Here is a 144,179-nt window from a genome sequence, read left to right on the forward strand (position 1 = left end):
GTTGGTCTCCACATAGGCCTCACCCTGGATGGACTCCAGGATGGCTTGTTCCTCCGCCATCTCGTCGGACTGGGCGACAACGAACTCCGACTCCGCCTGCTCCATGTTGAAGCCCAACATCTACTGCTCCGGCTGCTCCGCCTCCTCCACCTCCATGGGAGCCAGCTCCTCCTCCTCCTCTTCCCCCGGCGGCTCCTCCTCCGGCTCCGGCGAGTCCAGAGGCAGCTCGACGGCGATGCGGGTTGCACCGTGGATTGTCTCACCCGGATCTCCTGCTGGATCTCGACGCGGCGCTCCGGTGTGAGCATTACCTAGTAGGTTATCTTACTCTGGACCATGGTGGACCACCGAAGCATGGGCAGAGTGCCTAAGTGGGAGAGAGAGGAGGTGGATGGGCTCGGACTGGTGGCGTGAAGAGGAGGCGGTGGATGGACTAGGGTTGCGGGATTCCGGCCGGGTTAAATAGGCGGATTTGCTCTTAGGCGGCGAGCCGGAGCAGCGCCACGCGGTGTTCACACTGCAACAACAGAGGACGCGTCCGTCGGACCGCCGGGTTTCCGGGCGAGTCTGCATGGGACCCCTTCATCAGTCCCACGTGGCCGGTGCCCGGGCGCCCCCATATCCGCCCCATTTTTGGGCTGGATATGAGGGGTGCTGGTCAGCCCCGGTGTTTGAGGCCCGTTTGAGGGGGTCGTCTGGGTCAGAAAAACATGATCGGGCAGTGACCGAGCGGCACGCCCGGCGTATGAGGCGGGTGATCTCTACTACGCAACTTTATTTTTGTAGACTCGTGTTGGGCCTCCAAGCGCAGAGTTTTGTAGGATAATAGCAATTTTACCTCAAGTGGATGACCTAAGATTTATCAATCTGTGGGAGGCGTAGGATGAAGATGGTCTCTCTCAAGCAACCCAACAATCAAATACAAGAAATCTCTTGTGTCCCCAACACACCCAATACAATGGCAAATTGTATATGTGCACTAGTTCGGCGAAGAGATGGTGATAAAAGTGTAGTATGGATAGTAGATATGAGTTTTTGTAGTGCGAACAATAAAAAAAGCAAGGTAGTAAATAGTAAACGGAGCACAAACGGTATTGCAATGATGGAAAATGAGATATAGGGTGCATACTTTCACTAGTGCAATCTCTCAACAATGCTAACATAGTTGGATCATATGATTATCCCCCAAAGTGCAATAAAGAATCACTCCCGAGTTCCTATTAGCAGAGAACAAAAGATAGAAATTGTTTGTAGGGTACGAAACCACCTCAAAGCTATTCTTTTCGATCAATCTATCCTAGAGTTCGTACTAAAATAACACAAAGCTACTCTTTTCGATCAATCTAACCAAGAGTTCATACTAAAATAACACTACATAACACACATAAACCAACTCTAATGTCACCTAGATACTCCAATGTCACCACAAGTATCCGCGAGTTAATTATATGATATGCATCAAACAACTTCATGATGATAATATTCAATCCACACAAAGAACTACAAGGAGACCCCAAAGTTTCTAGCGGTGAAAAGATAATAACAATGTGCATCAACCCCTATGCATAGATTACCCCAATGTCACCTCGGGAATCCGCAAGTTGAGTGCCATAACACACATCAAGTGAATCAATATGATACCCCATTGTCACCTCAAGTATTCATACCGCAAGACATACATCATGTGTTCTCAGATCTGAACATTCAATTCGACAAGACAAAACTTCAAGGGGTAAAGACTCAATTCATCACAACAAGAGTAGAGAGGGGAGAAACATCATATGATCCATCTATGTTAACAAAGCCCATGATACATCAAGATCACGAGAGAGAGAGATTAAGCACATAGCTACTAGTACAAACCCTTAGCCCCGAGGATGGACTACTCCCTCCTCATCGTGGTGGCCGTTGGGATGATGAATATGGCCACCGGTGATGATCTCCCCCTCTGGTAGGGTGCCGGAACAGGCACCCGATTGGTTTTTGGTGGCTACAAAGGCTTGTGGCGGCGTAACTTCCGATCTAGGTTCTCCGCGAGGGTTTTTTGAATATTTGAGAATTTATAGGGCAAAGAGGGGTGCAGGAGGCACCGAGGTGGGCATAACCCACCGGGGAGCGCCTGGGGGCCCAGGCGCACCCTGGTGGGTTGTGCCCCCTCGGGGCACCCCCGAGGTGCTGTTCTGGCCCATTGGATGTCTTCTAGTCCATAAAAAATTCACAAAAAGTTTCGCGGTGTTTGGACTCTGTTTGATATTGTTTTCCTACATGTAAAAAACAAGCAAAAAACAGCAACTGGCATTGGGCACTGGGTCAATAGGTTAGTCCCAAAAAATGATATAAAGTTGCTATAAAATGATTGTAAAACATCCAAGAATGATCATATAACAACATGAATACTTCATAAATTATAGATACATTGAGATGTATCAACGGGTTTGAGGCGCCTGGATGTAGATGCTCTAAGTAATATGGCATCTTCAACTATGCAAAAGTATTGTTGGTGTAGCTAAGAGAAAATAAAACAAACTCCTGGTTAAAAATAATCATACACTTTAATGTCCGGCGAACTAGAATCATGAAGAAATGGGATTGCCCCGTGTTGCTCGAGGGTGACTCGGGTGGTGCCTCTAAGCCACCGATGCTAGCGCCCCATCTTTTCTGTCTCCTCCCCTTGCTGCCACATGGGCTTGCCTCCAATGAGGAGGCAATGTGGTGGCGCAGAAGACCTTGGTGAGTTGGTGGCACTGGCATGTGTTCTCGACGGGGTGTGAAGGTGAAGCGAGCCATGGCCCTTAGTGGGGTTTCCGACGGTGGCTCCTCCTCCACCACCACCTTCCTTTTTCTGTATATCCACCAAGGATTTGCAACGGTGGTGGGTGATACGTCTCCAACGTATCTATAATTTTTTATTGTTCCATGCTATTATATTACCTATTTTAGATGTTTATGGGCTTTACTTTACACTTTTATATCATTTTTGGGACTAACCTACTAACCGGAGGCCCAACCCGAGTTTTTTTTGCCTATTTCAGTGTTTTGAAGAAAAGGAATATCAAACGGAGTCCAAACGGGATGAAACCTTCAGGAGCGATCTTTTTGGAACAAATGCAAACCAGGAGACTTGGAGTGGACATCAAGCAACGAGCGAGGCAGTCACGAGGGTGGCCGACGCGCCCTGTAAGGGTGGGCGTGCCCCCACCCTCGTGGGCCCCACGAGTGTCCACCGACCTACTTCTTCCTCCTATATATATCTACGTACGTCGAAACCATCCAGGAGCACCACGAAAACCTAATTCCACCGCCGCAACCTTCTGTATCCGCGAGATCCCATCTTGGAGCCTTCGCCGGCGCTTCGCCGGAGCGGGAATCGACCATGGAGGGCCTCTACATCATCTCCAAGGCCTCTCCGATGAGTTGTGAGTAGTTTACCATAGACCTTTGGGTCCATAGTTATTAGCTAGATGGCTTCTTCTCTCTCTTTGATTCTCAATACAAAGTTCTCCTTCCTCTTCTTGGAGATCTATTCGATGTAACTCTTTTTGCGGTGTGTTTGTCGACATCCAATGAATTGTGGGTTTATGATCAAGTTTATCTATGAGAAATATTTGAATCTCCTCTGAATTCTTTTATGTATGATTGGTTATCTTTGCAAGTCTCTTCGAATTATCAACTTGGTTTGGCCTATTAGATTGATCTTTCTTGCAATGGGAGAAGTTCTTAGCTTTGGGTTCAATCTTGCGGTATCCTTTCCCGGTGACAGTAGGGGCAGCAAGGCATGTATTGTATTGTTGCCATCGAGGATAAAAAGACGAGGTTTATATCATATTCCTTGAGTTTATCCCTCTACATCATGTCATCTTGCTTAATGCATTACTCTGTTCTTATGAACTTAATACTCTAGTTGCAGGCAGGAGTCGGTCGATGTGTGGAGTAATAGTAGTAGATGCAGAATCGTTCTGATCTACTTGTTGCGGACGTGATGCCTATATACATGATCATGCCTAGATATTCTCATAACTATGCACTTTTCTATCAATTGCTCGACAGTAATTTGTTCACCCACCGTAATAATTATGCTATCTTGAGAGAATCCACTAGTGAAACCTATGGCCCCCGGGTCTATCTTTTATCATATAAGTTTTACATCTACTTTTATTTGCATTTATTTTCCAATCTATATCATAAAAATACCAAAAATATTTATCTTATCATATTATCTCTATTAGATCTCACTTTTGCAAGTTACTGTGAGGGATTGACAACCCCTTTATCGCGTTGGTTGCGAGGTTCTTGTTTGTTTGTGTAGGTGCGTGGGACTTTTGAGGAGCCTCCTACTGGATTGATACCTTGGTTCTCAAAACTGAGGGAAATACTTACGCTACTTTGCTGCATCACCCTTTCCTCTTCAAGGGAAAAACGAACGCATGCTCAAGAGGTAGCAATGGGCTTATTTGCTGTCATTTCTAGTGACGATGCAAGAAATTAATGGCAACGTGGAACCAACTTTTATGATCGGCATCTGACTCGGCTTGGGTGCTCATCAACATAGCTTTGTGGTGTTGTCAGTAGAGCTGCGCAGGTCAATGATCTCGTGTTGATTTGGCAAGTGGAGTTCACATGGGTTCGATGAGGCTTCATGGATACAAGCGTTGAGGTCATACAACTATGAGGTTTCAAACTTCCTATCTCTCAAACTCGGTGGCAGGGTTGGGGCTTTTCAGCTTCGAGAGCCTTCTAGAAGTTACTCCATGTGTGTGGGCTTGTAGAGAGGGTGGTTGTCAACATTAGCGCATTTGATATCGATTATGTATCTCCTTCAGGCGAGAACCCATTATCTAGCCTTCTCGCTACATCAGGAAACATCACCAACTGCACAATGTTTCCTTGTTTAAGGTGTTGGGTGCTTGGGGGTCATAGTCCCATGTTCAACCTTTGGGTTGGACCCGACGACGATTGCGTTTGTGTGACTCCTACTTGAAGACGTTGTCTTGGCATTCTTTGCACTTTGTTAGGTCACATGTAGTTCGACATATGTATTATGATTCACTGTCATAGTGTTTGGGGTAGGTTGTGGAGACGGTGGGTGAGACAAATCCAATGTAGATGGCGTCGATGCTTCTTTCTTTTTAAGCTTTATGCTAGGTTTCAATGTTTGGCGTTATTTAGTAACAAATCATATTAAAAGAGTTATACCGTAGGAGAAAAAGAGCGACATCAATGTCTTTATATATGTTAACTAATTTTATTTTTAAGTCGATGTGTTGGGTTTCAATGTTTAGCATTGTTTAGTAAAAACACATATTAAAAAAGACTCATACCAAAGAAGAAAAGAGTGAATATCAATGTCATTACGTATGTCAACTCTTTAGAGTTGGTCTAATGTGCATCTTACTGTATGAGTTATCTTTTTGAAACATCATGGCGGTACAAAGAACATCATAAGTAACAGATATTACATCCATGTTCGTAGACCACCTATCGACGACTACAAGCACATGAACGAGTTGAAGACACGTCGTCGTCGCCCTTCCTCGCCAGAACTGGGTCAACCTTGTTGTAGTAGATAGTTGGGAAATCGTCTTGTGATGACCCACAAGTGTAGGGGATCTATCATAGTCCTTTAAAAAGTAAGAGTGTCAAACCCAACAAGGAGCAGAAGGAAATGATAAGCGGTTTTCAGTAAGGTTTCCTGCAAGCACTGAAATTGTAGGTGATAGATAGTTTTGTGATAAGATAAATAGTAATGAGTAAGAAGTAAACAAAGTAAATAAAGTGCAGCATGGTGGCCCAATCCTTTATGTAGCAAAGGATAAGCCTGGACAATTTCTAATAATGATAAAGGAGCTCCCGAGGACACATGGGAATTATCGTCAAGCTAGTTTTCATCACGCTCATACGATTCGCGTTCGGTACTTTGATAATTTAATATGTGGGTGGACCGGTGCTTGTGTACTGCCCTTACTTGGACAAGCATCCCACTTATGCTTAACCCCTATTGCAAGCATCCACAACTACAACAAAAGTATTAAGGTAAACGTAACCATAGCATGAAATATATGGATCCAAATCAGCCCCTAACGAAGCAACACATAAACTAGGGTTTAAAGGTATTTGGAAGCACAAGTAGTATCTCTACTTGGTGCTGGGAATTTGGCTAGCATGAGGGGGAAATGCAAGCTCAACATGTTCGGAAGGTCAATGACAACATACTTTAACTGAGATGTGAGAAAACATAAACCATTATGTTGTCTTCCTTGTCCATCGTCAACTCTTTTAGCATGTCATACTTAATGAGTGCTCACAATCATAAAAGATGTCAAAGATAGTGTATTTATATGTGAACCTCTCTTCCCTTATTACTTCCTATTAATTGCAACGATGACCAAAACTATGTTTATCAACTCTCAACGACCTTTATGCCTCATACTTTCTGTATGTGAAGTTATTACTATCCATAAGATCAGTATGAACTCTTTTATTCTTTTTATTCTTTCTATTTTTCTCAAAATCATGGCAACAAAGCAAAGCCCTTGACTCAACACTAATCTTTATTATAGATAGCTCACAGACTCGATTACAAAAAGAGAGCACTAAGCAAAATTCGAACTACTTGATATCAAAACTTCAATCTACTAGATCAAGATACTACTAAAAGGATCGAACTAAATAAAGCGGTAAAGATAGGAGTGTGATGGTGATACGATATCGGGGCACCTCCCCCAAGCTTGGCAATTGCCAAGGGGGGGTGCCCATACCCATGTGATTATGTCCTTGGAGAAGGTGAAGTATGAGTTTTTTATGATGTAGGCTTGTCGTCCATCTTCCAAGGCATAGGCTCACCATCGTAGAAGGATGATCAAGTCTCCGGGATCCTTAAATCTGCAGCCAAACTCATCCTTTTGAATCTATATTCATACTCACAGTTCTGGTTTTGCAGGTCATAGATCTGGGCTTGGAGGTGCTCGATTTTTTCTTAAAGCTTGAAGATGGTTTCCCCAATGACTTTGGCATCTAGCTTGTAATTGTTGGTGAACTCTGTGATCATCATCTGGTTAGCGTTGAGTCCACGCTCCACCATCCCTTGGCACTTGAAAACTTGCTGCTCCACAGCTTCGCGCTTCGTCTCCATGCTTCCGGTACGCCTGGGTCCCTCCACATCATGTATGTGCAGCACCCCTCACGCATCTCAATGGTTTGAGAGTGTTGCAGCACCTCCGCAAGATAGGGGTTGATAACCCTCTCGAAAAACTTGTCCTTGGGAGCGCTTGGAGATGCCATAATGCTCTAGATCTGCAATTGAAAACAGCTCGAAATGAAAACAGAGGATATTTGCGTGATACGGTGGTCAAAACCTTTGGGAGTATATATAATAAATTTTTACCGACCAAAATACGTAACGTGCAAGAAAACGGAGTCCGGGAGGCACACGAGGTGCCCACGAGACAGGGGGCGCGCCCAGTAGGGGGGGCGCCCTCCACTCTCGTGGGGGCCTCGTGTCCCTTTCGGACTACTTCTTTCTTCCTAAAATTCTTAAATAATCCAAAACTGATTAAAATTGCCATTGAAGTTGTTTTGGAGTCGGTTTACTTACCGTACCACATACCTATACCTTTTTGGAGTCTAAAACGTTCTGGAAAGTGTCCCTTATGTACTCCTCAGGGGTTACGGTTTCAATAATATTAGTTTCAATATTGATAGGATTACCTGAAATATAATGTTTAATTCTTTGACCATTTACCACCCTTGGACTCGTGCCTTCGAAGTTGTTGATCTTTATGGCACCAAAACGATAGACCTCCTCGGTAACATAAGGACCTTCCCGTTTTGAGAGAAGTTTTCCTGCAAAAAATCTTAAGCGAGAGTTGAATAGTAATACATAGTATCCTACGTTAAACTCACGCTTTCGTATCCTTTTATCATGCCAGCGCTTGACTTTTTCTTTGAATAGCTTGGCATTCTCATAAGCTTGGATTGTCCATTCATCAAGTGAGCTAATATCAAACAACCTCTTCTCACCGGCAAGTTTGAAGTCATAATTGAGCTCTTTAATATCCCAATATGCTTTATGTTCAAGTTCAAGAGGCAAATGACATGCTTTTCCATAAACCATCTTATACGGAGATATACCCATAGGATTTTTGTATGCAGTTCTATAGGCCCATAATGCATCATCAAGTTTTTTGGACCAATTCTTTCTAGATCTATTAACAGTCTTTTGAAAAATTAATTTGAGCTCTCTATTGCTCAACTCTACTTGACCACTAGACTGCGGATGATAAGGAGATGCAATTCTATGATTGACATCATACTTAGCAAGCATCTTACGGAAAGCACCATGAATAAAATGTGAACCACCATCAGTCATAAGATATCTAGGGACTCCAAACCTCGAAAAAATAACTTCTTTAAGCATTTTAATAGAAGTGTTATGATCAGCACTACTAGTTGGAATAGCTTCTACCCACTTAGTAACGTAATCAACAACAACTAAAATATGTGTATAACCATTAGAGGCAGGAAAAGGTCCCATATAATCAAAGCCCCAAACATCAAACGGTTCAATAACAAGAGAGTAATTCACAGGCATTTCTTGACGTCTACTAATATTACCAATTATTTGACATTCATCACAAGATAAGACAAACTTACGAGCATCTTTGAAGAGAGTAGGCCAATAAAAACCAGATTGCAGTACCTTGTGTGCAGTTCTATCTCCAGCGTGGTGTCCTCCATAGGATTCAGAGTGAAACTTATGTAGGATCTGTTCCTGTTCATGCTCAGGCACACAACGTCTAATAACACCATCTACTCCCTCTTTATAAAGGTGTGGGTCATCCCAGAAGTAATGTCTTAAATCATAAAAGAACTTTTTCTTTTGCTGGTATGTGAAACTAGGCGGTATAAATTTAGCAACAATGTAATTAGCATAATCAGCATACCAAGGAGCAGTACGAGAAGCATTAACGACCGCTAATTGTTCATTAGGAAAGCTATCATTAATAGGCAGTGGGTCATCAAGAACATTCTCTAACCTAGACAAGTTATCTGCAACGGGGTTCTCAGCTCCCTTTCTATCAATAATGTGCAAATCAAATTCTTGGAGCACGAGAACCCATCTAATGAGTCTAGGCTTAGCTGTTGGGGAACGTAGCATAAATTCAAAATTTTCCTACGAGTCACAAAGATCTATCTATGGAGAGACTAGCAACGAGAGAGAGGAGTGCATCTACATACCCTTGTAGATCGCTAAGCGGAAGCGTTCAAGAGAACGGGGATGAGGGAGTCGTACTCGTCGTGATCCAAATCATCGAAGATCCTAGTGCCGCAGGGACGGCACCTCCACGTTCAACACACGTGCAGCCCGGTGACGTCTCCCGTGCCTTGATCCAGCAAGGAGAGACGGAGAGGTTGGGGAATACTCCATCTAGCAGCAGCACAACGGCGTGGTGGTGATGGAGGAGCGTGGCACTCCAGCAGGGCTTCGCCAAGCACTGCGAGAGACGAGGAGGGAGAGGGGTAGGGCTGCGCCAGGAGAGGTGAAAACTCTTGTACTTGGCAGCCCCAAAGACCCCACTATTTATAGGGGAAGGGGAGAGGGGGCCGGCCCCCTCCAGATCCCATCTAGAGGGGAGGGGCGGCGGCCAGGAGGGGTGCCTTGCCCCCCAAGCAAGGTGGAGGCACCCCCTCCCCCTAGGGTTTTCAACCCTAGGCGCCTTGGGCCCTGGTGGGGGGGCACACCAGCCCACCCGGGGCTGGTCCCCTCCCACACTTGGCCCACGCAGCCCTCTGGGGCCGGTGGCCCCACCTGGTGGACCCCCGGGACCCTCCCGGTGGTCCCGGTACATTACCGATAGCACCCGAAACTTTTCCGGTGACCAAAAAAGGACTTCCCATATATAAATCTTTACCTCCGGACCATTCCGGAACTCGTCGTGACGTCCGGGATCTCATACGGAACTCCGAACAACATTCGGTAACCACATATATCTATTCCCTATAACCTTAGCGTCATCGAACCTTAAGTGTAGACCCTACGGGTTCGGGAACCATGCAGACATGACCGAGACAACTCTCCAGCCAATAACCAACAGCGGGATCTGGATACCCATGTTGGCTCCCACATGTTCCGCGATGATCTCATCGGATGAACCACGATGTCAAGGATTCAATCAATCCCGTATACAATTCCCTTTGTCTACTGGTATAGTACTTGCCCGAGATTCGATCGTCGGTATACCAATACCTTGTTCAATCTCGTTACCGGCAAGTCTCTTTACTCGTTCCGTAACACATCATACCGTGATCAACTCCTTGATCACATTGTGCACATTATGATGATGTCCTACCGAGTGGGCCCAGAGATACCTCTCCGTCACACGGAGTGAAAAATCCCAGTCTCGATTCGTGCCAACCCAACAGACACTTTCGGAGATACCCATAGTGCACCTTTATATCCACCCAGTTACGTTGTGACGTTTGGCACACCCAAAGCATTCCTACGGTGTCCGGGAGTTGCACAATCTCATGGTCCAAGGAAAAGATACTTGACATTTAGAAAAGCTTTAGCATACGAACTACACAATCTTGTGCTAGGCTTAGGATTGGGTCTTGTCCATCACATCATTCTCCTAATGATGTGATCCCGTTATCAATGACATCCAATATCCATGGTCAGGAAACCATGACCATCTGTTGATCAACGAGCTAGTTAACTAGAGGCTCACTAGGGACATGTTGTGGTCTATGTATTCACACATGTATTACGGTTTCCGATCAATACAATTATAGCATGAATAATAGACAATTATCATGAACAAGGAAATACAATAATAACCATTTTATTATTGCCTCTAAGGCATATTTCCAACTATCTCCCACTTGCACTAGAGTCAATAATCTAGTTCACATCACTATGTGATTGTAATGAATCGACACCCATGGGGTTTGATCATATCTCGCTTGTGAGAGAGGTTATTAGTCAACGGAACTGAACCTTTCGGATCCGTGTGTGTTTTGCAAATCTCTATGTCATCTCCTAGATGCAGCTACCACGCTCTATTTGGAACTATTCCAAATAACTGTTCTACTATACGATTCCAGTTTACTACTCAGAATAATCCAGATTAGTGTCAAAGTTTGCATCGGCGTAACCCTTTACGACGAACTCTTTTACCACCTCCATAATCGAAAAAATTCCTTAGTCCACTAGTTACTAAGGATAAGTTTGACCGCTGTCCTATGATCCATTCCTGGATCACTCTTGTACCCCTTGACGGACTCATGGCAAGGCACACTTCCGGTGTGGTACACAGCATAGCATACTATAGAGCCTACGTCTGAAGCATAGGGGACGACCTTCGTCCTTTCTCTTTCTTCTGTCGTGGTCATGTCTTGAGTCTTACTCAATACTCACACCATATAACACAGCCAAGAACTCCTTCTTTCCCGATCTATTTTGAACTCCTTCAAAATCTTGTCACGGTATGTATTCATTTGAAAGTACTATTAAGCGTTTTGATCTATCCTTATAGATCTTGATGCTCAATGTTCAAGTAGCTTAATCCAGGTTTTCCATTGAAAACCACTTTTCAAATAACCCTATATGCTTTCCAGAAATTCTACATCATTTCCGATCAACAATATGTCAACAACATATACTCATCAGAAATGCTATAGTGCTCCCACTCACTTCTTTGGAAATACAAGTTTCTCATAAACTTTGTATAAACCCAAAATCTTTGATCATCTCATCAAAGCGTATATTCCAACTCCGAGATGCTTACTCCAGTCCTTAGAAGGATTGCTGAAGCTTTGCACACTTGTTAGCATCTTTCAGGATTGACAAAACCTTCTGGTTGTATCACATACAACCTTTCCTCAAGAATATCGTCGAGGAAACAATGTTTCGACATCCTATCTGCAAGATTTCATAAATCACGCAGTAATTGCCAATATAATTCCAACAGACTCTTAGCATCGCTATGAGTGAGAAAGTCTCATCGTAGTCAACTCCTTGAACTTGTCGGAAAACTTCTTAGCGACAAGTCGAGCTTTCTTAATGGTGACACTTACCATCATTGTTCGTCTTCCTTTTAAAATCCATATGTACCCAACAACCTTACGACCATCAAGTAGTTCTTCCAAAGTCTATACTTTGTTTTCATACATGGATCCTCTCTCGGATTTTATGGCCTCGAGCCATTCGTCGGAATCCGGGCCCACCATCACTTCTCCATAGCTCGTAGGTTCATTATTGTCTAGCAACATGACCTCCAAGACAGGATTACCGTACCACTCCGAAACAGTACGCGTCCTTGTCGACCTACGAGGTTCGGTAGTGACTTGATTCGAAGTTTCATGATCACTATCATCAGCTTCCACTTCAATTGGTGTAGGTGCCACAGGAACAACTTCATGTGCCCTGCTACACACTAGTTGAAGTGATGGTTCAACAACCTCATCAAGTCTCCACCATCCTCCCACCCAATTCTTCTGAGAGAAACTTTTCCTCGAGAAAGGACCCGATTCTAGAAACAATCCCTTTTGCTTCCGGATCTGAGACAGGAAGTACACCCAACTATTTTTGGGTGTCCTATGAAGATGTATTCATCCGCTTTGGGTTCGAGCTTATCAGGATGAAACTTTTTCACATAAGCGTCGCACCCCAAACTTTCAAGAAATGACATCTTAGGTTTCTCTAAACCATAGTTCATATGGTGTCATCTCAACGGAATTATGTGGTGCCCTATTTAAAGTGAATGCGGTTGTCTATAATGCCTAACCCATGAACGATAGTGGTAATTCAATAAGAGACATCATGGTATGCACCATATCCAATAGGGTGCAGCTATGATGTTCGGACACACCATCACACTATGGTGTTCCAGGCGGTGTTAGTTGTGAAACAATTTCCACAATGTCTCAATTGTGTACCAAACTCGCAACTCAGATATTCATCTCTATGATCATATCATAGACATTTTATCCTCTTGTCACGAACATCTTCAACTTCACTCTGAAATTACTTGAACCTTTCAATAATTCAGACTTGTGTTTCATCAAGTAAATATACTTAGCATCTACTCAAATCATCTGTGAAGTAAGAACATAACGACATCCACTGCGTGCCTCAACACTCATTGGACTGCACACATCAAAATGTATTACTTCCAACAAGTTGCTTTCTTGTTCCATTTCACTGAAAACGAGGCTTTTTAGTCATCTTGCCCATGTGGTATGATCTGCATGTCTCAAGTGATTTAGAATCAAGTGAGTCCAAACAATCCATCTGCATGGAGTTTCTTCATGCGCACATACCAATAGACATGGTTCGCATGTCTCAAACTTTTCAAAAATGAGTGAGTCCAAAGATCCATAAACATGGAGCTTCTTCATGCGTTTTATACCAATATGACTCAAATGGCAGTGCCACAAGTATGTGGTACTATCATCACTATCTTATATCTTTTGGCATGAACATGTGTATCACTATGATCGAGATTCAATAAACCATTCATTTTAGGTGTAAGACCATTGAAGGTATTATTCAAATAAACAGAGTAACTATTATTCTCCTTAAATGAATGACCGTATTGTGATAGACATAATCCAATTATGTCTATGCTCAATGCAAACACCAAATAACAATTATTTAGGTTTATCACCAATCTCGATGGTAGAGGGAGTATGCGATGCTTGATCTCATCAAGCTTGGAAACACTTCCAACACATATCGTCATCTCACCTTTAGCTAGTCTCCGTTTATTCCGCAACTTTTATTTCGAGTTACCAACGCTTAGCAACCAAACCGGTATCTAATACCCTGGTGCTACTAGGAGTACAAGTAAAGTACACATTTAATATAATGTATATCCAATATACTTCTGTCAACCCTGCCAGCCTTCTCATCTACCAAGTATCTAGGGTAGTTATGCTTCAGTGGACATTCCCTCATTACAGAAGCACTTAGTCTCGGGTTTGGGTTCAACCCTGGGTTTCTTCACTGGAGCAGCAACTAATTTGCCGTTTCATGAAGTATCCCTTCTTGCCCTTGCCCTTCTTGAAACTAGTGGTTTTACTAACCATCAACAATTGATGCTCCTACTTGATTTCTACTTTCGCGGTGTCTAACATCGCGAATAGCTCAAGGATCATCATATCTATCCTTGTTATGTTATAGTTCATCACGAAGGTCTAGTATCTTGGTGGCAATGTCTTTGGAGAAACATCACTATCTCATCTGGAAGATTAACTCCCACTCGATTCAAGTGATTGTTGTACCTAGACAATCTGAGTACAAGCTCAACGGTTGAGCTTTTCTCCCTCAGTTTGCAGGTTAAGAAACTTGTCGGAGGTCTCATACCTCTTGACATGGGCACGAGCCTGAAATCCCAATTTCAGCTCTTGGAACATCTCATATGTTCTACGACATTTCAAAAATGTCTTTGGTGCCTCAATTCTAAACCATTTAACATTACCCACTGAACTATCACGTAGTCATCAAAACGTGTATGTCAGATGTTCGCAACATCCACAAACGACGCTCGAGGTTCAGCACACCGAGCGGTGCATTAAGGACATAAGCCATCTACGCAGTAATGAGGAGAATCCTCAGTTTACGGACCCAATCCACATAATTGCTACTATCAACTTTCAACTAAATTTTCTCCACGAACATATCTAAAATAGTAGAACTAAAGCGCGAGCTACGACATAATTTGCAAAAACCTTTTGACTATGTTCAGGATAATTAAGTTCATCTTATGAACTCCCACTTAGATAGACATCCCTCTAGTCATCTAAGTGATACATGATCCGAGTCAACTAGGCCGTGTCCGATCATCACGTGAGACGGACTAGTCATCATCGGTGAACATCTTCATGTTGATCGTATCTACCATACGACTCATGCTCGACCTTTCGGTCTCTTGTGTTCCGAGGCCATGTCTGTACATGCTAGGCTCGTCAAGTCAACCTAAGTGTTTCGCGTGTGTAAATCTGGCTTACACCCGTTGTATGTGAACGTTAGAATCTATCACACCCGATCATCACGTGGTGCTTCGGAACAACGAACTTTCGCAACGGTGCACAGTTAGGGGGAACACTTTCTTGAAATTTTAATGAGGGATCATCTTATTTACTACCATCGTTCTAAGCAAATAAGATGCATAAACATGATAAACATCACATGCAATCAAAAAGTGACATGATATGGCCAATATCATTTTGCTCCTTTTGATCTCCATCTTCGGGGCTCCATGATCATCATCATCACCGGCATGACACCATGATCCCCATCATCATGATCTCCATCATCGTGTCTCCATGAAGTTGTCTCGCCAACTATTACTTCTACTACTATGGCTAACGGTTTAGCAATAAAGTAAAGTAATTACATGGTGTTGTTCAATGACACGCAGGTCATACAATAAATTAAGACAACTCCTATGGCTCCTGCCGGTTGTCATACTCATCGACATGCAAGTCGTGATTCCTATTACAAGAACATGATCAATCTCATACATCACATATCATTCATCACATTCTTTTTGGCCATATCACATCACATAGCATACCCTGCAAAAACAAGTTAGACGTCCTCTAATTGTTGTTTGCATGTTTTACGTGGCTGCTATGGGTTTCTAGCAAGAACGTTTCTTACCTACGCAAAAGCCACAACGTGATATGCCAATTGCTATTTACACTTCATAAGGACCCTTTTCATCGAATCCGATCCGACTAAAGTGGGAGAGACTGGCACCCGCTAGCCACCTTATGCAACAAGTGCATGTTAGTCGGTGGAACCTGTCTCACGTAAGAGTATGTGTAAGGTCGGTCCGGGCCGCTTCATCCCACAATGCCGCTGAATCAAGATAAGACTAGTAACGGTAAGCAAATTGAACAAATCATCACCCACAACTACTTTGTGTTCTACTCGTGCATAGAATCTACGCATAGACCTAGCTCATGATGCCACTGTTGGGGAACGTAGCATAAATTCAAAATTTTCTTATGAGTCACCAAGATATATCTATGGAGAGACTAGCAACGAGAGAGAGGAGTGCAACTACATACCCTTGTAGATCGCTAAGCGGAAGCGTTCAAGAGAACGGGGTTGAGGGAGTCGTACTTGTCGTGATCCAAATCACCGAAGATCCTAGTGCCGAAGGGACGGCACCTCCGCGTTCAACACACGTGCAGCCCGGTGACGTCTCCCGTGCCTTGATCCAGCAAGGAGAGAGGGAGAGGTTGGGGAAGACTCCGTCCAGCAGCAACACAACGGCGTGGTGGTGATGGAGGAGCGTGGCACTCCAGCAGGGCTTCGCCAAGCACTGCGAGAGACGAGGAGGGAGAGGGGTAGGGCTGCGCCAGGAGAGGTGAAAACTCTTGTACTTGGCAGCCCCAAAGCCCCCACTATTTATAGGGGAAGGGGAGAGGGGGCCGGCCCCCTCCAGATCCCATCTAGAGGGGAGGGGCGGCGGCCAGGAGGGGTGCCTTGCCCCCCAAGCAAGGTGGAGGCGCCCCCTCCCCCTAGGGTTTTCAACCCTAGGCGCCTTGGGCCCTGGTGGGGGAGGGGGCGCACCAGCCCACCTGGGGCTGGTCCCCTCCCACACTTGGCCCACGTAGCCCTCTGGGGCCGGTGGCCCCACCTGGTGGACCCCCGGGACCCTCCCGGTGGTCCCGGTACATTACCGATAGCACCCAAACTTTCCCGGTGACCAAAAAAGGACTTCCCATATATAAATCTTTACCTCTGGACCATTCCGGAACTCCTCGTGACGTCCGGGATCTCATCCGGGACTCCGAACAACATTCGGTAACCATGTATATCTATTCCCTATAACCCTAGCGTCATTGAACTTTAAGTGCGTAGACCCTACGGGTTCGGGAACCATGCAGACATGACCGAGACAACTCTCCGGCCAATAACCAACAGTGGGACGAAACTCCTCGTGACGTCCAGGATCTCATCCGGGACTCCGAACAACATTCGGTAACCACGTATATCTATTCCCTATAACCCTAGCGTCATCGAACCTTAAATGTGTAGACCCTACGGGTTCGGGAACCATGCAGACATGACCGAGACAACTCTCCGGCCAATAACAAACAGTGGGATCTAGATAACCATGTTGGATCCCACATGTTCCACGATGATCTCATCAGATGAACCACGATGTCAAGGATTCAATCAATCCCGTATACAATTCCCTTTGTCTACCGGTATAGTACTTGCCCGAGATTCGATCGTCGGTATACCAATACCTTGTTCAATCTCGTCACCGGCAAGTCTCTTTACTCGTTCCGTAACACATCATCCCGTGATCAACTCCTTGATCACATTGTGCACATTATGATGATGTCCTACCGAGTGGGCCCAGAGATACCTCTCCGTCACATGGAGTGAAAAATCCCAGTCTCAATTCGTGCCAACCCAACAGACACTTTCGGAGATACCCGTAGTGCACCTTTATATCCACCCAGTTACGTTGTGACGTTTGGCACACCCAAAGCATTCCTACGGTGTCCGGGAGTTGCACAATCTCATGGTCTAATGAAAAGATACTTGACCTTTAGAAAAGCTTTAGCATACGAACTATACGATCTTGTGCTAGGCTTAGGATTGGGTCTTGCCCATCACATCATTCTCCTAATGATCTGATCCCATTATCAATGACATCCAATATCCATGGTCAGGAAACCATGAACATCTGTTGACCAACGAGCTAGTCAACTAGAGGCTCACTAGGGACATGTTGTGGTCTATGTATTCACACATGTATTACGGTTTCCGGTCAATACAATTATAGCATGAATAATAGAAAATTATCATGAACAAGGAAATACAATAATAACCATTTTACTATTGCCTCTAGGGCATATTTCCAACATTAGCATCTTTCTTTTCCATAAGATATTTAATAGCAGCATGATCACTGTGAATAGTAACTTTGGAATCAACAATATAAGGTCTAAACTTATCACATGCAAACACAACTGCTAAGAATTCTTTTTCAGTGGTAGCATAATTTCTTTGGGCTGTATCAAGAGTCTTACTAGCATACTGGATGACATTCAATTTCTTATCGACTCTTTGCCCTAGAACAGCCCCTACAGCATAATCACTAGCGTCACACATAATTTCAAAAGGTAGATTCCAATTAGGTGGCTGGATAATAGGTGCAGTGATCAAAGCTTTCTTAAGTATTTCAAATACTTCTACACAATCATCATCAAAGACAAAAGGAATATCTTTTTGCAATAAATTAGTCAGAGGCCTAGAGATCTTAGAAAAGTCCTTAATGAACCTCCTATAAAACCGGCATGACCAAGGAAACTTCTTATACCTTTTATGTCCTTGGGACATGGCATCTTTTCAATAGCATCAACTTTAGCTTTATCAACTTCAATACCTCTCTCGGAAATCTTATGCCCCAAGACAATGCCTTCATTAACCATAAAGTGACACTTTTCCCAATTCAGGACAAGACTAGTGTCTTCGCATCTCTGCAAAACTCGATCAAAGTTGCTCAAACAATCATCAAAAGAGGATCCATAGACGGAGAAGTCATCCATGAATACCTCACAAATCTTTTCACAAAAATCAGAGAATATAGCCATCATACATCTTTGAAAGGTACCAGGTGCATTACATAAACCAAAAGGCATATGTCTATAAGCAAAAGTACCAAAAGGGCAAGTAAAAGTAGTTTTAGATTGATCCTTCGCTGACACAGGTATCTGAGAGAAACCAGAATAACAATCTAGAAAGCGGAAATATGTGTGTTTGGATAGTCTTTCTAGCATTTGATCAATAAAAGGTAAAGGGTAATGATCTTTCTTAGTAGCTTTATTTGACTTACGGAAATCAATTACCACCCTATAACCTGTAATAATTCTTTGTGGGGTCAATTCATCTTTATCATTAGGAACAATGATAATACCTCCCTTTTTAGGAACGCAATGGACAGGGCTTACCCATTCACTATCAGCAACGGGATAGGTAATACCTGCCTCAAGGAGCTTTAGTATCTCCTTTCTTACCACTTCTTTCATCTTGGGATTTAGCCGTCTTTGAGGATCTCTAACTGGTTTGGCATCGTCCTCCAATGTAATTTTGTGTTGACATAGCGTGGGACTAACGCCCTTAAGATCATCCAGAGTATATCCAATAGCTGCTCGGTGCTTATTCAGAGTTTTCAATAATCTTTCTTCTTCTTTCTCTGAAAGGTTAGCACTAATAATAACAGGATATATTTCTTTTTCATCAAGATAAGCATACTTAAGATTGTCAGGTAAAGGTTTGAGTTCAAACACGGGATCACCCTTGGGTGGAGGGGGATCCCCAAGAATTTCAACGGGAAGGTTATGTTTCAGCATAGGTTCCTGTTTAAGGAACACTTCATCTATTTCCTCTCTTTCCTTCATAAACATATTATTTTCATGGTCTAGTAAGTATTGTTCTAACGGATCAGTTGGAGGAACAGCAATGGAAGCAAGACCAATAATTTCATCCTTACTAGGTGGTTCCCTCTCATGAGGTTGTCTACTAAACTTAGCGAAATTAAACTCATGAGACAGACCATCTATGCCAACAGTGACAATATTCTTTTCACGATTAATCTTAGCACTAGCTGTATTCAAGAAGGGTCTACCAAAAATAATGGGACAAAAATCATCTTGTGGGGAACCAAGAACAAGGAAATCAGAAGGGTATTTAACCTTCCCACACAAAACTTTAACATCTCTAACAATCCCAACAGGTTTAATGGTATCCCTATTAGCAAGCTTAATAGTAACATCAATGTCTTCTAATTCAACGGGTGCAATGTCGTGCATAATTTCTTTATATAAATCATAAGGTATAGCGCTAGCACTAGCACCCATATCACATAAGCCATGATAACAATGTTCTCCTTTTTTAACAGAAATAACAGGCATGCCTACGGCAAGTCTACGTGTCTTAGTATCTGGCCTAGCAATATTAGCGGTCTCACCACAGAAATAAATAAGAGCCCATCTAAATCATCATCCAAGAGATCTTTAACCATAGCTATACTAGGTTCAACATTAATTTGCTCAGGAGGTGTATAAGTCCTAGTATTACTCTTACGAACAACAGTTAAAGCTTTAGCATGATCCTTTATCCTAACAGGAAAAGGAGGTTTTTCAACATAAGCAGTAGGAACAATAGGATCACTATAGGTAATAGTCTTTTCTTCGACTGTAATAGGTGCAACTACTTTCACTTCAATAGGAGGATTATATTTAAACCACTTCTCTTTAGGGAGATCAACGTGAGTAGCAAAAGATTCACAGAAAGAAGCTACTATCTCAGAGTCAAGTCCATACTTAGCGCTAAATCCACGAAAAACATTGGTACCCATAAAAGATTTAACACAATCGAACTTAGGTGTCATACCTGACTCCTTACCATCGTCGGAACCCCAATCTTCAGAGTTGCATTTAATTCTTTCCAATAAGTCCCATTTGAAATCAATAGTCTTCAGCATATAAGAACCAACACAGGAAGTATCGAGCAGATTGCGATTATCAAGAGAAAGCCGAGCATAATTTTTTTCAATAATCATTTCCCGAGAGAGCTCATGATTGGGGCATGAATATAACATTGACTTAAGCCTCCCCCAAGCTTGAGCGATGCTTTCTCCTTCGCGAGGCCAGAAATTATATATGTAATTACGATCACGATGAACAAGATGCATAGAATAGAACTTCTGGTGAAATTCCAACTTCAATCGCTTATAATTCCAAGATCTCATATCATCACATAGCCTATACCATGTCAATGCATCTCCCTTCAAAGATAAAGGGAAGACCTTCCTTTTGACAACATCATCGGGAATACCTGCAAGTTTAAATAATCCACAAACTTCATCCACAAAAATAAGGTGTAAATCGGGATGCAATATTCCATCTCCTGCAAATGGATTAGCTAGCAGTTTCTCTATCATACCCGAAGGAATCTCAAAATAAATATTTTCATAAAGTTCAGTAGGTTGAGGAACAACTCTTTGCTCTTCTGGTTGGGGCGAAGATGCCCCAAACAAGCCCCTCAAAGGATTAGTTTACATAGTGACAAGTAACAGAAAATTTCAGCAACACTATATAAATGTTTCCTTACCAAGTTCCACTCACCAAAAACGCTACACACCCCGGCAACGGCGCCAGAAAAGAGTCTTGATGGCTCACAAGTGTAGGGGATCTATCGTAGTCCTTTCGATAAGTAAGAGTGTCGAACCCAACAAGGAGTAGAAGGAAATGATAAGTGGTTTTCAGTAAGGTTTTCTGCAAGCACTGAAATTGTAGGTGATAGTTAGTTTTGTGATAAGATAAATAGTAACGAGTAACAAGTAAACAAAGTAAATAAAGTGCAGCAAGGTGGCTCAATCCTTTATGTAGCAAAGGATAAGCCTGGACAATTTCTAATAATGATAAAGGAGCTCCCGAGGACACATGGGAATTATCGTCAAGCTAGTTTTCATCACGCTCATACGATTCACGTTCGGTACTTTGATAATTTGATATGTGGGTGGACCGGTGCTTGGGTACTACCCTTACTTGGACAAGCATCCCACTTATGATTAACCCCTATTGCAAGCATCCGCAACTACAACAAAATTATTAAGGTAAACCTTACCATAGCATGAAACATATGGATCCAAAACAGCCCCTAACGAAGCAACGCATAAACTAGGGTTTAAGCTTCTGTCACTCTAGCAACCCATCATCTACTTATTACTTCCCTATGCCCTCCTCTAGGCCCAATAATGGTGAAGTGTCATGTAGTCAACGTTCACATGACACCACTAGAGGAGAAGACAACATACATCTCATCAAAATATCGAACGAATACCAAATTCACATGACTACTAATAGCAAGACTTCACCCATGTCCTCAGGAACAAACGTAACTACTCACAAAGCATATTCATGTTCATAATCAGAGGTGTAATAATATGCATTAAGGATCTGAACATATGATCTTCCACCAAGCAAACCAATAAGTATCAACTACAAGGAGTAGTCAACACTACTAGCAACCCACAGGTACCAATTTGTGGTTTTGGATACAAGATTGGATACAAGAGATGAACTAGGGTTTGAGAGGAGATGGTGCTGGTGAAGATGTTGATGGAGATTGACCCCCTCCCGATGAGAGGATCGTTGGTGATGACGTTGGTGATGATTTCCCCCTCCCGGAAGGAAGTGTCCCCGGCAGAACAGCTCTGCCAGAGCCCTAAATTGGTTCCGCCTCGTGGCGGCGGAGTTTCGTCCCGTAAGCTTGCCCATGATTTTTTCCAGGGTAAAAGCGATGATATAGCAGAAGATGGACACCGGAGGCCCACCAGGGGGCCCATGAGTAGGGGGCGTGCCCTATAGGGGGGGGGGCGCCCCCTGTCTCCTGGACAGGGTGTGGGCTCCCTGGTGTATTTATTTCGCTCAGAAATTCTTATTAATTCCAAAAGGTTGTTTCGTGGAGTTTCAGGACTTTTGGAGCTGTGGAGAATAGGTTTCCAACGTTTGCTCCTTTTCCAGCCAGAATTCCAGCTGCCGGCATTCCCCCTCTTCATGGTAAACCTTGTAAAATAAGAGAGAATAGCCATAAGTATTGAGATAAAATGTGTAAAAACAGCCCATAATGCAATAAACATTGATATAAAAGCATGATGCAAACTGGACGTGTTTGTCGAGATCCGATGAATTGTGAGTTTATGATCAAGTTTATCTATGAGAAATTTTTGAATCTCCTCTGAATTCTTTTATGTATGATTGGTTATCTTTGCAAGTCTCTTCGAATTATCAGTTTGGTTTGGCCTATTAGATTGATCTTTCCTGCAATGGGAGAAGTTCTTAGCTTTGGGTTCAATCTTGCGGTGTCCTTTCCTAGTGACAGTAGGGGCAGCAAGGCATGTATTGTATTGTTGCCATCGAGGATAAAAAGATGGGGTTTATATCATATTGCTTGAGTTTATCCCTCTACAACATGTCATCTTGCTTAATGCATTACTCTGTTCTTATGAACTTAATATTCTAGATGCAGGCAGGAGTCGGTCTATGTGTGGAGTAATAGTAGTAGATGCAAAATCGTTTCGATCTACTTGTTGCGGACGTGATGCCTATATACAAGATCATGCCTAGATATTCTCATAACTATGCACTTTTCTATCAATTGCTCGACGGTAATTTGTTCACCCACCGTAATAATTATGCTATCTTGAGAGAAGCCACTAGTGAAACCTATGGCCCCCGGGTCTATCTTTTATCATATAAGTTTTACATCTACTTTTATTTGCATCTTTTATTTTCCAATCTATATCATAAAAATACCAAAAATATTTATCTTATCATATTATCTCTATCAGATCTCACTTTTGCAAGTTACCGTGAAGGGATTGACAACCCCTTTATCGCGTTGGTTGCGAGGTTCTTGTTTGTTTGTGTATGTGCGTGGGACTTTTGAGGAGCCTCCTACTGGATTGATACCTTGGTTCTCAAAACTGAGGGAAATACTTACGCTACTTTGCTGCATCACCCTTTCCTCTTCAAGGAAAAAACCAACGCATGCTCAAGAGGTAGCAGTGGGCTTATTTGTTGTCATTTCTAGTGACGATGCAAGAAATTAATGGCAACGTGGAACCAACTTTTATGATCGGCATCTGACTCAGCTTGGGTGCTCATCAACATAGCTTTGTGGTGCTGTCGGTAGAGCTGCGCAGGTCAATGATCTCGTGTTGATTTGGAAAGTGGATCTCACATGGGTTCGACGAGGCTTCATGGATACAAGCGTTGAGGTCATACAACTACGAGGTTTCAAACTTCCTATCTCTTAGACTCGGTGGCAGGGTTGGGGCTTTTCAGCTTCGAGAGCCTTCTAGAAGTTACTCCATGTGTGTGGGCTCGTAGAGAGGGTGGTTGTCAACATTAGCGCATTTGATATCGATTATGTATCTCCTTCAGGCGAGAACCCATTATCTAGCCTTCTCGCTACATCAGGAAACATCACCAACTGCACAATGTTTCCTTGTTTAAGGTGTTGGGTGCTTGGGGGTCATAGTCCCATGTTCAACCTTTGGGTTGGACCCGACGACGATTGCGTTTGAGTGACTCCTACTTGAAGACGTTGTCTTGGCGTTTTTTGCACTTTGTTAGGTCACATGTAGTTCGACATATGTATTATGATTCACTGTCATAGTGTTTGGGGTAGGTTGTGGAGATGGTGGGTGAGACAAATCCAATGTAGATGGCGTCGACGCTTCTTTCTTTTTAAGCTTTATGCTAGGTTTCAATGTTTGGCGTTATTTAGTAACAAATCATATTAAAAGAGTTATACCGTAGGAGAAAAAGAGCGACATCAATGTCTTTATATATGTTAACTAATTTTATTTTTAAGTCGATGTGTTGGGTTTCAATGTTTAGCATTGTTTAGTAAAAGCACATATTAAAAAAGACTCATACCAAAGAAGAAAAGAGTGAATATCAATGTCATTACGTATGTCAACTCTTTAGAGTTGGTCTAATGTGCATCTTACTGTATGAGTTATCTTTTTGAAACATCATGGCGGTACAAAGAACATCATAAGTAACAGATATTACGTCCATGTTCGTAGACCACCTATCGACGACTACAAGCACATGAACGAGTTGAAGACACGTCATCGTCGCCCTTCCTCGCCAGAACTGGGTCAACCTTGTTGTAGTAGATAGTTGGGAAATCGTCTTGTGATGACCCACAAGTGTAGGGGATCTATCGTAGTCCTTTCGATAAGTAAGAGTGTCGAACCCAACGAGGAGCAGAAGGAAATGATAAGCGGTTTTCAGTAAGGTGACTCTCCGGTAGAAACTGTGGGGAACTCTTTGAAGTTCTTTGTGTTGGTTGAATAGATGAACTGAGATTGTGTGATGCATATCGTATAATCATACCCGTAGATGCTTGAGGTGACATTGAAGTATCTAGGTGACATTAGGGTTTTGGTTGATGTGTGTCTTAAGGTGTTATTTTACTACGAACTCTAGGGCTGTTTGTGACACTTATAGGAATAGCCCAATGGATTGATCGGAAAGAATAACTTTGAGGTGATTTCGTACCCTACAATAATCTCTTCGTTTGTTCTCTGCTATTAGTGACTTTGGAGTGACTCTTTGTTGCATGTTGAGGGATAGTTATATGATCCAATTATGTTATTATTGTTGAGAGAACTTGCACCAGTGAAAGTATGAACCCTAGGCCTTGTTTCGAAGCATTGCAATACCGTTTTCACTCACTTTTACCACTTGTTACCTTGCTGTTTTTATAATTTCAGATTACAAAAACCTATATCTACCATCCATATTGCACTTGTATCAGCATCTCTTCGCCGAACTAGTGCACCTATACATTTTACCATTGTATTGGGTGTGTTGGGGACACAAGAGACTCTTTGTTATTTGGTTGCAGTGTTGTTTGAGAGAGACCATCTTCATCCTACGCCTCCCACGGATTGATAAACCATAGGTCATCCACTTGAGGGAAATTTGTTACTGTCCTACAAACCTCTGCACTTGGAGGCCCAACAGCGTCTATAAGAAGAAGGTTGTGTAGTAGACATCATCCTCTATGGCACTAAGGCCACAGAAGACGAGGTAGGTCGATGACGTTACTAGTGGGAGGCAATGAAACTCTAGTCGGCTTGGGCGCGCACGTTTGAGCAATGACTCCTGGTTGGAGACGTTGTCTTGGAGTTTTGCGCACTTTGTTAGGTTACATGTCGTTCGACCGATGTATTATGATCTATAGTCACAATGTTCGCGGTAGGTTGTGGAGACGGTGGGTGAGACATATCCAATGTAGATGGCGCAAATGCTTCTTTTTTTTTCAAGCCGGTGTGTTGGGTTTCAATGTTTGGTATTATTTGGTCACAAATCATGTTTAAAAAGAGTTATACCATAGGAGAAAAAGAGCGAGCATCAATGTCTTTTTATATGTTAACTCCTTTTCTTTTTAAGCCGATGCATGTTAAGTTTCAATATTGGCATTGTTTAGTAACAGAACATGTTAAAAATGATTTATACCGTAGGAGAAAATGAGCGAACATCAATGCCTTTATATATGTTAACTCCTTTTCGTTTTAAGCCGATGTGTTGCGTTTCAATGTTTGGCATTGTTTAGTAATAAATCACATTAAAAAAGAGTAATGCCATAGGTAAAAAAGAGCAAACAACAATGCCTTTATATATGTTAACTCTTCCTATAGAGTTGCTCGAAGGTGCATCTTACTACATGAATTATTATTTTTTCGAAAAAACTTCGAATCTATACATCAAACGTCATGCAATACAAAGAACATAAGAAGTAAACAAAAATCACATTCATATTCTTAAATCACCTAGTGATGACAACAAGTGCATAAACGAGCAGAAGACGCGCCATCGACATCGCCCTTCCCTCATCAAAACTGAGCAAACCTTGTTGTAGTAGACAGTTGGGAAGTCATTGTGTTAAGGTCCCAAAGGAATAATGCACCAGAACAACAACTGTCGCTGATGTAGAGAAGTGTAGATCGGAAGATCCGACCTATAAACACACGTACACAAACGAACAAGGACCGAATCCAAGCAGATTCATCAAAGACAAACACCGATCAAATCTCACGAGATGCACCAAAGACACACCAAGGAGAACCTTATTCCATCTTGAAGGAGTCACCGTCACCTCGTCTTCCTAAGGAAGGCACACACCCTAGGCAAAGGGAAAATACCAGGTGTTCCTGCACCTTAGGTGATACGAGCTTCTGGGCCGTTGGATCTCTGATCCAATGGCATTTGAGCGGTTATTGTACTTGTGCGCAAATCTCATGCTCCTAGAGGGCTTTTTTTGAAAAAGTTTTAGATTCTCTAGGTGCCCTTGGATACAAGATCCAACGACTCCCAGGAGTTTGTGTCACCGTATTACCTTAGGTGCAGGAGCACCTGATATTCTCCCCTAGGCAAATTCGAAAAACATCTAAAAACCAAGCAGGAGCCCCCCGCCGACAAGGGCCGAAATCCATCGTGCCTCCATGGCTCTAAGGCCACTGAAGACAAGGTAGATTGGCGGCAGCGACGACGTGAGGCAAGGAAACCCCTAGTCGGTTTGGATGCGCTGGTGTGAGTATGAGTTTTTCTTTTAATACAATATAGACGCAGAAACTCATGCAAATGCAAACGCTCATCCATGAACGCGCACATGCACAACGTGCACCTCTGAGCACATTCGAGAGACTGACTGACACATCATCTTGAGATTGACGAAGTTTAAAATTTGAACCCTGATGGGCTGGGATGACTATACAAGTTAGTCCGTTGGCTCAAATTATGTAAACTACTTTTTTTTCCGAGGCGAATATGTAAAATGCTCTTAACGGTGATATAGACAGATTACTACTCCATGCCGGTGGATTGATGGGCAGACAAAGCTGCTCTTCGGTGCATACAAAGGGAAGAAAGCAGGAGAAGAAAAGGGTTGAAAAAAGAATAAAAACAAAAGAGAAGCATAAATACATCGCGCCATCCCGGATCTCCCCTTCCTCTACCGGTCTACCCCTACCGCGGTACCGCTCCCCACCCGCCCGCCACCTATTCGGCGTCGCTCCCCAGTGGCTTCCTTCCATGCCACTCCTCGGTGCCGCCTCCTCCTCCTTCTCCCCCTAACCACCTTCGCCCCGCACGCGCCATTAATAAAGCCCCGCGCCACTCCCTTCCCGGCTCCTCGCCGAGCCGCTCCATCGCGCGCCAGCGCCAGCTGCTGTCCATGGGCACCGCCGCGCGCCCGCGCGGCGCCCCCGAGCCGCTGAAGCAGCGCGTCAACCGCTGCCTCCTCCGGCTCTCGGACCGCGACACTGAGGCCATGGCGGCGGCCGAGCTCGACGCCGTCGCGCGCACCCTGGCCGCGGACGAGCTGGCGGCCTTCGTCTCCGCCGTCTCCGATGCGCGCCCCACCGACAAGACCCCGCTCCGGCGCCACTCGCTGCGCCTCCTCGCGCTCGTCGCCGCGTCGCACCCGCGCGACGCCGTCGCGCCGCTGGTCCCGCGCATCCTCGCCGCGGCGCTCCGCCGCGTCCGCGACCAGGACTCGTCCGTGCGCGGCGCGCTCGTCGACGCCGCCCGCGCCGCCGCGGCCGCGTCCGCGTCCGCCGCCGCCGCGCTCGGCCCCCTCGCCGACGCGCTCCTCCACGAGCAGGACCAGTGCGCGCAGCTCGCGGCCGCGCTCGCCACCGTCGCCGCCGTCGAGGCCTCCCCGCTCACCGCCAACCTCGCCTCCTACCTCCACAAGCTCCAGCCCCGCCTCCTCAAGCTCCTCCGCAGCAATGCCTTCAAGGCCAAGCCCGCCCTCATCGCCCTCATCGGCGCCTCCGCGGCCGTGGCCGGCGACGCCGAAGTGACCGCCTCTATCCCGTGCCTCCGCGAGGCAATCGCCAGCGACGACTGGGCGGCGAGGAAGGCCGCGGCCGAGGCGCTAGCCGCATTCGCCCTAGAATACAAGGATCTTCTCATGACCTACAAATCCTCTTGCCTTGCCTATTTCGAGGCCAGGAGGTTCGACAAGGTTGGTCTTGGGTTTGGTTGGATCTGCGTGGTGTGGCGTATTTTTCTGGATCTGTGGTTCGACGCTTAGATTTTCGGTGCCTTTTCGTCAATGTAGGTCAAGATTGTGCGGGACTCGATGAGCAGGATGATCGAGGCATGGAAAGAGATACCAGACATCGAAGAGGAAGAATTATCCTCGTGTACGGCGCCGGCGTCACTTTCACAACGAAGATCTTCTCTCGCAGGTGATGCACATAACGTGGAACATGTCAAGTTTTGGTTGCTACTTGTGCAGATCTGATAAATTTACGGTTGGCTCAAGTAATCGTTTATACTGCTACTAGTAGAAAAGAGCCATATATTTGAGGATTTTTTTTATAAAGAGGAAAATCATGTTGTACTAACTATTTGATTTCCTAGCAAAATTCTGAACTGTTGGGGCTCTGCTGTTTCTTTCTTTCTTGACACATATCATCTTGTGATCAAGCAGGTAGTGTAAGTGATGGGAGATATCCAGCTGCTTCCTTAGGCTCAAACTCGGTTCAGTCGGCGACGAGGAAGAATAGATTACCTACGAGCAGGTCGCCTCCTCCTGATGTGTCACCCGGTGTCACAAGAAAGCACAGCCCCTCATCCATCAGAAACAAGAGGCTGTCACCGCCTTCAAACCGCAAGGTAGGCCAAGCGAAGAACTGCGACCACAAGGTTGACACTGCAATTACACCTGATGCTACCCCGATCAAAGAGGTGACGGAGGAGAAGCTTCTTAAAGGAGGCAATCTGAGATCTAGGCTGGAAACAAGGAGGACGCTTTTCCAGGGCAATGAAGAGAGGGCAACCAAGTTGGCTGGAGCGAAAGCTGGCTCGCGAGTTGTTCCGTATGAATGTGGTAACATGGAAGAGATTTCTGAGGTTGAAGGTGGTTCAGAGAGGGTTCAGTCAGGTCTCAAAGATGAGGGCTTATCAGAGATAAGGTCACAGCTGCTTCAGATTGAAAAACAGCAGACTGGTTTACTTGACCTTCTCCAGGTGATTTTGCTTTTCTATGTTGGACATTATATTTTACAATTCTATTCAACTAGGACCATAAACTTTCATGTTAAGGGCAAGAAAATAGCTAGTGCTAGCTGTTCAAGCAGGTTTAGCATGTTCTTACGGTTTGCTTAGCTCATATTTATTAGCAAGAATGTACAATTGCTATTAAAAAATGGGAGTGGCTTGTCAGGATCTTTGGGCCTTTGAAAACACTGCAGAACTTTACACATGGCAATATGGCATCCCTGCGAGCGCTACAGGTCTTGTAGCCATGAAACTTGTCTGCCAAAATTAATAAGTAAAAAATGCTCATTGCATTGGCTATTTTACAAGTGTCCTGAACTTCAGGCAAGCTAAGGTTTGCCTACAGTGGCCGTAGTCGGATATTCGATCGATATATTTGTGTTGGTGGTGCGAAGAGGGTACATTTATCTTTTATGTCTACGTGACACTAGTCAAATTGTGACATTGACAATTTCATGCTATAAGGGGAACCTGGACAGGAACATGGCTTATGCTATATGACAATGTCTTAATCTGCAATTATCATAATTTCGAATCTGACCTTGCAAAAAGTACGATCTTATTTAGGTATTTTGCTGATTTTACCTGAGTCTGTCATCCATCAGTTGATATTTCTGCGAGCCTTATACTCCTAGTAATTAGTAGCCATGGGCCTTATAAGCAGTAACTCACCTGACATGCTTCTGATATCTTACATGTGTATTGGAAGCTTATCTGACATTGTTGTTCATCTTATTTATCAGAAATTTATGGGGAAATCTGAGAATGGCATGAATTCTTTGGAGACAAGGGTCCATGGCCTAGAGATGGCATTGGATGAGATATCACGTGACTTGGCCGTTTCTTCTGAAAGGATGTCAAGCAGCGAGCCCCGTGTGAACACCTGTTGCATTCTGAGCCCAAAATTCTGGAGAAGGCATGATGGTGGTAGAAACTCTTCCAGATTCTCTGCCTCCAGTGTTCCAAACAGCTCGGAAGGGAGCAGAACTTCTTACAAGTGGGAAAGGCAGAAGTTTGGAGTTCAGGGTGGATTTGTCACCAACCCGTTAGCTGAGCCAAATATTTCTTCTGTTGGGAGAACTGCAGTTACTCAAGAAGGCAGGAGGAAGGATTTGGCTCTACAGAAGTCAAGGTATTTGTTTTCTTGTTCTAATCGTGATTGATAATCCACCTCTCTGCGATTTAGTCAGTGGGATCTGATATGGTGGTTGGGGCAATCAGATTTCCATATATGACAAATTATGAATTGACAATTACACATCAACGTAAAAGTTGTACCCCTCTTACATATAATATAGTACATCGAAATGGTGGTTGGGACAATAAGATTTCCTTGTATGACAAATTACAAACTGACAATTACGCAGCAACGTAAAAGCTGTACCTTTTTATATATAAAAAATTATATGGTACATTGAAATGATTATCAGGTAGTCCAGTTATGGCGCCATCTCTATATTACATGTGCGCAATGCATACTGGTGAAACTTTCCTTTACAAGACTGCTGGGGTTTCCTTATCATTTCCCACCATACCACGCTTAATATATCTCTATATTTGCCTAGCATTATTCCTCTGTGTCCCAACTACTTGACAACTAATTTCTCTATTTGTCCTAATAATTTCAGGGTTGGTTAGGTGAGATGAAGACATTTCGTTTGATGTACGAACCACTCAAGCTAGAGCATATAAGCATCGAGGCAGGTTTTTCTCCTCTGTCGGAGCTCCGAGCATGTGGCGTACATGGATCACGGAGATCCGAGTCGCTGCATTCAATGTCAAAGTCCCTGAGCTGGGTATTAAGTCTGAAGTAGAACTTGGCTTCTTGAGCTGCATCCCCACTTGGGGTTGAAGATACAGTGGCTGAGGCTCCTCTGTTATCCAAAACCTGTCTGAGGCGCTGGGGCATGAGATGAGGGACAGCCCTTGTCTTTTGTTCCTTCTACTCCGGACTACGACTTGCCAGTTGCCACTACTTCAGAATGGCTAATTTCGTGTAAGAATGCAGTCGTGATGTATCACCGTAAGGAACTTATGGATGTATATAGTTTGGATAATAAAACAGCTTGGCTTGGCCGTGATCCACCATTGTTTCAGGTGTGTTTTACAGCTTCATGAGATGGCAGTGTGCCTGGTAATTTTGGTTGTGTTACTTATTGTTATCAATGCTGCTTCACTGCCTCTGTGTACGCTATGAATTCCCTAAGTGTGGCACTCAGTACTCACTGCCTCCAATTAGCATTGTGAGTAGAGTGGAGGAGGTGGAGTTATATGCAAGTGGGAGCCCATTGTTGTAGCCCAAAAACTTTGCCAGAGGACCACCTGGATCGGTCCATGTTGCTGAGATTTATAGGCAAACACAAGTCCACGTTGCTGAGATTTAGAGGCAGGAGGGGCGCTTCTGCAAAAAAGAAAACGAACAAGAACAAGAAGGGCCTGGGAGGCTGCAGAACTGCATTATTATAAACATAACAACTACTCCCTCCATTCCTAAATATAAGTCTTTGTAGAGATTTCACTAAATGGACTATATATAGAGCAAAATAAATGAATCTACACTTAAATTGCATCTATATACATCCGTATGTGGTTTATAGTGAAATCTCTACAAAGACTTATGTTATCGAAAAAGGCTTTCGCCCCGCTTTATATATAAAGCAAAGATCAACAACATCCCAGTACAGACGCACTCCACCCCAACACACACACACACACAAGACGGGATACAAAGGTGTTGAGCGCAGCAACACGACCCCTAGCACTACAAGAGCAACCGGGGGCTCCACGAATGAACATGCCACCACGAAGAGATGAAGCCGCATACGACGAGCCATGGGCTTCAAGACGGTGCCTTCAGGAAGGTTACGACACCGGAGCGGCGCCACCGCCCGATCCAAGGATCAAAGTTTCTCTAGGAGCCACACGAAGACAATGAGAGCCGCGACGACGTCTTCAGGAAGGGAACGAGCTACGCCATCGCCGGTCCGTCCGAAGACAGAGCAGGTTTTCACCCCGGACAATACTCACCGCTAACGAACGCCGCACCCCGACAACTACGCCGCCCACACGACCATGGCCACCGGGCAACACCAAGTGACATGCTCTGCCCAAGAGCACCGCGCAACCACCACCAGGGCCGCCGCCCCGGCATCCGAGACCTAGATACCACCTCACCCGACACCCGCTGCTACCCCAATTGAAGAGACGATCGGAACCAGGGCAAGCCTCCATCGATTCGTCCTGCAACACCGGGCGCGAGATGAGCTAGGTCCTGCTGCCGGGCACGAGACGCGAGACAAGCTCAGTCCTGCTGCCGGGTGCGAGACGAGCTCTGTCCTGCTGCTCGAGCGTGAGACTAGTGATGAGCTGCAGCACGGAGAGGGTCATCCTTCAACGGAAATAGCACCCGGACGACGAGGAGATAGATGAAGGGCCGCCACAAGCCACTTACGGACGAGCCGACGCTGGTATAAGCCAGCCGCCGCCGCAGCCGACTTGCCAAGGCACCATGGAGCCATCCACGGCCAGAGCAGCAGCCGCCCCGGCCACTTCCCAACCCGCGCCGCCCGCGAGCTCCAGGCGTCGGAGCCGCCAGACACGCACCCACGCATCCAGCCGTCCCCAAGCACCCCCCTCGAGTATCACCACAACACCGGAAGGACGGAAAGGCCCCATCTTGAGCAGGAGACCCCCGACCTCCCACAATCCAGCCCGCAATGGGCCCCTGGCAGCACCGCCAATCACCAGGAAAGCTGGATCCGACACCCATCCAGCCAGATCGGAGCGAAAGCTGAGAGGGAGGAGTCAGAGACGGCGGAGAGAGGGAGCCGCCGCCCGCCACCGCCAGCCGCCGCTCGCCACCATGCGCACGCCGTCGCGCCGCCTCGCGCCCCGCCGCCGCACGCCGAAGCCTAGCCGCGCCACCACTCGCCCGACCACGCGCATTCGGGACACCGCCGACCGCCGCCCAGATCCGTCGCCCGCAGACACAGGTGAGCCGCGAGAAGACCTCCCGCCGCCGCCGTCTGCCGCGGGCTTCACCGAGCGGCGTTTTTCGGCGGTGGCGCGAGGAGAGGAAGGAAGAGGGAGGTGGCGGCGCGCTAGGGTTGGGAGCCCCCGAGTCGCCTAGGGCAAACTTATATGATAAGATGAATAAAAGTAGATGGCGCTAGTTACTTTTATTTGTATCTTTTACTTTTCCAGCGACAGACGGCGGTGGCGTGAGGAGAGGAAGGAAGAGGGAGGTGGCGGCGCGCTAGGGTTGAGAGCCCCCGAGTCGCCCAGGGCAAACTTATATGATAAGATGAATAAAAGTAGATGGCGCTAGTTACTTTTATTTGCATCTTTTACTTTTCCAATCTATATCATAAAAATACCAAAAATATTCATCTTATCATATTATCTCTATCAGATCTCACTTTCGTAAGTGACCGTGAAGGGATTTACAACCCCTATATTGCGTTGGTTGCGAGGTTCTTGTTTGTTTGTGTAGGTGCGTGGGACTTTTGAGGAGCCTCCTACTGGATTGATACCTTGGTTCTCAAAAACTGAGGGAAATACTTACGCTACTATTGCTGCAGCACCCTTTCCTCTTCAAGGAAAACCAACGCAAGCTCAAGACGTAGCAAGAAGGATTTCTGGCGCCGTTGCCGGGGAGGTCTTCGCTCAAGTCAAGACATACCAAGTACCCATCACAAACTCATCTCCCTCGCATTACATTATTTGCCATTTGCCTCTCGTTTTACTCTTCCCCACTTCATCCTTGCCGTTTTATTCGCCCACTCTTTTCCAATCTCCTCTCTCTTTCGCTTGCCTTTTTGTTTGCTTGTGTGTTGGATTGCTTGTCACGATGGCGCAAGATAATACCAAATTGTGTGACTTTTCCAATATCAACAATAATGATTTCCTTAGTACTCCGATTGCTCCTCTTAATGATGTTGAGTCTTGTGAAATCAATGCTGCTTTGCTGAATCTTATTATGAAAGATCAATTCTTCGGCCTTCCTAGTGAAGATGCCGCTACCCATCTAAACAACTTTGTTGATTTGTGTGAGATGCAAAAGAAGAAAGATACAGATAATGATATTGTTAAATTGAAGTTATTTCCGTTTTCACTTAGAGATCGTTCTAAGACTTTTGTATTTGCCTAAGAATAGTATTGATTCATGGAACAAGTGCAAAGATGCTTTTATCTCTAAGTGTTTTCCTCCCGCTAAGATCATCTCTCTTAGGAATGATATTATGAACTTTAAACAACTTGATCATGAGATGTTGCCCAATCTTGGGAAAGAATGAAATTAATGATTCACAATTGCCCTACTCATGGTCTGAATTTATGGATGATCATACAAAACTTTTATGCCGGATTTAATTTTGCTTCTAGAAATCTTTTAGATTCGGCTGTGGGAGGCACTTTTATGGAAATAATCTTAGGAGAAGCTACTGAACTCCTTGATAACATTATGGCTAATTATTCTCAATGGCACACCGAAAGATCTACTAGTAAAAAAGTGCATGCTATAGAAGAAAATAATGTTTTGAGTGGAAAGATGGATGAACTTATGAAATTGTTTGCTACTAGGAGTGCTCCTATTGATCCCAATGATATGCCTTTGTCTACTTTGATTGAGAATAATAATGAATCTCTGGATGTGAATTTTGTTGGTAGGAATAATTTTGATAACAATGTTTATAGAGGAAACTTTAATCCTAGACCGTTTCCTAGTAATTTCTCTAATAATTATGGAAATTCCTACAATAATTCTTATGGTAATTTTAATAAGATGCCCTCTGATTTTGAGAATAGTGTTAAAGAATTTATGATCTCTCAAAATAATTTTAACGCTTTGCTTGAAGAAAAATTGCTTAAAGTTGATGATTTGGCTAGGAACGTTGATAGGCTTTCACTTGTTGTTGATTCTTTGAAACTTAGATCTACTCCACCTAAGCATGATATCAATGAGTCTCTCAAAGCTATGATAATTTCCATTGATGAGTGCAAAGAAAGAACCGCTAGGTTGCGTGCTAAGAAAGATTGCTTTGTAAAAGCATGTTCTTCTAGTTTCCATGAAAATAATGATGAAGATCTAAAAGTTATTGATGTATCCCCTATTAAATCCTTGTTTTGCAATATGAATCTTGATAATGATGGGACTGGAGGTGAGTCAACTTTAGTTAAAAGCCGTCCCAATAATTTGGAGTTTTTAGATCTTGATGCTAAATTTGGTAAAAGTGGGATTGGAGAGGTCAAGACTTTAAATAGCATTGAACCCACTATCTTGGATTTCAAGGAATTTAATTATGATAATTGTTCTTTAATAGATTGTATTTCCTTGTTGCAATCCGTGTTGAATTCTCCTCATGCTTATAGTCAAATTAAAGCTTTTACCAAACATATTGTTGATGCCTTGATGCAATCTTATGAGGAAAAACTTAATTTGGAAGTTTCTATACCTAGAAAACTTTATGATGAATGGGAACCTACTGTAAAGATTAAAATTAAAGATCATGAGTGCTATGCTTTGTGTGATTTGGGTGCTAGTGTTCCACGATTCCGAAAACTTTATGTGATGTGCTAGGTTTCCATGATTTTGACGATTGCTCTTTAAACTTGCACCTTGCGGATTCCACCATTAAGAAACCTATGGGAAGGATCAATGATGTTCTTATTGTTTCAAATAGGAATTATGTGCCCGTAGATTTTATTTTTCTTGATATAGATTGCAATCCTTCATGTCCTATTATTCTTGGTAGACCTTTCCTTAGGACGATTGGTGCAATTATTGATATGAAGGAAGGGAATATTACATTCCAATTTCCATTAAGGAAAGACATGGAAGACTTCCCTAGAAAAAAAGTTAAATTACCTTATGAATCTATCATGCGAGCTACTTATGAATTGAATACCAAAGATGGCACTACTTAGATCTATCCTCGCTTTTATGCCTAGCTTGGGGCGTTAAACAACAACGCTTGTTGGGAGGCAACCCAATTTTATTTTTGTTTCTTACTTTTTGCTTATGTTTAGTTATAAATATTTCATATAGATTATGTCTAGATGTATTTTCATGTTTTAATTAGTGTTTGTGCCAAGTAGAACCTATAGGATAACCTACGGTGATAGTTAATTTGATTCTGCTGAAAAACAGAAACTTTGCACGCACGAAAATAATTTTAGTAATTGACAGAAACGTGCTTTTGCGTTGATTCTTTTTGATGTATATCAATAGACAAATTTCCCAGTACTTCCTATTTTTGTAGGATTTATAGAGTTCCATAAGTATTCGAGAGTTACAGATTGCTACAGACTGTTCTGTTTTCGACAGATTCTGTTTTTCGTGTGTTGTTTGCTTATTTTGATGCATCTATGTCTAGTATCAAGTGGTATGAACCATAGAGAAGTTGGAATACAGTAGGTTTAACACCAATATAAATAAAGAATGAGTTCATTATAGTACCTTATGTGGTGGTTTTTCTTTCTTGCACTAACGGAGCTTATGAGATTTCCTGTTGAGTTTTGTGTTGTGAAGTTTTCAAGTTTTGGGTAAAGATTTGATGGACTATGGAATAAGGGGTGGCAATAGACTAAGCTTGGGGATGCCCATGGCACCCCAAGATATTCAAGGATAACCAAAAGCCTAAGCTTGGGGATGCCCCGGAAGGCATCCCCTCTTTCGTCTTCGTCTATCGGTAACTTTACTTGGAGCTATATTTTTATTCGCCACATGATATGTGTTTTGCTTGGAGCGTCTTGTATGATATTAGTATTTGCTTTTTAGTTTACCACAATCATCCTTGATGTACACACCTTTTGGGATAAACCCACTTGATTTGGAATTTATTAGAATACTCTATGTGCTAAACTTATATCTTTTGAGCTAGATAGTTTTGCTCTAGTGCTTCACTTATATCTTTTAGAGCACGACGGTGGCTTAATTTTGAAGAAATTGTTGATCTCTCATGCTTCACTTATATTATTTTGAGAGTCTCTTAGAACAACATGGTATTTGCTATGGTTATAAAATTGGTCCTAGAATGATGGGCATCCAAGTTGGGTATAATAAAAACTATCATAGAAAGTGAATTGGATGCTATGATCAATTTGATACTTGATAATTGTTTTGAGATATAGAAGTGGTGATATTAGAGTCATGCTAGTTGGGTAATTGTGAATTTAAAGAATACTTGTGTTGAAGTTCGTGATTCCCGTAGCATGCACGTATGGTGAACCGCTTTGTGATGAAGTTGGAGCACAATTTTATTTATTGATTGTCTTCCTTATGAGTGGCGGTTGGGGACGAGCGATGGTCTTCTCCTACCAATCTATCCCCCTAGGAGCATGCGCGTAGTACTTTGTTTTCAATGGCTTGTAGATTTTTGCAATAAGTATATGAGTTCTTTATGACTAATGTTGAGTCCATGGATTATACGCACTCTCATCCTTCCACCATTGCCAGCCTCTCTTGTGCCACGCAAATTTCGCCGGTACCATACACCCACAATATACCTTCCTCAAAACAGCCACCATACCTACCTATTATGGCATTGCCATAGCCATTACGAGATATATTGCCATGCAACTTTCCACCGTTCCGTTTATTATGACACGCATCATCATTGTCATATTGCTCTTTGCATGATCATGTAGTTGACATCGTATTTGTGGCAAGGCCACCTTCATAATTTTTCATACATATCACTCTTGATTCATTGCATATCCCGGTACACCGCCGGAGGCATTCATATAGATTCATATTTTGTTCTAAGTATCGAGTTGTAATATTGAGTTGTAAGTAAATAAAAGTGTGATGATCGTCATTATTAGAGCATTGTCCCAAGTGAAGAAAGGATGATGGAGACTATGATTCCCCCACAAGTCGGGATGAGACTTCAGACTTAATAAAAAAAAGAGAAAGGCCAATAAAAAATGAGAGAAAAAGAGAGAAGGGACAATGCTACTATCCTTTTTTACCACACTTGTGCTTCAAAGTAGCACCATGATCTTCATGATAGAGAGTCTCCTATGTTGTCACTTTCATATACTAGCGGGAATTTTTCATTATACAACTTGGCTTGTATATTCCAATGATGGGCTTCCTCAAAATGCCCTAGGTCTTCGTGAGCAAGTGACACGTCTCCAACGTATCTACTTTTCCAAACACTTTTGCCCTTGTTTTGGACTCTAACTTGCATGATTTGAATGAAACTAACCCGGACTGATGCTGATTTCAGCAGAACTGCCATGATGTTGTTTTATGTATAGAAAACAAAAGTTCTCGGAATGTCCTGAAAATCCACGGAGGCATGTTTTGGAAAATATAAAAAATACTGGCGAAAGAATCAAGACCAGGGGGCCCACACCCTGTCCACGAGGGTGGGGGACGCGCCCACCCCCCTGGGCGCGCCCCCTGTCTCGTAGCCCCCCCGAGTCTCCGCCGACCTCAACTCCAACTCCATATATTCCGTTTCGTGGAGAAAAAAACCAGAGAGAAAGTTTCATCGCGTTTTACGATACGGAGCCGTCGCCAAGCCCTAATCTCTCTCGGGAGGGCTGATCTGGAGTCCGTTCACGGCTCTGGAGAGGGGGATTCGTCGCCGTTGTCATCATCAACCATCCTCCATCACCAATTTCATGATGCTCACCGCCGTGCATGAGTAATTCCATCGTAGGCTTGCTGGACGGTGATGGGTTGGATGAGATTTACCATGTAATCAAGTTAGTTTTGTTAGGGTTTGATCCCTAGTATCCACTATGTTCTAAGATTGATGTTGCTATGACTTTGCTATGCTTAATGCTTGTCACTAGGGCCCGAGTGCCATGATTTCAGATCTGAACCTATTATGTTTTCATGAATATATGTGTGTTCTTGATCCTATCTTGCAAGTCTATAGTCACCTATTATGTGTTATGATCCGACAACCCCGAAGTGACAATAATTGGGATACTTCTCGGTGATGACTGTAGTTTGAGGAGTTCATGTATTCACTATGTGTTAATGCTTTGTTACGGTTCTCTATTAAAAGGAGGCCTTAATATCCCTTAGTTTCCACTAGGACCCCGCTGCCACGGGAGGGTAGGACAAAAAATGTCATGCAAGTTCTTTTCCATAAGCACGTATGACTATTTACGGAATACATGCCTACATTACATTGATGAACTAGAGCTAGTTCTGTGTCACCTTATGTTATAGCTATTACATGAGGAATTGCATCCGACATAATTATTCATCACTGATCCATTGCCCACAAGCTTTTCACATCTTGTGTTTCGCTTATTTACTTTTCCGTTGCTATTGTTACAATCATTACAAAACCCAAAAACATTACTTTTGTTATCGTTACCTTTCTTATCATACTACTTTGCTACTAAATACTTTGCTGCAGATACTAAGTTATCCAGGTGTGGTTGAATTGACAACTCAACTGCTAATACGCAAGAATATTCTTTGGCTCCCCTTGTGTCGAATCAATAAATTTGGGTTGAATACTTTACCGTCGAAAGTTGTTGCGATCCCCTACACTTGTGGGTTATCAAGACTAATTTCTGGCACCGTTGCCGGGGAGCATAGCTCTATTCTCTGAGTCACTTGGGATTTATATCTGTTGATCACTATGAGGAACCTGAAAGACGAAAGAACTTAGATTTTCCCCTCAACTACGAGGGGAGGTAAGGAACTGCCATCTAGCTCTGCACTAGATTCTCCTTCTGTTTTGAGTAAGCTTGCGACACCTAAACCTGCTACTGCTATGAATTCTGATATGTCGCATGTTATTGATGATGCCACTTCTGCTATGCATGATACTTATGATGAAACTACTTCTGTGCGTGATACTACTTTGCCATTAGGTGAATTTCTTGATGAACAACTTGCTAGGGTTAGAGAGAATGAAATTATTGAAGATGCTATTATTCATGATAGTGATGATGAAAGTTCTCCCAATGATTATGAACCACCTGTTGTTCCTGAGGGTTATGTTATGAATGAAGAAGCTGCTAGAGCTATCTTTGCTTGCAATGATAGATATGATCTTGAAAAGTTATTAGCTAAATGGAAGCAACAGTCTCTCAATGCTAGAATGAAACCTGACCCTGATTTTGCTACTTCACCTATATGTGTTACTGATAAGGGTTATGAATTCTCTATTGATCTTGAGATTATTACTTTAGTTGAATCTGATCCTTTTTATGGCCTTGAATCTGAAACTGTTGTGGCACATCTTACCAAGTTAAATGATATAGCCACCCTGTTTACTAACGATGATAATCTTGCTATTATTATATCCTTAAGATATTTCCGTTCTCATTAAAGGGTGATGCTAAGACTTGGTATAATTCTCTTGCTCCTGGTTGTGTGCATAGTCCCCAGTATATGATTTATTACTTCTCTGCTAAATATTTCCCTGCTCATAAGAAACAAGCTGCCTCACGGGAAATATATAATTTTGTGCAAATCGAAGAAGAGAGTCTCCCACAAGCTTGGGGGAGGCTTATCCGATTACTTAATGCTTTGCCTGATCATCCTCTTAAGAAAAATGAAATACTCGATATTTTTTTATAATGTACTAACTGATGCTTCCAAGGACTACTTGGATAGTTGTGCCGGACTATATGCTTATGCCGGACTGTTGGACTATGAAGATACAAGATTGAAGACTTGATCCCGTGTCCGGGTGGGTCTCTCCTTTGCGTGGAAGGCAAGCTTGGCAATTCGGATATGTAGATTTCCTTCTTTGTAACCGACTCTGTGTAACCCTAGCCCTCTCCGATGTCTATATAAACCGGAGGGTTTAGTCCGTAGGACAAGGACAATTAGAATCATAGGCTAGCTTCTAGGGTTTAGCCTCTATGATCTCGTGGTAGATCAACTCTTGTAATACTCATATCACTAAGATCAATCAAGGAGGAAGTAGGGTATTACCTCAATAGAGAGGGCTCGAACCTGGGTAAACATTGTGTCCCCCGCCTCCTGTTACCATTAGCCTTAGACGCACAGTTCGGGACCCCCTACCCGAGATCCGCCGGTTTTGACAACGACATTGGTGCTTTCATTGAGAGTTCCACTGTGTCGTCACCATAAGGCTTGATGGCTCCTTCAATCATCTACAACTATGCGGTCCAGGGTGAGGTTTTCCTCCCTGGACAGATCTTTGTATTCGGTAGCTTCGCACTGCGGGCCAACTCGCTTGGCCATCTGGAGCAGATCGATAGCTACGCCGCTGGCCATCAGGTCAGGTTTGGAAGCTTGACTTACACCGCCGACATCCGCGGAGACTTGATCTTCGACGGATTCAAGCCCATGACAGGTGTACCCTATAGTTGCGATGAGCATGACCTAGATCCGCCATCGGACATTGCTCAGGAGATCACACCTGCAGCTGCCCTGGCTTTAAATCCAGTGCAGATCGTGCCATCCAAGGAAGGGAGGATGGACCCCACCATGGAGGCCGCACACTCAGCAGCGATATAACCGAACACATATTTCACTCTTAAGGAGGTCTGTGTCATCGGACCCTCGGACTCGTGTCCGGCCATGGGCTCCGACCCGCGTGCATCCGTGCCCATCGGATCTAACTGGGCACCGATCATGGAGTTTAGCTCCGCGGATATCTTTCAGCACTCGCCCTTGGGCGACGTGCTAAACTCATTAAAATCTCTCTCCCTGTCAGGAGACTCTTCGCCGAACTATGTCCGGCTCGAGTGGGAAGCGGGCAACGAAGGAATTTGTTACCCACCCACCACCCACTTAATAGCCACTGTCGATGACTTAACCGACATGCTTGATTTCGACTCCGAAGACATCGACGGTATAGACGATGATGCCGGAGAAGAACATGAACCACCGCCCATAGGGCGCTGGACAGCCACCTCGTCATACGACATATATATGGTGGACACACCCAAAGAAAACAATGGCGAGGATCAAATGGACGCAACGGAGGATGATCCTCTTGAGAAGCAACCCAAGCGCCGACGTCAGCGGCGCCGCTCTAAATCCCGCCATAGCAAAAACAGCAATACCGACACAAGAGACAATAGCACTCCGGATTATGCCGAAGACGAAAACAATCCCAACCAGCCAAGCCGGACGGGAGGACGGGCAAGCTAGCCCTGATGAACAGGCAATGGATGAAGACTCGGAGGATGACAATTACATGCCCCTCTCCGATGACGAGGTGAGCCTCGGCGACGAAGAATTTATCGTGCCTGAGGATCCTGTCGAGCAGGAGCACTTCAAGTGCCGGCTTATAGCCACTGCAAACAGCCTAAGGAAAAAACAGCAGCTGCTTCAAGCTGATCAAGATCTGCTCACTGACAGATGGACCGAAGTCCTGGCGGCCGAGGAATATGGACTCGAGCGCCCAACCAAAAGTTACCCGAGGCGCAGGTTGTTACCTCAATTCGAGGACGAGGCACTAGAGCCTATACTACTAGCGTAGGATGCGGCTGACCGACCACCTCGTGGCCGAGATAAAGCGGTGTATCAACCCGAACACCAGCCCGCACCCCGTCGCCAATCAAACAAAAACACGAAGGCCCGGGGCTACACGCACGACCTGTGAGACAAACTGAAAAACAAAGCAGAACGATCAAGATCGATCTACGGATCGAGGGGGCGCGCCCCAACGCATGATGATGACCGCCACGCCAGATATACTAAATACAAATATGTCCGAGCCGAACACAGCAAACCAGATTCATCTGAACTGCGTCGCGATGTAGCCCGCCATAGCGGCGCAGCACACCCCCTTGTTGGGGAACGTAGTAATTTCAAAAAAATTCCTACGCACACGCAAGATCATGGTGATGCATAGCAACGAGAGGGGAGAGTGTAGTCCACGTACCCTTGTAGACCGAAAGCTGAAGTGTCAGCACAACGCGGTTGATGTACTCGTACGTCTTCATGATCCGACCGATCAAGTATCGAACGTACGACACCTCCGGGTTCAGCACACGTTCAGCTCAATGATGTCCCACGAACTCCGATCTAGCAGAGCTTTGCGGGAGAGTTTCATCAGCACGACGGCGTGATGACGGTGTTGATGATGCTACCAACGCAGGGCTTCGCCTAAGCACCGCTACGATATTACCGAGGTGGAATATGGTGGAGGGGGGCACCGCACACGGCTAAGAGATCAATGATCAATTGTCTGTCTAGAGGTGCCCTCTACCCCCGTATATAAAGGAGCAAGTGGGGGAGGCGGCCGACCTAGGAGGAGGGCGCGCCAAGGGGGAGTCCTACTCCCACCGGGAGTAGGACTCCTCCTTTCCTTGTAGTAGTAGGAGAAGGGGGAAAGAGAGAGAGAGGAAGGAAAGGGGGGTGTCGCCCCTCCTTGTCCAATTCGGACTGGAGGGGGAGGGGGCGCGCAGCCTGCCCTAGTCGCCCCTCCTCTTCTCCAGTAGGGCCCATGAGGCTCAATAAACTCCCCCGGGGGGTTCCGGTAACCCCTCGGTACTCCGGTAAATGTCTGAAACCTCCCGAAACACTTACGGTGTCCGAACATAGTCATCCAATATATCGATCTTTACGTCTCGACCATTTAGAGACTCCTCGTCATGTTCGTGATCATATTCGGGACTCCAAACTACCTTCGGTACATCAAAACACAAAAACTCATAATACCGATCGTCACCAAACTTTAAGCGTGCGGACCCTACGGGTTCGAGAATTATGTAGACATGACCGAGACTCGTTTCCGGTCAATAACCAATAGCAGAACCTGGATGCTCATATTTGTTCCCACATATTCTAAGAAGATGTTTATCGGTCAAACCGCATAACTACATACATTGTTCCCTTTGTCATTGGTATGTTACTTGCTCGAGATTCGATCGTCGGTATCTCAATACCTAGTTCAATCTCGTTACCGGCAGGTCTCTTTACTCGTTACGTAATGCATCATCCCGCAACTAACTCATTAGCTACATTGCTTGCAACGCTTATAGTGATGTGCATTACCGAGAGGGCCCAGAGATACCTCTCCGACAATCGGAGTGACAAATTCTAATATCGAAATACGCCAACTCAACAAGTACCTTTGGAGACACCTGTAGAGCTCCTTTCTAATCACCCAGTTACCTTGTGACATTTGGTAGCACACAAAGTGTTCCTCCGGTAAATGGGAGTTGCATAATCTCATAGTCATAGGAACATGTATAAGTCATGAAGAAAGCAATAACAACATACTAAACGATCAAGTGCTAAGCTTAATGGAATGGGTCAAGTCAATCACATCATTCTCCTAATGATGTGATCCCGTTAATCAAATGACAACTCATGTCTATGGTAGGAAACTCAACCATCTTTGATCAACGAGCTATCAAGTAGAGGCATACTAGTGACACTATGTTTGTCTATGTATTCACACATGTATTATGTTTCTGGTTAATACAATTCTAGCATGAATAATACACATTTATCATGATATGAGGAAATAATAATAACTTTATTATTGCCTCTATGGCATATTTCCTTCAGTCTCCCACTTGCACTAGTGTCAATAATCTAGAGTACACATTAATGATTCTAACACCCATGGAGTCTTGGTGCTGATCATGTTTTGCTCGTGGACGAGGCTTAGTCAACCGGTCTGCAACATTCAGATCTGTATGTATCTTGCAAATCTCTATGTCTCCCACCTAGACTTGGTCCCAGATGGAATTGAAGCATCTCTTGATGTGCTTGGTTCTCTTGTGAAATCTGGATTCCTTTGCCAAGGCAATTGCACCAGTATTGTCACAAAAGATTTTCATTGGACCCGATGCACTAGGTATGGCACCTAGATCGGATATGAACTCCTTCATCCAGACTCCTTCATTTCCTGCTTCCGAAGCAGCTATGTACTCTGCTTCACACGTAGATCCCGCCACGATGCTTTGTTTAGAACTACACCAACTGACAGCTCCATCGTTCAATATAAACACGTATCCGGTTTGCGATTTAGAATCGTCCGGATCAGTGTCAAAGCTTGCATCGACGTAACCATTTACGACTAACTCTTTGTCACCTCCATAAACGATAAACATATCCTTAGTCCTTTTCAGGTATTTCAGGATATTCTTGACCGCTGTCCAGTGATCCACTCCTGGATTACTTTGGTACCTCCCTGCTAAGCTAATAGCAAGGCACACATCAGGTCTGGTATACAACATTGCATACATGATAGAGCCTATGGCTGAAGCATAGGGAACATCTTTCATTTTTTTCTCTATCTTCTGCAGTGGTCGGGCATTGAGTCTGACTCAACTTCACACCTTGTAATATAGGCAAGAACCCTTTCTTTGTTTGATCCATTTTGAACTTTTTCAAAACATTATCAAGGTATGTGCTTTGTGAAAGTCCAATTAAGCGTCTTGATCTATCTCTATAGATCTTGATGCCCAATATATAAGTAGCTTCACCGAGGTCTTTCATTGTAAAACTTTTATTCAAGTATCCTTTTTGAAGGAAATATGCCCTAGAGGCAATAATAAAGTTATTATTTATTTCCTTATAATCATGATAAATGTTTATTATTCATGCTAAAATTGTATTTACCGGAAACATAATACATGTGTGAATACATAGACAAACATAGTGTCACTAGTATGCCTCTACTTGACTAGCTCGTTAATCAAAGATGGTTATGTTTCCTAACCATGAACAAAGAGTTGTTATTTGATTAACGAGGTCACATCATTAGTAGAATGATCTGATTGACATGACCCATTCCATTAGCTTAGCACCCGATCGTTTAGTATGTTGCTATTGCTTTCTTCATGACTTATACATGTTCCTATGACTATGAGATTATGCAACTCCCGTTTACCGGAGGAACACTTTGGGTACTACCAAACGTCACAACGTAACTGGGTGATTATAAAGGAGTACTACAGGTGTCTCCAATGGTCGATGTTGGGTTGGCGTATTTCGAGATTAGGATTTGTCACTCCGATTGTCGGAGAGGTATCTCTGGGCCCTCTCGGTAATACACATCACATAAGCCTTGCAAGCATTACAACTAATATGTTAGTTGTGAGATGATGTATTACGGAACGAGTAAAGAGACTTGCCAGTAACGAGATTGAACTAGGTATTGGATACCGACGATCGAATCTCGGGCAAGTAACATACCGATGACAAAGGGAACAACGTATGTTGTTATGCGGTCTGACCGATAAAGATCTTCGTAGAATATGTAGGAGCCAATATGGGCATCCAGGTCCCGCTATTGGTTATTGACCGGAGACGTGTCTCGGTCATGTCTACATTGTTCTCGAACCCGTAGGGTCCGCACGCTTAAGGTTACGATGACAGTTATATTATGAGTTTATGCATTTTGATGTACCGAAGGTTGTTCGGAGTCCCGGATGTGATCACGGACATGACGAGGAGTCTCGAAATGGTCGAGACATAAAGATTGATATATTGGAAGCCTATGTTTGGACATCGGAAGTGTTCCGGGTGAAATCGGGATTTTACCGGGTTACCGAGAGGGTTACCGGAACCCCCCGGGAGCTATTTGGGCCATAGTGGGCCTTAGTGGAAAAGAGAAGGGGCTGCCCTAGATGGGCTGCGCGCCCCCCCTTCCCCTAGTCCTATTAGGACTAGGAGAGGTGGCCGGCCCCCTCCTCCTCTTTTCCCCTCCGAGGAATCCTAGTTGGACTAGGATTGGAGGGGGAATCCTACTCCCAGTGGGAGTAGGACTCTCCTGCTCCTCCCCCCCTTGGCCGGCCAGCCTCCCCTCCTCTCCTCCTTTATATACGGAGGCAGGGGCACCTCTAAACACACAAGTTGACACAAGTTGATCCACGTGATCGATTCCTTAGCCGTGTGCGGTGCCCCCTGCCACCATATTCCTCGATAATACTGTAGCGGAGTTTAGGCGAAGCCCTGCTGCTGTAGTTCATCAAGATCGTCACCACGCCATCGTGCTGACGAAACTCTTCCCCGACACTTTGCTGGATCGGAGTCTGGGGATCGTCATCGAGCTGAACGTGTGCTCGAACTCGGAGGTGCCGTAGTTTCGGTGCTTGATCGGTTGGATCGTGAAGACGTACGACTACTTCCTCTACGTCGTGTCATCGCTTCCGCAGTCGGTCTGCGTTGGGTACGTAGACAACACTCTCCCCTCGTTGCTATGCATCACATGATCTTGTGTGCGCGTAGGAAAATTTTTGAAATTACTACGAAACCCAACAGTGGCATCCGAGCCTAGGTTATTGATGTTGATGTTATATGCACGAGTAGAACACAAGTGAGTTGTGGACGATACAAGTCATACTGCCTACCAGCATGTCATATTTTGGTTCGGCGGTATTGTTGGACGAGACGACCCGGACCAACCTTACGCGTACGCTTACGCGAGACCGGTTCCCTCGACGTGCTTTGCATAGAGATGGCTTGCGGGCGACTGCCTCTCCAACTTTAGTTGAACCAAGTATGGCTACGCCCGGTCCTTGCGAAGGTTAAAACGGAGTCTATTTGACAAACTATCGTTGTGGTTTTGATGCGTAGGTGAGATTGGTTCTTACTTAAGCCCGTAGCAGCCACGTAAAACATGCAACAACAAAGTAGAGGACGTCTAACTTGTTTTTGCAGGGCATGTTGTGATGTGATATGGTCAAGGCATGATGCTGAATTTTATTGTATGAGATGATCATGTTTTGTAACCGAGTTATCGGCAACTGGCTGGAGCCATATGGTTGTCGCTTTATTGTATGCAATGCAATCGCGATGTAATGCTTTACTTTATTACTAAACGGTAGTGATAGTCGTGGAAGCATAAGATTGGCGAGACGACAACGATGCTACGATGGAGATCAAGGTGTCGCGCCGGTGACGATGGTGATCATGACGGTGCTTCGGAGATGGAGATCACAGGCACAAGATGATGATGGCCATATCATATCACTTATATTGATTGCATGTGATGTTTATCTTTTTATGCATCTTATCTTGCTTTGATTGACGGTAGCATTATAAGATGATCTCTCACTAAATTATCAAGAAGTGTTCTCCCTGAGTATGCACCGTTGCCAAAGTTCGTCGTGCCCAGACACCACGTGATGATCGGGTGTGATAAGCTCTACGTCCATCTACAACGGGTGCAAGCCAGTTTTGCACACGCAGAATACTCAGGTTAAACTTGACGAGCCTAGCATATGCAGATATGGCCTCGGAACACGGAGACCGAAAGGTCGAGCGTGAATCATATAGTAGATATGATCAACATAACGATGTTCACCATTGAAAACTACTCCATCTCATGTGATGATCGGTTATGGTTTAGTTGATTTGGATCACGTAATCACTTAGAGGATTAGAGGGATGTCTATCTAAGTGGGAGTTCTTAAGTAATATGATTAATTGAACTTAAATTTATCATGAACTTAGTACCTGATAGTATCTTGCTTGTTTATGTTGATTGTAGATAGATGGCTCGTGCTGTTGTTCCGTTGAATTTTAATGCGTTCCTTGAGAAAGCAAAGTTGAAAGATGATGGTAGCAATTACACGGACTGGGTCCGTAACTTGAGGATTATCCTCATTGCTGCACAGAAGAATTACGTCCTGGAAGCACCGCTGGGTGCCAGGCCTGCTGCTGGAGCAACGCCAGATGTTATGAACGTCTGGCAGAGCAAAGCTGATGACTACTCGATAGTTCAGTGTGCCATGCTTTACGGCTTAGAATCGGGACTTCAACGACGTTTTGAACGTCATGGAGCATATGAGATGTTCCAGGAGTTGAAGTTAATATTTCAAGCAAATGCCCGGATTGAGAGATATGAAGTCTCCAATAAATTCTATAGCTGCAAGATGGAGGAGAACAGTTCTGTCAGTGAGCATATACTCAAAATGTCTGGGTATAATAATCACTTGATTCAATTGGGAGTTAATCTTCCGGATGATTGCGTCATTGACAGAATTCTCCAATCACTGCCACCAAGCTACAAGAGCTTCGTGATGAACTATAATATGCAAGGGATGAACAAGTCTATTCCCGAGCTCTTCGCAATGCTGAAAGCTGTGGAGGTAGAAATCAAGAAGGAGCATCAAGTGTTGATGGTTAACAAGACCACTAGTTTCAAGAAAAAGGGCAAAGGGAAGAAAAAGGGGAACTTCAAAAAGAACGGCAAGCAAGTTGCTGCTCAAGAGAAGAAACCTAAGTCTGGACCTAAGCCTGAAACTGAGTTCTTCTACTGCAAGCAGACTGGTCACTGGAAGCGGAACTGCCCCAAGTATTTGGCGGATAAGAAGGATGGCAAGGTGAACAAAGGTATATGTGATATACATGTTATTGATGTGTACCTTACTAGAGCTCGCAGTAGCACCTGGGTATTTGATACTGGTTCTGTTGCTAATATTTGCAACTCGAAACAGGGACTACAGAATAAGCGGGCACTGGCAAAGGACGAGGTGACGATGCGCGTGGGAAACGGTTCCAAAGTCGATGTGATCGCAGTCGGCACGCTACCTCTACATCTACCTTCGGGATTAATATTAGACCTAAATAATTGTTATTTGGTGCCAGCGTTGAGCATGAACATTATATCTGGATCTTGTTTAATGCGAGACGGTTATTCATTTAAATCAAAGAATAATGGTTGTTCTATTTATATGAGTAATATCTTTTATGGTCATGCACCCTTGAAGAGTGGTCTATTTTTATTGAATCTCGATAGTAGTAATACACATATTCATAATGTTGAAGCCAAAAGATGCAGAGTTGATAATGAAAGTGCAACTTATTTGTGGCACTGTCGTTTAGGTCATATCGGTATAAAGCGCATGAAGAAACTCCATACCGATGGACTTTTGGAACCACTTGATTATGAATCACTTGGTACTTGCGAACCGTGCCTCTTGGGCAAGATGACTAAAACACCGTTCTCCGGTACTATGGAGAGAGCAACAGATTTGTTGGAAATCATACATACCGATGTATGTGGCCCGATGAATATTGAGGCTCGTGGCGGATATCGTTATTTTCTCACCTTCACAGATGATTTAAGCAGATATGGGTATATTTACTTAATGAAACATAAGTCTGAAATATTTGAAAAGTTCAAAGAATTTCAGAGTGAAGTTGAAAATCATCGTAACTAGAAAATAAAGTTTCTACGATCTGATCGTGGAGGAGAATATTTGAGTTACGAGTTTGGCGTACATTTGAAAAACTGTGGAATAGTTTCGCAACTCACGCCACCCGGAACACCACAGCGTAATGGTGTGTCCGAACGTCGTAATCGTACTTTACTAGATATGGTGCGATCTATGATGTCTCTTACAGATTTACCGCTATCATTTTGGGGTTATGCTTTAGAGACGGCCGCATTCACGTTAAATAGGGCACCATCAAAATCCGTTGAGACGACGCCTTATGAACTATGGTTTGGCAAGAAACCAAAGTTGTCGTTTCTTAAAGTTTGGGGCTGCGATGCTTATGTGAAAAAGCTTCAACCTGATAAGCTCGAACCCAAATCGGAGAAATGTGTATTCATAGGATACCCAAAGGAAACTGTTGGGTACACCTTCTATCACAGATCCGAAGGCAAAACATTCGTTGCTAAGAATGGATCATTTCTAGAGAAGGAGTTTCTCTCGAAAGAAGTGAGTGGGAGGAAAGTAGAACTTGATGAGGTAACTGTACCTGCTCCCTTACTGGAAAGTAGTTCATCACAGAAAACTATTTCAGTGACACCTACACCAGTTAGTGAGGAAGCCAATGATAATGATCATGAAACTTCAGATCAAGATACTACTGAACCTCGTAGATCAACCAGAGTAAGATCCGCACCAGAGTGGTACGGTAATCCTGTTCTGGAGGTCATGCTACTAGATCATGATGAACCTACGAACTATGAAGAAGCGATGGTGAGCCCAGATTCCGCAAAGTGGCTAGAAGCCATGAAATCTGAGATGGGATCCATGTATGAGAACAAAGTATGGACTTTGGTTGACTTGCCCGATGATCGGCAAGCGATTGAGAATAAATGGATCTTTAAGAAGAAGACTGACGCTGATGGTAATGTTACTGTCTACAAAGCTCGACTTGTCGCAAAAGGTTTTCGGCAAGTTCAAGGAATTGACTACGATGAGACCTTCTCACCCGTAGCGATGCTTAAGTCCGTCCGAATCATGTTAGCAATTGCCGCATTTTATGATTATGAAATTTGGCAAATGGATGTCAAAACTGCATTCCTGAATGGATTCCTGGAAGAAGAGTTGTATATGATGCAACCAGAAGGTTTTGTCGATCCAAAGGGAGCTAACAAAGTGTGCAAGCTCCAGCGATCCATTTATGGACTGGTGCAAGCCTCTCGGAGTTGGAATAAACGTTTTGATAGTGTGATCAAAGCATTTGGTTTTATACAGACTTTCGGAGAAGCCTGTATTTACAAGAAAGTGAGTGGGAGCTCTGTAGCATTTCTGATATTATATGTGGATGACATATTACTGATTGGAAATGATATAGAATTTCTGGATAGCATAAAGGGATACTTGAATAAAAGTTTTTCAATGAAAGACCTCGGTGAAGCTGCTTACATATTAGGCATTAAGATCTATAGAGATAGATCAAGACGCTTAATTGGACTTTTACAAAGCACATACCTTGACAAAATTTTGAAGAAGTTCAAAATGGATCAAGCAAAGAAAGGGTTCTTGCCTGTGTTACAAGGTGTGAAATTGAGTAAGACTCAATGCCCGACCACTGCAGAAGATAGAGAGAATATGAAAGATGTTCCCTATGCATCAGCCATAGGCTCTATCATGTATGCAATGCTGTGTACCAGACCTGATGTGTGCCTTGCTATAAGTTTAGCAGGGAGGTACCAAAGTAATCCAGGAATGGATCACTGGACAGCGGTCAAGAACATCCTGAAATACCTGAAAAGGACTAAGGATATGTTTCTCGTATATGGAAGTGACAAAGAGCTCATCGTAAAAGGTTACGTTGATGCAAGCTTTGACACTGATCCAGACGATTCTAAATCGCAAACCGGATACGTGTTTTCATTAAACGGTGGAGCTGTCAGTTGGTGCAGTTCTAAACAAAGCGTTGTAGCGGGATCTACATGTGAAGCGGAATATATAGCTGCTTCGGAAGCAGCAAATGAAGGAGTCTGGATGAAGGAGTTCATATCCGATCTAGGTGTCATACCTAGTGCATCGGGTCCAATGAAAATCTTTTGTGACAATACTGGTGCAATTGCCTTAGCAAAGGAATCCAGATTTCACAAAAGGACCAAACACATCAAGAGACGCTTCAACTCCATCCGGGATCTAGTCCAGGTGGGAGACATAGAGATTTGCAAGATACATACGGATCTAAATGTTGCAGACCCGTTGACTAAGCCTCTTCCACGAGCAAAACATGATCAGCACCAAGGCTCCATGGGTGTTAGAATCATTACAGTGTAATCTAGATTATTGACTCTAGTGCAAGTGGGAGACTGAAGGAAATATGCCCTAGAGGCAATAATAAAGTTATTATTTATTTCCTTATAATCATGATAAATGTTTATTATTCATGCTAAAATTGTATTTACCGGAAACATAATACATGTGTGAATACATAGACAAACATAGTGTCACTAGTATGCCTCTACTTGACTAGCTCGTTAATCAAAGATGGTTATGTTTCCTAACCATGAACAAAGAGTTGTTATTTGATTAACGAGGTCACATCATTAGTAGAATGATCTGATTGACATGACCCATTCCATTAGCTTAGCACCCGATCGTTTAGTATGTTGCTATTGCTTTCTTCATGACTTATACATGTTCCTATGACTATGAGATTATGCAACTCCCGTTTACCGGAGGAACACTTTGGGTACTACCAAACGTCACAACGTAACTGGGTGATTATAAAGGAGTACTACAGGTGTCTCCAATGGTCGATGTTGGGTTGGCGTATTTCGAGATTAGGATTTGTCACTCCGATTGTCGGAGAGGTATCTCTGGGCCCTCTCGGTAATACACATCACATGCCTTGCAAGCATTACAACTAATATGTTAGTTGTGAGATGATGTATTACGGAACGAGTAAAGAGACTTGCCAGTAACGAGATTGAACTAGGTATTGGATACCGACGATCGAATCTCGGGCAAGTAACATACCGATGACAAAGGGAACAACGTATGTTGTTATGCGGTCTGACCGATAAAGATCTTCGTAGAATATGTAGGAGCCAATATGGGCATCCAGGTCCCGCTATTGGTTATTGACTGGAGACGTGTCTCGGTCATGTCTACATTGTTCTCGAACCCGTAGGGTCCGCACGCTTAAGGTTACGATGACAGTTATATTATGAGTTTATGCATTTTGATGTACCGAAGGTTGTTCGGAGTCCCGGATGTGATCACGGACATGACGAGGAGTCTCGAAATGGTCGAGACATAAAGATTGATATATTGGAAGCCTATGTTTGGACATCGGAAGTGTTCCGGGTGAAATCGGGATTTTACCGGGTTACCGAGAGGGTTACCGGAACCCCCCGGGAGCTATTTGGGCCATAGTGGGCCTTAGTGGAAAAGATAAGGGGCTGCCCTAGATGGGCTGCGCGCCCCCCCCCTTCCCCTAGTCCTATTAGGACTAGGAGAGGTGGCCGGCCCCCTCCTCCTCTTTTCCCCTCCGAGGAATCCTAGTTGGACTAGGATTGGAGGGGGAATCCTACTCCCAGTGGGAGTAGGACTCTCCTGCGCCTCCCCCCCCTTGGCCGGCCAGCCTCCCCTCCTCTCCTCCTTTATATACGGAGGCAGGGGCACCTCTAAACACACAAGTTGACACAAGTTGATCCACGTGATCGATTCCTTAGCCGTGTGCGGTGCCCCCTGCCACCATATTCCTCGATAATACTGTAGCGGAGTTTAGGCGAAGCCCTGCTGCTGTAGTTCATCAAGATCGTCACCACGCCGTCGTGCTGACGAAACTCTTCCCCGACACTTTGCTGGATCGGAGTCCGGGGATCGTCATCGAGCTGAACGTGTGCTCGAACTCGGAGGTGCCGTAGTTTCGGTGCTTGATCGGTTGGATCGTGAAGACGTACGACTACTTCCTCTACGTCGTGTCATCGCTTCCGCAGTCGGTCTGCGTTGGGTACATAGACAACACTCTCCCCTCGTTGCTATGCATCACATGATCTTGTGTGCGCGTAGGAAATTTTTTGAAATTACTACGAAACCCAACACTTTTATGCTATACAGAAATTCTATATCATTTCCAATCAACAATATGTCGTCTACATATAATATCAGAAATGCTACAAAGCTCCCACTCACTTTCTTGTAAATACAGGCTTCTCCAAAAGTCTGTATAAAACCATATGCTTTGGTCACACTATCAAAACGTTTCTTCCAACTCCGAGAGGCTGATACGTCTCCAATGTATCTATAATTTTTGATTGTTCCATGCTATTATATTACCCCTTTTGGATGTTTATGAGCTTTATTTTACACATTTATATCATTTTTGGGACTAACCTACTAACCGGAGGCCCAGCCCATATTGCTGTTTTTTGCCTATTTCAGTATTTCGAAGAAAAGGAATATCAAACGGAGTCCAAACGGAATGAAACCTTCGGGAGCGTGATTTTTGGAACGAACGTGATCCAAAGGACTTGGAGTGCAAGTCAAGAAGCGGCCGAGGCGGCCACGAGACAGGAGGGCACGCCCACCCCCTTTGGGCGCCCCCTATCTTGTGGGCCCCTTGGGCGGCCACCAACGTACTTCTTCCTCCTATATAAGCCTACGTACCCCGAAAACATCCAGGGAGCCAACGAAACACAATTTCCACCGCCGTAACCTTCTGTATCCGTGAGATCCCATCTTGGAGCCTACGCCGGCGCTCTGCCGGAGGGGGAATTGACCACGAAGGGCTTCTACATCAACACCATAGCCCCTCCAATGAGTTGTGAGTAGTTCACCATAGACCTTCGGGTCCATAGTTATTAGCTAGATGGCTTCTTCTCTCTTTTTGGATCTCAATACAATGTTCTCCCCCTCTCTTGTGGAGATCTATTCGATGTAAACTCTTTTTGCGGTGTGTTTGTTGAGATCCGATGAATTGTGGGTTTATGATCAAGTTTATCTATGAGAAATATTTGAATCTCCTCTGAATTCTTTTATGTATGATTGAGTTATCTTTGCAAGTCTCTTCGAATTATCAGTTTGGTTTGCCTACTAGATTGATCTTTCTTGCGATGGAAGAAGTGCTTAGCTTTGGGTTCAATCTTGTGGTGTCCTTACCCAGTGACAGAAAGGGTTGCAAGGCACGTATTGTATTGTATTGTATTGTTGCCATCGAGGATAAAATGATGGGGTTTATATCATATTGCATGAGTTTATCCCTCTACATCATGTAATCTTGCTTAATGCGTTACTTTGTTCTTTATGAACTTAATACTCTAGATGCAGGCAGGAGTCGGTCGATGTGTGGAGTAATAGTAGTAGATGCAGGCAGGAGTCGGTCTACTTGTTGTGGACGTGATGCCTATATACATGATCATGCCTAGATAATCTCATAATTATTCGCTTTTCTATCAATTTCTCGACAGTAATTTGTTCACCCACCATAATACTTATGCTATCTTGAGAGAAGCCACTAGTGAAACCTATGGCCCCCGGGTCTATCTTTTATCATATAAGCTTTCAATCTACTTTTATTTGCATCTTTAATTTTTGCATCTATATTATAAAATACCAAAAATATATTTATCTTATCATATTATCTCTATCAGATTTCACTTTCGCAAGTGGCCATGAAGGGATTGACAACCCCTTTATTGCGTTGGTTGCGAGTTCTTTGTTTATTTGTGTAGGTGCGTGGGACTTTTGAGGAGCCTCCTACTGGATTGATACCTTGGTTCTCAAAAACTTAGGGAAATACTTACGCTACTATTGCTGCATCACCCTTTCCTCTTCAAGGAAAACCAACTCAAGCTCAAGACGTAGCAAGAAGGATTTCTGGCACCGTTGCCGGGGAGGTCTTCGCTCAAGTCAAGACATACCAAGTACCCATCACAAACTCATCTCCCTCGCATTTACATTATTTGGCATTTGCCTCTCGTTTCCCTCTCCCCCACTTCACCCTTGCCATTTTATTCACCCTCTCTTTCCCAATCTCCCTCTCTCTCTTTTCGCTTGCCTTTTTTCGTTTGCTTGTGTGTTAGATCGTTTACCTTGTCGTTATGGCTAGCTCAGTCTTTATCCCTTCGTCTCCTTACTTTGAAGTTCTCCACTTCAAGCAAAGACAAGGTGCAAATTTAAAAGATGCTTGGTTTAGGATGTTAGAATCTTATCGTAGTTGCGCTTTAGAAGGAGATTTCAAGATTTTAATTTGCAATTTTTACATTGGGTTAACCTTACCCCACAAACAACTCCTTGATTTCGCCGCAAAAGGGAATTTATTGAAATTGATCCTAGTTCCGCTTATGAAATTATAGAGGGGATAGTAGGAGTACTTCCCCGACAAGAAGGATCACCCTTCTCTCTTGAATGAACCCAAATTTTAGAGAAACTACTTGAATTGCAAAAACTTGTTGAACCTTTTAAGAATATTGTTGGGAGTATCAACTGCATGAATAATTTGATCACACTTTACAATAAGCGGTTGGATGCCTTAGATCAATGTATCTCTGAGCATGAAGGGAAACACAAAGAGCCTCCCGGACTTGAGCATAACTCCATTAGAAAGATGAGTGCCAAAGATGGCACTACTTAGACCTATCTTCGCTTTTATGCCTAGCTAGGGGCATCAAACTATTCCGCATTGTTTCAAATGTAGACCAAACTCGTAACTCAAATATTCTCCTCCATGATCAGATCGTAGAAACTTTTTTTTCTTGTTACGATGATTTTCCACTTCACTCTGAAATTCTTTGAACTTTTCAAATGTTTCAGATTTATGTTTCATTAAGTAGATATACCCATATCTGCTCAAATCATCTGTGAAGGTGAGAAAATAACGATACCCGCCGTGAGCCTCAATATTCATCGGACCACATGCATCAGTATGTATGATTTCCAATAAATTTGTTGCTCGCTCCATAGTTCCGGAGAACGGCGTTTTAGTCATCTTGCCCATGAGGCATGGTTCGCAAGTACCAAGTGATTCATAATCAAGTGATCCCAAAAGTCCATCAATATGGAGTTTCTTCATGCACTTTACACCAATATGACCCAAACGATAGTGCCACAAATAAGTTGCACTATCATTATCAACTTTGCATCTTTTGGCTTCAACATTATGAATATGTGTATCACTACTATCGAGATTCAACAAAAATAGACCACTCTTTAAGGGTGCATGACCATAAAAGTGTTGGAAATATGCCCTAGAGGCAATAATAAAAGGATTATTATTATATTTCTTTGTTCATGATAGTTCTCTTTTATTCATGCTATAATTGTATTATCCGGAAATCGTAATACACATGTGAATACTCAGACCACAACATGTCCCTAGTGAGCCTCTAGTTGACTAGCTCGTTGATTAACAGATAGTCATGGTTTCCTGACTATGGACATTGGATGTCGTTGATAACAGGATCACATCATTGGGAGAATGATGTGATGGACAACACCCAATCCTAAGCATAGCACAAGATCGTGTAGTTCGTTTTGCTAGAGCTTTTCCAATGTCAAGTATCTCTTCCTTAGACCACGAGATCGTGTAACTCCTGGATACCGTAGGAGTGCTTTGGGTGTACCAAACGTCACAACGTAACTAGGTGACTATAAAGGTGCACTACAGGTATCTCCGAAAGTGTCTGTTGGGTTGACACGGATCGAGACTGGGATTTGTCACTCCGTATTATGGAGAGGTATCACTGGGCCCACTCGGTAGTGCATCATCATAATGAGCTCAAAGTGGCCAAGTGTCTGGTCACGGGATCATGCATTACGGTACGAGTAAAGTGACTTGCCGGTAACGAGATTGAACGAGGTATTGGGATACCGACGATCGAATCTCAGACAAGTAACATACCTCTGACAAAGGGAATAGTATACGGGGTTGCTTGAATCCTCGACATCGTGGTTCATCCGATGAGATCATCAAGGAGTATGTGGGAGCCAACATGGGTATCCAGATCCTGCTGTTGGTTATTGACCGGAGAGCCGTCTCGGTCATGTCTGCATGTCTCCCGAACCCGTAGGGTCTACACACTTAAGGTTCGGTGACGCTAGGGTTGTATGAATATGAGTATGCAGCAAACCGAATGTTGTTCGGAGTCCCGGATGAGATCCTGGACGTCACGAGGAGTTCCGGAATGGTCTAGAGGTAAAGAATTATATATAGGAAGTGCTGTTTCGACCATCGGGAAAGTTTCGGGGTCACCCGGTATTGTATCGGGACCACCGGAAGGGTCCCGGGGGTCCACCGGGTGGGGCCACCTATCCCGGAGGGCCCCGTGGGCTGAAGTGGGAGGAGAACCAGCCCCTAGTGGGCTGGTGCGCCCCCTGGGCCCCCCTCTGTGCCTAGGGTTGGAAACCATAGGTGGGGGGGGGGGGGGCGCCCCACTTGCCTTGGGGGGCACTCTACCCCCCTGGCCGCCGCCCCCTTGGGAGATTGGATCTCCCAGGGCCGGCGCCCCCCTAGGGGCCTATATAAAGGAGGTCAAGGGGGAGGGCAGCCGCACCCTGTGTCTTGGCGCCTCCCTCCCCTTGCTACACCTCGTCCTCCTCCCGCAGCAGCTTGGCGAAGCCCTGCCGGAGTTCTGCTGCATCCACCACCACGCCGTTGTGCTACTGGATCATCATCAACCTCTCCTTCCCCCTTGCTGGATCAAGAAGGAGGAGACGTCATCCGCTCCGTACGTGTGTTGAACGCGGATGTGCTGTCCGTTCGGCACTTGGTCATCGGTGATTTGAATCACGGCGAGTACGACTCCATCATCACCGTTCTCTTGAACGCTTCCGCACGCGATCTACAAGTGGTATGTAGATGCAATCTCTCTCCCATGACTCATTGCTTAGATGAACTCATAGATGGATCTTGGTGAAACCGTAGGAAAATTTTTAATTTTCTGCAACGTTCCCCAACAAAAAGATATTACTCATATAAATAGAACAAGCATTATTATCTAATTTAAATGAATAACCGTCTCGCATCAAACAAGATCCAGATATAATGTTCATGCTCAACGCTGGCACCAAATAACAATTATTCAGGTCTAAAACTAATGCCGAAGGTAGATGTAGAGGTAGCGTGCCGACTGCGATCACATCGACTTTGGAACCATTTCCCACGCGCATCGTCACCTCATCCTTTGCCAATCTTCGCTTAATCCGTAGTCCCCGTTTCGAGTTGCTAATATTAGCAAAAGAACCAGTATCAAATACCCATGTGCTACTGCGAGCATTAGTAAGGTACACATCAATAACATGTATATCACATATACCTTTGTTCACCTTGCCATCCTTCTTATCCGCCAAATACTTGGGGCAGTTCCGCTTCCAGTGACCAGTCCCTTTGCAGTAAAGCACTCAGTCTCATGCTTAGGTCCAGACTTGGGTTTCTTCTCCTGAGTGGCAACTTGCTTGCTCTTATTGAAGTTCCCCTTCTTCTTTCCTTTACCCTTTTTCTTGAAACTGGTGGTCTTATTGACCATCAATAATTGATGCTCCTTCTTGATTTCTACCTCCGCAACTTTTAGCATTGCGAAGAGCTCGGGAATAGTATTGTTCATCCCTTGCATATTATAGTTCATCACAAAGCTCCTGTAGCTTGGCGGAAGTGATTGAAGAATTCTGTCAATGACACTATCATCAGGAAGATTAACTCCCAGTTGAATCAAGTGATTATTATACCCAGACATTTTGAGTATATGTTCACTGACAGAACTATTCTCCTCCATCTTGCAGCTATAGAACTTATTGGAGACTTCATATCTCTCAATCCGTGCATTTGCTTGAAATATTAACTTCAACTCCTAGAACATCTCATATGCTCCATGACGTTCAAAACATCGTTGAAGTCCCGGTTCTAAGCCGTAAAGCATGGCACACTGAACTATCGAGTAGTCATCAGCTTTGCTCTGCCAGACATTCTTAACGTCGTTAGTTGCATCTGCAGCAGGCCTGGCACCCAGCGGTGCTTCCAGGACGTATTTCTTCTGTGCAGCAATGATGATGATCCTCAAGTTATGAACCCATTCCGTGTAATTGCTACCATCATCTTTCAACTTAGCTTTCTCAAGGAACGCATTAAAATTCAACAGAACAACAACATGGGCCATCTATCTACAATAACATAGACAAGCAAAAATACTATCAGGTACTAAGTTCATGATAAATTAAAGTTCAATTAATCATATTACTTAAGAACTCCCACTTAGATAGACATCCCTCTAATCATCTAAGTGATCATGTGATCTAAATCAACTAAACCATGTCCGATCATCACGTGAGATGGAGTAGTTTTCAATGGTGAACATCACTATGTTGATCATATCTACTATATGATTCACGCTCGACCTTTCGGTCTCAGTGTTCCAAGGCCATATCTGTATATGCTAGGCTTGTCAAGTTTAACCTGAGTATTCTGCGTGTGTAAAATTGTCTTACACGCGTTGTATTTGAACGTAGAGCTTATCACACCCGATCATCACGTGGTGTCTCAGCACGAAGAACTTTCGCAATGGTGCATACTCAGCGAGAACACTTATACCTTGAAATTTAGTGGGAGATCATCTTATAATGCTACCGTCAATCAAAGCAAAATAAGATGCATAAAGGATAAACATCACATGCAATCAATATAAGTGATATGTATGGCCATCATCATCTTGTGCTTGTGATCTCCATCTCCGAAGCACCGTCATGATCACCATCGTCACCGGCGCGAAACCTTGATCTCCATCATAGCATCGTTGTCGTCTCGCCAACTATTGCTTCTATGACTATCGCTACCGCTTAGTGATAAAGTAAAGCAATTACAGGGCGATTGCATTGCATACAATAAAGCGACAACCATATGGCTCCTTCCAGTTGCCGATAACTTTGTTACAAAACATGATCATCTCATACAATAAAATTTAGCATCATGTCTTGACCATCTCACATCACAACATGCCCTACAAAAACAAGTTAGACGTCCTCTACTTTGTTGTTGCAAGTTTTAGGTGGCTGCTATGGGCTTAGCAAGAACCATTCTTACCTACGCATCAAAACCACAACGATATTTCGTCAAGTTAGTGCTATTTTAACCTTCACAAGGACCGGACGTAGCCACACTCGGTTCAACTAAAGTTGGAGAAACAGACACCCGCCCGCCACTTGTGTGCTAAGCACGTCGGTAGAACCAATCTCGCGTAAGCGTACGCATAATGTCGGTCCGGGCCACTTCATCCAACAATACCGCCGAACCAAAGTATGACTTGCTCGTAAGCAGTATGACTTGTATTGCCCACAACTCACTTGTGTTCTACTCGTGCATATAACATCTATGCATAAACCTGGCTCGGATGCCACTGTTGGGGAACGTAGTAATTTCAAAGAAATTCCTACGCACACGCAAGATCATGGTGATGCATAGCAACAAGAGGGAAGAGTGTAGTCCATGTACCCTCGTAGACCGAAAGCGGAAGCGTTAGCACAACGCCGTTGATGTAGTCATACGTCTTCACGATCCGACCGATCAAGTACTGAACGTACATCACCTCCAAGTTCAGCACACGTTCAGCTCGATGACGTTCCACGAACTCCGATCCAGCAGAGCATTGCGGGAGAGTTCCGTCAGCACGACGGCGTGATGACAGTGTTGATGATGCTACTGACGCAGGGCTTCGCCTAAGCACCGCTATGATATTACCGAGGTGGAATATGGTGGAGGGGGGCACCGCACACGGCTCAGAGATCAATGATCAATTGTCTGTCTAGAGGTGCCCCCTGCCCCCGTATATAAAGGAGCAAGGGGGAGGCGGCCGACCTAGGAGGAGGGCGCGCCAAGGGGCGAGTCCTACTCCCACCGGGAGTAGGACTCCTCCTTTCCTTGTACTAGTAGGAGAAGGGGGAAAGAGAGAGAGAGAGAGAAAGAGAGGAAGGAAAGGGGGGCGCCGCCTCCCCTCCTTGTCCAATTCGGACTAGAGGGGGAGGGGCGCACGGCCTGTCGTGGATCTAAATCTGACAGTAGAGTGGGGGGTAGGTATGGAGAGGCAAGGTCCTAGCTTTGGAGAGGTTGTAAACACAAGAGACGTACGAGTTTAGGCCCTTCTCGGAGGAAGTAAAAGCCCTACGTCTCGGAGCCCGGAGGCGGTCGAGTGGATTATGTGTATATGGATTACAGGGTGCCGAACCCCTCTGCCTGTGGAGGGGGGTGGCTTATATAGAGTGCGCCAGGACCCCAGCCAACCCACGTAATGAAGGGTTTAAGGTACATTAAGTCCGGGGCGTTACTGGTAACGCCCCACATAAAGTGTCTTTATTATCATAAAGTCTACTCAATTACAGACCGTTGCAGTGCAGAGTGCCTCTTGACCTTCTGGTGGTCGAGTGAGTCTTCGTGGTCGAGTCCTTCAAGTCAGTCGAGTGAGTCCCTCGTAGGTCGACTGGAAGGTGATCTCTTCTAAGGGTGTCCTTGGGCAGGGTACTTAGATCAGGTCTGTGACCCTACCCTAGGTACATGACTCCATCATTAGCCCCCGAATGGATTGAGGCTTGAGTGATGAAGGAGTTGATGTTGTTTCCGATTAGCCTTCGCATACTGGTCGTGCGTTGTTTTGAACCAAAAAATCTCTTTGTTGATAGTGAGCAACTTTTCTTCAGTCGACTCGATCCATTCTTTTCCTTCGTCGAGTGATCTTTTGGACTTCGCCGATTTCCGAGCGACGGATCGCAGGAAATCCCGCGTCTGGCAGACCGATCTGCCGTTCGCGGATTCCGCGGGATACGAAATTTGGGGAAGCGCGCGAAGCGGGGCGGACCGCGGCGCTCGGATGGGACAGGGCATAGACGCCTCGATCCCCGCGCCGCTTTTTTCGCCACGTATCACGTCCGCGCAACTGTTTCAGGATATGATTAGATCGACCGGGCCCACCTGTCATCCACTCGGAAGGGATCTTATAAACGCGCCCGGCGAGGGTTTTTTGAGCAGTGCCTCAGCATCTCTCTCTGCTCCCTTCGTCTCCGCCCAACGCGCTCGCTCTCGCCTCCGCACAACTTCTCCTCGCGCGTCTCGCCGGCAGCCATGGTCAAGGAGAAGACGGCGGCGCTGGAACGCGCGAAGAAGGCGTCGGCGACGGAGAAGGCGAAGGGGAGATCCACCAGTCGCGGCGGGTCTTCGTCTAGATCTCGCCTGCCGAAAGGCTGGGTCCAGGGAGATTGGATCCAATCGACCATCACGGAGACGGATCTCCTCGACATGGCCAACGAGGGCCTGATCCCTCATGGAGCTGCAAGGCTTCCGGGGAAAGAGTGGCAGCCCCAGCCGGAAGAGGGTGAGTGCGTGCTTCTGGCTACCCATGTCGACCGCGGATTTTCTTTGCCGCCGAGCATTTTCTTCCGTGGTTTCTTGAACTTCTTTGGAGCGCAACTCCACCACTTCACCCCGAATTCTATCGCCTATCTTGCCGCGTTTGTGTCCATGTGTGAGAGTTTTCTGGGTTGTCGACCGCATTGGGGTTTGTTCAAGCACATATTCACGTGTCGCTCTCAGACCGTGAAGAAGGCGAGCCCAGGCGACGAAAAAACCCAAGTTGTCCAAATGTGTGGGGGTCTGGGGATCCAGGTGAGGAACAAGAGCACCTTCCCAGCCATGACATTTCCCGAGTCAGTCAGAGGCTGGCAGTCGACCTGGTTCTACTGCCAGGATCAGCCGACGCCGGGGCAGTCGAGTGGACTCCCTCAGTTCACCATGGGCCGAGTGAACAAGCCCTCCTCTCTGAAGGTGATTCCGGAGGAGAAAGCTGACGTGAAGATGCTGATGGAGCGTGTAGTTCAGTTGGTTCGGGAGGGAGTGACGGGTATGGATCTCCTGGAGGTTTTTCTTAGGCGTCGTATCCAGCCTCTTCAGTTCCGGAGCCATTGCATGTGGTTGTACCGCGGGACTGAGGATGAGACTCGGGTCAATCCAGAAGCAGTCGACGATGCCACTCTGGAAAGGTGGATGGCCGCTGTTACTGGGAACAAGGATAACCCTCGTGGAGCCAGAAGGATTCCTCCACTCGACCACCACAGTGATCCAAACAAGGTATGTCTGCTCCACTTCCCATTGTATTCTTGTCACATTTATTTCTGTTTTCTCTGCCGATCGGTCGACTGATCTTTGTCTTGATCTCTATCAGGTCCTCACTGAGCTGTACTCGATGCCCAATGGAGCACAGGCTCCGACTGAGGAGGGAGAAGCAAGCGGGGGCGAGAGCCAGGAGGAGGAGTGGGACTCGGACGCCGCTGAGGATGATGATGATGACGATGACGATGACGATGATGATGATGATGACGAAGAAGAGGAGGAGGAGGAGGTCGCACCACCGCGCTCGGAAAGGCGGTCGAAGCTTGTCCATGACCCTGCGACTGAACGTGGCAAGGGGGTTGTGACTGTTACACAGTCGACCAAGCGCCCTCGGACCACCTCTCCGGCGCCGACTGAAAAGGCGTCGAAGCAGCCCAGGGCGGCCCCGTCAAAGCCGACCAAGCTCCTGCCGAAGATGAAGGTGTCCATCCCCACCATATCAGGGTAATCATGCTGCTTAAGTCTTCTTGTTTTGTGCGAACTTTATCTCTGGTTGGCGCTGGAGTTAGTCGACTGATTCTTTGGAGTTGCAGTGCTGCTACTTCTGAGACCTCAGCCCGGGCTGACGACCATGAGATGGAGGACGCAGCAACCTCAAAACCTGGTACTATACTCTTAACACCGTTTCTAGTCGACTGACTCATGATCTCTAATTCTGATTCTTTTCTGTAGCTCCATCCAATGTTGTTATCACTCTCCCTGATGATGATGAAGATGAGGAACCGCTGAAGCACAGAAGGAGTAGGAAAGCGTCTGCCGGCAGGGTGCCCCAGGATGTGACGGTGCCTGAGACTCTGGTCGCGGAGGAGGAGAACACCACTCGACACACTGTGTCCTTCGCAGATCCACTGACGAGTGCTCTGCAGCCCTCCCTCTTCACGATGCACCACGTCCCAGAGGACCAAGCTGGCGCCGCGAAGGAGGCGATACGCCAGGCAGGGATCATGATGGAGCAGTTGAAGACCATCCGGGATGCGAGCCAGGCAGCTTACGACGCCAGTTCCGCCCTTCAAAGCAATGTTCAGGTCAGTCGACCACCGCTTGTTCTGTTAGGATATGCTATCAAAAACTTTTCTTTCCAGAATTTATAGTAATCACCCACTGGGTGTGTCGATTTAAACTCCGTGTTAGCGGGGGCACGCTGAGTGCACCCGCTGGGTGTAGTCCCCAAGGCTAAGGTCGACTGCTGGTAGTCGGCCTTAGGCTTTATAAGTTCAGTCTTTCCGTCATTCGACTATGGCGAATGGATTTCGCAAACCGGTGGGGGCACGCTGAGTGCACCCACTGGGTGTAGTCCCCGAGACTGTGGTCGACTGCTTGCAGTCGATTACAGTCTTAAAGAATACATCTTGTTTTTTTTTGAGGTCGACTGGTCGACTCTGTCTTCAATAGGATTAGTGGGGGCACGCTGAGTGCACCCACTGGGTGTAGTCCCCGAGACTACGGTCGAATGCTTGTATTCGGCTGTAGTCTTAGAAACGCATGATTTTTCCTTTTCCACTCGGAAGTGAATTATCTTTGACATTTAGTCGATTGATTCTTCGCAGAGATCCTGTGACCTTGCGGCTCGCTACACTGAGCTGGAAAACAAGCACATTCAGCTCGAGCTGGATTTGAAGCTGGTTCAGGAGAATCTGACGAAGGCAAAGGAGGAGACCAAAGGTATGTTTGGTGAGACCTCGACGACTGCTTTTTCCCTTTATTTGTTTCAAAATCTGATCTTGCTGTAACTTGCAGGTAAGGTGAAGGAGGCCCAACAGAAAAAAGACCTTGAACTAGCTGAGAAGATCAAGCTTGCTGACGAGAAGTTAGCTTCAGTCACCAAGCTTGAACAAGAAAATACCAATCTGAAAGCTGCTCTTGGGAAGAAAAATGATCTGGAGGCCTTCCTGAGTGGTCTTGCCAAGAAGCTGTTCCTTATGCTTGAAGGTAAACCTTTACGCTCAACAATCATTTTCAACTGTGATTTTTCCATTCGACCATTGCCTTGACTCGGTGATCGCCCTTGCAGAATTTTGTCAAGACTTTGAAGAAGAGACTAGCCGGCTGGAACCAAACCTTGACCCCGTCAATTCTCCGGTGAACGACGAAGTTGCCATGAATGTTTTCCGACTGGAGTCCCGTGTTGCAGCTGTCGTGGACTATCTTGCAAGGCTGAAGGTCGCCACATCTCGCATCGACTCAACGCTCTGGCCCAGGGAGACACTCCAGAACGACCTCGAGTCGCTGATGGCTCGCTTGAACACGGTCCCTGGTCGAGTGCAGGAGTGGAAAAAGTCCTCGGCTCGGTGCGGTGCAGATGTTGCTCTGTGTCTGGCCCGAGTCCACTGCAAAGATGCGCGAGAAGACAAGCTGGCGGCCCTCCGGGTGGCCAACACCAAGAAACACGACTTCAGGTCCTTTATGGAAACTTTCATTGCTGCTGCCACTCGGATCGCAGATGGAATTGATCTTGATGAGTTTGTTGCACCTTCCAGCCCTCCACAGGAGGGGTAAAAAACTTCTTTTAAGCTCGACGCTTTAAATTTGCCTCGGTATGCCGAGTGGAGTTGTAACCGATAAACCTTAACAGGCTTAGCGCCTGAGCACTTTCGGTTCCTTTAGGTATCGTTCCGAACTTGAATTTGATGTTTGAATATGATTGCTTTTGGCTTGAAATGTCTTTTGCAGGTTCAAAGCAAGACGCTCACTGCAGTCGACTTATTCCTTAATCCACTTAGGTGAGCGCTGGGCTGCAGCTAAGCCCCCGAGTGAGGGGTTTGCTCTTCACTCGGTAGGATTTTTATATCTTAGGCGAGCACTGGGCTGCAGCTAAGCCCCGAGTGAGAGGTTTGCTCTTCACTCGGTAGGATTTTTATATCTTAGGCGAGCACTGGGCTGCAGCTAAGCCCCCGAGTGAGAGGTTTGCTCTTCACTCGGTAGGATTTTTATATCTTAGGCGAGCACTGGGCTGCAGCTAAGCCCCCGAGTGAGAGGTTTGCTCTTCACTCGGTAGGATTTTTATATCTTAGGCGAGCACTGGGCTGCAGCTAAGCCCCCGAGTGAGAGGTTTGCTCTTCACTCGGTAGGATTTTTATATCTTAGGCGAGCACTGGGCTGCAGCTAAGCCCCCGAGTGAGAGGTTTGCTCTTCACTCGGTAGGATTTTTATATCTTAGGCGAGCACTGGGCTGCAGCTAAGCCCCCGAGTGAGAGGTTTGCTCTTCACTCGGTAGGATTTTTATATCTTAGGCGAGCACTGGGCTGCAGCTAAGCCCCCGAGTGAGAGGTTTGCTCTTCACTCGGTAGGATTTTTATATCTTAGGCGAGCACTTGGGCTGCAGCTAAGCCCCGAGTGGAAGGTCTGGCTTACCACTCGGTAGGATTTTGATAACTTAGGCGAGTACTTGGACTGCAGCTAAGCCTCCGAGTGGAAGTCTGGCTTACCACTCGGTAGGAATTTTATAACTTAGGCGAGTACTTGGACTGCAGCTAAGCCTCCGAGTGGAAGTCTGGCTTACCACTTGGTAGGATTTTGATAACTTAGGCGAGTACTTGGACTGCAGCTAAGCCTCCGAGTGGAAGTTTGGCTTACCACTCGGTAGGATTTTATAACTTAGGCGAGTACTTGGACTGCAGCTAAGCCTCCGAGTGGAAGTCTGGCTTACCACTCGGTAGGATTTTGATAACTTAGGCAAGTACTTGGACTGCAGCTAAGCCTCCGAGTGGAAGTCTGGCTTACCACTCGGTAGGAATTTTATAACTTAGGCGAGTACTTGGACTACAGCTAAGCCTCCGAGTGGAAGTCTGGCTTACCACTCGGTAGGATTTTGATAACTTAGGCGAGTACTTGGACTGCAGCTAAGCCTCCGAGTGGAAGTCTGGCTTACCACTCGGTAGGATTTTATAACTTAGGCGAGTACTTGGACTGCAGCTAAGCCCCCGAGTGGAAGTCTGGCTTACCACTCGGTAGGATTTTATTTAATCTTAGGCGAAACTGATTCGCAGCTAAGCCTCCGAGTGGGGGTCTGGCTCACCACTCGGTAAGGATTTTTACAAACTTAGGCGAAACGGATTCGCGGCTAAGTCACCCACTGAGGGGAAAATTTTATTGGACAAAATAAAAAGTGACAAAAATTATGGAGGAACTATGACACTATTATTTTGAAATCCATGAACTACAGGAGTACTTTATTGCAACTCATCCGAGTGATAAACTTAAGTGTAAAATGGGCGGAGTAGTTCCGCGTTCCAAGCTCGGGGCTCGTCGATATTATGTTCGACGTTGTAAAGACGGTACGCCCCGTTGTGGAGAACTTTGGTGACGATGAAGGGTCCTTCCCAAGAAGGAGCAAGCTTGTGATGTTTCTTCTGATCCACTCGGAGAACTAAATCTCCTTCCTGGAAGGCTCGACCCCTCACATTTCTGGCGTGGAAACGACGCAAATCTTGTTGGTAGATGGTCGATCGGATCAGAGCCATCTCCCTTTCTTCCTCTAAAAGGTCGACTGCGTCCTGCCGCGCTTGTTCAGCTTCTGCTTCGTTGTAGATCTCAACTCGAGGAGCATTGTGGAGAAGATCACTCGGCAAGACTGCTTCAGCTCCGTAGACCAAGAAGAATGGAGTTCTTCCGGTCGATCGATTAGGTGTGGTCCGCAGTCCCCAAAGCACCGAGGGAAGTTCGTCGACCCACGCTCCAGCTGCATGCTTGAGATCACGCATCAGTCGGGGTTTCAATCCCTTGAGAATCAGGCCATTGGCTCGCTCTGCTTGTCCATTCGTCTGCGGATGGGCGACTGAAGCGTAGTCGACTCGTGTGCCTTGAGAGTTGCAGAAATCCCTGAATTCCTCCGAGTCAAAGTTCGACCCATTATCCGTAATGATGCTGTGCGGGACTCCATATCTGAATATCAGTTCCCTGATGAAGCTAACAACAGTACCGGCGTCAAGGTTCTTGATTGGTTTAGCCTCAATCCACTTGGTGAACTTGTCGACTGCCACCAGTACATGCGTGAAGCCACTTCGACCTGTTCTCAAAGGACCGACCATGTCCAACCCCCATACTGCGAAAGGCCAGACGAGTGGAATGGTCTTCAGAGCTGATGCAGGCTTGTGCGACATATTCGAGTAGAACTGACATCCTTCGCACTTATCCACTATTTCCTTTGCCATCTCATTCGCCTTTGGCCAGTAAAATCCGGCTCGGTATGCTTTGGCCACGATGGTCCGAGAGGACGCATGATGACCACAGGTCCCGAGTGGATATCATTAAGGATGATTCGACCTTCTTCTGGTGTTATGCACTTCTGACCAACTCCAGTCGCGCTTTCTCTATATAACTGTCCTTTGATTACGGTAAAGGCTTTAGATCGACGGACGATCTGTCGAGCCTCTTCCTCATCCTCCGGAAGCTCTTTTCTCAGGATATACGCGATATACGGAACTGTCCAGTCGGGAATGACCACCAAGACCTCCATGACCAAGTCGACCACTGCTGGGACTTCAACCTCAGTCGGATCTGTGGCACTCTTGGGCTGTGGAGCTTCTTCGGTGAAAGGATCTTCTTTGACTGACGGAGTGTGTATATGCTCCAAGAACACACCACTCGGAATGGCTCCTCTCTTGGAACCTATCTTTGCTAGATCATCAGCTGCTTGATTTTTCAGTCGGGGTATATGATGGAGCTCCAACCCCTCGAACTTCTTTTCCAGCTTCCTCACTGCACTGCAGTATCCAGTCATGGCTGGGCTTCTCACGTCCCACTCCTTCATCACTTGGTTGACCACTAAATCTGAATCGCCATAGACCATCAGGCGACGGACGCCGAGTGAAATGGCCATGCGCAATCCGTATAAGAGGGCCTCATACTCTGCCTCATTGTTGGAGGAATCAAAGTGAATCTGGAGCACATATCTGAGCTTATCTCCTCTGGGGGAAACCAGGACAACCCCAGCACCGGAACCATTCAACATCTTAGAGCCATCAAAAAACATGGTCCAATGCTCCGAGTGAACTTCAGTCGGCTGCTGCTGTTCAATCCACTCGGCGAGGAAATCTGCTATTGCCTGGGACTTAATGGCTTTCTTTGCCTCAAACTTGATATCAAGGGGAAGAAGTTCAATCGCCCATTTCGCCACTCGACCAGTTGCATCTCTGTTGTGCAAAATCTCTGATAGTGGAGCGTCGCTGACGACTGTGATGGAATGATCAGAGAAATAATGAGCAACCTTCTTTGTGGTCATGTATATTCCATACACAAGCTTCTGATAATGAGGATATCTCTGCTTGGATGGAGTCAAGACTTCAGACAAATAATACACTGGGCGCTGAACTTTGAAAGCTTTTCCTTCTTCTTCCCGCTCGACCGTAAGCACTGTACTGACGACTTGTCCTGTGGCTGCGATATAAAGCAACAGAGGCTCTTTGCTGATTGGAGCAGCAAGCACCGGCTGGGTGGAGAGCAGAGCTTTTAGCTCGGCAAACGCTGCATCAGCTTCTGGAGTCCACTCGAACTTGTCTGCCTTCTTCATTAGTCGGTAAAGAGGCAATGCCTTTTCACCGAGTCGTGAGATGAATCGACTTAATGCGGCCAAGCATCCAGTAAGCTTCTGGACATCGTGCACTCGCACAGGGCGTTTCATTCGGAGAATAGTGCCGATCTTTTCTGGATTAGCGTCGATCCCTCGCTCGGAAACGAGAAAACCGAGTAACTTGCCACCAGGAACTCCGAATGTGCACTTTGATGGATTGAGCTTGATATCATACCTTCTGAGGTTGGCAAATGTTTCGGCGAGGTCAGCGAGCAGGTCGGAACCTTTTCGTGACTTGACGACGATATCATCCATATACGCTTCCACATTCCGACTGATTTGAGTGAGTAGACACTTCTGAATCATTCGCATAAATGTGGCTCCGGCATTCTTGAGGCCGAATGGCATGGTGATATAGCAGAAGCACCCGAATGGAGTGATGAAAGCTGTTTTTACCTCGTCGGGTCCGTACAGACGGATCTGGTGGTACCCGGAGTAGGCGTCTAGAAAAGACAATCTCTCGCATCCCGCGGTCGAGTCAACAATTTGATCTATGCGAGGGAGAGGAAAATGATCTTTCGGGCAGGCCCGGTTGATGTGCTTGAAATCAATGCACATTCGGAGCGATTTGTCCTTCTTAGGAACCATGACGACATTAGCGAGCCATTCGGAGTGGTATATCTCTCGGATAAATCCTGCCGCCAACAGTCGAGCCACTTCCTCACCAATGGCTTTTCTCTTCTGGACGGCGGACCGCCGAAGATGCTCTTTGACTGGTTTTGCTGATGAGTCGACTCTTAGGCGATGCTCAGCCAGTCCCCTGGGAACACCTGGCATGTCAGCGGGCTTCCATGCAAAAATGTCCCAGTTCTCACGGAGGAACTGGATGAGCGCTTCTTCCTATTTCGGGTCGAGTGTTGTGGAGATGTGGGTCGGGGCTGCATCGGGGTCGGTCGGGTGAATGTGAACAGGCTTCGTCTCACCGGACGACTGAAATGCAGATTCTGTGGCGGGTTTCTTGGATCGCAGCAAATCACTCGGATCTGCGTTTTGCTTGTATTCTTCAAACTCGACCGCTGTCACCTGGGAATCAGCAATCTTTGAGCCCTTCTGAAAGCACTCTTCTGCCTTTTTCCGATCACCGGTGACAGTGATCACTCCTTTGGGGCCGGGCATCTTCAATTTGAGGTACACGTAACATGGTCGAGCCATGAACCGTGCATAAGCTGGTCTCCCCAAAATGGCATGATATGCACTCTGAAAATCCACGACCTCAAACGTCAACTTCTCTTTGCGAAAATGTTTCGAATCACCAAACACCACGTCCAGAGCTATTTGGCCGAGTGACTCGGCTTTCTTCCCTGGTATAACTCCATGAAAGCTCATGTTACTGGTGCTCAGTCGGGACATCGGAATGCCCATTCCTTTCAGTGTGTCTGCATACAACAAATTCAGCCCGCTACCACCGTCCATCAGCACTTTTGTCAGTCGAGTGCCTTCGACAACTGGATCGACCACCAAAGCTTGCCTCCCAGGGGTGGCAATATGAGTCGGGTGATCAGATTGGTCGAATGTGATGGGTGTTTGGGACCATCTCAGATAATTTGCTTTTGCTGGGGTAACCATGTTCACCTCGCGGTTAATGACTTTCAATCGACTCTTGCTTTCCACATCTGCAAAGATCATCAGAGTGGAGTTGACATGCGGATATCCTTCCTCACTGTCCTCCTTGTCTTCGGCCTTGTCCGACTCCTTTTCCTTGTCTTTAGACTGTTTTCCTTGAAACTGCTGGATCAGGAGTCGACATTGGCGAGTGGTATGCTTTGGGTAAATGATATTCCCCTCTTCGTCTTTCTTCGTGTGGATGTGACACGGCATATCCATCACGTCGTTCCCTTCTTTATCCTTTACCTTCTTAGGGTTCCAGGATCCTTTTGGTTTCCCTTTAAACTTTCCATGAGTCACGGCCAGAGCCTCTCCAGGAGCTGCCGGTTCAGCCTTCCGCTTCTGTTTCCGACTGGTGTTTCCCTTCTCCGACTGGCTCGGCTTGTGCTTGCCGCTTCGGAGTCGGTCTTCTTCTTCGCCGTTGGCGTACTTGGTAGCAATTTCCATCATCCGACTCAAGGTCATGTCTCCGGTTCGACCAAATTTCAAACTCAATTCTCTGTTCTTGACACCATCCTTGAAGGCGCAGACTGCCTGATGATCAGACACATTCTCCACAGTATGGTGCAAAGTGATCCATCTCTGAATATACTCCCTGAGAGTCTCATTGGTCTTCTGCACGCAGACTTGCAGCTCCGTCAATCCAGCCGGTCGCTTGCAAGTTCCTTCAAACGTTCTGACGAACACTCGGGACAGATCTTCCCAAGTGTAAATGCTGCTAGGAGGTAACTGATTCAACCACGCTCTGGCAGAACCTTCCAACATGAGGGGCAAATGCTTCATGGCCACCTCGTCATTCCCACCACCAATCTGAACCGCCACTCGGTAGTCCTCAAGCCAAGTTTCAGGCTTAGACTCACCGGTGAACTTGCTGACTCCTGTTGCCAACCTGAAATTGGGAGGAATCACTGCGGCTCTGATAGCTCTGCTGAAACATTCCGGACCAGAAACGTGCACTCGACTGCTCGTGGGCGCATCTCTGTCGAGTCCACCTCGATGGGCTCTGTTCCGGTCGACCAAGCCTTGCACGATAATGGATCGCGCGTCGAAGCCTGGTTCTCTGGGGTCGACTGGAACTCTTCGCCCCGCACTGAGCTGACGTCTGTCATCTTGCTGCCGAGGAGCGTAAGACCCACCCCTCGGAGGGGAAGTGGGCACTCGACGCCTATCATCTCGGTCGTGTCGGTCTCCATATTGGTCTCGCCGATTCTCGCGCCCTTCACGCCGCGGAGGCGATCTGGGACTGTGAGCCGACTGAACCGTATTCGCAGCGACGGATCGACTGTGAATTCTGTTGCGCGACTGCGACACGGCTGAATTCTGATCTCCTGCTGCCCGGAGCAGATCCCTGATCTGCATCAAGCCTCTGCCAGCTTCCGACTGAGAGGGCTGGATGGACTCTGCTATACGGGTCGCAGCTGCTAAATTCTGGATTGGGGTTCGATATACCTGAGTCGGCGGGAAGAGTTGACGTCGATTGGCGTCGGGAACTCGTTGCCGCGCGCGCTCGTCGAGTGCTCGCTGAAGATTCTCCAGGCGAGCGCGTTCGGCCAAATTGGCCAAACGTGCCTCCTCCAAGGCGCGAGCCTCGGGGGTTTCTCCTGCGATGGGAGTATGCAGGGCATCCATGTTCCTGCGGCGAAGTTCCTCTCTTTGCAGAGAGTCGAGTGGCTCGGGCTGGTACTCTTCGTGGTCTCGTGCGGGGTCGCCTCCGTCGCCTGCCCCACCATCACGGGCGAAGCCAGGGGGGCTGCGAGGCCCGTCGACCATCAGGATTTCCGCCGCTGGATCACTGCTATCGCATTCGGATGCAGTCTCTACGGAGCCAGTCGACAGATCGAACAGGCCGTAGAGAGATTCGTCGGGCTCGATTGCCGCAACTTGGGTGGTGGCCGTCTGGCGAGCCACCGCGTGTCTCACCCACCGCTGAAGCCTCGACCGACCCGAGCGCTTGCGCTGGCGGGAGACCGGGAGGGTGGTCGATAGGGGAGTCGACCGATATGGGGTCGACGGTTGCCGCAGCAGAACGCCGCGGACACATGCGCGAAAATGCGTCGCACCGCGGACGGGGAGCGCATCGACGTCGAGTGGAGCCTCCTGGAGCCAGGCGGAGTCGTCGGCGACGAAGGTGAGAGCACCGAGACGAATCTCTCGACCCTCGACCAAAACTCCAGCAGCTACCATGATGAAAGTACTCGGAAGAATCGCAACTTCTCCACAAAATCGCTAAAACACCGGCCCCACGGTGGGCGCCAACTGTCGTGGATCTAAATCTGACAGTAGAGTGGGGGGTAGGTATGGAGAGGCAAGGTCCTAGCTATGGAGAGGTTGTAAACACAAGAGATGTACGAGTTCAGGCCCTTCTCGGAGGAAGTAAAAGCCCTACGTCTCGGAGCCCGGAGGCGGTCGAGTGGATTATGTGTATATGGATTACAGGGTGCCGAACCCCTCTGCCTGTGGAGGGGGGTGGCTTATATAGAGTGCGCCAGGACCCCAGCCAACCCACGTAATGAAGGGTTTAAGGTACATTAAGTCCGGGGCGTTACTGGTAACGCCCCACATAAAGTGTCTTTACTATCATAAAGTCTACTCAATTACAGACCGTTGCAGTGCAGAGTGCCTCTTGACCTTCTGGTGGTCGAGTGAGTCTTCATGGTCGAGTCCTTCAAGTCAGTCGAGTGAGTCCCTCGTAGGTCGACTGGAAGGTGATTTCTTCTAAGGGTGTCCTTGGGCAGGGTACTTAGATCAGGTCTGTGACCCTACCCTAGGTACATGACTCCATCACGGCCTGCCCTAGCCGCCCCTCCTCTTCTCCACTAGGGCCCATGAGGCCCAATAACCCCCCCGGGGGGTTCCAGTAACCCCCCCGGTACTCCGGTAAATGTCTGAGACCTCCTGAAACACTTCCGGTGTCTGAACATAGTCATCCAATATATTGATCTTTATGTCTCGACCATTTTGATACTCCTCGTCATGTCCGTGATCATATCCGGGACTCCGAACTACCTTCGGTACATCAAAACACAAAAACTCATAATACCGATCGTCACCAAACTTTAAGCGTACGGACCCTACGGGTTCGAGAACTATATAGACATCACCGAGACTCGTTTCCGGTCAATAACCAATAGCAGAACCTGGATGCTCATATTAGTTCCCACATATTCTACGAAGATCTTTATTGGTTAAACCGCATAACTACACACATTGTTCCCTTTGTCATCGGTATGTTACTTGACCGAAATTCGATTGTCGGTATCTCAATACCTAGTTCAATCTCATTACCAGCAAGTCTCTTTACTCGTTACATAATTCATCATCCCGCAACTAACTCATTAGCTACATTGCTTGCAAGGCTTGTAGTGATGTGCATTACCGAGAGGGCCCAGAGATACCTCTCCGACAATCGGAGTGACAAATCCTAATCTCGAAAGACGCCAACTCAACAAATACCTTTGGAGACACCTGTAGAGCTCCTTTATAATCACCAAATTACGTTGTGACGTTTGGTAGCACACAAAGTGTTCCTCCGGTAAACGGGAGTTGCATAATCTCATAGTCATAGGAACATGTATAAGTCATGGAGAAAGCAATAGCAACATACTAAACGATCAAGTGCTAAGCTTAATGGAATGGGTCAAGTCAATCACATCATTCTCCTAATGATGTGATCCCATTAATCAAATGACAACTCATGTCTATGGTTAGGAAACTCAACCATCTTTGATCAACGAGCTAGTCAAGTAGAGGCATACTAGCGACACTATGTTTGTCTATGTATTCACGCATGTATTATGTTTCCGGTTAATACAATTCTAGCATGAATAATAAACATTTATCATGATACGAGGAAATAAATAATAACTTTATTATTGCCCCTAGGGAATATTTCCTTCACCCCTATGCTTCACTGACAAAGTAATGGAGCATGAATTCCCAGAAGGGTTTAAACCCGTAAACATTGAACCATATGATGGGACAACATACCCCGCGGGATGGATTGAAGATTTCCTTCTCCACTTTCACATGGCCCGCGGCGATGATCTACATGCCATCAAGTACCTCCCACTAAAGCTCAAGGGACCAGCTCGGCATTGGCTGAATAGTCTGCCGGTAAACTCCGTTTGCAGTTGGGAGAACCTGGAAGACGCATTCCTCAACAACTTCCAGGGCACTTATGTGCGACCACCGGACGCTGATGACTTAAGTCACATAACCCAACAGCCCGGAGAGTCAGCCAGGAAATTCTGGACCCGGTTCTTAATTAAAAAGAACCAAATTGTCGACTGTCCGGATGCCGAAGCCCTAGCGGCCTTTAAGCATAACATCCGTGACGAGTGGCTCGCCTGACACCTTGGCCAAGAGAAGTCAAAATCCATGGCAGCCCTTACGACACTCATGAGCCCCTTTTGTGCGGGCGAGGACAACTGGTTGGCTCGTAGCAACATCACCTCAAGCAAACCAAGGACTTCTGAACCAAGAGATAACAACGTCAAGCCCCAACGCATCAAACACAAGCGTCGAAATAATGGCGATAACACCGAAGACACGCCCGTCAATGTTGGATTCGGTGGCTCCAAGTCTGGTCAACGGAAGAAGCCATTTAAAAGAAACAGTCCGGGCACGTCTAGTTTGGACCGTATACTCGACCGTCCATGTCAAATTCATGGCACCCCAGGAACACCAGCCAATCATACCAACAGAGAATCCTGGGTCTTCAAACAAGCCAGCAGGTCAGGTGCCGAAAACAAGGAGAAGGGGTCGCAAAGCGATGATGATGACGAGGAGCCCCGTCCACCAAACACAGGAGGGCAAAAGAAGTTTCCCCCGCAAATTAAAACGGTGAATATGATAAGTGCCACCCATATTTCCAAGCGGGAGCGGAGGCGCACACTTAGGGATGAGGACGCAACGGAGCCAGTCGCCCCAAAATATAACCTATGGTCGTCCGGCCAGATCACCTTTGACAACAAGGATTGTCCGACCAATATCCGTCAGGGTGACTCAGCCGCATTAGTCCTTGACCCAATAATCAACAGATTCCACCTCACATGAGTACTTATGGACGGAGGCAGCAGTCTGAACCTGCTTTATCAGGATATAGTGCGCAAGATGGGTATCGGTCCTTCAAAAATCAAACCCACTAAAACCACCTTTAAAGGTGTGATACCAGGCGTGGAGGCCCGCTGTACAGGCTCCGTCACTCTGGAAGTAGTCTTCGGACCGCCGGATAACTACCATAACAAAGAGTTAATCTTTGATATCGTCCCTTTTCGCAGCAGCTATCAAGCACTACTTGGACGAACCACATTCGCTCAATTCAACGCGGTGCCACATTATGCTTATCTTAAGCTCAAAATGCCTAGTCCATGCGGCGTCATAATAGTTAATGGCAAAGCCAAATGCTCCCCCGCACTAAAGAACACACCGCCGCCTTAACAGTAGAAGTGTAGACTGGCATTTTTCAATCGAACCTTCATTCGATAGCCAGGTTCCCGGACACAGTCAAGAGAGTCCAAACTACTCCGCGGCAGGATAGCCCAGCACGTCAAGAGCTCAATTAATCACTCCGGCGGTAGGAGGAGGCAAAGCCAGGTTAGGCCAGACAATGCGGCTAACCGCTCCGTGGCACACAAACATTTTTTGCACTTTCTTTGCAGGTCCACTTTTGTGTAGGCCATCACTGGCGACATGGCGATCAGACCCATGAGGGGACGAACATACCAATGAGGGAAACAACTCGAACGCGTAAGGGAATCCTTAGATATTCCCCTTGATGACCATCCAATTATTATCCGGATCCGCACACAGGTTCCCTCCCCTTGTCTCAGCAGGTTTTGAAGTCATATTTCTTTTTATCACACTACTTGTACTCATACGCATCGACGTATTATTCAATTACAACATGTGGCTTTATATGACGCTTACTTGTTGTTCTTTCTTATTGATATTCTTTGTCAAATGGCATCCGTAGACTACGATACGCCTTAATATGCCAGGGGCCTCGTTGTGCCCATAATACGACAATAAAGTTCGAATACCTTCACAGTCGTTCGGCCCCGAACTTATAGCATTATATGCATTGGCTCCAAATCATGTCTTGGGTCAATAGTTGGGTTGCCCGGCTCCTGTACTTGCTACCCTACGTTCCTCTATATCGGCTAGGGCAGTAAAGGGAGAACTACTGCGATTGCGTCTCGGTTCTTCCGGACGAGTGCCTCAGTAGAGAAAGCCGAAAACTAACTGTCATGATTCGGCGAGAGCTGGTTAGCTGTTCGAGAGGTTACAAAATCTTTAAGGATTTCTTCCGCATTATGCGATAACTAATGCAGCGTTTGATGGATCAACTTTTTCTACAGATCAGGTGCTTATAGAGCCCCTAGTGCGGTCTTCCGAACACCAGGGGCTGCGCCTACCTTTCTTTTGTCAAACTACTATGGCTAAGTGAGAGTGATAAAGCCTTATAGTCCGATTGCCTGGTCGTTTCGCTGAACACCTCCTTCAAGGACCCAAAACTGGGTTAAAGAGTGCTCAGGTTTATCCTGAACACCCCCGTACTTCCTACGTGGGGGCAGAAGCCGACGACTGGCCAACTCTCAGGTTTAATATATAAAACGGCCGCACAGGAGGTAAAATTCTCAAATAACAGGCATTATACAATTTAAATGACCTTGTTCAACACTACATGGGATAGCATGAATATATTCATGGGAATATAATATCCTTGGCACATTGCTCCGGTACAAGGCAGGACCCTTTCAGGACACTATCATAATATAACTCAGGCTTGCGGTGCTTGTTCCCCGCAGGCGGTCCTTCGGTCATCAGCTTTTCGGCATCCATCTTTGCCCAGTGCACCTTTGCGTAGGCGAAGGCCATTCGCGCACCTTCCATACAGACCGACCGCTTGATGACTTCAAGTCGAGGGCAGGCACTTACAAGCCGCTTCATGAGCCCGAAGTAGCTGCTGGGAATCGCCTCGGCGGGTCATAGCCGGATAATTAAATCCTTCATGGCTAGTTCGACCGCCCTATGAAGTTCAATCAGCTGCTTCAGTTGATCAGCAAAGGGCACTGGATACTCTGGCAACAGATACTGTGACCAGAAGAGCTTCTCCGCAGTGCTCCTTTCTTCGGCTCGGTAGAATTGTGCGGCATCAGATACGCTGCACGGCAGTTCCTCAAACACCCCTGGAGAAATCCGAATTCAAATTAATAACATGATTTTCTCCCTTCAAATATTCGCTTTGCATAGAAAAAGCCTTACCCGCCGCGATCTTCCTAGCCTCCTAGATTTCCTGCAGGGCGCCTTGGGCTTCGCCCGTGGCATCGAGTGCGGCTTGAAGAGCCTTGGTGAGTTCTGATTCTTTCTCCATTAGACTCTGCTGCAAGGTCTCACATTTCTTCACGGCCTCTTGGAGCTTTTGCTCAACTTCAATAACCCTGGCTGAGGGAGTCCTGGATTAGGGGTTATCCAGGCAGCCAGACTATATGCATCGTCCGGACTATTGGAGCGTGAAGATACAAGACTCAGGACTACGACCCGTGTCCAGATGGGACTTTCCTTTGCGTGGAAGACAAGCTGGGCGATCCGGATATTATATTTCCTTCCTTGTAACCGACTCCATGTAAACCCTAGCCCTTTTAGGTGTCTATATAAACCGGAGAGGATGGTCCTTAGAAGGCCGATCACAATTACAATCATACCATCACAGACTAGCTCTTAGGGTTTAGCCTCTATGATCTCGTGGTAAATCTACTCTTGTATTACTCATATCTTCAATATTAATCAAGTAGGAAGTAGGGTTTTACCTCCATCGAGAGGGCCCAAACCTGGGTAAACATTGTGTCCCTTCCTTCCTGTTACCATCATCCTAAGGCGCACAGATCGGGACCCCCTACCCGAGATCCGCCGGTTTTGACACCGACATTGGTGCTTTCATTGAGAGTTCCTCTGTGTCATCGCTTCGAGGCTTGATGGAGCCTTCAATCGTCAACAACACAGTCCAGGGCGAGACTTTTCTCCCCAGACAGATCTTTGTGTTTGGCGGCTTCGCACTGTGGGCCAATTCGCTTGGCCATCTGGAGTAGATCGATAGCTACACCCCCGGCCACCAGGTCAGTTTTGGAAACCTGAACTATTTGGCAGATATCCGCCGAGACGTGATCTTCAATGGAATCTGGCCTGTGCCAGGAGCGCCGGACAGTTGCGACGAGCACGGCCTAGACCTGCTGTCGGACAATGCTCGGGATATTACCCCTGAAGTGGCCCCGGACCTAAATTCGGAGCAGACTGCATGGCCCAAGGATGGGTGGATGGACCCCACTCCGTAGGCCGCCCACTCATCGGCGGTAGAGCCGAACCCAGACCTCACCTCTAGGGACGCGTGTGATTCCGGACCCTCGGACTCGTATCCGGTTGTAGGTTCCAGTCCGCGCGCTCCCAAGCCTGCCGAGCCTGGCTGGGCTCCGGTTATGGAGTTCACCGCTGTGGATATCTTCCAGCACTCGCCCTTTGGCGACATGCTGAACTCATTAAAGTCTCTCTCTTTGTCAGGAGGCTTGCGGCCGAACTATGTCCGGCTCGGGTGGGAAGCTAGGGACGAAGGAATTCGTTGCCCACCCACCACCCACTTCATAGCCATGGTCGATGATTTGACCGACGTGCTTGACTTCGACTCCGAAGACATCGATGGTCTGGACGACGATGTAGGAGAAGAACAGGAACCACCACCCACGGGGCGATGGACAACCACCTCTTCATATGACATATATATGGTGGACACTCCAAAAGAAACCAATGGCGATGAGGCAATGGATTATAACCCCTCCAAGAGGAAAGCAAAGCATGGGCGTCGCCAGCGCCGCTCGAAGCCCCGCCACGGCAATACCGGCACCAGAGACGAAAACAATCCGGACGGTGCCGAAGATGAATATAACCCCGATCAGCCCGCCTTCGAGCAGGCCGAGCAGGAAGATGGGCAGTACAGCCCAGATGAATAGGCGACGAACGGGTATCCGGGGGAGGACAACTATATGCCCCCTTCGAAGACGAGATTAGCCTCAATGACGACGAGTTCGGCGTGCCCGAGGACCCCACGGAGTAGGAGCGCTTCAAGCGCCGGCTTATTGCCACTGCGAGGAGCCCGAAGAAGAAGCAGCAGCAGCTTCAAGCTGACGAAGACCTGCTCACAGACAGATGGACAGAAGTCCTGGCAGCCCAGGAATATGGACTCGAGCGCCACACGGCTGACCGGCCGCCTCGAGGTCAGGATAAAACGACATATCAGCCCGAATACCAGCCCACACCCCCGCGCCTGTTTACTACGACTCGGGGCAATACTCAGGACCTGCGCGACATACAGGAAAACAAAGCAGGACAACCAAGATCGATCTACGGATCACGGGGGTGCACCCCAGCGTGCGGCGATGACCGTCACACCGGACACATTATTAACAAGTACGGCCGGGCCGAATACAACAACCCAGACCAATTCGAACTGCGTAGCCATATAGCCCGGCACAGAGGCGCCGCACACCCCCTCTGCTGCACTGATGAAGTGATGGATCATGAATTCCCAGAAGGGTTCAAACCCGTAAACATCGAATCATATGATGGCACAACAGACCCTGCAGTATGGATCGAAGATTTCCTTCTCCACATTCACATGGCCCGCGGAGACGATCTACATGCCATCAAGTATCTTCGCCTTAAGCTCAAAGGACCCGCCCAACACTGGCTAAACAGCCTGCCCGCGAATTCCATTGGTAGCTGGGAAAACCTGGAAGATGCATTCCTTGACAACTTCCAAGGCACATATGTGCGACCTCCGAACGCCGATGACTTGAGCCACATTACTCAACAGCCCGGAGAATCAACCAGGAAATTCTGGACTCGGTTCCTAACTAAAAAAACCAAATAGTTGACTGTCCGGATGCCGAAGCCCTGGCGGCCTTCAAGCATAATATCCGCGACGAGTGGCTCGCTCGACACCTCGGCCAGGAGAAACCCAAGTCCATGGCAGCTCTCACGACACTAATGACCCGCTTTTGCGCGGGCGAGGATAGATGGTTGGCTGGCAGCAGCACTATGCCACATTCTGGCACTTCAGACGTCCATGACAACAATGGCAAGCTACGATGCAACAGACATAAGCGATGGAACAACGACGACAACACTGAAGAAACGGCAGTAAACGCCAGATTCAGCGGATCCAAGTCCGGTCAGCGGAAGAAGCCGTTCAAAAGAAACAATCAGGGACCGTCCAGTCTGGACTGTATACTGGAGCGCTCGTGCCAAATTCATGGCACCCCGGACAAGCCAGCCAACCACACCAACAGAGACCGATGGGTATTTAAACATGCCGACAAAATAAACACCGAAAATAAGGACAAGGGGCTGCACAACGACGATGACGAGGAGCCCCGGCATTCGAACATGGGGGGACAGAAGAACCCCCCCAGGTGAAAATGGTTAACATGATCTACGCCACTCACATCCCCAAGCGGGAATGGAAGCAAGCACTACGGGACGTCTACGCGATGGAGCCAGTCGTCCCCAAATTCAACCCATGGTCTGCTTGTCCGATCACCTTTGATCGTAGGGATCATCCTACTAGCATCCGTCATGGCAGCTCAGCCGCATTGGTCTTAGACCCAATGATTGACGGATTCCACCTCACGCGAGTCCTTATGGACGGTGGCAACAGCCTGAACCTGCTTTACCAGGACACAGTGCGCAAAATGGGCATCGATCCTTCAAGGATCAAGCCCACCAAAACCACCTTTAAAGGTGTAATTCCTAGAGTAGAGGCCCGTTGTACGGGCTCCATAACATTGGAAGTGGTCTTCGGATCTCTGGACAACTTCCGAAGTGAAGAGTTAATCTTCGATATCGTCCCTTTTCGTAGTGGTTAGCACGCACAGCTCGGACGAACCGCATTCGCTAGACTCAATGCGGTACCACACTATGCATACCCCAAGCTCAAGATGCCAGGCCCGCGCGGGGTCATAACAGTCAACGGAAACATGGACCACTCTCTCCGTACAGAAGAGCATACTGCAGCCCTCGCGGCAGAAGTACAATGCGGCCTCCTCCGGCAAACCACCAATCCGGCGATGACAACCTCAAGCACCGTCAAGCGAGTCCGGAGCACCCCGCAGCAGGATGCCAGGCACACCAGGAGCGCGACTAGGAATCCGGCCTCCGCTCAAATCCCATCAAAGCAGCATTCGTGCCACGCGTACACAATTACGCACTCAAAATACCATGGGCAGAGGCGGAGGCACAGCAGTGACTCAGTCAACAGTGTGGTATCACCGGAACATACCTTCATAACCTTTCCTTTTACCTTAGTGCAGCCTCTTCAGAAGAGCCGGATTGTCGGACTTACATAGGAGAGAAAACCAAGGAGGCAACAGGCTTTGCGGACAGAAGGAAATACCCAGGTGGAATCTATTTACGATCGTTATACCTGTTTTATCTATCTGTACATAGCTTGCCCCTGGATAGGATATGTCAAATAATCCTATTTATCTCTGCTTAATGCATTCATTGTAAACATAGGCTTAAACCTATTATTCATCAATGGGAGATCATATACAGCGTCAACTTATTATTCTTATTTGAGCATTTTTGCTTACAAATGTTTATTTGATATTGCATCCGTACACCTTGGTACGTTCAGTTTGCCAGGGGCTTCTTATGGCGCCCCATAATATGGCAAGACAAGTCTGAACACTTTCAATAGTGCGGCACCCCAAACTTATAGCACTATATGCATCAGCTCCGAATCATGTCTTGGGTCTACAGTTGGGTTAGCCTGGCTCCCTTGTTTTGGTACCTTACGTTCCGTTATATCGGCTAAGGTAGCGCAAGGAGAACTACTGCGATTGTGTCCCGGTTCTTCCAGACGAGCACCTCAGTAGAGAAAGCCGAAAACTGACCGGCATGATGTGGCGAGAGCTGGTCGCTGTTCGAGAGGTCTTAAAATCCTTAAAGATTTTTTTGCTTTAGGCGATAAATCGGCGTCGTCCGATCTAGGAGTATATAGCGCCCCAATTCGGCCTCCCGGATTCTAAGGGCTTCGCTGAAATTTAAAATTGTAGACTTCTATGGTTAAGTGAAAGTTATCAAGCCGCATAGTTCGATTGCCTTGTTCGCTGCGCCGGACACCTCCTTAAGGGACCAAACATTTGGATAAAGGTGTCTAGGTTTTCCACGATGTCACACCCAATATGCGACCCTATCCAAAATGAACTTGAAGGTCCCACCAAGGATATACCCGCATATTGAAACGCTTTTGCAAGGTGGATATCATTACATCAACATTACATAATAGATGGGGATACATACAAGAGGCATACAAGGCCCACACGAATACAACATCATCATACATAAGAGCACCATCCGACTACGGATGAAACACGAACAGAAACTCAAACGACATCCACCCTGCTAGCCCAGGCTGCCGACTTGGAACCTATCCCCTGATCGAAGAAGAAGCAGAAGAAGAACTCAACACAAGCAAGCATCGCTCTCGCGTCATGATCATCGCAAAACCTGTACCTACAACTGTTGTTGTAGTAATCTGTGAGCCACGAGGACTCAGCAATCCCATTACCATGGGTATCAAGACTAGCAAAGCTTAATAGGAAAGGAAGGGGTAAAGTGGTGAGGCTGCATCAGCGACTAAGCATATATGGTGGCTAACATACGCAAATAAGAGCGAGAAGAGAGCAAGCGGAACAGTCATCAACTAGTAATGATCAAGAAGTGATCCTGAACTCCTAATTACGTCAAACATAACACAGAAACCGTGTTCACTTCCCGGACTCCGTCGAGAAGAGACCATCACGGCTACACACGCGGTTGATGCGTTTTAATTCAGATCTGGTGTCAAGTTATCTACAACCGGACATTAACAAATTCCCATCTGCCTATAACCGCAGGCGCGGCTCTCGAAAGATTATACCCGACAGGGGTGTCCCAACTTAGCCCATGACAAGCTCTCGCGATCAACGAAGGAATAAACCTTCTCCCAGGAAGACCCGATCAGACTCGGAATCTCGGTTTACAAGACATTTCGACAATGGTAAAACAAGACCAGCAAAGCCGCCCGATGCACTGACAATCCCGATAGAAGCTGCACATATCTCGTTCTCAGGGCTACACCGGATAAGTCAAGCTACGAGTAAAACCAGCCCTCGAGTTGCCCCGAGGTGGCCCCGCAGGCTGCTCAGTTCGGACCAACACTTAGACAAGCACTGGCCCGGGGGGGCTAAAAAAAGATGACCCTTGGGTTGGCCGACCCAAGGGAAAGGGTAGGTGGTGGTGAGGCAAATGGTAAAACCAAGGTTGGGCCTTGCTAGAGGAGTTTTATTCAAAGCGAATTGTCAAGGGGGTCCCATAAATCACCCGACCGCGTAAGGAACGCAAAATCCGGGAACATAACACCGGTATGATGGAAACTAGGGCGGCAAGAGTGGAACAAAACACCAGGCAAAAGGCCAAGCCTTCCACCCTTTACCAAGTATATAGATGCATTAATAATATAAGAGATATTGTGATATCCCAACCAAAATCCAGTCCACCATGGAGAAATCTTCAACTTCACCTGCAACTAGCAACGCTATAAGAGGGGCTGAGCAAAAGCGGTAACATAGCCAAACAATGGTTTGCATAGGAAAGGTGTCAAAGGTTAGAGGTTCATGGAAAATTGGGATGGCTCGATAAACAGGTAATAGGTAGCGCAGCAAAGCGATAGAACGAAGAAACTAGCATAGCAATGATAGTAGTGATATCCAGGGTAGCGGTCATCTTGCCTGAAATCCCGCAAGGAAGAAGAACGAGTCCATGAAGAAGACGAAAGGATGAAGCCGAACGAAGCATAGACGAACGAATCCTCACGATCGCAACGAAATAGGAACTATCGAAAAGAAGCACACACCAAGGTAAACACACCACACATGAACAAGAAATGATGCACAAACAAGCATGATGCATGACAAAGCTACATGAGGCTACTCATGGCAAGAGATGATGCAAACAAGAACAACACATCAAGGCAGGTTTAAATGAGGCCAGAAACAACATATAACAATTTCGGTAAGTCCTCATATGCATATTTCGAAATTGGTCCAGATCTGAATAAACCTTATGTTAAAATTTTTAAACGACAAGTTAAGATGCCCAAGGATGATCTACACGAGATTCTAGTCAAGTTACACATAAAGTTCATTAGATTTGGAGCTACGGCCTAGAAGATATGAGCAAAACAAGTTAAACATGGCATTGATGCAAAATGCACTCAAACATCAAGCAAACACCTCAAAACAAGGATGCAACATGATAATATGAAACTACATGCAAAATCAAGCAAGTTTCATATAGAGCACACTCAAAACGGAGCAACGGTTCAACACATGCACACTATACAAGTATAAAGGACAAGCTGTCCAAAACAGCAACTAGGCATATTGCAAGCATCAAAACAACATGCTACAGCACCCCAACATAATAACAAAAGGCATGGGCATGAAGTACAGGTAAAGCACAACAAAACATGGACACTGAGCTATCTCCAGAAATCACTAGAACATGCTCAAACACACATGGTAAGATTGCAAGTTATAACAATTCAGACTTTGCAGAAAATAACATCACGATGCAATGTTTAGAGCTATCAAACAACATGTTACAGGATCTTATCATGGCAAACAAAGGCATGGAATGAATCTACTAAATGCATAGATTAAAAGTCCTTTACTGACCATAAGCCAAAAAGGAACAGAAAATATGATGGCACCCACGTAAACATAGCAAGTTATTAAACAGATTCATACATGGCAGGAACAGAATTATGAAGGCATGTAGATGAGCTTGTGCAACTCACTACAGAATAATACATGGCATGGAAAGGCAACCAACAGTAAGAAGACATATTTGTTAAGCTAAGCATGGCAATAGCAAAGTCATAGGCTGCATGGAACACTAGGAAAACACATGGAAACAACTGAACTTAATGTTAACAGGCTGACAGCAACATTATGAAGCAACTTTGGAGCAAGATATGAACAATCTACAGCAAGCTATAAATGCAACCAGGCGCATGTATGGATAGAGCATGATATATAGATCAAAACAAGTTTATAAAATATCTCCAGATTATGCATAGAATGATTAGTAGCAACATGTTTATATAGCATCACGAAATAACAGATTCATCCTAGCAAAATAGCAACATCATGAACCCTACTTAACAAGCTCGATTCACTCACCACAAGTCACTGCATGACAAGATAAGCATAGCATCATCAAGAAGACATGTTTATGTAACCAACCAAGTCAAGAAGAAGTTCATAGCATGCAAGGATCAACTATAGCAAGCTTGGCCAAATTGAATAACATGTAAACAATCTGCCAGGAAACATTTTGAAGCAAAAGTAGAGCACTCAAATGACATGCTAGACTACTCCATAATTGCAACAAAGGGCATGAATGGATAGACAATAACCATATGTTCAAAACACCCTTACTGAAGTATCTCAAAATATGCATGCATCTCTCTGTAGCACCAAGTTTACGTGGCATCAAAATAACAGCAGAACTGGGACTAAAATCAGCAACATCACGATGCCTAGTTTGCATGCTTGTGCTAGTCACCACATTGATCACAAAAATACATGGCATACACCCCTGTAGAGATGGCATGACATAGTTCAAAACACATGAAGACATCAACCTCATAGGATGCACACATCAATCATGGCAAAAATGACAAATGAGTTCGTTCTGTTAACAGACAGCAGAAAACATCACGAAGCACTCTTACAACGATGATTAAGGCATCTAGATGACCTCAAACGAATATGATGCAATGGAATGAAATGATGTACTCGTTGAGACGAACAATTTGACATATTACACGCACGAAATGGAGCTACGTATGCAAAGATACGACATGACGAACATGGCATGAAAATTGCAAAATAACAGGGACTTAGCAGAATTTAACCTCGGGGAAAAAGTCAACCCGGGACGACGCGGTGCGGGACGGAGGGATCCAGGGGGGGTTGGAGGCACGTTTGGTTCGAGGGAGTGGTGGATCTCGTCCACTCCCTCGGATCCGACCGGAGCTCCGGCCGGAGTTCCGGCGAGGTGAACTCCGGCAAGCGGCACGGGGCGCGGAGGAGGCCGGAGGGAGGCGCGGTCGCCGGAGGGAGGCGAGGCAGACGCGGCGGCGCTGGCCAAGGCGGCGCCGGACGGAGGCAGACGCGGCGGGGCGGAGCGGCGCGCTCCGGCGAGGCGCGGCCAGGCGGCGCGGTGCCGGCTCGGGCGCGGGCCAGAGCAGCGGGAGGCGGGCGCCTCGGGGCGCCGGGGCGGAGACCGGGCGCCGGCGGCGGAGACCGGGCGCCGGCGGCGGAGGAGCACGGCGGTGCGGCGCGGCGAGGCCGGCGGCGGAGCGGGCGGCGGGGCGCATGGGCCGGGCGGCGGCGGAGCGGTCCAGGCGGCGGCGGCGCGAGGGCCCATGCGGGCCCCGGGTGGGCTCCGCGGGCCGCGGCGGCGGGGACGGCACGGGCGGACAGGTGGCGAGGTGGGATTGGCTGCGGCGGCGGGGCTGGACGTGTCCGGCCCGGACGGACATGTCCGGCGCGGCGCGGAGGGGAAAATTAGGGTTTGGACCCGAAAATGGAGGGGGAGATGCGTTTTTATAGGTAGAGGGAGCTAGGAGAGTCCAAATGAGGAGCGGTTTTCGCCCACACGATCGTGATTGAACGACCGAGAGCATGGAGGGGAGTTAGATGGGTTTTGGGCCATTTTGGAAGGGGTGTTGGGCTGCAAAGAGAAGGGGCTTTACGGTTACCCGGTTAACCGTTGGAGTACCAAACGAACTCCAAATGGCACGAAACTTGACAGGCGGTCTACTGGTGCTATACCAAGGCCGCTTGGCAAGACTCGGTCCGTTCCGAGAAAGTTTAATACCCGCACACAACGAGAGACAAAAGGGGGACGCCGGAGGACATAGGAGCGCCGGATTGCAAAACGGACAACGGGGAAAATGCTCGGATGCATGATACGAACACGTATGCAAAATGAAATGCACATGATGACATGATAAAATGCAACACACAAGCAAATGACATGGCAACGACGGCGAATAACTGGCGGACACCTGGCGCATCGGACTCGGGGCGTTACAATACTCCTCCACTAACAAGAGATCTCGTCCTGAGATCTTAGGACCGAGATGGAAGGGAAAAAGGGATGAGGTGAAACAAGAACTCAAGAGAAGAAGCAAAGAATCGAGAGCACTCTAGAAGAAGAGAGGAACGACAAGAATGACGGGAATCAAAAGCTCACAGAATCAGATATACTTTGAAACCACTCTAGTTAGAATAAGATAAGAAAACGAATAAGACTGAACGGATTTAGGCAGCACTCCGGTTGAAAATGGAAGGAAAAGAACACGATCTTCACAAGATGGAATGACACTTGATGAAATGAGCAAGGCAAGACCTCCGGAAGAATTGAAAGAATTGAAAAGAACTTAGAAGGAAGGATTGAACGGATTTGAATATCTGAGAAGAATGAAGAAATGCAAAACTCCACTTCAAAAGAAATACGGAGAATTAATTGCACTTCGAGACGCCAGAAGAAAAGATACTTGAACTCCACCAACAAGACTCTTGAAGAATGAATTAAACCATGAAGAACCACCATGAAGAACTCCGGTAACAAAAGGATGATAAGATAGAATAAGGATGGAAAGAATAAGATTAGCCTTGCGATGATTTAGATGGAGGTTCCGACAAAATGGCTGAGGAAAATGAACTCCGGGAAAGAAAAGATGAAAACACTTGGAACTAGAATTTATTCATCAAGAACAAACTCCGAAGGAAGGGATTACTCTCTTGGATGAAATAAGAATAAGATTTATTGTATGCTTATCCTTTATCAAATTAAATTGATGACAAGCAATGGATTTCACATATTACTTATTCTTCTAGAAAAGGATTGAGAAGTGACAAATCGCAAACTTGAGAAGGTCTTCATGAACCACCGGTAGGATTAGAAAGAACGAATGAATTAAAATGATAATCAAAGAAAAAGAATCTTGGACGAACCACCGTAAGAATTCGAAAATGACTGATGAAAGAGAATGAATCACCAGGAAGAATTATAGAAGCACGAAGATACTTGAGGGAATTAAAATGCAAGAGAACAAAGAGATCATGAGTTGATTAAAGAACACTTGAACGAAGCACCGGGATAACTGGATAACGATAGCTGAAATGATGAGGGCGAAGAATTCTTCTGGGACGATGGCCTCCAATGAAAATAAACGGGAAAACAACTTCTGAAATACTCCGGATGGGTAAGAAAAGAATAACTGACAAAAGGAATAATTTGAGAGGATGATATGAAGCTAGAACCACGAATCTTCGGGAGAACGGACATGATTTGGAGGAAAACTCTTCTTCGGTCTCCAAATGACGACGGTAAACACCACCAAAATAACTGAGATACTCCGGGAGGATGAAAAGCGAAGAGGTTGAGCCAACAATGAAAATGATTTGAAATCGATCTCGAAGAAGACATGTGACTGATGGGGTCCATCCTTACGTCACGCTTGAAAAAAATTGAGAATAACTCCGGGGAAATTAGAAGAGTCAGGTAAGATCCTGGGAAAAGACCTGTGGGTTAGGGCCCACTAGAAGAAAACACTGTTGGAAAGGATGTTGAACAAATAGATGAAGCACCGGAACAATTGAAATATTTGAATGAGGTGACAGCCTCGAATTAATTGGAACAGAGACGAATCTCCTGAGATGTCTTGAGCACTCCGGAAGGATAAACTGGCGAGAGGCGAACGAGCAGGGAAAACACTTGAGCTGAGGGAAAGAATATAATCAACCCGAAAAACTTGATTCGAGTCCACCGGAGAAGAAAAAGAGATGAAGAATGTCGACCGAAACAAGAATTCACCCGTTGAAATGATTTACGAAAGACTGAAGAGGTTCCGCACGAATGAGATTGATTGTCGAGAGAGACTCAGACTCCGGGGAGAAAAGGGGTGGGAGGGCAGGAAAACAAAGGCAACTTGGAAGGGGAAACCGATGAATGTCTTGAAGAGAGAACACCGGTTGAAATCATTGGGGAAAGAAGGCAAAGACTTCGCACGAGTAGGATGGATACTTGATTACGGACTCCGGTTCCAAGATGAAAAGGGGTGGGCGGGTGGGAAAGAAAACAACTGAGGATTTAACTCAAAGATGAAGAGGCTCGAGTCGACTTGACGAGAAATGCACCGGATGAAAAGAGGATGGACAACTCACGAAACTAACCGCGTGATCCTAAAGAAAAATTTGAAGGGGAAGAGGAGTAATTCAAAACATCTACGTCAAGATTCCTTACCAGAGCGACGAAGGGGATGAGGAGTAAAAAGAATTCCTACTCTCCGATATAACTAGACTGCAAAACAATTTTTTCTTCTAGACTCAACAACGGCCAAACTACACGATCAATCAAGGGGGCTCCTAGGGTCGAGGCTCTGATACCAACTTGTCACGCCCAATATGCGACCCTATCCAAAAGGAACTCAAAGGTCCCACCAAGGATAGACCCGCATATTGAAACGCTTTTGCAAGGTGGATATCATTACATCAACATTACATAATAGATGGGGATACATACAAAAGGCATACAATGCCTCACGAATACAACATAGCAATACATAAGAGCATCATCCGACTACGGATGAATCACAAACAGAAACTCAAACGACATCCACCCTGCTAGCCCAGGCTGCCGACCTGGAACCTATCCCCTGATCGAAGAAGAAGCAGAAGAAGAACTCAACGCAAGCAAGCATCGCTCTCGCGTCATGATCATCGCAAAACCTGTACCTGCAACTGTTGTTGTAGTAATCTGTGAGCCACGAGGACTCAGCAATCCCATTACCATGGGTATCAAGACTAGCAAAGCTTAATAGGAAAGGAAGGGGTAAAGTGGTGAGGCTGCAGCAGCGACTAAGCATATATGGTGGCTAACATACGCAAATAAGAGCGAGAAGAGAGCAAGCGGAACGGTCGTCAACTAGTAATGATCAAGAAGTGATCCTGAACTCCTAATTACGTCAAACATAACACAGAAACCGTGTTCACTTCCCGGACTCCGCCGAGAAGAGACCATCACGGCTACACACGCGGTTGATGCGTTTTAATTCGGATCTGGTGTCAAGTTATATACAACCGGACATTAACAAATTCCCATCTGCCTATAACCGCAGGCGCGGCTCTCGAAAGATTATACCCGACAGGGGTGTCCCAACTTAGCCCATGACAAGCTCTCGCGATCAACGAAGGAATAGACCTTCTCCCAGGAAGACCCGATCAGACTCGGAATCCCGGTTTACAAGACATTTCGACAATGGTAAAACAAGACCAGCAAAGCCGCCCGATGCGTCGACAATCCCGATAGGAGCTGCACATATCTCGTTCTCAGGGCAACACCGGATAAGTCAAGCTACAAGTAAAACTAGCCGTCGAGTTGCCCCGAGGTGGCCCCACAGGTTGCTCAGTGCGGACCAACACTTAGACAAGCACTGGCCCGGGGGGGGGGGGGGCTAAAATAAAGATGACCCTTGGGTTGGCCGACCCAAGGGAAAGGGTAGGTGGTGGTGAGGCAAATGGTAAAACCAAGGTTGGGCCTTGCTAGAGGAGTTTTATTCAAAGCGAACTGTCAAGGGGGTCCCATAAATCACCCGACCATGTAAGGAACGCAAAATCCGGGAACATAACACCGATATGACGGAAACTAGGGCGGAAAGAGTGGAACAAAACACCAGGCAAAAGGCTAAGCCTTCCACCCTTTACCAAGTACATAGATGCATTAATAATATAAGAGATATTGTGATATCCCAACCAAAATCCTGTCCACCATGGAGAAATCTTCAACTTCACCTGCAACTAGCAACGCTATAAGAGGGGCTGAGCAAAAGCGGTAACATAGCCAAACAACGGTTTGCATAGGAAAGGTGTCAAAGGTTAGAGGTTCATGGCAAATTGGGATGGCTCGATAAACAGGTAATAGGTAGCGCAGCAAAGCGATAGAATGAAGAAACTAGCATAGCAATGATAGTAGTGATATCCAGGGTAGCTGTCATCTTGCCTGAAATCCCGCAAGGAAGAAGAACGAGTCCATGAAGAAGAAGAATGGATGAAGCCGAACCAAGCGTAGACGAACGAATCCTCACGATCGCAACGAAACAGGAACTATCGAAAAGAAGCACACACCAAGGTAAACACACCACACATGAACAAGACATGATGCACAAACAAGCATGATGCATGACAAAGCTACATGAAGCTACTCATGGCAAGAGATGATGCAAACAAGAACAACACATCAAGGCAAGTTTAAATGAGGCCGGAAACAACATATAACAATTCCGGTAAGTCCTCATATGCATATTTCGAAATTGGTCCAGATCTGAATAAACCTTATGTTCAAGTTGTTAAACAGCAAGTTAAGATGCCCAAGGATGATCTACACGAGATTCTAGTCAAGTTACATATAAAGTTCATTAGATTTGGAGCTACGTCCTAGAAGATATGAACAAAACAAGTTAAACATGGCATTGATGCAAAATGCACTCAAACATCAAGCAAACACCTCAAAACAAGGATGCAACATGATAATATGAAACTACATGCAAAATCAAGCAAGTTTCATATAGAGCACACTCAAAACGGAGCAACGGTTCAACACATGCACACTATACAAGTATAAAGGACAAGCTGTCCAAAACAGCAACTAGGCATATTGCAAGCATCAAAACAACATGCTACAGCACCCCAACATAATAACAAAAGGCATGTGCATGAAGTACAGGTAAAGCACAACAAAATATGGACACTGAGCTATCTCCAGAAATCACTAAAACATGCTCAAACACACATGGTAAGATTGCAAGTTATAACAATTCAGACTTTGCAGAAAATAACATCACGATGCAATGTTTAGAGCTATCAAACAACATGTTACAGGAACTTATCATGGAAAAAAAATGCATGGAATGAATCTACTAAATGCATAGATCAAAAGTCCTTTACTGACCATAAGCCAAAAAGGATCAGAAAATATGATGACACCCACGTAAACATAGCAAGTTATTAAACAGATTCATACATGGCAGGAACATAATTATGAAGGCATGTAGATGAGCTTGTGCAACTCACTACAAAGCAATACATGGCATGGAAAGGCAACCAACAGTAAGAAGACATATTTGTTAAGCTAAGCATGGCAATAGTAAAGTCATAGGGTGCATGGAACACTAGGAAAACACATGGAAACAACTGAACTTAATGTTAACAGGCTGACAGCAACATTATGAAGCAACTTTGGAGCAAGATATGAACAATCCACAGCAAGCTATAAATGCAACCAGGGGCATTTATGGATAGAGCATGATATGTAGATCAAAATATGTTTATAGAACATCTCCAGATTATGCATAGAATGATTAGTACCAACATGTTTATATAGCATCACGAAATAACAGATTCAGCCTAGCAAAACAGCAACATCATGAACCCTACTTAACAAGCTCGATTCACTCACCACAAGTCATTGCATGACAAGATAAGCATAGCATCATCAAGAAGACATGTTTATGTAACCAACCAAGTCAAGAAGAAGTCCATAGCATGCAAGGATCAACTATAGCAAGCTTGGCCAAATTGAATAACATGTAAACAATCTGCCAGGAAACATTTTGAAGCAAAAGTAGAGCACTCAAATGACATGCTAGACTACTCCATAATTGCAACAAAGGGCATGAATGGATAGACAATAACCATATGTTCAAAACACCCTTACTGAAGTATCTCAAAATATGCATGGATCTCTCTGTAGCATCAAGTTTACATGGCATCAAAATAACAACAGAACAGGGACTAAAATCAGCAACATCACAAAGCCTAGTTTACATGCTTGTGCTAGTCACCACATTGATCACAAAAATACATGGCAGACACCCCTGTAAAGATGGCATGGCATAGTTCAAAACACATGAAGACATCAACCTCATAGGATGCACACATCAATCATGGCAAAAATGACAAATGAGCTCGTTCTGTTAACAGACAGCAGAAAACATCACGAAGCACTCTTACAATGATGATTCAGGCATCTAGATGACCTCAAATGAATATGATGCAATGGAATGAAATGATGTACTCGTTGAGACGAACAATTTTATATATTACACGCACGAAATGGAGCTACGGATGCAGATATACGACATGACGAACATGGCATGAAAATTGCAAAATAACAGGGACTTAGCAGAATTTAACCTCGGGGAAAAAGTCAACCCGGGACGACGCGGTGCGGGACGGAGGGATCCAGGGGGGGGGGGGTTGGAGGCGCATTTGGTTCGAGGGAGTGGTGGATCTCATCCACTCCCTCGGATCCGGCCAGAGCTCCGGCGAGGTGAACTCCGGCGAGCGGCACGGGGCACGGTGGAGGCCGGAGGGAGGCGCGGTCGCCGGAGGGAGGCGAGGCAGACGTGGCGGTGCTGGCCAAGGCGGCGCCGGACGGAGGCAGACGCGGCGGGGCGGAGCTGCGCGCTCCGGCGAGCACCGGGGCGCGGCCGGGCGGCGCAGTGCCGGCTCGGGAGCGGGCCGGAGCAGCGGGAGGCGGGCGCCTCGGGGCGCCGGGGCGGAGACCGGGCGCCGGCGGCGGAGACCGGGCGCCGGCGGTGGAGGAGCACGGCGGGGCTGCGCGGAGAGGCCGGCGGCGGGGCGCACGGGCCGGGCGGCGGGGCGCACGGGCCAGGCGGCGGCGGCGCGAGGGCCCGCGCGGGCCCTGGATGGGCTCCGCGGGTCGCGGCGGCGGGGACGGCACGGGCGGACATGTGGCGAGGTGGGATTGGCTGCGGCGGCGGGGCTGGACGTGTCCGGCCCGGACGGACATGTTCGGCGCGGCGCGGAGGGGAACATTAGGGTTTGGACCCGAAAGTGGAGGGGGAGATGCGTTTTTATAGGTAGAGGGAGCTAGGAGAGTCCAAATGAGGAGCGGTTTTCGCCCACATGATCGTGATCGAATGTCCAAGAGCATGGAGGGGAGTTAGATGGGTTTTGGGCCACTTTGGAAGGGGTGTTGGGCTGCAAAGAGAAGGGGCTTTACGGTTACCCGGTTAACCGTTGGAGTACCAAACAAACTCCAAATGGCACGAAACTTGACAGGCGGTCTACCGGTGCTATACCAAGGCCGCTTGGCAAGACTCGGTCCATTCCGACAAAGTTTAATACCCGCACACAACGAGAGACAAAAGGGGGACGCCGGAGGACATAGGAGCGCCGGATTGCAAAATGGACAACGGGGAAAATGCTCGGATTCATGATACGAACACGTATGCAAAATGAAATGCACATGATGACATGATAAAATGCAACACGCAAGCAAATGACATGGCAACAACGACGAATAACTGGCGGACACCAGGCGCATCGGACTCGGGGCGTTACACACGAACACCCCAGTACTAGTTGCGTGGGGGTGAAAGCCGACGACTGGCCTACTTTCAGAATTTTATAAACATCCGCACAAAAGGTAATATTTTAAATCAAAAAGCGCTATATAGCACAAGTAACTTCGTCCTTATATTACAAACATGATAGAAGTGAATTCATTCTAAAATTGTGTCCGTGGTACATTCATCGGCCACAAGACGAGCACCCTTCATAACGCCTTCATAATATTTCTCGGGATAGCGATGCGCCTTGCCCTCCGGTGGCCCGTCCTTCACCAGCTTCTCCGCATCCAGCTTGCCCCAATGCACCTTCGCACGGGCAAAGGCCTGGCGGGCACCCTCAATGCAAACGGATCGTTTGATCACTTCAAGCCACGGACTGGCATTCACCATCCGCTTGATCAGGCCGAAGTAACTAGTGGGCAGGGGCTCACCGGGCCACATCCGGACTATGAAATCCTTCGTAGCCACTTCGGCCGCCCTGTGGAGTTCAACCAACTGCTTCAGTTGGTCACTTAGAGGCGTTGGATGTTCGACCCCAGCATACTAGGACCAGAACAGCTTCTCCGTTGAGCTCCCATCTTGGGCACGGTAGAACTCCGCGGCATCTGATACGCTGCGTGGCAGATCTGCGAATGCCCCTGGAGAGCTCCGAACTCGGGTAAGTAAAAGAAACGCCTCCTCCACATGTTTGCTTTGCATAAAGAATTTCTTACCTGCCGCTATCTTTTTGGCCTCCTGGATTTCATGCTGTGCCTTCTCGGCTTCGGCCTTGGCGTCTTTTATACTTGCAAGGGCCTTTGCAAGCTCGGCCTCTTTCGCCTTAAGCTCATGCTCCACGTACTCGAACTTTTTGCCGAGCTCCTGGAGCTCTTGTTGTACCTCGCCAACTCGGGCATCTTGCTTCTCACGCTCTGTGCGTTCCAAAGCCGCCTTGTGTTCAGCCTTGGACAACGCTTTATTCAGAGACGCCACTTCGGTGGTGGCCCCTGTTACAAAATCACGACGTTTCATCGTTAGCATAACTAATTTTATATACCCTTCATTATGTGAGAGCGGGGAACCATTCACTTCTGCTCTCTTTGAGCTACCTCTTAGTGAGGTCGAGCTCTCCCTGTGCTTGATCCAGATCCCGTTTTAGTCCGGCTATCTCGGCTGTGCGGGCAACAACAACAAGTAGCATAGCCTGCTTATTCACATTCACACTTATTATTAGACTCCTGCGGATTATAATTGGCCCTCCGTTTGGTTTTTCCTTCCAAACACCAAACAGAGTATCAGGGGCTACTACCTATCGGGTGGTAATTTCACACATTTTACTTACCTCAAAGCCTCTCAGGAGGCTGGTGCAAGCTTTGGTTAGTCCACTCTTGGCGGATGAAACCTTCTGAATCACCACACTCATAAGAGTACGGTGCTCTTCATTCATGGAAGTGCCACAAAGCGCTTCCAGCAGGAAATCGAATGCCTCGGGCGTAGTGGAAGTCCTCGGCACAGACGGCTCACCCTCCTTAACGAGGGGCTGTCCGCCTGAGTCTGGAACCACGGGAGGTTCCTGAACAGTGTTCGGCTGAGAGTCCGGCTTACTGCGGCTCTCATCAACACGATCCGCGGGGATCTTGAACCCCACATGTCCGATGTCTGGAATGCCACCTTGGAGCGCCTCCAGAGCCACCTCCCCCCGCTCTGGGAGCCTTTGGGACAACACCTCCGTGTCATCTGCAGGCTAAGGAGTAGTGGCCGTCGGGAGCGAATTCATCACCGAATCGCTCAAGGACCCGTCCAAAGGCGACACCTCGGGATGGACCCTGGCCGGACAACATACAAGTTTGGCGTTACAACAAAACTATGAAGCAAAATTACTATAGAGTGCGGATACTTACGATCGCACTAAGGGCTTCTTCCTGGGCAGCCACCCCTCCTTGATATCGGCGGCGGTGGCGGAGTAGTCCGGAAGGGACGCCTTTCCTTTCTTGGACGTCCCAGCCTCCCCCTCTAGGGCGGCCTTTCTCTTTTTCTCCCCCCAGTACTCAGAGGTGGAGTTTCTTCTTGTTTTCCCCCGCCTCCGCGGGAGGAATCTGCCTCGTCATCATTGGATGACGAGGGTATGACGGCCTTGCGTTGGGGGCCTCTCCTGGCCCCCTGGTCCGCCCTCTCAGGCCCCCGTCCTCTCCGGATGGGGCGACCTCCTCTTCTTCTTCTTCTTCCCCTTCGGGGGAGGAGTGTGCCTCGTCATCTTCGAACGAGGCCTCTGGTACAATTTTACGCCGGAGACCCTTCTTGGTCCCCGGGGCCTTCTTCTCGGCCTTTTCTCCGGTGCCTTGGAGGGTGCCGGAACCGGCATCTCCATCAGGAGAGCATTGGCTGGACCTTCGGGTAGTGGAGCCGGTTAGTCGATCCTCTCCGCTGTCTCCACATAATCCTGATCAAATATGCACAATTACTTGAAGACTCCCCCACGAATACATTAGACTGAATCCGGTGTTAGTCAGAAAACTCACTGCACAAGGAAGTCGTGCGGCGTGAAGTCCACGGTCCTCGGATATGGTAGGAGGCACTTCGGAGGACTTGAACAGTGCCTTCCACGTGTCTTCGTGCTTCATGCCATAGAGCTTTTGAAGCGTCTGGTGTTCGGACGGAATGAAATCCCACAGATTAAACATCCACCTTTGGCACGGAAGAATCCGGCGAACGAGCATGACCTGTATCACGTTGACAAGTTTGATGGTCTTGTCCTTCATATTCTTGATACAGTTTTTGAGTCTGGTCAGCTCCGCAGGTTCGCCCCAGGCCAGGCCCTTCTTTTCCCAGGAAGTGAGCCGTGTGGGGGTTCTGGATCGAAATTCAGAGGCCGCCGCCCAGTTGGCGTCACGCGGCTCGGTGATGTAGAACCACCCCGATTGCCACCCTTTTACGGTCTCCGTGAAGGAGCCATCAAGCCAGGTGATGTTAGGCATCTTGCCCACCATGTCCCCTCCGCACTCCGCTTGTTGGCCACTCACGATCTTCGGCTTCATGCAGAAGATTTGCAGCCACAAGCCAAAGTGAGGCTGGATGCGGAGGAAGGCCTCGCATACGAAGATAAACGCCGAGATGTTGAGGATGAAGTTTGGGGCTAGATCATAGAAATCTAACCCGTAGTAGAACATGAGCCCGCGGACGAAGGGATGAAGTGGAAATCCCAGTCCACGGACGAAGTGGGAGAGAAACACGACCCTCTCGTGGGGTCCTAGGTTTGGGACCTTCCCGTCGTCCGGTAGCTGGTGTGCTATGTCTGTGGCCAAGTATCTGGCTTCCCGAAGATTCGCGATATGCTTCCCCTTCACGGTGGAAGCCACCCACTTGCCTCCTGCTCCGGACATGTTTAGCTATGCGGAGAAGACTTGGGCTAGGGCACTGGAGCTCGAGGGGGCAAGAGTGGGCAAAGGAGGAAGGAGGCATGGGTAAAAATGGGGAACTCTTATCCCTTTATAGAGGCGATGAAAGTGGTGCGCCTCCCCACTTGCCCGTTGAGAATCGCTTACTTCCCAAGCGCCACGATTGATGGCATGATGGGATTACCCATACCTGTATTGATGAGAATCCCGTGATAAGGGGACATGATCTCTGCCTTGACAAGATGTGTCAAGGAAACCGCCTCGCAATAGGCGCTGTGCCTGGTTGTGGGAAAACAGTTCGAATAATGACCCGACCGTAATGACATATCACGTCGTCTAAAAAGTTGTCAGCTGAACTATCATTCTCTCTACGGTGGTATGTAAAGATCATTTTTGCAGATCCGGACACGGTCCACGTGTTCGATAATAACTTTGGAGTATTCGGAGAAGGAACCCGCCTTGCAATGACGAAGACAAGACTGCGTGCCGGACTCATCGTCATTGAAGCCTGGTTTAGGGGCTACTGAGGGAGTCCTGGATTAGGGGGTATCCGGACAGCCGGACTATATGCATCATCCGGACTATTAGAGCGTGAAGATACAAGACTCAAGACTACGACCTGTGTCCGGATGGGACTCTCCTTTGCGTGGAAGACAAGCTTGGCGATCCGGATAATATATTTCCTTCCTTGTAACCAACTCCATGTAAACCCTAGCCCTCTTTGGTGTCTATATAAACCGGAGAGGATGGTCCTTAGAAGGCCGATCACAATTACAATCATACCATCATAGGCTAGCTCTTAGGGTTTAGCCTCTACGATCTCGTGGTAGATCTACTCTTGTACTACTCATATCTTCAATATTAATCAAGCAGGAAGTAGGGTTTTACCTCCATCGAGAGGGCCCGAACCTGGGTAAACATTGTGTCCCTTGCTTCCTGTTACCATCAGCCTAAGACGCACAGATCATGACCCCCTACCCGAGATCCGCCGGTTTTGACACCGACACTGGCCTCGTGCTTTTCACGAAGAGCCTGCTCTATGGCTGCATTCTTCTCAGCCTCGGCTACCGCCTTCTTAAGAGCCTCGACTCCGGTTGTCGCCCCTAGAGCACATCATGAAAAAATTTCATCATACTCAATTATTCACTCGCGCTGAATGCGAACAAGGTTTTTGCATACCTTGGTTATCCTTCAACTGCTTTTTCACCTGGCCAAGTTCTTCTTCGTCCCGCTGCAGACTCTGCTTCAGTCCAGAGACTTTCGCAGTATGAGAGGCGACATTCACTACAGACGCCTGCTTACAAAAAGCACAAGAGGGAGAGGTACCACAAGTTAAGTCTCCTGCGAACATATATTTGATCCTCTGTCTGGTTCTTTCTTTCGAACACCAAATGGTGTATCAGGGGCTACTATCTATACTATGACACTCTTTGAAACCTCACAACATACCTCAAAGCCCGTTATAAGGCCGATGCAGGCGTCATTTAGCCCGCTTTCTGCGGACTGAATCTTTTCAATCACCGCACCCATAAGGGCACGGTGTTCTTCAACGATGGAGGCGCTCTTCAGTGCTGCTGATAAGGTATCCGGCACCTCTGGTTGGGCATAGGTTGCCGGTGGAACAGGGCGCACCCCCTCTCGACGAGGGAGGTTGCCTGCCTGATTCCGGGGCCGTGTTGGTCTCCAGAATTGTGTCCGGCTGGGGGCTGAATTCAAGATAGCCCCCGCCGTCGGTGTCCATGGGAGCCTTTTCTCCCGTGTGTCTGGCCGCCGAGGTTTGACCCTATGGCGCCGCCTTGATGGTCTTTCCACCCCCTCCTCGGCCTGGGTCCCTTTGGGACGATGCCTCAGTGTCGTTCACGTGTTTCGGGGAGGGGGCCGTCGGGGGTGTCCCGCTGTCCATAGTATCCGAACCCAGTAAATCCTCCGATGAGGATTGTCCAGTGCGGGACCTGGTCGAACTACAAAAAAAGCGTAACTTGACGCGTTAAAACGCTATATGCTAGTGAGTCTGGATATATAAACGTGTCCGGATTTTATATACTTACGATTTCACCAGGGGCTGGACCCTGGGATCCCACTCCAGGCTGCTGTCAGTGGCGGTGGCGGATTCCTTCGGAAAGGGAGTTTTTCCCTTCTTGGGTGACTCAGCCTCCAATTGTGTGGAGGCCGTCCTTTTATTTCTTCCCCTTGATGGGGGGGATCGGCTTTCCTCCTCTTCCTTGTCCTCTTTGGAGGAAGAGCGGGCCTTGAAGTCTTCAGATACTGTGTCCGAAGTTCCTTGGCAATGACGGCCGCCCCTGGTCTCTTTGACCTCTTTCTCGGTTTTCTTCTTCGGCACCTTGTAAGGCACCGGGACCAGCATCTTCGTCAGAAGTGGGCCGGCTGGTTCTTCTGGTAGCGGGGCCGGGCAGTAGATCCGCCCTGCCTTCTTCGTCCAACCCTAGGAGAGTTGTGGAAAAATACATTGAGCGTTTCCCTTGGATTATACAGATAAAGCATGTGACTTGCCAACATACGGAGACTTACCGAACTCGCGGGTCGGGACAGTTGATACCCACGGTCCTCGACTGAATCTGGCCATGATTTGCCGTACTTAAAGAGCACCTTCCAGATGTCTTCGTGCGATGAGTCGAAGAACCCTAGTAGGGTCTGGTGCTTGGCCGGGTCGAATTCCCATAAATTGCAAGCCCTGTGTTGGCAAGGGAGAATCCAGCGAACTAACATCACCTGGACTATGTTAACAAGTTTGATATTCTTGTCTTCCATACCCTTGACGCACGTCTGGAGCACCGACAACTCATCGGGAGAAGACCAGTTCATGCCCTTCTTGGGCCAGGACGTAAGCCGCAATGGAGCTTCGGAGCGGAATTCTGGAGCTGTGACCCATTTTGTGCCGCGTGGCTCAGTGACATAGAACCATTGTTGTTACCACCCTTTGACGGAATCATTGAAGGTACCTGATGGCCATGTGACATTGGGCATCTTGCTTACCATGGCTCCTCCGCACTCAGCGTGCTCGCCGCTCACCACCTTGGGCTTCACATTGAAAATCTTCAGCCATAAGCCAAAGTGTGGAGAGATGCGGAGAAAGGCCTCGCACACGACGATGAATGTCGAGATGTTGAGGAAGGAATTGGGGGATAGATCATGAAAATCGATCCCATAGTAATACATAATGCCGCGAACGAATGGGTGGAGGGGAAACAATAGCCCGTGGACAAAGTGAGGGAGGAATACAACCCTCTCGTGGGGTTCCACAGTAGGGACGATCTGTCCCGCCGTCGGGAGGCGGTGGTTGATCTTCTTGGCCAGATACCCGGCCTCCCGAAGTTTCTTGATATCCTTCTCCCAGATGGTAGAGGCCATCCACTTGCGTCCTACTCCAGATCCGGACATTTTCGGAGGGCCTTTGTGGGCGGAGAAGGCGAATGCTTGGGCGCTGGAGCTCTCGAGAGAGAATAGGTGGAATAAGAGGAAGGCGTGGGTGAGAAAGGGGAATCCTTGTCTCCTTATAAAGGCCACAGGGGTCGTGCGCCTCCCCACTTGCCCTAGAAACTCGCTTATTCCCCAAGCGCCGTGCTAATGACGCGGTTGGGTTACCCACACCCATATTGATGAGAATCCCGTGATAAGGGGACACGATCTTTGCTTCGACAAGACGTGCCAATAAAACCGCTTCACAAGATGTGCAGTAGCAGGTTGAGGAAAACGGTTCGAATAATGACCGGGCCGCGGCGTGGTGTCACGCTATGAAAAAGTTGTCAGCAGATTGGACTTGTGGAATATTGTGCTCTCTACGGTGGTATGTGGAATTTGTTTTGCAGAGCCAGACACGATTCTTGTGTTCAAGATCTTCTTTGGAGTATTCGGAGAAGGAACCCGCCTTGCAATGTCGAAGACAATCTGCGCGCCGGACTCATCGTCATTGAAGCCTGGTTCAGGGGCTACTGCTTATGTTGGACCGTTGGACTATGAAGATACAAGATTGAAAACTTCGTCCCGTGTCCGGGTGGGACTCTCCTTTGCGTGGAAGGCAAGCTCGGCAATTCGGATATGTAGATTTCCTTCTTTGTAACCAACTCTGTGTAACCCTAGCCCCCTCCAGTGTCTATATAAACTAGAGGGTTTAGTCCGTAGGACAAGGACAATCAGAATCATAGGCTAGCTTTTAGGGTTTAGCATCTAGGATCTTGTGGTAGATCAACTCTTGTAATACTCATATCACCAAGATCAATCAAGCAGGAAGTAGGGTATTACCTCCATAGAGAGGGCCCAAACCTGGGTAAACCTTGTGTCCCCCGCCTCCTGTTACCATTAGCCTTAGACCCACAGTTCGGGACCCCCTACCCGAGATCCGCCAGTTTTTACACGGACAGTGGGTGCGCCCCCCACCCTCGTGGGCCCCTCGAGCATCCACCGACCTACTTCTTCTCCTATATATATCCACGTACCCCGAAAACATCCAGGAGCACCACGAAAACCTAATTCCACCACCACAACCTTTTGTATCCGCGAGATACCATCTTGGAGCCTTCGCCGGTGCTCCACCGGAGGGGGAATCGACCATGGAGGGCCTCTACATCATCTCCAAGGCCTCTCCTATGAGTTGTGAGTAGTTTACCACATACCTTCGGGTCCATAGTTATTAGCTAGATGGCTTCTTCTCTCTCTTTGATTTTTAGTACAAAGTTCTCCTCGATCTTCTTGGAGATCTATTCGTTGTAACTCTTTTTGCGGTGTGTTTGTCGAGATCTGATGAATTGTGGGTTTATGATCAAGTTTATCTATGAGAAATATTTGAATCTCCTCTGAATTATTTTATGTATGATTGGTTATCTTTACAAGTCTCTTAGAATTATTAGTTTGGTTTGGCCTACTAGATTGATCTTTCCTGCAATGGGAGAAATGCTTAGCTTTGGGTTCAATCTTGCGGTGTCCTTTTCCAGTGATAGCAGGGGCAGCAAGGCATGTATTGTATTGTTGCCATCAAGGATAAAAAGATGGGGTTTATATCATATTGCATGAGTTTATCCCTCTACATCATGTCATCTTTCTTAATGCGCTACTCTGTTCTTATGAACTTAATACTATAGATGCAGGCAGGAGTACGTCGATGTGTGGAGTAATAGTAGTAGATGCAGAATCGTTTCGATCTACTTGTCATGGACGTGATGCCTATATACATGATCATGCCTAGATAATCTCATAACTATCTGCTTTTCTATCAATTGCTCGACAGTAATTTGTTCACCCACCGTAATACTTATGCTATCTTGAGAGAAGCCACTAGTGAAACCCTATGGCCCCCGGGTCTATCTTTTATCATATAAGTTTGGCATCTACTTTTATTTGCATCTTTTACTTTTCCAATCTATATCTTAAAAATACCAAAAATATTTATCTTATCATATTATCTCTATCATATCTCACTTTTGCAAGTGGCCGTGAAGGGATTGACAACCCCTTTATTGTGTTGGTTGCGAGGTTCTTGTTTGTTTGTGTAGGTGCGTGGGACTTTTGGGGAGCCTCCTACTGGATTGATACCTTGGTTCTCAAAAACTGAGGGAAATACTTACGCTACTATTGTTGCATCACCCTTTCCTCTTCAAGGAAAACCAACGCAAGCTCAAGACGTAGCAACGACTCCCTGATCCGCATTCTAGTAACGCTTCCGCTTAGCGATCTTCAAAGGTATGAAGATGCCCATCCTCTCTCTCTCTCTCTTGTTGCTAGAATCTCCAAGATGGATCTTGGTGATGCATAGAATTTTTTTGAATTATTGCTACGTTCCCCAATAGTGGCATCATGATCTAGGTCTATGCGTAGATTCTATGCACGAGTTGAACACAAGTAGTTGTGGGCGTTGGTTTGTTCAATATGCTTACCGTTACTAGTCTTATCTTGGTTTGGCGGCATCGTGGGATGAAACGGCCCGGACCGACCTTACACATACGCTTACGTGAGACAGGTTCCACCGACTGACATGCACTTGTTGCATAAGGTGGGTAGCGGGTGCCAGTCTCTCCCACTTTAGTCGGATCGGATTCAATGAAAAGGGTCCATATGAAGGGTAAATAGCAATTGGCATATCACCGTTGTGGCTTTTGCGTAGGTAAGAAACGTTTTTGCTAGAAACCCATAGCAGCCACGTAAAACATGCAACAACAATTAGAGGACGTCTAACTTGTTTTTGCAGGGTATGCTATGTGATGTGATATGGCCAAAAGAATGTGATGTATGATATTGATCGTGTTCTTGTAATAGGAATCACGACTTGCATGTCGATGAGTATGACAACAGGTAGGGGCCATAGGAGTTGTCTTAATTTATTGTATGACCTACTTGTCATTGAAAACACCATGTAATTACTTTACATTATTGCTAACCGTTAGCCATAGTAGTAGAAGTAATAGTTGGCGAGACAACTTCATGAAGACACAATGATGGAGATCATGATGATGGAGATCATGGTGTCATGCCGGTGACGAAGGTGATCATGCCGCGCCTCAAAGATGAAGATCAAAGGCGCAAGATGATATTGGCCATATCATGTCACTTTATGATTTGCACGTGATGTTTGTCATGTTTACATCTTATTTTCTTAGAAAGACGGTAGCAAAAATAAGATGATCCCTCATTAAAAAAATTCAAGAAAGTGTTCCCCCTAACCGTGCACCATTGCGAAACTTCGTTGTTTCGAAGCACCACATGATGATCGGGTGTGATAGATTCTAACGTTCGCATACAACGGGTGTAAGCCAGATTTACACATGCAGAACACTTAGGTTGACTTGATGAGCCTAGGATGTACAGACATGGCCTCGGAACACAAGAGACCGAAAGGTCAAACATGAGTCATATAGTAGATACGATCAACATGAAGATGTTCACTGATGATGACTAGTCCGACTCACGTGACGATCGGACACGGCCTAGTTGACTCGGATCATGTATCACTTAGATGACTAGAAGGATGTCTATCTGAGTGGGAGTTCATTAAATAATTTGATTAGATGAACTTAATTATCATGTACATTGTCTAAAATATCTTTGCAATATGTCTTGTAGATCAAATGGCCCACGCTAATGTTGTCCTCAACTTCAACGCGTTCCTAGAGAAAACCAAGCTGAAAGACGATGGTAACAACTATACATACTGGGTCTGGAACTTGAGGATCATCCTCAAAGCTGCCAAGAAAGCATATGTCCTAGAAGCACCGCTAGGTGAAGCACCCATTTTCCTAGCAACTCAAGACGTTATGAACGCCTGGCAGTCGCGTAGTGATGATTACTCCTTGGTTCAGTGCGACATGCTTTATAGCTTAGAACTAGGGCTCCAAAAATGTTTTGAGCAGCACAGAGCATATGAGATGTTCCAAGACTGAAAATGGTTTTCCAAGCTCATGCTCGGGCTGAGAGATATGAAGTCTCCGACAAGTTCTACAGTTGTAAGATGGAGGAAAACAGTTCTGTTAGTGAGCATATACTCACTATGTTCGGGTTACACAACCGTTTGTCTCAACTGGGAGTTAATCTCCCAGATGACTCGGTCATTGACAGGATCCTCCAGTCGCTCCCACCTAGCTACAAGAGCTTTGTGATGAACTACAATATGCAAGGGATGGAGAAGTCCATTCCTGAGTTATATTCAATGCTGAAATCAGCAGAGTTGGAAATCAAAAAGGAACATCAAGTGTTGATGGTGAATAAGACCACTAGTTTCAAGAAAGGCAAGGGTAAAAAGAACTTCAAGAAGGACAGCAAGGGAGTTGCCGCGCCCGGTAAACCAGTTGCCGGGAAGAAGCCTAACAATGGTCCCAAGCCCGATACTCGGTGCTTTTATTGCAAGGGAAATGACCAATGGAAGCGGAACTGCCCCAAGTACTTAGTGGACAAGAAGGCCGGCAACACCAAAGGTATATGTGATATACATGTTATTGATGTGTACCTTACCAGTACTCGTAGTAGCTCCTGGGTATTTGATACCGGTGCAGTTGCTCATATTTGTAACTCAAAACAGGAGTTGCGGAATAAGCGGAGGCTGGCGAATGACGAGGTGACGATGCGTGTCATGAATGGTTCCAAGGTCGATGTGATCGCCGTCGGCATGCTACCTCTACATTTACCTACGGGATTAGTTTTAAACCTCAATAATTGTTATTTAGTGCCAGCTTTGAGCATGAACATTGTATCTGGATCTCGTTTAATGCGAGATGGCTACTCATTATAATCCGAGAATAATGGTTGTTCTATTTATATGAGAGATATGTTTTATGGTCATGCCCCGCTGGTCAATGATTTATTCTTATTGAATCTTGAACGTGATGCTACACATATTCATAGTGTGAATACCAAAAGAGGTAAAGTTAATAATGATAGTCCCACATACTTCTGGCACTGCCGCCTTGGTCACATTGGTGTCAAATGCATGAAGAGGATCCATGCAGATGGACTTTTGGAGTCTCTTGATTATGAATCATTTGACACGTGCGAACCATGCCTCATGGGCAAGATGACCGAGACTCCGTTCTCCGGAACAATAGAGTGAGCAACCAACTTGTTGGAAATCATACATACTGATGTCTGCGGTCCAATGGGCGTTGAAGCTCGCGGAGGCTATCGTTATGTTCTCACCCTCACTGATGACTTAAGTAGATATGGGTATGTCTACTTAATGAAACACAAGTCTGAGACCTTTGAAAAGTTCAAGGAATTTCAGAGTGAGGTGGAGAATCAACGTGACAGGAAAATAAAGTTCTTATGATCTGATCATGGAGGAGAATATTTAAGTCACGAGTTTGGTACGCACTTAAGGAAATGTGGAATTGTTTCACAACTCACGCCGCCTAGAACACCTCAGCGTAATGGTGTGTCCGAACATCGTAATCGCACTTTATTGGATATGGTGCAGTCTATGATGTCTCTTACAGATTTACTGCTATCATTTTGGGGTTATGCTTGAGAGACATCCACATTCACTTTAAATAGGGCATTGTCTAAATCCGTTGAGGCGACACTGTATGAATTATGGTTTGGGAAGAAACCTAAGCCGTCGTTACTAAAAGTTTGGTGATGCGATGCTTATGTCAAGAAACTTCAACCTGAAAAGCTCGAACCCAAGTCGGAAAAATGCGTCTTCATAGGATACCCTAAGGAAACTATTGGGTATACCTTCTACCTCAGATCCGAAGGCAAGATCTTTGTTGCCAAGAACAGATCCTTTCTAGAGAAAGAGTTTCTCTCAAAAGAAGTAAGTGGGAGGAAAGTAGAACTTAATGAAGTACTGCCTCTTGAACCAGAAAGTAGCGCAGCTCAGGAAAATGTTTCTATGGTGCCTACACTGACTAGAGAGGAAGTTAATGATGATGATCAAGGGACTTCGGATCAAGTAGCTACTGAACTTCGTAGGTCCACAAGGACACGTTCCACACCAGAATGGTATGGCAACCGTGTCCTGGAAATCATGTTCTTAGACAACGGGGAACCTTTGAACTATGAAGAAGTGATGGCGGGCCCAGATTCCAACAAATGGCTTGAAGCCATGAAATCCGAGATAGGATCCATGTATGAAAACAAAGTATGGACTTTGACATACTTGCCTGATGATCGGTGAGCGATAGAAAATAAATGGATCTTTAAGAAGAAGACTGACGCGGATGGTAATGTGACCATCTATAAAGTTCGACTTGTCGCTAAGGGTTATCGACAAGTTCAAGGGGTTGACTACAATGAGACCTTCTCACCCATAGCGAAGCTGAAGTCCATCCGAATCATGTTAGCAATTGCCGCATTCTATGATTATGAAATATGGCTAATGGACGTCAAAACGACATTCCTTAACGGTTTCCTTAAGGAAGAATTGTATATGATGCAGCCGGAAGGTTTTGTCGATCCTAAGAATGCTAACAAGGTGTGCAAGATCCAGCGCTCCATCTATGGGCTGGTGCAAGCATCTCGGAGTTGGAACATTCGCTTTGATGAAATGATCAAAGCGTTTGGGTTTATGTAGACTTATGGAGAAGCCTGCGTTTACAAGAAAGTGAGTGGGAGCTCTGTAGCATTTCTCATGTTATATGTGGATGACATACTATTGATGGGAAATGATATAGAACTTTTGGAAAGCTTAAAGGCCTACTTGAATAAGTGTTTTTCAATGAAGGACCTTGGAGAAGCTGCTTACATATTAGGCATCAAGATCTATAGAGATAGATCGAGACGCCCCATCAGTCTTTCACAATGCACACACCTTGATAAGATATTGAAGAAGTTCAATATGGATCTGTCCAAGAAGGGGTTCTTGCCTGTATTGCAAGGTGTGAGATTGAGCATGGCTCAATGCCCGACCTCGGCAGAAGATAGAGAAAAGATGAGTGTCATCCCCTATGCCTCAGCCATAGGGTCTATTATGTATGCCATGCTATGTACCTGACCTGATGTGAACCTTGCCATAAGTTTGGTAGGGAGGTACCAAAGTAATCCTGACATGGAACACCGGACATCGGTCAAGAATATCCTGAAGTACCTGAAAAGGACTAAGGATATGTTTCTCGTTTATGGAGGTGACGAAGAGCTCGTTGTAAAGGGTTACGTCGATGCTAGCTTCGACACAGATCTGGACGACTCCAAGTCATAAACCGGATACGTGTATATTTTGAATGGTGGGGCAGTCAGCTGGTGCAGTTGCAAGCAAAGCGTCATGGCGGGATCTACATGTGAAGCGGACTACATGGCAGCCTCGGAGGCAACACATGAAGCAATCTGGATGAAGGAGTTCATTATCGACGTAGGAGTTATTCCCAATGCGTCGAGCCCGATGACTCTCTTCTGTGACAACACTGGAGCTATTGCCCTTGCCAAGGAGCCCAGGTTTCACAAGAAGACCAGGCATATGAAGCGTCACTTCAACTCCATTCGTGAAAATGTTCAAGATTGAGACATAGATATTTGTAAAGTGCATATAGATCTGAATGTCGCAGATCCTTTGACTAAACCTCTTCCACGAGCAAAACATGATCAACACCGGAACTCTATGGGTGTTCGATTCATCACAATGTAACTAGACTATTGACTCTAGTGCAAGTGGGAGACTGTTAGAAATATGCCCTAGAGGCAATACTAAAATGGTTATTATTATATTTCCTTGTTCATGATAATTGTCTATTGTTCATGCTATAATGGTATTAACCAGAAACCATAATACATGTGTGAATACATAGACCACAATATGTCCCTAGTGAGCCTCTAGTTGACTAGCTCGTTGATTAATAGATGGTTATGGTTTCCTGACCATGGACATTGGATGTCGTTGAAAACGGGATCACATCATTAGGAGAATGATGTGATGGACAAGACCCAATCCTAAGCATAACACAAGATCGTGTAGTTCGTTTGCTAAAAGCTTTTCTAATGTCAAGTATCATTTCCTTAGACCATGAGATTGTGCAACTCCCGGATACCGTAGGAATGCTTTGGGTGTACCAAACGTCACAACGTAACTGGGTGGCTAGAAATGTACACTATAGGTATCTCCGAAAGTGTCCGTTGGGTTGGCACAAATCGAGAATGGGATTTGTCACTCCGTTTGACAAAGAGGTATCTCTAGGCCCACTCGGTAATGCATCATCATAATGAGCTTAATGTGACTAAGTAGTTAGTCACAGGATCATGCATTATGGAACGAGTAAAGTGACTTGCCGGTAACGAGATTGAATGAGTTATTGGGATATCGACGATCGAATCTCTAGCAAGTAACATACCAATTGACAAAGGGAATTGTATACGGGATTGATTGAATCCCCGACATCGTGGTTCATCTGATGAGACTATTGAATGAAATATGCCCTAGAGGCAATAATAAATTTGTTATTTATATTTCCTTATATCATGATAAATGTTTATTATTCATGCTAGAATTGTATTAACTGGAAACTTAGTACATGTGTGAATACATAGACAAACACAGTGTGACTAGTATGCCTCTACTTGACTAACTCGTTGAATCAAAGATGGTTAAGTTTCCTAGCCATAGACATGAGTTGTCATTTGATTAACGGGATCACATCATTAGAGAATGATGTGATTGACTTGACCCATTCCATTAGCTTAGCACTTGATCATTTAGTATGTTGCTATTGCTTTCTTCATGATTTATACATGTTCCTCAGACTATGAGATTATGCAACTCCCAATTACCGGAGGAACACTTTGTGTGCTACCAAACATCACAACATAACTTGGTGATTATAAAGGTGCTCTACAGGTGTCTCCGATGGTACTTGTTGAGTTGGCATAGATCGGGATTAGGATTTGTCACTTCGATTGTCGGAGAGGTATCCCTGGGACCTCTCGGTAATGCACATCACTATAAGCCTTGCAAGCAATGTGACTAATGAGTTAGTTGCGGGATGATGCATTACGTAACGAGTAAAGAGACTTGCCAGTAATGAGATTGAGCTAGGTATTGAGATACCGACGATCGAATCTCGGGCAAGTAACATACCAATGACAAAAGGAACAACGTATGTTGTTATGCGGTTCGACCGATAATGATCTTCGGAGAATATGTAGGAGCCAATATGGGCATCCCGGTTCCGCTATTGGTTATTAACCAAAGAGGAGTCTCGGTCATGTCTACATAGTTCTCGAACCCATAGGGTCCGCACACTTAACGTTCGTTGACGATATAGTATTATATGAGTTATGTATGTTGGTGACCGAATGTTGTTCGGAGTCCCGGATATGATCACGGACATGACGAGGAACTCCGGAATGGTCCGGATATAAAGATTGATATATGGGATAATAGTGTTTGGTCTCCGGAAGGGTTCCAGAATTCACCGGAAGGGGTTCCGGATGTTTCCCGAAATGTTTGGGTACGAGAACACTTTATTTGGGCCAAAGGGGAAAGCCCACAAGGTTTTTGGAAAGCGCAAAAGGAAGTTTTGTGGAGTCCAGGGGCCAGACGCCAGGGTCCCTGGCGTTTGGGTCCAGACGCCAGGAACCCTGGCGTTTGCCCCTGGAGTCCGAGGACTCTTGCCTCTTGGGTGAAACCGACTTTGTGGAGGCTTTTACTCCAAGTTTTGACCCCAAGGCTCAACATATAAATAGAGGGGCATGGCTAGCACCAAAGACACATCAAGAAACACCAAGCCGTGTGCCGGCAACCCCGTCCCCTCTAGTTTATCCTCCATCATAGTTTCCGTAGTGCTTAGGCGAAGCCCTGCGGAGATTGTTCTTCACCAACACCGTCACCATGCCATCGTGCTGCCGGAACTCATCTACTACTTCGCCCGTCTTGCTGGATCAAGAAGGCGAGGACGACATCGAGCTGAACGTGTGCTGAACGCGGAGGTGCCGTACGTTCGATACTTGATCGAGGCGGATCATGAGGGTGTACGACTACATCAACCGCAATGATAAATGCTTCCGCTTAGCGATCTTAAAGGGTATGAAGATACACTCTCCCTCTTGTTGCTATGCATCACCATGATCTTGCGTGTGCGTATGATTTTTTTTTGAAATTAACACGTTCCCCAATAGTGGCATCCAAGCCAGGTTTATGCATATATGTTATATGGACGAGTAGAACACAAGTGAGTTGTGGGCGATACAAGTCATACTGCTTACCAGCATGTCATACTTTGGTTCGGCGGTATTGTTGGATGAAGCGGCCCAGACCGACATTATGCATACGCTCATGCGAGACTGGTTCTACCGATGTGCTTTGCACACAGGTGGCTGGCAGGTGTTAGTTTCTCCAACTTTAGTTGAATCGAGTGTGGCTACGCCCGATCCTTGTTGAAGGTTAAAACAACACTAACTTGACGAAATATCATTATGGTTTTTGATGCGTAGGTAAGAATGGTTCTTGCTAAGCCCGTAGCAGCCACGTAAAACTTGCAAAAACAAAGTAGAGGATGTCTAACTTGTTTTTGCACGGCATGTAGTGATGTGATATGGTCAAGACATGATGAGATATAAGTTGTTGTATGAGATGATCATGTTTTGTTGAAGTTATCGGCAACTGGCAGAAGCATTATGGTTGTCTCTTTATTGCATAAGATGCAAGCGCCAAACAATTGCTTTACTTTATCGCAATGTGATAGCAATAGTTGCAAGAGCAATAGTTGGCGAGACGACCATGTGACGACACATTGATATAGATCAAGATGATGAAGATCACGGTTTCATGCCGGTGACGATGGAGATCATGACGATGCTTTGGAGATGGAGATCAAAGGCACAAGATGATGATGGCCATATCATGTCACATATTTTGATTGCATGTGATGTTTATCTTTTATACATCTTATTCTGTTTTGATTGACGATAGCATTATAAGATGATCTCTCACTAAATTTCAAGGTATAAGTGTTCTTGCTGAGTATTCACCATTGTGAAAGTTTTCGTGCCGAGACACCACGTGATGATCGGGTGTGATAAGCTCTACATTCAAATACAACGGGTGTAAGACAGTTTTGCACACGCAAAATACTCAGGTTAAACTTGACGAGCCTAGCATATGCAGATATGGCCTTGGAACACTGAGACCGAAAGGTCGAGCATGAATCATATAGTAGATATGATCAATATAGTAATGTTCACCATTGAAAACTATTCCATCTCACGTGATGATCGGACATGGTTTAGTTGATTTGGATCACGTGATCACTTAGATGATTAGAGGGATGTCTATCTAAGTGGGAGTTCTTAAGTAATATGATTAATTGAACTTCAATTTATCATGAACTTAGTCCTGATAGTATTTTGTAAATAATGTTGTAGATCAATAGCTCGCATTGTTGCATCCCTTTATTTTTGATATGTTCCTAGAGAAATATAAGTTGGAAGATGATAGTAGCAATGATGCAGACTTGGTCCGTGATCTGAGATTTTTCCTCATTGATGCATAGAAGAATTTTGTCCTTGATGCACTGCAAGGTGATAGACCTATTGCAGGAGCAGATGCAGACGTTATGAACGTTTGGCTAGCTCAATACGATGACTACTTGATAGTTTAGTGCACCATGCTTACCGGCTTAGAATCGGGACTTCAAAGACGTTTTGAACGTCATGGACCATATGAGATGTTCCAGAAGTTGAACTTAATATTTCAAGAAAATATCCGAGTTGAGAGATATGAAGTCTCCAACAAGTTCTATAGCTAAAAGATGGAGGACAATTGTTCAACTAGTGAGCATGTGCTCCGATTGTCTGGGTACTACAATCGCTTGAATCAAGTGGGAGTTAATCTTCAGATAAGATAGTGATTAACAGAATTCTCTAGTCGACATCACCAAGTTACTAGAACTTCGTGATGAACTAAAATATGCAAGGGATGACGAAAACATTTCCCGAGCTTTTCATGATGTTGAAATCGATGAAGGTAGAAATCAAGAAAGAGCATCAAGTGTTGATGATTAAACATGACCACTAGTTTCAAGAAAAGGGCAAAGGGAAAGAAAGGGAACTTCAAGTAGAATGGTAGGAAAGTTGTCACTCCCGTGAAGAAGCCCAAAGCTAGATCAAAGCCTGAAACTGAGTGCTTCTACTGCAAAGGAAATAGTCACCGGAAGCGGAAATGCCCTGAATATTTGGTGGATAAGAAGGATGGCAAAGTGAACAAGGGTATATTTGATATACATGTTACTGGGTATTTGATACTTGTTCGATTACTAAAAATTAGTAACTCGAAACAGGAGTTATAGAATAAACAGAGACTAGTTAAGGGTGAAGTGACAATATGTGTTGGAAGTGGTTCCAAGATTGATATGATCATCATCGCACACTCCCTATACTTTCAGGATTAGTGTTAAAACTAAATAAATGTTATTTGGCATTTGCATTGAGCATGAATATGATTTGATCATGTTTATTGCAATACGGTTATTCATTTAAAATCAGAGAATAATTGTTGTTCTATTTACATGAATAAAACCTTCGATGGTCATACACCCAATGAAAATAGTTTGTTGGATCTCGATCGTACTGATACACATATCCATAATATTGATGCCAAAAGATGCAAAGTTGATAATGATAGTGCAACTTATTTGTGGCACGCCGTTTGGGTCATATCAGTGTAAAGCGCATGAAGAAACTCCGTAAAGATGGACTTTTGGAATCACTTGGTTATGAATCATTTGATACTTGCGAACCTTGCCTTTTGGGCAAGATGACTAAAACTCCGTTCTCCGGAACAATGGAACGAGCTACTGACTTGTTGGAAATAATACATACCGATGTATGCGATCCAATGAGTGTTGATGCTCGTGGCGGGTATCATCATTTTATGACCTTCACAGATGATTTGAGCAGATATGAGTATATCTACTTAACGAAGCACAAGTATGAAACATTTGAAAAGTTCAAAGAATTTCAGAGTGAAGTGGAGAATCATCGTAACAAGAAAATAAAAATTCTACGATCTGATCATGGAGGAGAATATTTGAGTTACGAGTTTGGCCTTCATGTAAAACAATGTGGAATAGTTTCACAGCTCACGCCACCTGGAACACCACAGCATAATGGTGTGTCCGAACATCGTGACCGCACTTTATTGGATATGGTGCGATCTATGATGTATCTTACCAATTTACCACTATCATTTTGGGGTTATGCATTAGAGAAAGCTGCATTCACTTTAAATAGGGTACCATCAAAATCCGTTGAGATGACGCCTTATGAACTGTGGTTTGGCAAGAAACCAAAGTTGTCGTTTCTTAAAGTTTGGGGCTGCGATGCTTATGTGAAAAGTTTGAACCTGATAAACTCGAACCCAAATCGGAGAAGTGCGTCTTCATAGAATACCCAAAGGAAACTATTGGGTACACCTTCTATCACAGATCCAAAGGCAATATATTCGTTGCTAAGATGTATCCTTTCTAGAGAAGGAGTTTCTCTCGAAAGAAGTGAGTGGGAGGAAAGTATAACTTGATAAGGTAATTGTACCTTCTCCTGAATTGGAAAGTAGTTCATCACAGAAATCAGTTTCAGTGATGCCTACACCAATTAGTGAGGAAGCTAATGATGATGATCATGAAACTTCAGATTAAGTTACTACAGAACCTTGTAGGTCTTCCAAAGTATAGCCTGCACCAGAGTGGTACGGTAATCCTGTTTTGGAAGTCATGTTACTAGACCATGATGAACCTATGAACTATGAGGATGCGATGATGAGCCTAGATTCCGCAAAATGGCTCGAGGCCATGAAATCTGAGATGGGACCCATGTATGAGAACAAAGTGTGGACTTTGGTGGACTTTCTCGATGATCGACAAGCCATAAAAAATAAATGGATCTTCAAGAGGAAGACAGACGCTGATAGTAGTGTTACTATCTACAAAGCTCGACTTCTCGCAAAAAGTTTTTCGACAAGTTCAAGATGTTGAATACGATGAAATTTTCTCACTCGTGTCGATGCTTAAGTCTGTCCGAATCATGTTAGCAATTGCCACACTTTATGAAATCTGGCAAATGGATGTCAAAACTGCACTCCTTACTGAATTTATTAAAGAAGAGTTGTATATGATGTAACTAGAAGGTTTTGTCAATCCTAAAGGTGCTAACAAAGTGTGCAAGCTCCAGTGATCCATCTATGGACTGGTGCAAGCATCTCGGAGTTGGAATATACATTTTGATGAGTTGATCAAAGCATATAGTTTTATACAGACTTGCAGTGAAGCCTGTATTTACAAGAAAGTGAGTGGGAGTACTACAGCGTTTCTGATAAGTATATGTGAATGACATATTGCTGATCAGAAATAATGTAGAATTTTCTGGAAAGCATAAAGGAGTTTTTGAAAGGAGTTTTTCAAAGAAAGACCTTGGTGAAGCTGCTTACACATGGCAGGACCCCGACTCAATGCCACATCGATCTAGCATGTAACACCTCATATCACTTTGCGGCCTCACGCACGGTATTCCCATGGGTGTCGCCTTACCTTAGCCCGGGACCGTTTGCGCCTTTTGGCACACGTATATGACAGTGTCGCTAGCATCCATATGATAAGGAGCCCGGGCTGACATGGCTAGTCATAAACCCAAAGTGGCACAGACTTACAGGGACAGGCATCCATGACCCAGCATCGAACGTGTCGGTCATCAGCGAGTGAAACCAGGCTGTAGCACTAGGCTAGCAGGACTCCGGTGAACCGGGCTGTAGCGGGCTAACAGGACTCCGGTATTCATCGCGTGACATTTCCCCGAAGGGACAGACACAGGAACGAAGAAGGACACATGCCGGCCAGCCTAAGTGTTCCGGAGCAGTAGCAAGCTACCATGGCTCGGTGGAAACACTAGGAGACATTTCCCCGTAAGAGAGGCTACTAAAGATAAACAACTAGATGGTCAGATCCCACACATACCAAGCATTTCAATAACATACACACAATATGCTCGATATGTGCAAATACAACATGGCATCACAACATGACTCTACGACTCAAGTAATTTATTCAATAGGCTCCGAGGAGCGAGATATTACAAACATGGGTCTCAAGACCCAACAATCAGAGCATACAAATCAAAGCACAAGCGGAAGCTATCATGTCTGAGTACAGACATCTATAAATGAAAAAGGCTGAGAAGCCAGACTATCTACCAGATCCTGCCGAGGCACAAGATCGTAGCTGAGGTAACAAGCTAAACGTCGAAGTCCACGCGAAACTACTAGTGAGACCGAAGTCTCTCTGCAAAAACATAAAATAGGCAAACGTGAGTACAAATGTACCCAGCAAGACTTACATCGGAACTAACTACATATGCATCATTATCAATAAAGGGGGTGGTGGAGTTTAACTGCAGCAAGCCAGCTTTGACTCGGTGGCTATCCTGAACTACAACTGCAAGCGACTCTTTGAGGTGGCGCACACGAGTCCACATATTCACCATATCAATACACCACTATGGATCCGCTCCCGTCTCCCTACGAGAACGCCATCCGTAGCACTCACGCTTATCTTGCGTATTTTAAAGTATCCACTTTCACTTGTCTATGAACTGATATAAGCAACCCAGAAGTCCTTTTCCGCGGACACGGCTATTCGAATAGATGATGTTAACCCTGCAGGGGTGTACTTCTTCATACATGTTTCCACCACTTAGCGTCTGCACACGACATGTGCTCGGCAGACTTCAAGCGAAAGCCGACGTGGGTGTAGACCATGACCTACCTAAACACTCAAGTCTCTAGTCCAGGTTTATCGCCTATTCGGGTTCCATCCATGAGGAGACCCGGCCGGAGTTTCGCTCACAGCCCCAAACGATGTGAACAGGGTTCCCGAGATACCAAACGGGCATCCGGTACACCGTGCCACGTACCTACCGTATCACAGCCCACCCCTATGGTCAGCGCTGTCCACGGCCTCCAGTAAGCTACAAACACCAGAAACTACTTGCAACTCCTGGGCAGAGGACTAGGGTGAATAAGAAGTCGAGCGGGGTCATATTTCAGGGCCCAATGCATGGTAGTAGCTGAATCATGGATCACAAACATAGAACTCAGTTCCTAAGGACGGCTTCAATGAGACAACCCACCATGTACTCCTACATGGCCTCTCACCGACACCTTTTACCAATCGTGTTCACACACTTAGCTCACACACAGTAGGACATGTTCACACACCTCTGATTCATCCCCGATGAATCAGACCTGACTCAACTCTAAGCAGTAGCAGGCATGACAAACAAACATGAATGAGTAGGCACAACAGGGCTCAAACAACTCCTACTCATGCTAGTGGGTTTCATCTATTTACTGTGGCAATGACAGGTCATGCAAAGGATAAAGGGGTTCAGCTACCGCAGCAAGTAACAGATGAATCGATGTTGTCCTAATGCAGTAAAAGAGAGCAGGAGCGAGAGAGTGGGATTTTATCGGAATGAACAAGGGGGTTTTGCTTGCCTGGCACTTCTGAAGATAACATTGAGTCTTCATCAGTGTCAACGATCACATCATCGGTATCACGTCTATCGAGAGGGGACAAATACCGGCAACACAGAAGGGAACACAATCAATGCAATGCACAATATGATGCATGATCATGACATGGCAAAATGAATGTGTTTTGGGCTAATGCATCTAGCAACAAGTTAAATGAAGTTGGTTTGAATACAAGATTCAAATTCAAACTCCATATGTGATTATTCAAATGCCATTTAATTGATTTGTGCTAAACAGCGGCACTAATTTGTTCTAACATGCATGAAAATGGTACAGATGGATTCCTTGAATTTTTCTGATAATTTTTCATATATAATTTGTTTAATTTGGAGTTACGGTTGAATTTCTATGATTTATTGAAGTTTTAATCATTTTCTGAAATTTCCTGAATATTTAGAATTAAAATAATTCCAGAAAATGATTTAGCTGCGTCAACCTGACGTCAGCATGACGTCAGCGAGTCAACGGCCAGGTCCAGGTCAAACCTGACGTGCGGGGTCCACACGTCAGTGACACAGGACCTAATCCCGGTCAAACCCAGCGCTGACTGGGGTTTGACCAGGGGTGGGGCCCACAGTCAGTGGCCTAGGGGGTTGGTTAGTGCGTCATTAGTGGCTAATGATAGCGCCATGTCACTGGCCACCGGAGTTCGGCCGGCGGCGACCCGAAACGCGGCGGATGTTCGCCGGGGCTGCGCTATAGACGGCGGCTAGGTAAGAGAAGGGCACAGGGAGGAGGCCCTCACTCGCGCGCATCTAGTGGTGGTGGAGGCCGGGTCTATCGTGGCCGGAGCCAACGACGGCGAGCTCCAAGACGGCGGCCGGAGTTCGGCCATGTGCGGGGTTGGGGCTGCGGCGCGCTAGGGGAGGAGCTGATGGTCCAGATGGCATCCGCGGGCCACCAGAAGCACGCTGGTGCCACGGGTTCGAGCAGAGGGGCTCAGGTCAGTAGAGCTATGTGGCCATGGCGGACGGCGGTGCTCGGGAATGTGGGCGGGGTGCTACGGCACGGGAACGAGCAAAACAAAGGAGGGGAAACAGAGTGGAGCTCACGTGGATCCCGTACAGGTGGACGGTGAGCTCGGGGAAGGCCGAACGGTGACGAATTTGACGACGGTGATCCTCGGCAGCCGGAGATGGGGAAGACGGCATGGGCGGCAATGCAAGGCTCCCGGCGTTGCGTAGCTCCATGGAGAGGTCGGGGGCGTCGAGGCGGAGCCTTTGGTCACTCTGGTGGGATGGAACGACGGTGGTGGCTACGACTGCGACGAGCGGCGGCGACGGCGGTTCTCGGTCGCGTGAGTGAGAGAGCCAGAGAAGGGAGAAGAAGGAACGGGAGAGAGTGAGAGCGGTCCAGGGGGGTGCGTGGCATCCTCAGGGCGACGGGGAGACAGGCTGAGAGGCAGGAGGTGGCCTGGGCGTGTGCCCGCGCGCTCCGGCCACGCGCCTGTGTCCTACTGTCCGAGGAGGAAGACGACAGGGATGGCTGCGGTGGTGGGCTGGGCTGCTACAGTAGAAGGCCAGGTAAGTGGGCTGCCAGGTGAGCGCCAGGTAGTCCTTCTCTCTCTTTCTATTTCTGTTTTTATTTATCTATTTTGTTCTCTGTTGTTTTAGTTTAGTAAAATACTAAACCATTTTATAAAATCCTGAAAATAGTTATGTGGCTAGAGTTAAAATATACCAAACCACATAAAATGTTCCAGTAATTATTGGACATATATTATTTATATATCAAATATATATCCAATGCAAATAGCTATTTATTTAATTCAAAGGCCCAAAATAATTAACTCTGAGATACCAAAAATATTGTTTTGAGTTTTACCTCTTTGCAATATTTTCAGAGACTGAGAGGAACATTTTCTTGGACTTCTTTGAGGAGATTTTAATGTTGATCATTTTTAGAAGGTTTCTGAGGCTTTGAAAATTCCTCAATTCAAATTTCATTTGAATTAAAACATGATGCTCACATGAGGTCTAGCCTAGTGCATAACAGGACCAGGGATGTGACAACTCACCCCCACTAAACAAAAATCTCGTCCCGAGATTCAAGCGTAGGGTAAGGTGAAGGGGGAATGCAACTAGTATAATCTTCACGATCCAGGGTGCACTTCATAAGAGCGTTGATTTGTTCACCATCATTTTCTCGAAGTCTTGCTCTGAGAACTCCAACTAACATGACAACGAGAGGAAAGGAAAGACCCTAAAAGAATCGTTCTTCTCGGAGGTCGAACAACTCAGGAGTAACTCTCGGGATGAGACATAGAACCATCTCTCGGGTTGAGACACGAGATACACATCAAGAGGGGTGGAAAGAAACGGATGATGAAGGTTCACTAGGTAGACAACAATTCCACACCTAAGAAGGTGGTAAACGATTGTCAACGTAGCGAGGAGTTGAGTTTCCATAATACCATAACGATGCACCTTAGGGAAGGTGACTCATAGAAATATCCCCTTAAGTGGCAAAAAGAATTACCTTTGATTCAGAGATCATTGAGACTCTTTAAACCAACCTAAGGCAATTCTCGACCGATCGTTTGGAGGGGGTCAGTAGAATGGCATACTCGGACTTGGATGATGTGGATTACCTTGTTGAAGACAACGCAATGGATGAATTTGCTTATCACCGGAAATGGAAGAGACCCATGGTAGAATGGCACATTGGCGGTGCAAGCTGGGAACAAAATGCAAATGCTGGGAATGATTCTGGTAACTGGGGAGAGGCTCAACAATAGAGAGTTATTCCACTATTGGAATGGTTATAGCATAACCGAGGAAACTGAGAGCACTCCAGTTAGTGTCGATGATAACACCTAGCGCTTGTGCGTGCTCTCAAGAACTTGAGCATTTCCACAATCATCAAGGTTTTACCAATATCCGTGTCAAGGATCCTGGCAACACAACTTGCTACCATGATGGCTAATGATGGATGATGCAGATGCAAAGGAAGATAACACCTTCTCAGATTTCACCTTAGCGAGGCCAAGGAAATAAAAATCTGGATGATTGACCGAGAGACATTTAGCACTCCGCTTCTAATGTTCTCCTTGATGTGCTAGTGTAACCCATTCATAGATATGGTTTGATATCTAGAACATCAAGTAAAAAGGTCGGACTTCGGGAGCACAGGAATCCATAAGGAATAACTACGGAGGTAAATCCTACGAAGTCCTCATGGGGAGGTGGCCAACTTCCTCAATCAAGATATTATAATACAGGTCTTCCGGCGGGGTGTGTTGGCCACGACATCCACTTTACCGGTTATCGCGAGACCAATATTATAGTTCTTGGAAAATGTTTCAACCATCACATCTGCCTGAAATTCAGATCTGGTTGGTGTCAGGATATTCCAGACTCATCAAGTCTAGAAAGAAAAATGAAAGTTTGCAACACAATTCGACGAGATAACGTTGCGAGATTCTCGGGAAATGAACTAAGATAGCAAACTCCAAAACATGAGCTGGTTCTGCTACAAACATGTGAACAGGTTGTCCAAGACAAGCATGACCACAAAGTAGTCTTATAATAAAACACTACCGAGTTCAGGAGGGGGAACCATCAACGAGGGTATCGAAGTCCTTACATAAGTCCGGATTAGCTCTTATGAAGGAACTCCTTCTCCTTGAACAAATCAATCAGTGGCTTGGTGTGCTAGGGGTACATATAGATTGAAGGTTGCAAGTCTTCAAACCACAGAATTCTTCGCACGTGTGCATGACTGATTTGGGATGATTCCCAAGGAAACAACATTGACTTTCTCGAATCCATGGCGGCAACTTGCATCAAATGCACATGAACTGGAGGAAGTCACTTCTTACATCCGAACATATGCTTCATGAGCTAGCATGAACAAATGCTTCAAAAGTTTCCAACACTAACTTATTGTCCAACAAAATCATGGAGGAGATAAGGATGTTGTCAATGGGCTCAACAACTATTCATCTGGGTTTCCTTATCACTGGACTTCCACCATCATGCGAACACGGTGATAGCATTGGTCAGACCCAAAGGATATAATGGTGTATGCTCGAGGGATCAACCACGAGTAAGACAACATTACGAATATCGTTGGTTCTGATTTGATTTGACGATAGCCCATACTCAATCAAGGGTTCAGGTAAGATAATAGATCCAACAATCGATCACAAGGACCAATCGATGAAGATATCACCTTTCTTCAACACACACTACACAAGAATATCCCTTTGGAACAGACTAAGTCAGGCAAGCTTTTATCTTCCAACTCTCCAAGTTGTTGTCTAGCTTAACCAACTAGCTCCGGGATATCCATCACAGATTCTTGGAGAAAGGGTGGTTCACAAGAAACCAACTTGATCACAAGCTCAACATAACAGTCAGGGGACAACCTGGTAATACTTCCGAGAAGATATTCGGAAAATCACAAACCACCGATATGTTACTAAGCTCGAGAACAATCTTGCTTTTTGAGGCAAGACGATATGATCAATAGAGCGAAGATTTGAAATAATCCTAACTCATCGATCGAGGAGTGCACCGAGAACAAGGACTAGGTAGCATGATCAACCTTAGAATGATGATTCAAAACCAACACACTAAGAATGAAATTATTGTCCATTAACTACCAAGCAACAAGGTTGCTAGGAGTATTGAATTCACACATCACGATTCACTTGTCGGCATTCCGGTTGCGACAACACGGAACCGAGGGATGAATAATGATGGCGAGAAATATCACTACATCAAGAATTCACAAGAGCCGGTGCAATCCTCATGAAAATCCTGACATAAGGACGGTAATACTTCAGGGTAGAACAGAATCAAAAGCTAGATTGGCATTTGATCTGCGGAATACAACTACTTTGACCCAATCCTAGATATGGAAGAGGTACTGGAGTTTGTTTCTCCTAGTCATTCCGAACTAGAACGGCTTGACATACCACAAGAATAACGAGCATCGGTGAACACGAATGCACGACATCAACTTGACTATCAACTGCTGGACAAGGGTCAAATGCAACTACAGAGGGACAACTCAAAGGAACATATGACTTTCTGAGTTGTGGATGCATAAATTAGTATGTCGAACCAAGTTCAACATAATTCTTCCGGATAACCCATGTAGAAAGGTTGAGCTGGCAGAGTCACAATATAGCATGGAGAACTCATCGAGAGCGCTCTTGTTGTCATCTTTTGGTTCAGAAGAACTCCTGCCAAGAATGATTCATGGTAATTGGAAGAAGGATGTACCATGAACCTCGAGGACTATCGCAAAGGTTACTATTATCCTGAAGGAACTAGCAAGCACTATCAACATGAAGTAAGTAAAGTGAATCTCGGGTTCAAGAACCCAAGAATAGAATACCTACTAACTAAATGGCATCGCGGGATGCTTTCGATAATGACGGCCAGAATCATCACACTGGGAACACAAAACATGGCTAGACTACTAGATGATCCCCTGAGACACCTAGGGTCATAATAATAACTCCAACATAAAGGTCGAGGCAGTAGAATACCTCAACTCAACAATTAGTGTGATTGAGCTAGCATAAAGGAACATCGAAACCAGAGGGAAAGGATTTGCAAATGCATCAGACTATTTAGAAACCTGGAATGACTCGGACAGCATAACGGCTGTAAATGCTCAGAAAGGATTTGAGACATTCACAAAAATGGTGGCATAACCACTCAGAAGCACAATATCAAGGTTTCGAGATCAACAGTTAACATACAGAGGTAATAGGAACTGAACAAAGGCTTACGTCCAACAATTTATAAGTCTACGGATTAGTAACACGTGATCCTGATAGAAAGAAGAGATAACCTAGTTCTCAATCCCCGTAGAAGGGAAGATGATGACTCAGATCAGAAGGCCATGAGGTACAAGGAGTAAAAGAGCCTTACGTTCCATCCCACAATCAATTCTCTTATATAACTAAGAATTTCTAGACTCAACTTCGACCAGTTTGGCTTGGTAATCCTACAGGCAGTCAAGCTCTGATACCAACGCTGTCAGGACCCCGACTCAATGCCACATCGATCTAGCATGTAACACCTCATATCACTTTGCGGCCTCATGCACGGTATTCCCACGGGTGTCGCCTTACCTTAGCCCGGGACCGTTTGCGCCTTTTGGCACACGTATATGACAGTGTCGCTAGCATCCATATGATAAGGAGCCCGGGCTGACATGGCTAGTCGTAAACCCAAAGTGGCACAGACTTACAGGGACAGGCATCCATGACCCAGCATCGAACGTGTCGGTCATCAGCGAGTGAAACCAGGCTGTAGCACTGGGCTAGCAGGACTCCGGTGAACCGGGCTGTAGCGGGCTAACATGACTCCGGTATTCATCGCGTGACATTTCCCCGAAGGGACAGACACAGGAACGAAGAAGGACACATGTCGGCCAGCCTAAGTGTTCCGGAGCAGTAGCAAGCTACCATGCCTCGGTGGAAACACTAGGAGACATTTCCCCGTAAGAGAGGCTACTAAAGATAAACAACTAGATGGTCAGATCCCACACATACCAAGCATTTCAATAACATACACACAATATGCTCGATATGTGCAAATACAACATGGCATCACAACATGACTCTACGACTCAAGTAATTTATTCAATAGGCTCCGAGGAGCGAGATATTACAAACATGGGTCTCATGACCCAACAATCAGAGCATACAAATCAAAGCACAAGCGGAAGCTATCATGTCTGAGTACATACATCTATAAATGAAAAAGGCTGAGAAGCCTGACTATCTACCAGATCCTGCCGAGGCACAAGATCGTAGCTGAGGTAACAAGCTAAACGTCGAAGTCCACGCGAAACTACTAGTGAGACCGAAGTCTCTCTGCAAAAACATAAAATAGGCAAACGTGAGTACAAATGTACCCAGCAAGACTTACATCAGAACTAACTACATATGCATCATTATCAACAAAGGGGGTGGTGGAGTTTAACTGCAGCAAGCCAGCTTTGACTCGGTGGCTATCCTGAACTACGACTGCAAGCGACTCTTTGAGGTGGCACACACGAGTCCACATATTCACCATATCAATACACCACTATGGATCCGCTCCCGTCTCCCTACGAGAACGCCATCCGTAGCACTCACGCTTATCTTGCGTATTTTAAAGTATCCACTTTCACTTGTCTATGAACTAATATAAGCAACCCAGAAGTCCTTTTCCGCGGACACGGCTATTCGAATAGATGATGTTAACCCTGCAAGGGTGTACTTCTTCATACATGTTTCCACCACTTAGCGTCTGCACACGACATGTGCTCGGCAGACTTCAAGCGAAAGCCGACGTGGGTGTAGACCACGACCTACCTAAACACTCAAGTCTCTAGTCCAGGTTTATCGCCTATTCGGGTTCCATCCATGAGGAGATCCGGCCGGAGGTTCGCTCACAGCCCCAAACGATGTGAACAGGGTTCCCGAGATACCAAACGGGCATCCGGTACACCGTGCCACGTACCTACCGCATCACAGCCCACCCCTATGGTCAGCGCTGTCCACGGCCTCCAGTAAGCTACAAACACCAGAAACTACTTGCAACTCCTGGACAGAGGACTAGGGTGAATAAGAAGTCGAGCGGGGTCATATTTCAGGGCCCAATGCATGGTAGTAGCTGAATCATGGATCACAAACACAGAACTCAGTTCCTAAGGACGGCTTCAATGAGACAACCCACCATGTACTCCTACATGGCCTCTCACCGACACCTTTTACCAATCGTGTTCACACACTTAGCTCACACACAGTAGGACATGTTCACACACCTCCGATTCATCCCCGATGAATCAGACTTGACTCAACTCTAAGCAGTAGCAGGCATGACAAACAAACATGAATGAGTAGGCACAACAGGGCTCAAACAACTCCTACTCATGCTAGTGGGTTTCATCTATTTACTGTGGCAATGATAGGTCATGCAAAGGATAAAGGGGTTCAGCTACTGCAGCAAGTAACAGATGAATCGATGTTGTCCTAATGCAGTAAAAGAGAGCAGGAGTGAGAGAGTGGGATTTTATCGGAATGAACAAGGGGGTTTTGCTTGCCTGGCACTTCTGAAGATAACATTGAGTCTTCATCAGTGTCAACGATCACATCATCGGTATCACGTCTATCGAGAGGGGACAAATACCAGCAACACAGAAGGGAACACAATCAATGCAATGCACAATATGATGCATGATCATGACATGGCAAAATGAATGTGTTTTGGGCTAATGCATCTAGCAACAAGTTAAATGAAGTTGGTTTGAATACAAGATTCAAATTCAAACTCAATATGTGATTATTCAAATGCCATTTAATTGATTTGTGCTAAACAGCGGCTATAAGTTGTTCTAACATGCATGAAAATGGTACAGATGGATTCCTTGAATTTTTCTGATAATTTTTCATATATAATTTGCTTAATTTGGAGTTACGGTTGAATTTCTATGATTTATTGAAGTTTTAATCATTTTCTGAAATTTCCTGAATATTTAGAATTAAAATAATTCCAGAAAATGATTTAGCTGCGTCAGCCTGACGTCAGCATGACGTCAGCGAGTCAACGGCCAGGTCCAGGTCAAACCTGACGTGCGGGGTCCACACGTCAGTGACACATGACCTAATCCCGGTCAAACCCAGCGCTGACTGGGGTTTAACCAGGGGTGGGGCCCACAGTCAGTGGCCTAGGGGGTTGGTTAGTGCGTCATTAGTGGCTAATGATAGCGCCACATCAGTGGCCACCGGAGTTCGGCCGGCGGCGACCCGAAACGCGGCGGATGTTCGCCGGGGCTGCGCTATAGACGGCGGCTGGGTAAGAGAAGGTCACAGGGAGGAGGCCCTCACTCGCGCGCATCTAGTGGTGGTGGAGGCCGGGTCTATCGTGGCCGGAGCCAACGACGGTGAGCTCCAAGACGGCGGCCGGAGTTCGGCCATGTGCAGGGTTGGGGCTGCGGCGCGCTAGGGGAGGAGCTGATGGTCCAGATGGCATCCGCGGGCCACTAGAAGCACGCTGGTGCCACGGGTTCGAGCAGAGGGGCTCAGGTCAGGAGAGCTATGCGGCCATGGCGGACGGCGGTGCTCGGGAATGTGGGTGGGGTGCTACGGCACGGGAACGAGCAAAACAAAGGAGGGGAAACAGAGTGGAGCTCACGTGGATCCCGTACAGGTGGACGGCGAGCTCGGGGAAGGCCGAACGGCGACGAATTTGACGACGGCGATCCTCGGCAGCCGGAGATGGGGAAGACGGCATGGGCGGCGATGCAAGGCTCCCGGCGTTGCGTAGCTCCATGGAGAGGTCGGGGGCGTCGAGGCGGAGCCTTTGGTCACTCTGGTGGGGTGGAACGACGGTGGTGGCTACGACTGCGACGAGCGGCGGCGACGGCGGTTCTCGGTCGCGTGAGTGAGAGAGCCAGAGAAGGGAGAAGAAGGAACGGGAGAGAGTGAGAGCGGTCCAGGGGGGTGCGTGGCATCCTCAGGGCGACGGGGAGACAGGCTGAGAGGCAGGAGGTGGCCTGGGCGTGTGCCCGCGCGCTCCGGCCACGCGCCTGCGTCCTACTGTCCGAGGAGGAAGACGACAGGGATGGCTGCGGTGGTGGGCTGGGCTGCTACAGTAGAAGGCCAGGTAAGTGGGCTGCCAGGTGAGCGCCAGGTAGTCCTTCTCTCTCTTTCTATTTCTGTTTTATTTATCTATTTTGTTCTCTGTTGTTTTAGTTTAGTAAAATACTAAACCATTTTATAAAATCCTGAAAATAGTTATGTGGCTAGAGTTAAAATATACCAAACCACATAAAATGTTCCAGTAATTATTGGACATATATTATTTATATATCAAATATATATCCAATGCAAATAGCTATTTATTTAATTCAAAGGCCCAAAATAATTAACTCTGAGATACGAAAAATATTGTTTTGAGTTTTACCTCTTTGCAATATTTTCAGAGACTGAGAGGAACATTTTCTTGGACTTCTTTGAGGAGATTTTAATGTTGATCATTTTTAGAAGGTTTCTGAGGCTTTGAAAATTCCTCAATTCAAATTTCATTTGAATTAAAACATGATGCTCACATGAGGTCTAGCCTAGTGCATAACAGGACCAGGGATGTGACAACTCACCCCCACTAAACAAAAATCTCGTCCCGAGATTCAAGCGTAGGGTAAGGTGAAGGGGGAACGCAACTAGTATAATCTTCACGATCCAGGGTGCACTTCATAAGAGCGTTGATTTGTTCACCATCATTTTCTCGAAGTCTTGCTCTGAGAACTCCAACTAACATGACAACGAGAGGAAAGGAAAGACCCTAAAAGAATCGTTCTTCTCGGAGGTCGAACAACTCAGGAGTAACTCTCGGGATGAGACATAGAACCATCTCTCGGGTTGAGACACGAGATACACATCAAGAGGGGTGGAAAGAAATGGATGACGAAGGTTCACTAGGTAGACAACAATTCCACACCTAAGAAGGTGGTAAACGATTGTTAACGTAGCGAGGAGTTGAGTTTCCATAATACCATAACGATGCACCTTAGGGAAGGTGACTCATAGAAATATCCCCTTAAGTGGCAAAAAGAATTACCTTTGATTCAGAGATCATTGAGACTCTTTAAACCAACCTAAGGCAATTCTCGACCGATCGTTTGGAGGGGGTCAGTAGAATGGCATACTCGGACTTGGATGATGTGGATTACCTTGTTGAAGACAACGCAATGGATGAATTTGCTTATCACCGGAAATGGAAGAGACCCATGGTAGAATGGCACATTGGCGGTGCAAGCTGGGAACAAAATGCAAATGCTGGGAATGATTCTGGTAACTGGGGAGAGGCTCAACAATAGAGAGTTATTCCACTATTGGAATGGTTATAGCATAACCGAGGAAACTGAGAGCACTCCAGTTAGTGTCAATGATAACACCTAGCGCTTGTGCGTGCTCTCAAGAACTTGAGCATTTCCACAATCATCAAGGTTTTACCAATATCCGTGTCAAGGATCCTGGCAACACAACTTGCTACCATGATGGCTAATGATGGATGATGCAGATGCAAAGGAAGATAACACCTTCTCAGATTTCACCTTAGCGAGGCCAAGGAAATAAAAATTTGGATGATTGACCGAGAGACATTTAGCACTCCGCTTCTAATGTTCTCCTTGATGTGCTAGTGTAACCCATTCATAGATATGGTTTGATATCTAGAACATCAAGTAAAAAGGTCGGACTTCGGGAGCACAGGAATCCATAAGGAATAACTACGGAGGTAAATCCTACGAAGTCCTCATGGGGAGGTGGCCAACTTCCTCAATCAAGATATTATAATACAGGTCTTCCGGCGGGGTGTGTTGGCCACGACATCCACTTTACCGGTTATCGCAAGACCAATATTATAGTTCTTGGAAAATGTTTCAACCATCACATCTGCCTGAAATTCAGATCTGGTTGGTGTCAGGATATTCCAGACTCATTAAGTCTAGAAAGAAAAATGAAAGTTTGCAACACAATTCGACGAGATAACGTTGCGAGATTCTCGGGAAATGAACTAAGATAGCAAACTCCAAAACATGAGCTGGTTCTGCTACAAACATGTGAACAGGTTGTCCAAGACAAGCATGACCACAAAGTAGTCTTATAATAAAACACTACCGAGTTCAGGAGGGGGAACCATCAACGAGGGTATCGAAGTCCTTACATAAGTCCGGATTAGCTCTTATGAAGGAACTCCTTCTCCTTGAACAAATCAATCAGTGGCTTGGTGTGCTAGGGGTACATATAGATTGAAGGTTGCAAGTCTTCAAACCATAGAATTCTTCGCACGTGTGCATGACTGATTTGGGATGATTCCCAAGGAAACAACATTGACTTTCTCGAATCCATGGCGGCAACTTGCATCAAATGCACATGAACTGGAGGAAGTCACTTCTTACATCCGAACATATGCTTCATGAGCTAGCATGAACAAATGCTTCAAAAGTTTCCAACACTAACTTATTGTCCAACAAAATCATGGAGGAGATAAGGATGTTGTCAATGGGCTCAACAACTATTCATCTGGGTTTCCTTATCACTGGACTTCCACCATCATGCGAACACGGTGATAGCATTGGTCAGACCCAAAGGATATAATGGTGTATGCTCGAGGGATCAACCACGAGTAAGACAACATTACGAATATTGTTGGTTCTGATTTGATTTGACGATAGCCCATACTCAATCAAGGGTTCAGGTAAGATAATAGATCCAACAATCGATCACAGGGACCAATATAGTTACAACAGTGAAGCGAGCAAGACACTATTTTGTACTACATGGCAAAACAGGACTAAAAATAATGTTACACGTCACTTTCAAAAAAACATAATGTTACACGTCATGAAGCATAAGCAGGTGATATTTTAAAAATTATAAAAATATAGTCTGTGCAGCCTGCATACAGAAATATGTCTTAGCTCACCAGAGGAGCATGATGTTGGGCCCAATCGAAAACACAGACAAGTTACAAATTTAGACAACACGTTGCATATAAGTAAGCAAGCAGTTGGCCATTCTGTACCTCAATTAAAGTCTTAGGGAGCATAATGAACAGTAGAGGGTTTCATACAAAATACTACATCAGGCAAAACTATGCAATCATTAGCGTAGTATAAACTAGATTGTGAGCCTCATGCAATAATAGTTGGTTAATAGACTTCAAAGCTTCAGGCACACTTCGGTAGGGTAATTAAATGGTAAGGCCTTTAATTGTGTCAACTAATAGTTATACAAGTACCAAACATCAGACATGATTATTTGGGCATCTCATTAACTAAGGAGAAATAAAGCAATTGAAAAGAGCAAATTAGCTATGCCTGAAACAAACAAGGAATTGAACTGTTGAGTTGCATACAGTGACTTACCTTAGCAGGTTGAAGAGGCTCAGCGCAGCTCCTACTTCTCTTGCAAGGCTTCTTCCTAACATCTTGTACTTGGAAATCCTCAATCTTATCTTCCTTGCACCCCCTCTGCAAGGTGACACAAACTAGTTACTCGTCTCCTTGGAAGATAAATATGCACACTTTCTAGTCTGTGAACACAAAAGGATGAGATTATAACAAAACAACACCACATAATGAAACATGCCGCATCTCTTACACTTGCACACAATGAAATGAGCATTTACTATGTCTGCACTATGTAAAAACTAGGCATACCTTCGAACTGGATCTCCAGGTACTCTTGGAGAGCCTACTCTAGTGTACAACCAAACCTTTCTGTCACATATGAGTTAGACAAGGCCCCACTACAGCAGCCCTTAGTGTTTAAATCGTTGACAAGCTCTATTAGAGTGTTAGGTCAAGAACATCAAGTAATCAAAGCAAACAATCCTAGTATGGCTGGCTGATGCAAACAAGCAATTGAACAGATGTGTGAGAAAATCTTACATATCAAGAAAAGAAGCAAAGAAGGAGGCTTAAAGACCATCACTTGACTGACCCGATTTAAGGGGCATTTAAACATCATGTGCAACGTATGAACTAACATAATAATTGCATATTCCATATTCTACAATGGAATGCACATGTATTAGGTTATGCCATGTATGATGATGCCTAAATGTATAGATAGCAGGCAGGAGTGATTCATCATTGCACGCACAATTGAATTGCAGGTTAAGGGCCAGTTTGATTCTGCCTTTTCAGGGCATGTTGTCAAAATAAGCCATAAAAGATGTAAAGAAGTCATTTTTGAGTTATGGGCTTGGGCTTAACTAATTTCGCTTTGGAGGGGGGTGTTTCGGGTAGAACCTCACTAAAAATTGAAGGGAAGGGGAATAGTGAAATGACTCTGTTGTCTGCCTATATTACACTCAAAATGCAACTCTTGACGCCCGTGTCACACCTGACCGTCAAGTAAAAACAAACATGCAAGCGTTCATTGCCCTACCCGCTTGCATCTCCTCTTCCCTTTCCCTCTACCTCGATCCCTTGCCTGCAGCACTAGGGTTCCTCCAGTGAGCCGTCGCCACTGGTCCCATCTGGCCTGGTTATCGACGATGCTATGTCCAGCTAGGCTACATGGCCGGTGGGTAGGGGCAAATCTCCCTGGCTGCTGCTCCCTCTGGCACCGCCCATCATTCTCATGGTCTCCAGCAGCTGCTCCACTGTGGTTCGTGCAACGCACTACTCCGGCGGGCGCTGCACAACTACGACTGATGCCACACTGCGGCAGAAGGCACCTTATTCCCCCTCCCCTCCTCCCAGGCCATGGCCTTCAGGTGCTGTTGAAGGATGAGCTCATCCAACAAGGTGAGGATCTCCTCTGATTTTTTGCCAAATTTCCATTCTGATCCACTATACGATGAATTGCTATGAGCTGCTTCTGCTGGTGCTATATGATGCATTGCTATGAGCTGCTCCTACTGCTACTATATGATGAATTGCTATGAGCTACTGCTGCTATATGATGAATTGCTATGAGCTACTACTGCTGCTATATGATGAATTGCTATGAGCTGCTGCTGTAGCTGCTATATGATGAGTTGCTATAAGCTGCTCCCGCTGCTGCTATATGATGAATTGCTATGAGCTGCTCCTGCTGCTGCTATACGATGAATTGCTATGAGCTGCTCTTGCTGCTGCTATATGATGAATTGCTATGAGCTGCTGCTGGTATATGATGAATTGCAGAATGCTGCTGCTGTATGATGAGTTGCTATGAGCTGCTACTGCTGCTATATGATGCTTTCAGGTGGTGCTGCTATATGATAATATCCAGCCACTTGGACCATCGAATTTCAATAAATAATTATTCTTCATTTAAATTAGGCAATGAGATCTCTATGGAAAACATTGACCAAAGTAGATTGTGCCAAGTAGATGGTATCTTTGTATTTGCATTTTGAGAAAATAGGGATGGTCTGTTTTCCTATCGTATTAATTACTGCACTGGGTTCAATTTGTGATACAAATAACATGTCACGATGATTGCAATGGAGGAGTGACGTACCATATCACGCTGTATAGGCTCACCGCTGCCTCTCCTTTTTTTGTGATGTTCCATGAAATTGCCACATACATCTTGTACTTTTTCATTGTGTAACCCCATCTGCAAGTTGACACGACTAATTTCAGACATCTCTACATGATACTACATTGCATATCCCTTGCGGATATTTAAACCACCAATTAATGATTGTGTGTGTACCATAAACTAGCCATGACTCTGTATGCTGGACTAGCAGGCACTCTAAGGGAGCCTAATGTAGTGCACTGGAATTCCTACATGCCACCTACGATTTTGTGTATTATACTACCCCTGTTCCTAAATATATGTCTTTGTAGAGATTCCAGTATGGACCACATACAGATGTATATAGATGCATTTTCGAGTGTAGATTCACTCATTTTGCTCCTTATGTAGCCTATATTGGAATCTCTAGAAAGACTTATATTTAGGAACGGAGGTATGAGGTAGTATCATTTATGACATGTACATATCAAATTTAGCAACCAGTAGTAGAAATCATTGTCTGCACAAAGGGATTACTGGTCGAAAATCCTAGCAAAGCACGTTGGCAGGCACATAACAATACAAGAGAGAGAGAGACGCGCTTACAAAATCATAGCAATGCCTCAGTCCAGGATCTTGGTTGGCCAAGCTGTTAGATCCAGAAGAAACATCGTCCTTGTAGTTTTTGCCAGCTGCATAACAGGTAACAACGATCGATTAGTATATTTGAAGTACATCGGGCAGGTGATGTTACGGGTTTAAAGGTGACAAGTACCTAGGCCGTGGCGGGTGCTTGGCATCTCTCCAGACGGTGGGAATCAGGTTAGAAACGTCAAGGGTGATGATGATGCACTGCCTGTCGGGGTCCGGTAAGGAGATCTAGAACTGTCGAGTACGGTGTTTGTGGAGCGGCTCCGATAGGGTGGACTACGATGTGGGCAAAGCAGATTTGTGGACGTGGACGAGGGCGTAGGTGAAGCTGCTCCGGTGGTTGGGTTAAGGATGGTGCTGACGATGCGAATCTGCGGCCGTGGATGGGGCGTCAGAAGCTGCTCCGGTGGTTGGGTTAAGGATGGTGTCGACGATGCGGATCTGCGGCCGTGGACGGGGCATCAGAATCTGCTCTGGTGGTTGGGTTAAGGGTGGTGTCAATGATGCGAATCTGTGGCCGTGGACGGGGCGTCAGAAGCTGCTTTGGTAGGTTGGATGAGGGTGCGAGGAAGCGGATCTGAGGCCGTGGACTTGTGAGTTGGCAAAGCGGCCCCGGTAGGGTTGAGAATGGTATAGGCGAAGCTACTCCGGTAGGGTTGACAATGGTGTCGGCGAAGCGGCTTCGGTAGGGTTGAGGAAGGTGTCGGCGAAGCGGCTCTGGTAGGGTTGAGGAAGGTGTCGACGAAGAGGATCAGAGGTCGTCGACGGAGGCGTCAGGTGGGCGGCTCCGGGGGTGTCGACGAAGCGTCTCCGGTGGGGAGTACAAATGAGCCGCTATAGATGCGCGACGGTTGACGAGAGTACCGACGAAGCAGATCCGGCACCGTGGACAAGGACGACACTGAATGGGCGGTGGTACAGTGGTGGATGAGAAGTCTACTTGTTTCTAGGGGAGGTGGGAGGGGTAGATGCGGCCGCAGAAGCAGATCCGGCGAGGTGGACACCGCTGGCAGTGAATGGGCTATGGTACACAGGTGGATGAGCAGTCTAGGGTTTCGAGAGGGGAGGGGAGAAAGGGCGATGAAGTACGGACGACGTGATGTAAGATGCTCTGGTGCTGTGGACTTAGTCGTTTTTGCGGGAGGGGGAGAGGAAATGGGCGTGCCGTGTAGTGGGGGGAACTGGAAGTTACCAAAGGAGCCCTGACCTATCATGTAGATGAGGCCGGTATTGTAACTGTTCGTCTCCGTGCAACAAGGACAAAAGGGGGATTTCGCATGCTAAAGACTAAGGTGGCAGAAATTTTAGAAGGAGGTGGGAGATTTTGCCGCCTGCGGGATTGTTCGTATCCAGTTTCAACTAATTTTGGACCATGCTAGCGGGAAGGTCATGCTAGACTGTGTACACGGGGCACGCGTCAGCAGTTAATAACTGGTGTGAAGTCCACCCCAGAAAAAAAGACAATAACTCGGGATGATGCGCCGATAACTTGGACGTTCACACGGGCGCGGCCAATTGTATGGGTGTAGTGGCGCGTTCACAAAAAAAGGGATCAAACACTCAGCCTATGTATTTCTTGTGTAAATAGATAATTTAGTGCCATTGGTTATTTACTTTAAACATAATGCATTGACGTGTTAGTGTAGAGGCGCACAAAAAGAAATGGATATTGTAGTCAGCTACTTAAAAGTGTTACCTCATATGATTACATAGCCTCCATTTCATAAATTGTGTACCCGTTGAATTCATATATGAATATTACATATATTACTTCAAAATAGAAACTTAAATCATCCAAGACTATTGAATTTGAATGCAAGAGTAACAATGGTGAATGTACATGATAGCTACATTGGTTGTTTGAAGAAACATCACTATAACTTTGGCATGCACAACAAAAAAGGTTTATTTAAATAGAAAAAATGTGATATGTGAGTGTCCAATCTTTATAGCGTTGAATCGATATTGTACCTTTGGCCACGATATGAAGTAGATATTGACTTATGTTCAAGCGATGCATGTCCACGATCACTAGATAGTGATACATGAATGAATTGTGCAATCTCCCTCACACGCATACATATCTCATTTCCCTGTGGGCATCGGAATCAAACATGCGCACTTCGTGTATTTCTGTGGGGACCCCGACTCATAAGTCGAGATCACCGAGTGCACGTGTATAGTGATCCCAGAGTTCAATGCTCACTGAACACACAGAAGCTGAATAACAAGAGTCTTACATCCATACATACCGTCTTAGACAAATTATGACCATTATGGTCAAGTCTTACATAGATAAAGCCACAGGGGCTGAATACCAAATAAACTTAAGCAGTGGAAATCTTCGTCCATAAGTACAACCCATGCCATCTGCCTTAACCCTACAGGCATTCTGACTGGGAAACGTCCTAGTTCGCATGTTCATCTCCAAAGAACTCTTCTTCGAACTCCTGTTCTTCCATGCCTGGCCAATTAAATAACCAGTGGCAAGCCAATGAGTACTTTGAGTGTACTCGCAAGCAACCCATGTTTTGGTCCAAGATGTAATAATACATGATATAGGTAAATTTTTGCAGAAAGCTAGTTTTGAGTGCAATGACATGTTCAACAACTTGTAAGACATGCATCAGGAGAATTCAAGTAACCACGAGGACAGGTTACAGATATCAACATAAATAGAGTGGGCATCAACCCAACTCAATCATGTCAAGTCCCTTGACTTGACCCAAGTAGTTCTCCCCAATTATCCAAACACACACTGGTTTGTGAATATCTGGATGTAGTTTAAGCAGCACCGCCCAACTGTCCTTGTGAATCTCTGGACACGGCTATTAGAATAGTTTTACACTCTGCAGAGGTTGCACACTTTACCCACAAGATCCGGGGAACTTTCATGTCATCCACGACCCGCGATACCTCAAGTACCCGGGGTAAGCACCCGATCACTATCTTGCCCTAGACGACACTAACAAGGAGTCCACTCGTTGTTCCATATCCTCATGATGTACATCATACGATACTCACTCGAGATCCTAACATCCGAGAGGGGACACAACGGTGTATCTGATGCCCTGTGAAAACAGTCATGGCCGCCCTACCTGGCACGACCCCGTCCCGAGAGAGAGCACCAACTCTCCCCCGTCACTAGTAATGCAAGCTCCAAGCTAGTATCGGCCTAGGTAATCAATAATGCCCTTTCCCATACAAGGGTAGAGTGGTTGCGCATGTAAGGTTGGGACAGTCGACAAATCTTAAATCTAATCCGTTTTCGAAAACAACACACACACTTGGCTCAGTACACCACTTCGTCATCAAGTGGTTACCCATCTCATTATCTCCTTCGGGCATAAGTGGCACCCGACGGGTTTTTCGAAAAGTCTTTTGAAAATACTTTGTCTCCTTCACCATGCATATACCCGTCCCTTTTTGCGTAGCATCTACTTTAGCATCCTATCTACTCCCACCAGTATAACCCTCATAAGAAGGTAGGGTCATGCACAATGCAAGTGTCAACGAGGAAGTAACGGTGGAAAACCACCCCATGTGGTCATCACAGTATCATGTCTCCGATGCAAGCAAAAAGTGCTATATGACATGCATAAAAAGGGTTTCATAGACATGGTCAAAGGGCTGCTTGCCTGGCTCAACAAAGTCTTCTGGGTCTTCGAAGTCTTCTGGTCCAACTCCTTCGTCAGCAACAGAATCTATCGTCGCAAAATAAGAATGAGAAAAAATAAGGCAATAATAAAATAGAAAAACCAAAGTGCTCAGAAAAATGTCAACTCATTTTTGTTAAATACTAGGGTGAAAACTAAGAAGGGGAAAATTTCTAGTTTTGGATTTGGAGTAGAAGAATAGGAGAAATGGATTTTCAGAGGGGTTTAAATATATTCAAATTTGAATTTGAATATGAATAGTACATAAAAGTTGGTTGGTCATGATTGAAAGTTATACCATTAATTAGGTGGGATTTTTACAAAAATTTAGGGACTGGAATTATTGCATTTGGATTAATATTTAATCTTGTGGAATTTTTACAAGTGTGACAGAAAAGAAAAAGGGGAAGGGGCACTGTGCCTACTGGGCCAGAACAGCTGCAGGGCAGCGGCCCGGCCAGCGAGGCGGCCCAGCGCGCTGGTGCACGCGCGTGCGCGAGGTTTATTCCTGACGGGTGGGGCCCAGGCATCAGCAAGAGAGAGAGGGGCGATGGAGGGGAGAGGCTGACAGGCGGGGCCCGCCTGTCATCCCTAACCTCGAGTCCAGACGGCTGGCGAGCTCACCGACGACGATGCAGGGCACATCGAGGTCGGGCGAGGGCATGGCTGGGCTCAGAGTCGTGTCGCCGTTCGGGTGGAGGTGGTTGCGGTCGCCGGGGTGGCCTGGTTCGCCGGCGACGAGGAGGCATGGCGGAGGAGCGTCGGGTGGTGGTCGCTCCGGTCGACTCCGGCTGCAAACGAGGCGGGGGAGAGAGGGGAAATGATCAGTGGGAGGAGGCGGTTTCAGATCGGGGCAGAGGAGGAGCGGGTGAGGCCTACACCTCGCGAACTTCGGTGAGCCGAAGCAGCGGAGCTTGAGCTCGGGCGGCTCTGGAGAGGAACTGGGGGTGCAGGGGGGTGACTTGGTGGTGTAGAGAGCGAGTGGTGAAGAGAGGAGAGCTCAGGGAGGCCCTTAAATAGGAGGGCGACGGTCCACCGAGGACCGGTGCATCGGCGAGCTCCTGCTCGTTGCCACAGGGCTCGGGAGGAGCTGGTGCCGTGTCTGGGGTGCTCGTGGGTTTGGTCTAGAGCGAGGGAAAGAAGAGAGAGGAAGCATGAGGGGCCAGAGGCGCCACGCGTGTGAGGCCGCTCATTGGAGCTCTCGGGCGGCCGGCGCGCGTGTGAGCTGGGGCGAGAGGAGGGAGAGGGAGGAGGGGGACCATGCTGTGGCGTGTTGCGGACGTCGAGGAGCATCATCGGGCGCACTGGGGAGGCCCGAGGTGGCCGGAGGCGGTTGGAAGGTTGGCGGCTACAGTGCGGGAGCACACTGTAGCATGCTCCAGAGCACCCAAATGGCCGGCATGACCATTTTCTATGCATGTGGTCACGGCCAAAGGTGTCTGGTAGCTCTAGGGGGGAGTAAAGAAGTAGGAGATGGCCTTGGATGCCCTGGGTGGCCAGTAGGAGAAGAGAGAGGTAGAAGAAGAGGGAGAGAGGGGCTGTCCAGGGAGGTAAATGGGGGTGTTTCACACTTTAATCATTGAGCAATGGCCAGGGGAGAGTTACTGGAGGTAGGAGAGGACCAGGATGAGCTGTGGTAAAAAGTTGAGTTCAAGGAGAATAGTGTTAGTGGTCAAAATGGTGATTTTTGAAAAGTGGCAGAAGGTGTTTGATATGGTTTTGGGGTACTTGCACTAATTTACTTCTTGTGGCACTTGGCAGGGGTGTTTGCCATGACAAAATTACAGGGTAAAAGGAAGATGAGCTCATTTGGAAGAGTTTGCTAATGAAACTTTGGCAAACCCTAGAAATTAGCTGAAATGAACTTGTGTAGATCTAGTTGAGCAAATCACTTCTCCTTGATGCACCACTTGGTGTAGTGGCCTCATTTGTTCATGTGAACATGTTCACAAAATTTGGGGGTCAAGGAGAGAAGGTTGGTAGTACAAAGTTGTTCAAATTTGATTCTGGTCAGAGAGGGTTTTGGGGCATTTTGGTGAACCAAAATAACCTTGATTGACATGAGGCTTTGCAAGGTGATCACAATATGCATTTGTGACTTGCTGGATTTTCCTTGGATTTTTATGAAAATATTCCCTGTAGAAATATTTCAAATCCTTGAAATGGGCAGAAATGGTTTTGGGAGGTTTTGTCCAATATTTTGAACAAGACCATGTGTTGAAACTCTTATATATGGCGAATATATGCCTACTGAGTTTCCCTGATTTTTGTCAAATATTTTTAAAACCATAAAATAATTTTTCCCTATTAAAGACCATTTCTGGCCTTAAGAAAAAGCTTTTAAATAAAATAGGAAAATACGTTTAAAATTATATTTTTGTGGTTTATGGGAGTCCTACATCTAATAGGATTCAAATATACCTTTTGAAAGATTTTTCACACCCCAAATCAAGCACATACAGTGTAATCCTCAATTCAGGGGTTTTTGGAAAACTAATTTTAGAAAATACTTTTTGGCCAAATTATTTTTGTAAGAAAATACTATATTCCTCTATACACATGGCATGATCATTGGGCAGAAGCTTGGGGCAAGGAGATGAAGTATAGAAGGTGAAGTTGTGTTGACTTTAAAGAGCACTAGAAAAATCACAGAGAGAAAACCAACTCCAACATAAAAAGCCAAATAATGCAAAAGTTTTTGTTGGTCCAAATTATTATGCTTTATTAATGCAAATGAAATGTTACAAAATGCAGGGTGTGACAGACCTACCCCCCTTACAAGAATCTCGTCCCCGAGATTCCTAAACTAGGCCTCAAAGAGATACGGAAACTCGGATCTAAGGTAGTCTTCATGTTGCCAAGTTGCTTCTGCTTCAGTGTGGTTGCTCCACTAGACCTTGAAGTACTTGATGGTGCGGCTTCGAGTGTGTCGCTCAGCCTCATCCAAAATGCAGATGGGCCTCTCACGGTAAGTCAAATCAGGCTGAAGGTTAATGGCTTGGTGATCGACATCCTTGTAGAGATCAGGCTTGTCTGGAACTTGGAGGCACTTCCGGAGTTGTGACACGTGGAATACGTTGTGCACATAGGATAGTTCAGGTGGTAGTTCCAACTGGTAAGCCACTTCTCCGCATCGTGCGGTGATCTCGAAGGGGTCGATAAATCTTGGTGCGAGCTTTCCCTTAACGTGGAAACGCGTGGTTCCCTTAAGAGGAGTTACTCGCAGGTATACATGGTCTCCGACTTGGAAGTCTACTTGTCGGCGACGAGTGTCAGCATAGCTATTTTGCCTTGACTTGGTGGTCTTCAAACGCTCTCTGACAAGCTGGACTTGCTCTTCTGCTTCACGGAGGATATCGGGCCCAAAGACCAGTCCTTCTCCGGTCTCTGACCAATTGAGGGGCGTGCGGCATTTCCGTCCGTATAACACCTCAAATGGTGCCATCTGAAGGCTTGACTGATAACTGTTTTTGTAGGAGAACTCGGCAAAAGGGAGGCAATCTTCCCACCTAGCTCCATATGCCAGGACACAGGCTCGGAGCATGTCTTCGAGTATATGATTCACTCGTTCTGTCTGACCTCCGGTCTGTGGGTGGAAAGCAGTGCTGAAGGACAACTTGGTCCCCATGGCCTCTTGGAACTTCTTCCAGAACCTTGAGGTAAACTGGGTTCCTCGATCTGACACAATCTCCTTGGGAACACCATGAAGGATTACGATTCTATTGATGTATAGAGTTGCTAGCTAGTTGCCATCATAGGTAGTCTTAATAGGAATGAAATGGGCTACTTTAGTCAAATGATCGACTATGACCCAGATGGAGTCATGTCCCTTGTTTGACCTAGGTAGTCCAGTGATGAAATCCATTCCGACTTTATCCCATTTCCACTCGGGAACCTTGAGTGGTTGGAGCAATCCAGCAGGTCGCTGATATTCAGCCTTGACTCTTTGGCATACATCACACTTTGCAACATAGGTGGCAATCTCCCTTTTCATCCCGTGCCACCAAAATCTTTCCTTCAGGATAGCCTCA

The 144,179-nt window shown here is 46.1% G+C and overlaps 1 protein-coding gene across 1 annotated transcript; it reads left to right on the forward strand.

The window, feature by feature from the left end:
- The first annotated feature begins 27,574 nt into the window (after positions 1 to 27,574).
- LOC123138284 (TORTIFOLIA1-like protein 3) lies at positions 27,575 to 31,710 on the forward strand. Its single transcript, XM_044558227.1, has 5 exons — positions 27,575 to 28,582; positions 28,679 to 28,808; positions 29,054 to 29,592; positions 30,366 to 30,754; positions 31,251 to 31,710. The coding sequence occupies exons 1-5, from the start codon at positions 27,788 to 27,790 to the stop codon at positions 31,258 to 31,260; spliced, it is 1,863 nt and encodes a 620-aa protein (XP_044414162.1). The 5' UTR covers positions 27,575 to 27,787; the 3' UTR covers positions 31,261 to 31,710.
- The last annotated feature ends 112,469 nt before the right edge of the window (positions 31,711 to 144,179 follow it).

The sequence above is a fragment of the Triticum aestivum genome, chromosome 6B (assembly GCF_018294505.1).
Source record: "Triticum aestivum cultivar Chinese Spring chromosome 6B, IWGSC CS RefSeq v2.1, whole genome shotgun sequence".
NCBI lineage: Eukaryota > Viridiplantae > Streptophyta > Magnoliopsida > Poales > Poaceae > Triticum > Triticum aestivum.

Coding starts and splice junctions, on each gene's coding strand:
- LOC123138284 (XM_044558227.1), top strand. CDS start 27,788: ATGGGCACCGCCGCGCGCCCGCGCGGCGCCCCCGAGCCGCTGAAGCAG. Junction 28,583..28,678: donor AGGCCAGGAGGTTCGACAAG/GTTGGTCTTGGG, acceptor TCGTCAATGTAG/GTCAAGATTGTGCGGGACTC. Junction 28,809..29,053: donor ACGAAGATCTTCTCTCGCAG/GTGATGCACATA, acceptor GTGATCAAGCAG/GTAGTGTAAGTGATGGGAGA.